Below are 124942 nucleotides of genomic sequence, written 5' to 3' on the forward strand. Positions count from 1 at the left end.
TAAACCCTACTAAACCCTACTAAACCCTACTAAACCCTACTAAACCCTACTAAACCCTACTAAACCCTACTAAACCCTACTAAACCCTACTAGTAACTTAAAATCTGCTTGCTCGATTAGGATCCGGCCACTCGCTCGCTTCTGAACACATTTCGGTATTGGAAGAAAGAGTCCGAAAGGCTCGGCTGCACCCTACCTTAAGTTTATTTGTTGTCTGCCTTAGGTCCGCCTTAGGACCGCTCTCGTAATTGTAATTCCAGAATACGATATTTGTGTACGATGATAAAAAGAAGCAAAATTATTCCGCGATAGTATCAACAGAAAGAATTTATTAATTAAGAGAAATACTGATGTTCACCATTCGGACCTTCAAAACACCAGCAAACCGTGACCGGATATGGCAGCGGTCATAGATATATTGCAGCCGCGCTAGTCTCAGATAGTCCCTCTCTTCACCGGATCCACTCTACCGTCCGAGCCATTTCGGGGAATGTATTTTTTGTTTTCTTTTCAAGATATTGATTGGATCGGGCTGCTCTGCACGCAACTAAGCCCGAGGAGGTCTTTCATTTCTGCCTCCAGTTTTCTTCTTGTATAGAAACACATTTCACAACAGAAATCACTGATAACCCCAAAGTAAACTTCCAATTAAATGCGAGTAAGTTATAAAATTAGTATCAATAAACTCTAGGACCCTGACATTCCTTCCGCCTGAGGAGGGCCGGCCACGAGTTGCTTTTTTTGTTTCCGGAAGCCGTGTGCAGCTAAACTCGTGCAGTATTAATAAACCACCATGAAACTTTAATTTCAAATTTTTACTGTTTCTCAAAACCCTTGATATGCTCTATCAGGCCCTCACTGCATCTCCCCTCCTCCAGCCACTGGTCAGCATCCAGTCATCGAGCATTAAGAAACGCTCCCGGACTAATACTTCTGCTACTAGTTTACTCCCCTGTTTCATATCTTTTCGGGAAGCACTCGTTCTTTGGCTCAATCTCTCGCCGTCTCCCTAGATCCTCCGCATAGGTTAATGTCTATATCTAAGCTAATATTCTTATTTGTCACAAATCGTATATTTGACTGTCTATGTCAGTTCCTTTCTCGCTCTCATCTTCTACTTAATGTGTTGATGCCTTTCATAAAAGACATCAACCGAGAGCCGTCGACCGGGACGGGTACTGTGCGAAGAGGACCGTGTGTCCGCTACGCATGTTTTTCCAGTTCCTGAACCATCCCCGTTGCCGTACCAATCATTTTTCGTCTTTCTCTTTTTCCGTCTCTCTAGCCAGTTCACACACTCTCTAGTTTGTCAGCCGCCCAGTTGCGTCCGCGCCTATTCCTTCGGCGTCTCCTCTGCCGATTTCCGTGCGAGTGCTCTTGGCGGCTCTCCTCATGTACTACTCTCTCCCATACCGCGATTTTGTACATACCATAACCATGATGTCGTCGGTGCATACCATGCGGGGCGCCTCGCTCGTCTCGAAAAACTGAAAAAATAATATTATAAATATCCTCCCCTCCTCGTCTTTCCTGTATCTGTTCGCCAAGTCTATCTTCTCTCATTTCCCTCGGAATGCTAGTCCCCTTCAAGTCCGTTCTCTCGGCCCTCGTCCTTGCTTCGGCTGCTTCTGCCAAGGTCGTCGAGTACGCCCTCAACCTCACTTCAACCTACTCCGCCCCCGATGGCGTCTATCGTGAGGTTTACCTCGTCAATGGCTCTAGTCCTGGTCCCCTTCTCACCTGCGATGAAGGCGACTATCTGAGCGTTATGGTCTACAACAATCTTCCCGTCCCAATAACCGTTCACTGGCACGGTATCCACCAAAAAGATACGCCCCATCTCGATGGTGCCGCGGGAATCACTCAGTACCCCATCGATCCTGGCTCCTCCTTCCACTACAACTTCACAACCGTTGACCAGTATGGAAACTTCTGGTACCATGCTCACCTGCGGGCTCGCTACCAGGACGGTGTCTACGGTGCCATTTATATCAAACCCAAAGACTCCCGACCCAAACCCTATTCCTCAATCGTCAGTGATCCTGCAGCGCTCGCTGAAATTCTCGAGAAAGACAGCAACCCGACTCAGCTCGCTGTTGCCGACTGGTACAAGTGGACTTCCGATGCAATTCTTGCCCGTGAATTTACCTACGGTATTGATCCCCCTTGCATCCAGAGTTTCCTCATTAATGGGAAAGGCCGCATCGTCTGTCAAGACGCAGGCGCTATCTCCGCCGCCGGCACTTGGCGACAAGAGGGTGTCTACGGTGCTGCTGGATACATTCCGAACTTTGACTCTCAGGGTTGCACAAACATCACTCTTATCAACGGTTTTACCGGCGCTGATCAGCAAGCCCTCGAAGCTCCCGGAAACTCAATTCAGTGCGCGCCTTCTGAAACCGATCGTGAAGTCATTTACGTCAATGGTTCGTCCTATATGGTTTTTGACCTAAGCAACATGGGCGGAGAGATGGGCGTCCACTTCTCAATTGACTCGCACCCTTTTTGGGTTGTCATGGTCGAGGGTGTCTACATCGAACCTCAGCTAGTCGAGCAGATCTACGTTGGTGTCGGTCATCGATTCCTCATTTTGGTTGAGACCAATAAGGAGTATGGCATTTACGGTATGCGTTTTGCCTCTTACGAACTCGCTCAGATCATTGAGGCTCTTGCCTTCCTTTCTTATGTCCCCGACGTTGGTCAGCCGTTCAGACCGAGTGATAACGTTACCGTCTACCAGGACATTGGCGGTAACCTCGTTGGTGACTTCACTCTCTTCAACGTCTCCATCGCCTCTCCGTTCGATACTTCTGTTAAGCCGCCCACTGGTGCTGCTGACCATACAATTCATCTTCTATCCAATAGATCTGGCGTTGTTTACTTCAGTCTCATGGAGGATGGCTCAAGGATGTCCCAGGATATGGAGATCAGCGAGCCTGTTCTGTGGGCTGATCCTCTTCCCGACGACGGTGTTATCATCAATCCAGGCATCAAGACGGGCGATCTCATAGATATCATTCTTGACAACACAAACCTTATTGCTCATCCCATTCATCTCCACGGCCACAACTTCTACCTTATCTCTGAGTCAAGCTCTGAGAACTTCCCTTACGATACTGTTGCCGATGCCATCGCCGCTGATTACGCGCCTCTCAACTTCAATAATCCTCCGTATCGTGACGGATACAGCGTTCAGACCGGTGGACATATCGTCTTACGATTCATCGCTGACAACCCGGGCGCGTGGATGCTTCACTGCCATCTTAACACGCACTTGATGGGTGGTATGGGTGTTGTAATAATTGAAGACCGCGAGGAGGCGATTAAGAAAATTCCAAAGAGTTACATAAAGACCAGCTCTTGATTTCTTCCAGAGAATTCTATGAAAAGCATGTGATAATAATATCATCGTTTTAATAGAGATCTTATTAATAATAATACTGTATAGAATAGAATATGTGCTCTACTGTTTAACAAATCTATATTCTATGTTTTTGCTGTAAAATTGAAAGCTTGAGATGGTAGTGATTTTGGGGGCTACGCCGTCGAATGAGTCACGCAGCCGTAGATGACTTTGAATTATTGATCGAATTCGATCTGTGGATAGAAATTACCGCTCCCTCCTTGATAGCGGGAGTTTCTTTAGGATTTTATAGGGTTCATAGCGATAACCATATGATGATAAACTACAAACCCTTGAACTTACATTTTATTGACTGGATTATCCAGAGCTACAGCCACTTGAACTATCGCCTGAAGTCTTGACCAAGCCACTCGCTGCCGCCATTAAAAGACTTTTCTAAAATATTCACACGCTGCGAGAACCTGAAATTGTTGATACTGAGAAGAGAAGCAACATAGTAATTCCACGTCTCTTCCGGAACATCAGAAGGCATCTCAGTAACCATAGTTTTATTGCGCAATCGCTGAATCTCCTCGCGTATTTCGATGCGTTCGTAGTGTAAATCGGCATGCACAACAGTGAAAAGAATCCCAGACATGTATCTTCTTCGTCATAGAAAACTCTACGTTGACGATACGTGCGGCGATGGTGCTTGCGAACAGGCCTATCGTCATTATCACCAAGATCATCTAGAGCATCATCATCATCGTCTACGAAAAATCCTTTTCTTCTGCCAGAAATATCAACCACTCAGTAGCCTGACAGCTAGCTTGGAAAACATCAAGCAAGATAGCCGCCAACTGTTTCATATCACCGGTCATATTCGCGACGGTTAATGTTAGCTTTTTGAGAACTCTAGCAATAATTCTAGAAGACGATCGTATTCGTGGCTGGCGATAATAGTGTATTCATGGATCTCCTACTTCACACAGAGCTCACCGGTCTTGCCAGTATATCCGCGAGCGGGGTTGAAGACCGGAATTCAGTGTTCGAAATCGGAGTCTCGTTAAATATCTGATATACATAGCTTGACTTTTCCAATCGCTGGATTTAAGAGAACCCTACTGAACCCTACTAGTGTTCTAATCTACAGATTTACAATTAGTTGGATATTTAAAAAAAAATATAATTGTTGCAATATTTACATGAAAAAATAATGTGTTTGTCTGCCATGTAAATTCAATACATTGAAGGCTACTGTCAAACAATCTGTATTATATAAATGAGAATACTCAAGTATATATAGAGTAAGATTAAGTATTTAAATAAATAATTATATAGATTTTATTAGAAATAATAATACTCCACTAATCTTAACTATTCACATAATTTTAATCATCTTTCTTTGACCTTCAGATAATAGTTGGCTATCTGAATTTAATAATTCTGAGGGAAATTTTAGTATTAACATTTATAAGCGTGAAAAACAGAGAAACTCCAGAGTTCGATTATTGTATCGTTAAGAAATAATACAAATGTACCAACGCCACTCTACCCTATTAGATACACAAACAATCAAGACTATTATTAACAAATCCTGCATATATTATAAACTGTTTTGAGTGACTTAGAGCAAACCTTTCGTTTGTTTGGCCGGGCACCGATGATGTTAAGCTAACCGGAACACCAGAAACCCTGCAGTGCACAAACCATGCATTAAGACCTCGCCATATGCTAACAGCTACAGCTTTGCCTTAGTGCCTCCCAAATTTCGTAATAGTTCCAAATACTAGAACGGCCAATTAAAATTACCATTTGGGAAGCGGTACTTGCCAGACAACCGATTCGACGCTAGAGAACAAGACAAATATCACGAGATGCCATTCTGTGTATACGACCAAGAATCAAAATATGACATCCAGATTTCCTATCCAACATCAAATGAGAGCAGCGACGCAAGATCTGCAACCCCGCTCTCGGATCCGCCCAATGCCGTAGGATGAAACTCAGAGGGTTAAAGGTCCATCAAACTCCCCAGTGCTTCGTCTGCCAATGCTACGCTGCCACCGTTAAGAGCGGGGGATTTGACAGAGGAAGCGTCACTTCAAACTGTGTCAGCGTTTAAATGGTCTGTATCGTCAAGAGTTCCGGAAAAGCCGGATTCTGCTCGTGGTCTTTTGGGCGTGTTTGCAGTGTTATTGCTATTGTTACCCACAGTAGCTCCTCCTTCAGCATTCCAAAGCTCTTTCACGAGGGTATAGAGTTGGTCAATGCGGCGGAGAAGTGGATGCTGTTTATCTGCAGTACCAGCTAGCTCCACAAACGCAGCTATGGCGCGCCGGACGAGGCTCATAACGTTCTGTTGTTCGTTTGCGACGACGGCGCCGGTAAAGACAATTTTAATTAAGATGACGACCGCGTATGATATGTAACCATAATACGGTGATGGCAGATACGCAAGTGCACCGCCAGTATGCAGTTTAGCAATACAGATTGTTAGCAAATCGACAGCAGCCTTCTCTGACTCGAGGATAAATTTGGCATCTGGCGAGCCGATCAATCCGCGGGGAAACACGATGTTTCCAAGAGACGTGCGCTCATTCGGCGGAAAGTCCAGTGCCTCCTTATGTTTTGTTGTCTTTCGTCGTAGATGACTCTGTAATGCAATACCATAAGCGTAAAGCTTTGCGTAATGAAAGGCGATCGAAACTGTCTCGTTGAGAGGAAAAGTGTGCCATGAATTTTGTTGCCAAGCCAACTTGAATGCGGTGAAGGAACGGGTGTAATCGTCCAAGATGCGGTAGTATTCTCCGACATAGACTAGCGCAATTGTGCGGTCCCGAGAAGGATGCAGTGTATCATGAATATTCGTAAGGATCTGCATTAGCTCTATCTGCGCCTGCACATGCGACGAATAATCATCCGTATTTCCATTTGAGATCGACAGTGTAGAAAAGTTGAGAGAAGATTCAAGCATTGACGCGCCAATATCTGGGTTCTGGAAGCAGAGGCCTGATCCGCGTGACCAAAATGCCTTGCCAAGACGAATAGATTCTTGCCGGTCGTGCATATAGCAGTACGTCCATGCCAGCCGCTGGCGGTGAGTAGCATCGTCCATGCAATCAGAAAGACTGATCAGAGTTTTCTGATTAATGCCGAGATAGTAGCTGAGGCGGATGGCGAAACCGATTAGCGTCCAGGACATGCGTTCTTCGTGGTAGTGCAGGCATTTAGTGTTGACACCGGGCATCCTCGGGATTTTTTCGGAGAGAAGTAGCAGAGACTCAATAGTACCTACGGAGGGGTCAGTTCCAAATACCAAATCGCTGATAAGTTGCTGCATGTACTTCCAGCACCGGTCATTCACGAGTTGGTTAACGTATCGCGATGCGACAATGACCATAGCAGTGAGCAAATATAACTCCTGCACGACAAATTCGCTAAGCAGCTCGTCTGTGAGTGCCGCGCGGAAATATGGCACCAGTGGAAGATAGTGATGATGTCTGACAAAGTAGTTTGAGAGGAATGTGCGCAGTAGTGTAGGATTGAGCAGACCACGTTTGATGAGAGCGAAATCAAGAATATTTTCCTGATAGCGCGAATCTCCTACATGCGCTCGGATGTTGACGGTCTCAGGACTGTCAACATCGGATGAACTCATACGGGTGCCAGATTTGGACAAACTGCGCGAAAAATCATCCGCCTCAGTAGAGACGACTGCTGCGTCATCGCCTCGCTATTGACACCACTAGCAGGGGCGCTAGTAGTTGCGGCAGAAGTAGCAGTGGCAGCTGCAGCTGCAGCTACGCGCAGAGCTCTAGCATTGTCGATGTTGCTGCGGCCACCGCGGCGACTGGGCAGAAAATGGCATTCCTTGCGCTCGTGGCGACAGCGCTCGCAAGGCGGGTCGTACGACGAGCCAGGAAAAATGCATTTAGTCTTCTGGTAAGCGGTGTCGTATGAACAGTGGCATCATAGGGCGACACACCTTTTTTGCGCGGCAGTTGATGCAAGCTTTATAAGCGCGACGAAGCTTGGTTTGTTGCCGCTGTGTTTGTTGTCGCTGCTGTTGCGGTGACGACTGGGCTTGCTGTACCTGATCAGACATGGATAGAAATCTTGCGGCGGAGGCTGATTTATGATAAAGGGCTTGTACCGAGCTAGGGATTAAAGGGAATGGAAGGGGATGGCATGAGCAGAGAGGTATACCATATTGCTTTCGCGTCTTTACCCTCATAAAGGCCCTTGTTAAGGATGGCGTCGCCGTTTTGCACACTCATAATGAAGTAGGCGAGCACTGAAGAAGCGTAGTGTCCGCATCATTGTTAAAGAAGTCCAAAGAAATGTCATGGCCGCTAGATCCTGTTCCAACAACCAAGGCCTTCTTCCCCGTCCAGGGCGCACCCGACTCATGCTGCGAAGAGTGCTCAATGATATCCTTGTAATTCTCTTGCCCAGGGGAGGGTTTAGGTATCAACGGAAACCTTCCGCCTAGACCAGTGGCCATGATAATATGTCTGACTTAAAACACACGTGGCACACCCTCGCGCAGCACCGTGACTGACCATTTTTTCGTCTTCTCGTTGTACGAAGTTCCTTGGGATCTACGGTAGAAGAAGTCCACATTTTCAACTTCAAGGTCTCCGCATAGAGCTCAAGTCAGTTTGCTAGCTTACCAGCAGAAGGATACTTGGGGTACGTAGCAGGGAAAGGGAAATACGAGAAGTGGGCACCCCACACAGAGTCATTCAGCGTGAGCGAACTATAGCGTGTATGCCAACTGTCACCGACTCGCGGTCTCCGGTCCATAACAAGCGTTTCAACACCATAAGCCTGCAAACGTGCTGAGACCTCTAGACCGTTATGGCCTGCGCCAACAACAATAGCTTTGGGGCGCGGATGATCAAGATTACACTGACGCAACTGATCGTAAGTCAGCGGCGAATTGTGCTTGCCATTGACGCGGCTCTCGCCAGCAATTTCAGTGACTTCGTAAACTCCGTCTAGTGAAGTAAACAGAACATGAGCGCGGTTGGCACCATCGGCCGACTTGACAATGCGAACGTTGCCGATTGATGGACCAACTCTGGTATCAAAGCTAAAGCGCGCGCACACAATTGTGTGATCAGGGAAAGGCTTCTGCACGGCAGGTGCGGGCCCAATCAGCCTTGCATCTTTGGCACCAACCACGGACAGACGGGCTACAGCAGCTTGATAAATGTTAGGCTTGGCAATGCTGCGGTGGTCGTTGGTGAAGCTGAGAGTATCACGCCAGTATCCGAGCTTGTCGAAGAGGTTGTCGAACGCGTCAGCATCGTTGGTAGTGACGGCCTTGTTAAAGACGGCAACCCAGTCAGTCGCTATAGCGTGAACGTTGGCCTCGCCAACGAGCTTGGCCTCGGTGAAATAGTCCACTGGCAGATCAGGGAGAGAGCCAATTTCGACGTAAGATGAAGCCACCATTGCTGCGTAATGAAATGGATTGACTTTGGAAAAGAGGATGGAGGAAAGAATGGAGAGTAATGTGGTGGAAAACGCGGTGGAAGTGGCCGTCATATACAGAGACCGCAATGAGAACGCTGCTCGATAGCCGCAATGACTTGGGAGGTCCAGGCTGTAGGCGGCATTTTTCGGAAACGAGTGCGGGGTGGCCCCGCATATTTAGCTCTGAGTTTCTCCGGCTTTCGAGGGTTTGCAGTGCTGCATAACTCAGTCTCCTCCTGGCAGTCGTATGTGATTTCGTCTAGATTGCAAATCATCCCACTAGATACACTCGACGATGACTTTCTCATTTGCGAATCGTCCGGACTACGACCATCTCCCCAACAAGGGCCGCTTCTGGGAGTGGGGTCCTCCTGGCTCGCACAAAGAAGCTTTGGGAAAGCTGAACCTTCCTTCGTCTGAAGTCGTCGCGGGGCTGCCGCTTCCGACCGCTTCCGAGATTAAGACCGGCGAGCGCGTCGGTTTGGGTTGGGAGTTCCATAATCTTGATCATTCACCTTTCAAGCGTACGCCGTATCAGATGAACATTGTTCCCGTTTGGTGAGTCTGCTTGAGACGCTACTGGTAGCCAAATGAATGCATGTTTTGACTAATTGTGTTTGCTTAGTCCCGGCTCTTTTGACGACGAGTACCACATCAATCCGCAACAGTCTTCTCAATGGGATGGCTTCACCAATTTCTTCTCCCAAGGATCCTGCAGACCTTGCTACCGTGCATACGGCTACCGAGCATGTCGATGGATTATGATATGGCGGCACAACACGCAAGGACATTTTAGAGACCGACCGCATTGGCATTCATCACTGGGCCAATCAGGACATCGTCGGTCGCGGAGTTCTTATTGATCAAAAGCAAGGGAGGGCGGATGTTGAAGGAATAAATTACTCCTCCTTTGAAAATTATGCCATTCCGTTGTCACAGGTACTCGAAGTCATCGAATATTACAAAGTGGAGATCGAACCCGGCGACATTCTATTTTTACGAATTGGCTTAATTGACGAATGGAACGCAATGGCTTTATCAAAGCGCACAGAGTATCAGGACACGCCATTGCCATTTTACACTGGCATTGAGGAAACTGAAGAGGTTTTGCGCTGGATCTGGAATAATCACTTCACGGCAGTCGCCAGCGATGCTGTCTGCTTCGAAATATTGCTGCCGCAGAATGAGCAGTTTTTTCTGCATCATAATCTTTTAACAGGTTGGGGGTAAGTCAAGAGTTTTTTTACTGTGTTCTACTATGAGCGCATTGCTGATCTGAGCTCAGAGCGCCTATCGGCGAGATTTTTGATTTGGATGCACTTTCGGAGGTATGCCGCCGTTTGAACAGATTCTCGTTCTTTGTTGCAAGTATTCCGTTCAACGCCGTCGGGGAAGTGTCGTCCCCGCCTAACGCTGTGGCCAACTTTTAATTATGTATAGGACAGACCTCGTTTTAGCTAGAGAGTTCATTTAATGAAAAGTCTTGCCACGGCAGTAGATCATTAACAAAGTAAAAACGCCATACTGCACAAGCATTGCTAAATGCAGAGATATAAAGCGCTAGAACGTGGGATGGATTGTTTATGTTTAGCTGTCAGTCTTAATCATATCTTTGATAGATTACTGTATAGTGCTGACCAGATCCCGCGCTCTTGAAGTGGGTTATAATTAAATATGTTGGGTAAGAATGGAGATATGTAAGACTAATGGGGTAAAATAGCGCCTGCACACCGTCGATAGCCGGAGCCGCACATAGTTTGGCTCCTCAATAGTATCGTCATTAAATATGCAAGGTCGCCAACTTATTATTCTTTACGAAACACAGGTATTTATGGTTCAAATTTCTGGAAACACCTTTGTAAGCCGCCCAGTCTTTTTGCAAACTAGTAGGGTTGTGATTAACAGTGCTTTAGATTATTACCGGCGGAGTTGGCGGAATTGGCAGCGGTATTGCTGTTGATTTGCTCGAGCGCGGCGCAAAGGTCGTCATCTTCGACATACTTCCCCAGGCGGTCGGTGCCGAAAAAGTCAAGGATCTATCCAAGGACAACGCAATCTACGTCCAAGTTGATATTACTGACTCCACGAGCACCAAAGCAGGGGTCGAGAAGGCCGTTGAGACATTTGGTAATCTCAAGGGTGTCGTACATTGCGCCGGAATTACGATCCGCCGGGACTGGTCCAACGATGTCGCCGACTCGATTGCGGACTTCCAAAAGATGATTAACGTTAACACTGTCGGCACATTTATTGTGAATGCACATGTTGCGGACGCTATCAACAAACCGCTCAATCACGCCCCCGAGCGCGCAACGAAGCCGTTCTGGACTACAGATGAGGAGCGGGGTGTTATCATCAACTTCTCCTCCGCTGCCGCGCATGGTCTGTACGCACGTACACTCACGTACGGGCCCACAAAGGCCGCCGTTGCTGGAATTACGCGTGCGCTTTCAGATTTCTTGGGTCCATCTGGAATTCGAGTAAACTCAGTCTCTCCGTCTATCGTTGCGTCTGCTATGTCCCAGAGCAACCCGGGTATTTTTGATTACTTTCTTAAAGACCTCGAGACCCATGCTGCATTCCCACGTAAGCCGGCTACACCAAAAGACATTTCACATACGATAGCATATCTCATCGAGAACCAGTTTGTAAATGGCGAGGATATCAGGGTAGACGGTGGCTGGAGACTTGTTACGCCTAATGTTCCGGGTGAGAAGGATTTCCGAGAGCTTGCTCCTGGTTTAGAGTAGTCTTTTCGCGAGCCTAGGGTGTGCCTGTCATGAAAATTGTTTTTCTTTTATACTTTTAATACAGAAGCCATTTCAAAATTTTGTTTCTGATCTCCTAAGTAGAGGAATCGATGGGAGTATGCATGCAGCTCATGCGCAAACACTCCTACGTAACATACACGGCCTCCACTAAAGATCTCGTCAGCAACTTTACCATTTGAGCCCAATAAGAAACTGTGCTTATGCTATGTGAGCTACGGTTATTAGAATACTTACTGTATTTTTAAACCAAGATAAGAACTATATTGCCTAGAAAAAACATTTTAGGAACTTTCTCACGCTTTACTTGTACTAAGTGCCCACAGTAACATCAGATTGTGATCTTTAATTTCCTTTTTCTCCGACGACGATGTCCGTAGTATCTGCGTCCAAGGCGGCGTGCTTAAATTCGGCCTGTGCCTGTCTCTCCTTCTGTAGTTTCAGACTGTAACCGGCGCCAAACCCATGCTCAAACACCTGTTTGGACTCCTCCAGGCTGAGACCTTTCACCTCAGGAAATAGCAAAATAATTAGCACCCATCCGATAGTACACAGAGCTGCATAGAAACCGAAGGCGCCACTTGGAGTAAACGTCTTCATCATAGAGAGATATGTGGAAGATACAACGACATTCGTGCCCCAGCAAGTGCAGGTAACCATCATCGTACCCAGAGAGCGAACATCCATTGGGAAAAACTCGTTCAAAATCCACGAGACAGTGCCAAGAGCGATGGCATCCGAGATAGTATAAATGATGAGAAAGACGAGCACGATGATACCGGCCCAGGTTAATCCGACCGTCAAGCTAAGCGCGAGATCCTTGCTGATCGGAATATATTGAATAGCAACAGCGGCGACGACGAGAGACACCGGCATTGGCCAGACAGTGTCAATCAGAAGATTCCGGCGGCCAATGTTATCTATATACTTCAGCGCAATGAAAGTGAAGACGAACGTTGCGTCACCGATGACAATTCCCACTGCAGTTGGCTGAGTAAATCCGCAAAGCGCAAAAAGAGTAGGTGCATAGTACATCAGCGCATTGTGTCCCGCAAACTGCTAATTCCCATCAGTCCACAAGCAACAATCAAAGCCCGCAGGTTTGCCCGGTCAAAGTAAAGAAGTTTTAGTCTTTTCTTCAGAGTTAATTCCGCATTCATAGACCGGTCAAGCAGTGTTCCATATCGCATGAGCTCAATCTTCTGCTCAACCTGGCTCTCGGTGGCATTGGGAAAAATCCGCGCAATAACAATTTTGGTCTCATCGTATTTCTCGTTGCCGACCAAGTACCGCGGCGTCTCAGGTATCAGCAGCAGTAACCCCATGAGAAGTAGAGCCGGAATTGCACCAAATCCGACTGTCTATCTCCATCCGTGTGCAACATGCTGAAAGCCATAGTTGAGCACGCTTGAAAGAAACTGCGCTCCAGTGATGCACAATTCCTGCAGAGTGATAAGTCGGCCTCTGAGCTTGGATGGAGCAACCTCGGAAATGTAGATAGGAACGACCATAGCACCAACGCCAACACCCAGGCCAATAACAGCGCGGCCAACAGCCATCTGCGCCACAGAGAACGATACAGCTTGAATGACAGCACCTAAAACAAAGATAACTGCCCCGAATGAAATGGCTGGCTTTCGGTCCCATCTATCCGCAATGAGACCGGCAATGATCGCACCAAAGAATGCGCCGCCCGAGGTCAGAGATGTGATCAGTTCTTTATTGTTGGCCGTCAGCACACTGCCGAGGTCATCTTTAATCATTAGCAGTACACCGGAAATGACGCCGGTATCGTAACCAAACAGCAGGCCACCTAAGGCGGCCGTCGACGCGATAAGAACGACGTAACTGCCGGTCTTGGTGTCCTCAATGGTGTCCCACTCCTCTGTAGCACTGGCTAGCCTGTCATGTCTGCCATCCTCATTCTTCCGCTCGAGGTGTGAAATTGCAGGCTTGTCCGTCATGTCGATATTAGATGAAGAATAAGAAGAGGGTCTGGAAAAGTTGAAAATGATCAGCTGAGAAAAGAGAAGCGGACACTTTTATATAAGATAACGCGGGAAGCAAAGAACGGAAAGTAGAAAAGGAAGCAGACAAGAAGTCGAGGCAGTCAAAGGCTAAATTTCAGAAGCCCGCCGTGGATATGGACGGCTATTCGCACTCGGCTATCATCTTACGAGAAAATGCGGGGTCGAAGACAACCCCGAGATGCGGGGTTGAACCCCTGATGCTCTGTTACCCTAATCCTGTGACCTAATAAGGCCCCCAACAGTGAATTTGTTAGGCTTACGTGAAATTGATCGTCCTGGTACCGGCCCACAACCCTAGGTCCTAGAACCGTTCCCACATCTGAATTAATAATTGGTTCGTGGACACTTCAATCCCAGCAATTTAGTAGATAGGGACCCTATTAGAAGCGAATGTCAGACGCGAGCTACCATCGGTTTCCAGATACCACATAATGTCAATTTGTTGCATAAACTCGCCGTTTGCCCGAATTGATATTTTGGGCGAACATCACATACTTGTTAGTGAGCCTTAGACTTGCCGTCTACGTTTAAGAAATTGCGTATGCCACTGAATGGAAGCGTGCAGACATCTCCATGATTTTGTGGGTCCATTTGACAGTACAGCTGCTTTCAGCAAATGGTCGTGACGGTAGTACTCAAATCTCTAGGACACACAAAGTAAGCGCGCTGATTACAAACTACAGTCTGAGCGATATTGCTCTAAAAAATTACATTATCAGTTACATAATTTCCGCAAATAATTTAAACTGTCGTCTTTAGAGGTCATGCGTCAAAAAGCACCACGAAACCCACTACTACAACAATAGCATCAACATCTACCATCAGCAAACACCCACTTCGTTCCATTTGTTGCGCACTCATGTGCGCTTGGGTTCATGTGATAACTGACTAGAAAATTACGGTCAAAATCTTATATAATGAAGGTAATTTGGTTCCGCGGCTTAAGCACAATATGCAATAGCGCATACTATATCCTACTAACAAGCGCTGTAGCCGCCGTCCACGGTCCATTGAGCTATATTATGATATTTTAGTCGATAACCGCTACTGAGAACTGGGCAAAATCTTACCTCCGGTGACATAAGATGCATCATCACTTAACATGAAGCATAAAACTTTAGCAACCTCATCCACCTCACCAAGACGCTTCATAAGAGTACTGTTGTATATAGCAGCCGCATCAAAGAGTCCTCTCTTTTCTCCATCTCGAATTATCGGCGTATTGATAGGTCCTCTAGTCCAGAGTCAGCAGGTTAAGTTTTTTAATTTTAGCTATCCAACAAGATAAAGAACTCACGGTAATATCGCGTTAATTCGGATACCCTCACTTCCGTACTCGCCAGCTGCAGATAATGTCAAGCCGATGACCCCAAATTTACTGGACGAATATGCAGAGTTATTTGGAAAACCACGAAGGCCAGAGGTGCTTGCGACATTGACTATTGATCCCCCAGGTCGAGTGATTGACTGTAACTGAGCATGCATGCAGTTCATAACTCCTGTAAGATTGACTCCAATCATACGGTCCCAATCATTATGGTTCTAGGATTTAGATCAGCCATTTTACATTGTCGGCGATTTTCGCGAAGATTTTTCCTCACCAAACTTCCCACATTACTGCCATCTCCTCCCGCTAATCCAGCCACGTTTGCCGCACCATCCAGCTTTCCAAACCGAGTTACAGTCTCCTCAATCCACTGATCGACGTCAGTTGCCTTTCTCACATCAAGGACTTTGGTGATTATTGTTGAATGATAGTTTTCACCTACAGCCAGAATATATTAGAGTTTCTCTAAATAGAATAAAATCTGCTTTTGTAGAAGTTACTCACACAGCCTCTTAGTCTCGTTAAGACCGGCTTCATTGAGATCACTGATTGCAAGAGCTCGAGCGCCCAAGCTCGCCAATCTGACCACAGTCGCCCTTCCGATTCCAGAAGCAGCACCTGAAACGCTATAAACTCTCCCAGAAACTCCTGCCATATTATTCTCTCAATACGGCGGCGATTAAATTCATGAATTGTACACTAATTTAGTAGTACTTCTGCGATCACTGATGCGCAGATAGCTTTTTATGTAACAATTGGTCGCTGAGACAACAAGTTAGGAAACAATATTATTCTTGCAATTTTTAATAGGCCGAGCTTGGGGGACTAAACACACTGCACCAATTATCTTTGTTTAGATAAACCGTCCGAGGAGAAGTTAGAAAAGGATAGCGATATAAGCGGTACACGACGACTGAGCATGCGACACAAAACAGTAAACTGAAATGTCTCAGTTCAAAAGTTAAGTAAGCCGCATCGTGTCTTGAGCAGTAAATTAAATAAAACCTATTTCATTGTCCCAGCTATTTGCCGAGATTCGCCCGACAGTTAACAACTAGACTCCCAAAGCACACAATTATAAACTATTTTTAATAGAGCCGTCAGACTCAAAGCTTACATACCACCGCTTACACCTAAAATGTCAGCAAACAGAGACCCCCAAAGTCTCCACCGGATTAGGATAATGAGAGCAGGCAGAATGACAAATGCCCCAACTAAATACACACTAGTATCAGCATAGTCTATGCGTCTTGCTAAGATGAGTATGGATAAGTCAGTCAAAAAAGAACTCGTATACCAGATCATCAAACAAATCATAAGTGGAATCTAGTAAGTAATTTAACGATTGAGACATTGAATTAAGATAACAGATCTCTGCCAATGGCTAGTCAACAAACGGAGATTTTAAAAAAAAAAAATATAAAAAATCTAAAGAACAAAGAAATAAAAAGTATCGCTACATTGGTAGATCATGGTATAGCTCACAACCTCTCACGTAGATATAATGCTGAAGTAGTTTCTGCCGTGAGGAACTTTAATAACCAATTCCATATGCCTCCCCAAGTCCCAGATAAGTAGTACTTAAGCTGACTAGGGCTAAGTAGGGGTGGATATACTGAAAACAACAAGTAATAAAAAAGGACGGCACGAGATAGAGTAGATCTGCCTGTAGATATAACAATTAAAATACGGCCTCAATATGATTATTCAGCGTGCTTGCCAATCTGATGAAAATATTCAGGATCGGAGGATCAGCGGGTATATAGCACTTGGAGTGGCCATTGTACCCTGTATCACTTGAAATTACAAGAGAAGCCACAACGACTGAGCCCTAAACTGAATAAGCCCAGGCTTGATTTTTTCCAAGCTCAATGGCTGTAGTGACACATTTTATGAAATCCCTGACAAGATTTTCGCGTTCTATAGTGGTGCAGACTTGTCGCGATAATCGAGATGCCATCATTAGCAATGCTCATGGTGGTATTTGATAGATTTTGAAATATTTTGTATTTCTAACCTACCGTTCATTTTTAGACTAGAAGCCAGCGGCTGACTAAAGTAGGAGTGGTCTTGAGCGATAAAAATCGGTAGGATACAGCTGTGTATTACATCTCGTCAGAACGCAGTCCTGTCTATAATTTTTCGACTTGCCACCAGAGTCAAAATTAATTAAATTCAAGTGCCAGTATATTATTTTAAAAAGATTGCTTTTCGCCATTCCATAACTTAAAAGACAAAAACGTTGGTTCTTTCTTGGTCGGATTAGCCGGGAAAATTTTTGGTAGACTTATAATATATTGTAAATAGATGGTGTACCATTGATAATCACAAAGTTAGCCATAAAATTTACGACCTCATTTGTTTGTCAAGCACATTTGTTTCGTAAATCTTTTGATATTCGTTAGCTGCTCAGATCTTAAAAGAAACAAATGTATGGAACTATATAAAGAGAAATTAACCAACGGGAGTTTTTGTCTCCGTAATTATAAAACGACCCCGGAAGCATAATCACATATGCTTCACTAAGATTTCATTAAGATGATTTGTTATAGCGATAATATGAAATAGCATAATTTATAAAATGGTATATACAGCTAGAACGCGACTCTGGAGGAGCTGTCTTCTGGTGCCGTGTCTGGGAACATACTGTGATTTTTGCAAGTAAATAATTCGTAGACTAAATGCTTTAATGATTTGCAGGGCGCGCAGTATGGGATAAATTGCAAAAAGATACAGAAAATATGCAGTTCAATTTTTTACTGATTTGCCAATTCCTTGCACTTTAATACTTGTTCCAACTCGAATTGGCATATTCGGTTTCGAGGACAAATTGCTGGTCAGAAAGTAAGGGCTACGCTTGAAATTCACCGCTACTCTATTGAATATTGTCAGTGTAAAGGAAGTTGGCCACGAACTATAGCTTCCAGCGGGAAGCAGGTTATATTCTGCCATGCCAAAGTTTGCACGACGTGTGAAATGTATTTTTAGCAAATAATAAAATTCTCGGCTACTACGATTAAGTTACGACTATACGGCTGATGCATAGAAGTAGATTTACGAAACTACCTCCACATGACCGAAATAAAAATCTGACTAAGCCAGAGACTATTGTCTCTTAGTAACTACCATCTTCTTATAGAATCGGTAGTGCAGAAGTGATTATTCGTCTTTTGCCATTGATGCCCCGTTGGACGAAGTGTGATCAAGAAAGGAAGTGTGACCCATTCCAGTCCTAGAGCCGCTGGCACCAGCCTCAGGGTCCTTGGGAATTCGATTCGGAAACAGATCAACAATTTGCTCACCTCCCACTGGCTCAGAGTGAATTGCACGCATCAGAAAAATTGCATCAAGTGCGAGCTGGAAGCAAAAAGTGACACCAAGAACCCAGAAGGTTATAGCACCGTTATATGCCCCGGCCCCGTATTTGCTGAAGTGTATGCCGGTCGAGCCTGTCCAGAAGAAAGGAACAATCATATTGTAAATAGCAAGCTCCTTCGGAAATAAAGGCTTTTTGCGCTGATCAATAATGATTGCATATGAAAAGCAAAAATTCTGCACCATAAACGTTTGCCACGGCATTAGAGTGCAGATCCAGAAGAAGTCATTGAGAGCCAAGGTAATGTCAGGACTACGCTCAGGACGGTAGGAGGTTGTGGCCAAGATAATTCCCGGTAGAATAAACGTCCAAAGACCAGCTGCAGCTGCACTAAGCTGCAGCTGCTGGACGACATAGTGCAGATTGGGCACACGGCGCATCTGACTGGATATTGCCGCGCAAAACGGCATGTAGAACAATCCAGAAAGAACAATCAGTGACGCCCCAATGCGAATTCGATTAGTGTGTGCTCGATAGTGATGAGCTGTCTGCTCAGCAGACCAGTAAGGCTTGATCGGGGATACAAAATCCGCGGCAACAAATCCAAAGAGGAATAGCGCAGAAGAAAGAATCCCGCTTACGGCACAATAATACTGAAAAGCATGAGGCGTCATCCAACGCGATTGCGCCAGATTGGCCCAAAAGTTAGTTACTGCTGCTGGACGGTGCATGATAGTCTTGATGGCAAATTTGAACCGCTGATAGCAATGAGTTGAAGCTTTTCACTACCAGATTTAGTTTCGCTGTTAGACTGGATGTTGCAAACTATGAGCTACGCCCGTCGCTTTATACCTGCGAGCCAACCAGACTTTTGTTTCTTGTGAAATAGCAGGCAGTCTTCTCTCCGCACAATAACCCGATGGAAGGATCTCGGCTAAATCAATATAAGGCTCTGACGTCCGCTATAGTGGGTGAACCGAATTGTCAAAGATACACATAATTTATTTCATCAGTATTGTCCGGCATTTTTTTTTTTTGCAGTAGAAAGTAGTATCTTTACCCTGAATAGGCATTTGGCATGTCAATAAGAATCATTCACTCGATTACACGCGATCAGAAGATTGTTGCCATTTCCAGCATGATTAAATGTCACAACCTTGTTTGGTGGAAATTTAACGCGTGGTAAAATGCGAAACGTGCCGAAAATACAAGCTTCTCACTGTAGATTAGCAACCTTTCCCGTAAATTCAAAGGGCTTAAGTAATTTGTCAAGACAATAGTTGATTTTTATTGCGTGAGATATTATTTGTCTGAAAGATATTGCGAGTTTTGTTGTGTAACATAAAAATAGCAATATGACTGGGCTTAGAAATCGCTTAACTTGAAAACTGCAACTACATCATTGAGCAACCTACTGATTTTGAAGTCATGTTGGAAGAACGAAAGGTGAAAATATTGATATGAGCGATCGGCGTGAACATGCGAAATCCCAAATATCGTACAATAGAGTTTTGCAAATGAGATGTGATCGAGTCGTCCATTAAAGTCTAAAAGCTCTACTAAAGTATGTCGACTAAAGTCTAAAACTGCTGATTAGTGCGGAGAAGCCTCGTTTATTTAAGTCTACACAAACTGCCCAAAGGCGGGGTAAGGCAGGGCAATAATTGAACATGGACAAATTGTCTTACTGACATCGGTTGAATTAAAGATATTCCGTTATTTAGGTGATTCCCCTACTTTCTTAGGCCGAGGGCAGTGCAAGTTATATTAGAAACCCTAATAATATTAACAAATGAAAACATGGCATTGGGAAGTACACGCAGACAACTTAAAGTAAATCCAGCTTATAATGATACCGCAAACAAATTTTAATAATCTGTTCCTGAATTGACGACTCTGCTGCGCGTAACTCAAGATATGGCTGACATTTTGCAGTTTCAAGTCTACATCCATTACGGAAGACTTGAGATTTAGTTGCCCGTTTAAATATTATAAAGATAGCAAATGCATGTCAGCTGTTAAAGAGTAATAAAGACTTTCTGTAGCAATATATCTGCCTTTCAAAGATTGGCTCTGCAATAACCTCGTTCAAATAAATTCTCTCCATTTGTAATGTTACCAGTATCTAACAAACTGTAGAAAGATAAATAAACAACTCTTTAGAAACAATATAGCAATAATCTTATGGTCTTCGCTCAAAGTAGTGGCCATTGAATTTTAGTAAGTTGGAAGTCAATGAAGGGATAATGGAATCTGATCAATTCGATATATTAGATTGCGTGGCTCCTTTGCGTCTGCTGATATAGATTTGAACGAAGTGCCAGGTTCCGATAATAACGCTTAGCATGGCCACATAGTGTGTTAACTCTAGCACAGGCATGTCTATATACTTGAACTGAAAATGCTGCCTCCAACTATGACAATCAGCCTATTGCTGAGTGCCCAAAAAGACGGACTAGTATGTAACTAACTATATGACGAAGTGATATCCTATTTATTCCCAGTTAAATCAGAAACTATTGCAAAGTTATTATATACATTCGTGTCATGAAAAAGCCCTTATATTTATTAAGAGGTGATTCTCCAACCTCTCCCTAACTTTTGAAAGGAGATCTCGCATCATTTACGGGTTATTCTCCACAGATTGGTCATCAGAATTTTTAGTCGGGTTTGGCGCGAGACAAAAAATCAGATCAACTACAAGCTTTTTTTTGGTCAAAAATTATTAGTTGATACTATATCATATCTATAGCACTCCTTGTACAAATATAAGATCAATAATGAGGAGAGTTGCTTGAATGTCGCGAAAATAGGCAAGAGTTGATGATGATCCGCATCTAACCAAATACCAGACCAATGGGCTTCTCGTTTTGTTTTCACCAGCAAGCATAGATGCAGATTGCAAGGAGTTTAGACCCTTTGGATAATTTAGTCGGCATTTGGGTCACTAACGTAAAGAGATTGGGGTAGAATACAGCGCGAGATTTGAGCGAAATACCTGCGGTGTATACGAGACAGCGAGCTGTGTCGACATTCATGCTAACAATCGACAATACTCCGCATTCTGGCCGTAGTTAACCCTATTCTGCATAGTAAGTAGTTGTCAACTGTCTACCGCTTCAACCTCGCATTCAGACGATAGGTCATTGGCAAATGCAACCGGGGTCGGCCCGCCACCTGGCAATAGTAGTAATTAGTCCGGGGGATAAATTTTACTAACACCTTCTGACTGCCATCTGCTGAAATATTTATACTGCTGTTACTACTCTTCGCTGCATTAGCTATCAACAATATCACGCTACTGCACCTGGAGACCTGTGGACTAAAGCTGATCTCACTTTATATACCCTTTTTTATGATTTTGGCCAGATATGACGCTCTCTATTAATTTTACAATAGCAATATTTCTGGCGGTGGCTATTTTTGTTCTATTTAAACTGAGCCAGATAGGAAAGCGACTACCCAAGATGCCTCCAGGCCCGCCGACTATTCCCTTTCTCGGGAACGCACACCAGATTCCCGCGGATGGATTCTATAAGAAGTACGCTACAAATTTGTCTATCGGATGCACTAAAACATTTCTAATGACTTTAAAAAACTAGAATGAAAGACTGGGCAGACATTTATGGGAAAATATTCTCACTTACCGTTGGTCCCACAAAAATAGTTGTTTTATGCGACAGACAAGCAGTGCGCGAGTTGATCGACGCCAAGTCTACCATATACTCAGACCGACCTTCAGACTACGTTGGAGGGTTGCTAACCGGTGGCGATCACACGCTTCTGGATGACTACAACGCTGTGTGGCGCGAGAAACGCAAGCAAATGGCTCGATGGATATCGCCTAGAGTGATCGACGAGAAGCATGCTCCTATGCAAGAGGCAGAGACCAGATGTCTTTTAGTCGGACTTTTGGATGATCCGGATCATTTTGCTGAGCACATAAAAAGGACCACTGCATCTGTTGCGAGTATAATTACGTACGGCCAGAGGGCTCCGACAATAGACCATCCGTACGCGACACAAGTTTTTGATATTATGCAAGAATGGACAGAGGCCATGGGACCCGGTGCAAACCCTCCAGTTGACGTCTACCCTATCTTCAAACTTATTCCAACACGATTTGCCTCGTGGAAGCAGAGAGCCTATCGCGTAAACAACAAGATGGATGTTATTTGGAGCCGAACCTTGAAAGCAGTCCGTGATCGTCGGGCAAAGGGTGATACGAGAGATTGCATGGCCGATTCAGTTTTAGAAGAGGCTGCCAAGACGCCCAATTATATTCTAGGTGAGCATGCAATTCAGAATCTGCTAGGTGAGACTGTTGAAGGCGGTGCGGACACTACGACCGCACAGCTATTGACATTTGTCTTGGCAATGGCTACCTATCCGCGAGTACAAGAGAAAGCTCAGGCTCTTATTGATGAAAAGATTGGATCGGGAAGATCTCCACAATGGCAAGATTTTGATGACCTACCGTACATAAATGCTATTGTCAAGGAAGGGCTCCGTTGGAGACCTGTTACTAGCGTGGGCTTTGCTCATAGAGTTCGTCAAGGTAAGCAGTCATTATATTCTCTTCTAGGCGACAGAGGCTCACTTAAAACAGACGATACCTACAGAGATATGCTCATACCTAAGGATTCGACCGTATTTGTCGGTGTTTGGTATGTCATTAATTTCTTCAGAAAAACTCAGATAAGTTTATCTAAGCGTGGCTAATGGCTATAGGGCATTGAATCATGACCCTGCTCATTTCAAAAACGAATCGGAGTATTGGCCAGAACGATATGACGGGTTCAACAAGTTAGCGGACAGCTATTCGGGAAGTGGCAACTATGAAGGAAGAGGTAAGCAATCTGCATGCTCGATAGCTCTTAATGATGGAAATTCTCCAACTGACTTCTTCACTTCAAGATCATTATACTTACGGTGCAGGCAGACGCATCTGTCCAGGAATTCATCTCGCAGAACGCAACCAATGGCGCAACATTGCTAAAATCCTTTGGGGTTTTAAAATTTCCCTTCCTAGGGACCCTGTTAGCGGCCAAGAAATCCCAATCGACGTAAATGCATACAAATCTGGTCTTGCTCAGTCGCCATTACCTTATAAGGTTATTTTCACTCCTCGCAGCCCTGAACATATCGCCACTATGCGTCGCGAATGGGCCGAAGCGCAGCAGCTATTGAGAAAATGGGAATAGCTGTATTTGATATTGAGTAAATGGTAACTTAGTGTTTGATATGTGGGAACTAGGAAGGGATAATAGAACCGTTTCCTTTTGTCAGAAGTGTAGTAGCTCGACATGGAACGAATCAATTTGTCACATTCATCAAATGTAGGGTTTAGCAGATTTTATAATAGATTTTGAACAATATGAAATCACTTTTCTACTGACGATAGAAGCTGTACGAGTTTCCATTTAGCAGTTGTAGTCTCTGAAAAATTGCTTCTATAAAGGTTATTAACGATAAAGAGACCTCGGTCTGTGCTCTCCAATCCGTAAGCTACCAGGCTTGGACTATTACATATGTTCATCTACTTCATCTAATTCTTTTTGAAGGAGCCCGACTCACGATAATACAGACGTGCTTTCGCGTAATTTTGCAGTCTACGATCCTTACATATCTTCTACTCAAGAAATGTAAAGTATTGACTACAAGAGATGGTGGGTCGATATTATGCGTAATAGTTGCTACATGCCATTTGTAGTGAAAGTTTTCTATAAACCCAAAGGCGCTGGAAATTTAGGACGCTTAGATTCCTACTCTACAATTACGGTCTATGGACGTTTTAATCGATCGTAGGATACTTTAAATATATTTAAATCAACAGTTCATGCCGTAGTAGTACGGCCAATAATATGCAAATAAAAAACTAGCATATGGTTATGTGGCACCACCTCTCAGAATCATAAAATGTTCATCTCCTATGTGGTCGCATATTTTAGATCCAAATGCCCATTAAAAGCAGCCGCCTTATATTTGTCACTTTTCGATGTAAGAGGTGTTATCGTATCAATCAGTTCGGTGAAAGTCTCTGACGCCTCAAAAGCTGCAAACGCATCCAAGGTTCTTACTCTGAACAGGAAAGCAGTTAGTATAAGAAAAGTTAAAAAAATTAACCACTGAACTACACACCTCAACCACAACGTCGCCATAGTAGGGAATCTAATCTCTTTCAAAACAATTGCGCTCTGGACAGATGAATCAAGCTCCCCAGGTCTGTATTTATTGACGAAAGCCAATAATTTCTCTAATATTTCAGGGCGAGTCTCATCCGTAGTAGACCAGAAATGGTACACTGCGATAATACTATCTTTAGCATCCCTATCAGGGTCGTTCTGACGCTTAAGAAACCCGCCAACGAGATCATAATGATGCAAATCGTAATCGCGGCTATCTAGTCCTTGCTCGTGCTTAAGAAGCCTGTCAGAATCGATCAAAGCACCTTGCTCTTTGAAGACCTTTGTCTCGAAGTGGCCAATGAAAAAGCCCACTGCGTGCGTATATCCCTCCAAGCCGCATATAGTGTCTGGATCGCCTTCCAGTGACGATCCCCAATAGTAGGTGTCACCAAGCTTCTCGGTAGCGGACACATTGCAGAGACTCACGATTCTTGCTTTCCACTATTAAGTACTAAATGTCAGTGATGTCACTTTACCGAGAATCAATCGTTTCTTAACAATCATAGGAAGAATTGCGAAACACAGCGACATACCAAAGGAAGTGCATTCTCTCTACCGGTAACACGGGCTACAACAAAAAACTTTGGGCCAGACATGAGGACTAAATGAAGAGTAGATGCTTTGTACAGCAAGCTGCAAAAAAATTTTGATTCCTAAAGAGATCCGTCGCTATATAATGGCTTTCAGTTAGCGCTAACTAAGTGCGACAAGAGGCGGTAGAATTATACCTTGCTGTCGTTCGTCATCGGAGTGAAACGACGGCGCAATTTCGGCGCTGTGATGAATTTTTGTGTATATATGGAGTAATGACAATCAGAGAAACCCGGGAGGTCTGAATGCAAGTGCTTCAGAAATTGATAGGATGCGGGGTATGCTGCATGTGCATCAACCCGACTTTACCCCGCGTCCACAACTCTATGCCACCGGAACGATCTTACGATGTTCATTCGAACCTACCCCTCACCGCCATATCTGTGGCCTGCAAACTTTATATGAGTTCAGCAGGGTTTAGTAGTAAGGCTGACAATTGGTCCAGCTTTCTACAAAACGACGAAAGTTCACTCGCAGCCTCGTTAAAGTCTTGATTACTCGACAAGAACCACTCTATACTCATTGCCAATACTTATTTATTCCAAAAAACCAAATGTCAAGAACTGAAGACGAGACCAAGCCCAATCTGACTGAACCGGACACAGGGCCTGCTAATCATACCGAAAACGATGCCGATGGCATGCCGGTATTGCACTCCAGGTTTCCGAGTCTACTCAATTTTTTGGTGAGTATTTTGAGATCTCTTTTGTTATCATATCAAATCATTCTGATTATGACGGTAGATCATTCTTGTTGCTGCGATATCTAGTTTTCTGTTTGGATACGGAAATAATGCAGTTGCTGGAAGTCTCGCTCAGCAGTCTTTCATTGATAAATTTCTAAGCGGGAGCAATGCTAGCGCTCTGATTGATGGAATGTCCGCTGTGTGAGTATCTTGAAGTTCATATCAAAAAATCGTTCACTTTTTTCCTAATATGAGTAGATTTTTTGCCGGTGGATTTATTGGCACCTTCGTTCAAGGTTACGTCTCCGATAAATTTGGACGACGTTTCTGCGCTGAGATGGCAGCGTTATTTATGGTGCTCTCTGGTGTCCTTAGTGCAGCAAGTGTAAATCCGGCGATGTTCATTGTCTCACGTGGTATCTGTGGTGTATCTGGAGGCATGATTATGACCAACATGCCGGTTTACATGAGTGAGATTGCCCCTGCTCATGCTCGTGGCTTACTGGTGGGCATGCATGCAACCTATCTAATCCTTGGATACATTGTCTGCGGAATTGCTGCGCTCGGATTTAATTTTGTGACCAAACCAATTCAATGGCGTTTGCAATTTATTATGCTAACCTTCTTTGCTGTGGTGTGTGCCATTTCTGTGATGTTTATCCCGGAATCACCGAGATGGTATGTCGAACAGGGACGTTTACAAGAAGCTACAGCTATCATGGAGAGGCTCCATCGCACTAAAGATGACCCGACTGCTCGAATGGCTCGGGCAGAGATCGTACAAATTGTTGCACAGGTTAACGCTGAGAGAGACCTCCCTCACAGCTATTGGTATATTCTTTCTAATGCGCATCTGCGGAAGCGTGCTTATTGCTCGATCTTGCTGTTTGCAATGGTACAATCCAGTGGCCAGTTGGTTATATTTAACCTCATGCCAATTCTTTTTGGTGGACTTGGCTTTGACAATGTCATGCAGCTTGGGCTTTCTATTGCCTGGGTTGCTGTAGCAGGAATCGGAAGTACTACCAACGCATTGATTGTCGACAGAGTTGATCGAGTCAAGCTACTGGGAATATGTGGATATCTTATGGCTATTGCTATGTCAATTGAAGCAACGCTTCAGAAGTTTTACCTTCATTCCAATAGCAAAGCAGGAATGAACGCTGCGGTTGCCTTTTTCTTCATTTTCATGGCGTGTTACTCTTTCTCTGCCGATTGTGTCGTTTATGTTTACAACGCAGAAATCTGGCCGACTCACCTACGAAGCAAAGGTGTGACTTTTGGGCTAGGTTCCTTTTTCCTGTTTGGTATTATCTATAACAGTCCCTCGGCACAAGCATTTGATTCCATTGGCTGGAAGTACTACCTTGTTTTTATTTGTATGACTCTTGTCTGCACGACCCTAATTGTTTTCACGTTTCCAGAGACTAGAGGTCTTACGCTAGAAGGTAGGAAATCGCATGCCTTCTTAACTTATTCTTTATACATCATCGTTAACACAGCATATTATAGAGGTGAACACCAGATTCGGTGATAATGTAGAACTTCCAATGACTGCTATACAGATGGTAGCAATCGATGATTCCAAATTGAAAACCGGCTATATCGAAGACGTCGCGGCGTAAATATAATTCCTCGATTTCGCTGTTATGTAGATGTCTGAATTATAGATGTGCGACAATAGCAGTAGTTTCGTCAGTACTTTATTGTATTTATTATAATTTTGCCTTACGAAAAATGGTGACCAATTGAAATTCTTGCTCTTCAGAAATCCTAGAGAATGACCGAGGTGAATTACTATTTCTTTGATTCATAGAACCCAGGCTTTAGAGCCAACCAGAAGATATGAATTTGAGTGTTGCCAGCTGTAAACAGTTTAACTTTTCCCTCATCTACTTTATATGCCCGTAGATGCCCAAAATCTGTTACTTCGAATTTTCACTTACTCCAAGTTCATCATACAGTTATGATGATAACGTTAGTATAATACTGGAATGATATTAAGATAGAAAATAAATAATCAACACTAAAGAGAGAAGTAATTAATGGGGAGATCCTGTAGCTAATATTCAATTTTTCCCTTCTACCACTAATAGTAGTACCCCTTCATGACTTGTGGCGGCCTCTACAATTGCCTCATCACTGAGCAGTCGGTCAGTTTATTCTTTTTCGCTAGCCTACTTTCGGGTGATTTTCGGGGACCACTCGGGCTAATGACTCTTGCTGAATTTGGCTTTGTTTACCCATTCTGGCTTTAGACTTGCAAAGTCTCCTATCAGCACCATGTGTACTCTGCATCTAGCAGTACAAATTATAGGTCCATTCAATACAATAGTACAGTACGCCGCAGATAATAAAGTTAACGCGTTGCATCACACTACTAAGTTAAAGTTATTTAAGGTGCAACCTCTTATTCGACAAAATCTTATTTGTATAATAAGGTTTACTGTTACTAATACTAGAGAGTCGACTCTCACGAGCTGTACTTCATCGACAAAATAGCAGCAACGGACCCTCGAGTTCCTAGTTATTTAGTTGTGTAAGTTAGACAACTTTAATCAAATCAGAAGTATGATACGTCATTGTGATGCCTATGAGTGCGTATAGCGTAGTACCCCGGACTTTGCGCGGGTATTTTGCCAGGATGTCAGACTATCTTCGCGAAATCGCTGCCCCTGCCAGAAATTATCTACTAGAAAGCGCCGTACTTTGCATTCCCCTCATCTCTAACGCATTAACTGAGCTAGTTTAACAGTCCGTCCGATATTCGTATGGTGCTGATCGACCGATGCAGAAGATCAAATTTCTACATATAAGCGGCATGGTCAGAAACTTGTCGCAGTACTTCCTACTTGATACTTGTGCTACAATTTCACAGCGTAACATTTGGACAATATTTTTTTCTTATAATGGCAGTCAACACAAATCTCTACAATTATATCAAGGCTCCCGATGTGCCGTTTTACCAAAAACCATCGTTTGTTGTAGGGGCAGTCCTTGTGGCCTACCTTGTATTTAGAGTACTCAGGAGTGGCAGGCGCGATCCTCGTATGCCGCCTGGGCCTCCTACAGTCCCAATATTTGGCAATGCACTTCAAATTCCACCTACAGGAATAGGCAAAAAGTATGAAAGTGCGTTGGAACTTGACAGCATGACAATACTGAATAGATTAACGGTCTAGATATCGCGAGTGGGCTGATCTTTACGGTCCAATCTTCTCTCTTAAGGTTGGACCTACCAACATTGTTGTTTGCTGCGATAAGAAATCGGTGAATGCGATAATGGATAAGAAAGGGAAAATTTTCTCTGACAGACCTTTCAATTATGTGACAGACTATATAACTCATAGTCATCATTTACAACTAGAAAGTGTTTCTCCTTCATGGAGAGAGAAGCGCGCTGTGGTTACGAGAAACCTTGCCCCAGCGTTGTTGGATGAGAAGCACTGGAAGATCCAAGAAGCAGAGTACGCTATGTCTATTCCTTTTGATACAGTTAAGAATATTTCTTGTAGTTACTGACCTGATTCATATTCTAGGGCTGTTATTTTTATGAACAACATCTTAAAGCATCCGGATCAAATAATGGATTATGCTAAATTGTACACGACGTCGGTTGCCTGCACTCTCGTCTGGGGTCAGCGTATAACTGATCTCGAATCTTTTTGGTTTAAGGATTTCAATGAACTAATGGACGTTGTAAGTTACCCCCTCTTTTTGATATTTCTGTGTTTTGGTTACTGACAACAACTCCAGTGGATCGAAGCGGAAGAGCCGGGTGCCAACCCTCCCATCGATGAATTCCCAATCTTAAAATATTTCCCTGGAAAATGGAAGAAGCGTGCCGACAAGTGTCGGGATATGATGGATGAGATGTGGGACAAGGCGAGAGCCATTATCGATGAGCGGAGAGCCAAAGGAATTAAAAGAGATTGTTTTATTGACACAAAACTTGACGAATATGCTGAAAAAGGATGGCCTATGTCTCAGCACGCATTCAACAATCTTTTTGGCGAACTTCTGGAGGCTGGAGCAGATACGACTGCTAATCAAATCTTGACTCTTATCCTGGCTCTTGCTAAATATCCTGAGATTCAGCAGAAGGCAAGAAAAGAAATTGATGCTGTTTGCGATGCAAGTCGCAGCCCTCAGTTCGCCATTGATTTTGACCAGATGCCGTACATTAACTGTATTGTGAAAGAAGGAATGAGATGGCGTCCAACTGCCTCCGGGGGATTGCCACATCTTTGCACTGAAGATTATTGGTACGACGGTATGTTGATCCCTAAGGGAACAATTACGTTTGTCGGTGTATGGGCAATCCATCACGACGAGAAACTATATCCTGACCATGAAAAATTTGATCCTGATCGGTATCTGGGTCATCCCAAGCTCGCCGGTGAATATGCTGCTTCGCCCGATTACAACAATAGAGATCACTTTGGGTACGGTGCCGGACGTCGAATCTGTCCTGGAATGCATTTAGCCGAGCGCAATATGTGGCGTATTGTAGCCAAATTATTGTGGGCCTTTGAGCTTTCTGAGCCTGTAGATCCTATTTCGGGTAATGTCATCCCTCTGGATGTCCAGGCATATAACTCTGCAATCTTGCTTCGTCCTCTTCCTTACAAAGTTACTGTCAAGCCTCGCAGCCCCGATCATCTCAAATCTGTTCAGGGAGAATTGGCGAGCGCAATGAAATTTATGTCCCAATGGGAGTAAAGAGTAGAGCCGTCAAAGAGAATGTTTCGTACTGACATCTGAGTGTAGTACTTACAAAGATACTTGCACAGCTCACAAATTTAAAATTCTTTTTGCTCGTAAATTGGTCTACGCTGAATATGTACTATGAATGAAGGAAATATAATTATAAAGCTGAATTGCTTCATTTTAAGATATAAGCAATGCCTTGCTCTAAATAGCCGCCAGGGATAAATAAACCTCCATTTCCAAAAGTTGACCGGCAGAGTAATACAATAATATTCTTCTCAAGTCACTGTTATCTGGCTGTAGTATCTTTAAAGTGATAATAAAAAGGTTAAGATGAGCATGTATCCTTACCAATCAAAATGCAAATCCTAGAATTAGCTTGCACATTACTGATTCCTCTTTCATCAAGATGAAGCGTGGTTTATTATCCTCATATCATCTAACTGTAGAGGTAGATTTATTGCCATCATGGCAGCAAATATTTGATTGAAAAGCAACAGAACCATTTAGATCAAGAACATAGACAAATGATATTCTTCTTGCTAGGAGACAAGATGATTTTGATTCTCTACAGTACATTATGTTTTTATCAGCTAAAATGTGTGATTTACAGTAAATAGGACAGATGAAATAGTCTCATTCTCTAATCGAAACATAGAATTGCAGTTCAGCTCTCAGTCATAAGAGGATTTCACTATTACCTACCAATCCCACAATAAAAGCACCAGTTGAACCCAAGGAACAAGAAAACGATTGTAATAAAGATTGATCAAGAACTCGAAACTATTATCTCAGTCTGACCTGAATATGGCTTAAATTCATGATCCAGACGAACATCAGACAAGGCCAACTGTACCGTGTCTCCGAATTTTAAGTTCACTTCTTCCAAAGATAACCCTTTGGTCTCAGGGAACGTCAGCCAGATAAGGTTGACTGTCACGAAGGTCACACAAATAAACACAAGATAATATCGCCATTCGATGTCATCAAAGGCTTGAGCAGCAGGGCTGCTGTAGACGATACCAAAAACGAAATAAGAGCCGAGACCGAATGTGACGCCCTTACTGCGCAAATGAGTGGGCCAAATTTCGGCGTTGTAGACGTAGACGGTAGCATCACATGTAACAGCGTAAAATAAAATGAAAATGTAGAAGAATGCCACGCAAGCATTTATTCCAGGTTTATAATTCGAGTGAAGATAGTATCTCTGTAAGGCACACTGAATAGTCATGGCAATAGTGCAAAGATATCCGCCAACAACTAGAAGCTTAACGCGCCCTACTCTATCCACAATCAGAGAGTTGACTGATGCTCCAATCGTTGCACATGTCACCCAAACGACAGAGAGTCCTAGTTGCATGATATTGTTAAAGCCGAGTCCCGCAAATAAAATAGGCATGAGATTAAAAATAACCAGTAGACCGCTAGACTGAACCATGGCAAAGGCAAGGATTGAGCAATAAGCACGCTTTCTAAGATGTGCGTTGGAGAAGATATACCACCAGCTATGCGGAAGCTTACTTTCCTCTTCAACTTGCGCTACAATCTGGTAAAACTCTGCTCGAGCAAGTCTTGCTGTAGGGTCCGATTTCGTGCGATGAAGGCGCTCCATGACGGCAAGAGCTTCTTCTTTCTTTCCCTGTTCGACATACCATCTGGGAGATTCCGGAAGAAAAAAGATTGATCCAGCACAAACAAGCGAGAAAAAAATTAACATGATAAACTGCAGACGCCATTGAATAGATGATGTAACAAAGTTAAAGATAACAGCAAAAACTCCACACGTAATGTATCCAATTGTAATGAACGTAGCATGCATTCCAACTAAAAGGCCACGCGTGTGGGGGGGAGATATTTCACTCATATAAACTGGCATATTTCCCAGGATCATACCAGCAGAAAGTCCGCAAAATCCTCGAGAAACGATAAACATGGCTGGATTGACGCTCGCAGCGCTGAGAACTCCAGATATTATCATCAAGATGGCAGCCGTCTCTGCGCATGCCTTGCGGCCAAACTTGTCCGCTATCGCCCCTTGCGCTACCGTTCCAATAAAGCCTCCACCAAAAAATCTAGTCGTTGGAAAGTTAGCTTGTTATAATTATGGGAGTAAGCTCATTCCCTACATTGACCGAATTGAGCTTCTCTTTCAAAATCTGACTTACATTGATTCGATACCATCAATGATAGCAGTTTGATTTGGTCCACTCAGAAACTTTGCAATAAATGTTTGCTGGGCGAAGCTTCCGGCAACTGAGTTATTGCCATAGCCAAATATAAAACTGGAGATTGCTGCCGTAACGACAATCTTTTTGAATAGACAAACAAGTCAATTTAGTTATTTTCTGAAGCAAAATAAAAGAAACTTACCATGAAATTTAAAAGACTGGGAAATTTGGAGCGGTCCACCGTTCCATTTCCATGTTCAACATCACTGAGCGCAAAATCATTTTCCCTCTTGGACTCGGTTTTGGGATCATTCGAAGCCATTGTTATGCTTGATTTTATACTTCAAATTGTGGCAACAATCCGAAAGCCATCAATGGCATCTTATATTAAATTTCCACACTCGACGAGTCAGCTGGTAGTTTACTATCCCCCCGGATAGGACATAGTGTACGAGCATATTGCACGGCTCCGTAAATCATCCGCGATCTCCCCCGCCCGCTACAACGGTATTGTTCCAAGGTCGGAGGAACAAGCAGAAATCAGCTATTGCCTAATGAGTGAGGAGAACTCCTTTAAGCTTTTTAATAAAATAATAGATCTCTGCTTGAATATAGTCACATTAGAGATAAACTAACACTGTCTCGGCTAGTGTGTCGACAGTAGTCTGCTGCCCCGCAGCTCAGCACATAATTAATATAATTCGGGACGAGTTCGGTTTGATAATTACTATATATAAGGACGGCAGCGAAATTCTAGCCGCCTCCGGCACAAATCAGAGAACTTGTAACATTTCCAGTCATTCCTTGAGTTTTGCCAACACAGAATCAGATATACAACGCTATCTGATGTGTCCGCCGAAGTTCACCCGGAAGTGGCCCGTAGAAGCAATAAGTTCACGATAGCGATTCACTAGCTAACAGAAAACCTTTGCCGTCTCGCCAAAAAAAAAAAGGCAAATGAACGATAAACACAAAAATACTCCGTGTAACTGTCCGCATATGCCATTATTGAGAATTATTGAGAATTAAGAGCAGACATTCAACCACACAAAATAATTAATAAGTCCCCCCAAACTCCAAGTAAGAATCAATTAAAGATCAGAAGGATGGGATCTCCAACAACTCATAACAAATCTTGATGTGGTTAAAGGGCAGAAGTTTTGAAGATAAACAGTCAATAAGCAAACCAATGGATAACAAAGTAAAATTCAGGCACTAAATTAGTAAATCACATTTCAGTTTCGCTATCTTTCACTCAAAGGTGGTGTTGCACGCTGCTAATCAGTTTGATGCCTTAATAGGTAGATAGGGCTCATGCTTGGGCTAAGCGGATGCTGATATACTGACGTAAACAGGGAATTCAAAAGCGCAGCATGAGACTGTGTCGGCCCGCACAGATTCAACGAAGTGGTCTTTCTCGTATGCAGTAGTACCAGCTGCCTTTGGGTCTGGATTGACAACTGCGCTCACATCAGTTTCTTGGCTTTTGTATCTTCTTATTGCGCCCCTGATTTTGCGAACCGTAAGATTGAAGACCAGGTCGTCCTGGCTGACACCTTCCATGCTGCCTTCTCTAGCGAGGCTTATTCTCGAGAAATCGTCTTCAAATCTATTTACTGTTGATATTTTTCTGCTTTAATAGTGCCTTTTAGTTGCAAAACTAACAACTTTGCAGTCCCTCGACCAACTGACTTCACTTCTACTATCCGTGATTCCTGGAAAGCAACCAAAAACTATTCTATCAAGTGCCCATTCTAATGATTGCAGTAAAGCAATTATTCTTTTTGGTGAATTACAAATCTGATTATCATAATAGTTAGAGGTAGTTCAATTAAAAGTAATGTTTACAATGGCAGGAAGTGACAATAGGTCGAATCTCTAATGCAGACCTCTGTATTCCAAATATGTTGCAAGCCACTACTATAAAGAGGCTTACTTTAAATGTCCATAGTGCTAACGTCTTTTCTGGTAGTATATGTAAATTGGTCCAATCCATGCAGAGTCGTCAATAATCTATCATATGGCATAGATCTGGACTGACATAGAGCAAGAAACAAGACCATCAACAGCCCTCACTTTGTTCTTCTATCTTTTGGCCCTTCTGAGTTTGCGCTGATGGGTTGGCGTTGCTTAATTGACAGTTTAATTGGCAAATTGTATAGCAATTACACACAAAGATGAGGCCTTTGATCTTGGCAAGAACTTGGCTAGGTGACGAACATATCCGAGATATAATTTAATTGTATTTCCGACCGTCACCATCTTAGCACACATTCATCCTGACTCAATTATGCTTTACTGCTGCACTCAGACGTGCGGATGTTACCCCGACATTAACCCATTCCTGATTCTTATAGTTCCATCTTCCTCGGCAATGTAGGGTTGCTACATTCTGATAACTAGACGGATTTTGTGGTTGCTGTATAACCAGCTCTGTTAGTAGGCTTATTTAACTATTACTAGCTCTTTCACGGTGTTAAAAGACTACGACACTCCGTTACAACGGTATCCATGTATATATTTGTATATTGTATCCGTTATACTCTCGGTTCCAAAAAGTTAAAAAATTTAAGTGTTTCCTTTCCACGAATTTTATGTGATGCTTTGTCCCAACCGCCCTCGCTTTTCGATCATCATCTACCCCGCATTTTAAAACCAATTTATAAATGTGAAAGCTTGTCCCCCATCACCCTCAAATCGATTGCTGTTTTTTGATCTATTGATGGTTTATAGTAGCATAAATGCATAATCACATAAATTCTTGATATGGAGAAATCTCACTCAAGTGAATATGATTCGGCAGTTGACAAGGCAGATCTCGCATGCCTTATGTGTAGGAAGTATGTATTGTATTATTATCCTCTCTGATGGCTGCCTTGATATTTTGCTGATGCGCCTGTTATAAAAGAGAGTTGTCAGCTTTAATATATGCTAAATATCATGACTGACAAATATTTTTAGGAGGAAGTTAAAATGGTATATCAAGTTCACTTTTAGTGGCCAATATCAATCTAATGTCCTTCTAGTGATCGTGAACATCCTATTTGCAAACATTGCCACGATACGTCGCAAGACTGTTCTTACCCTAATTTCAGACTCAAACCTGGCCCTAAGTTCGGTTAGTGATAAAATCAGATTAGGATGACTCGTTTACAGAGTACTGACCAAGAGCAGGGTCTACTATCAAAAGACTAAAAAAAGGCCAGCCCACACCAGAAGCTGTGCCACCCATACCATCCTCTGAGTCGACTGAAGCGATATCATATAAAAATTTCACTAAGGAATTCGTGGTCTCAGATGCTAAGATCGAAGGTGTAGCAGAATCCAGCGACAGTGCGTTTAATTTTGTGAGAGCGATTGCAGTCTCGTCAATGTTCCATCCAAAACATGAGAGCTTTACAGCTCAACTCTACATGAATAATAGTAGTTCTTCTACAGATGGATTTCTGATTAAGCTCGCTTGCGCGCAGACTATCCTTACTCAGACATGTAAGGAACTCGACCTCACCATCAATGTTGTTCAGGGTTTGTAAGTTCTACCCGTTATATAACTATGCCGCTAGTTGACTTTTTGACGCAATATTAGGATTGGCCAATACTTTGAAAGCTCTGTTGGATTCTCTCTCTTCCATAAGCCAACATTTAGCGACAAAATCAGAGATATCTCTGACTACCGTTATCTGGTTGCCTTACTTGCAGCAATGTTTTCGATTTCGACTAGATTTCATGATGACTCAGCAGATGGAGATTCTGATGACAGCGTTGATGGACAAAAGAATCATGAGAAGTTTCACAGGATTTCGATGAAGTTCATTGATGAGATGCTTGTCGTTTGCTCTGAAGAACCGCCACCCTTTTGTCTCTTGCAAGCAATGACATTAGCAGTTTTCTATAAACTTATCACTGGAGTGCGTGGTACTTCTTGGAGACTGCTTGGAGTGTCAGTTCGAGTTGCCTATGAACTCCGTCTTCATCTCGTTGACTATGAAGGCTTGAATGAGCCTCCATCGGATGAGTCGTCTATCAGAGTCTGGATTTTAAATGAAGAGAAGCGTCGATGCTGGTGGGCGCTTTGGGAGATAGATGCTTTTGCGTCAATTATTTTAAGACTACCTACTGCTATTCACGGTCAATTCAATGATACCTATTTGCCTGTTCTTGACACATTTTGGTTTACTTCTCACCATCAGCGATCTTGTTTACTTGAAAATGAACCTAGTCAGCGCTGGAAAACGCTGGTTGAGTGTAAGAATGAAAGTCCTACAGCGTGGCGTATCCTATTTATATCATTAATATGCGGAGCACAAGTCCTAAGTCGAGGAAATATGCAGAGTCTTCTTTCGGATCTAGATCAAGACGATCAAGTTTCTCATTTGCTTCACTATTTCAAGAAGGCTTACAAAACGAAATGCTCTAGTGAAGATTGGATCAAATTTTCAAATCTTATTGCTGCTTTTAGAGATGCATGTAATAGTATGCCCGAGGCACTGCGCGTTTTTGACGATTTGACCAATCTGCGCAAAACAGCGGCGGAATCCTCTCGACATTTAGCGAGCGAAAAGTTCAGCTTGTTTTTAACTATTGAACATGCGCGGTTTATGATCTATCATATTTATGTTGTTCAAGATGCTATCGACGGCACAGTTCGTTTACTGCTGCCCAGTGAGCAGCTTTTTGGCTTGTCGTCGGCTTCCACGACAGTCGAAGTATATGGGCGAGGGCTCGATACGTGTCTCCATGCTGGCGACAATATATACGATATTTTGACAGTTTGTAACGAAGAGTATTTGCAATATGTGAATCCCCTATTCTCGAGCATTATCTGGCTTGCTGCGTCGATGCAGATATTTCGCCGAGTTTTTAAGAGAGACGCTGCTCCTGCTGTCACAGAACACAAATACATATTCCTGAGGGATGCATATGATAGTTACGTAAAATATTGGGGTACACCACTGACATTATTGTTTGACCTGGACACTTTGGAAGAAAGACTGGGTCAGGATACAAGTGTAATCAGTCCTGTTGAGAGGTGGAGTCCTTTCTTTTGTTCGTCTCCGGACCAGGCTGCCTCTTGTGATGTTTCTGCACTTATGTCCTGCACAGCTCGCGATAGAGATGACTTCCCTGATTCCAAATTTAAAGGAACTTATTCGACTAGTCTCAATTATACCCATCAACTCACTAACCAAGCTTTGATTCCAAGCTCTTCTGAGACCGAAATCTTGCCAAGATATCCTGGTGGCGAGGAAGTTTCGTTAGGCTTAAAATCTCATTTTGAGGACTAGCGTACGGCAGCCACAGAGTGTGTCTCGGTCAAGGATGATCGTTTGCAGAAACGTTTTAGTGATCGGGTCTGATTATGTGTATGTCAGCAGAGTCAGACCGGATAGTCCTGCAACAGAGGCAAGTTTACTGAAAGAAATAGCCCTTTGCTGTGAGCCAAATGAGACTTGTGTTTTTGATTATGTAACTAAATATGGATGTATACCTATTTTACGTAATCTTATGAATTTTTTACAATTGGGATAAGTCGGAGAATCATCCTGATATTGAATTTCCGATCAAATTCGTTCTAATTTTGGCGCATGATATATAATTAAGACATTGCTGCTAAGAAAGAAGTTTAACAGATCATATAACATGGCATAATACTTGACTTTTATTGTACTCTATCTGGTGACATGTACAAAAGCTGGAGAAGTGTGGGCAACAAACAGGACATTCTCTTAAAACTACATTGTCTCTCCCACTCAATTATCACCCTCTTGAGTTTACGTGACATATTCAGGCTCCATTTGGTCATTTTTGTTATCAAGTAGTGCTGAGGATTTCGAGCAGGATATGTTAGCACCTACCAGAATCTGGGAGTTCTCTCCTGCTGCTGAAGGAGAGCACTCAGAAGTAGAGCGACTGTAGCTCTAGGATCATTGGAAAGACAAGGAGCCATTTCTAGACACATAACAGTCAACCCTATCTAACTAATTTTGATACGTCTGGCCATACTTGGTCGAGTTAAGTGACGGATTACGCATCATTTATTAAATATCTGCAGCCAAGGCTGTGATACTCATAGCAAATAAATATTTCGTTGTTGGAAATCTCTAGAGCTATTCAAAAATTGTTACAGATCAATTGTCCGTTTCCATCGTAAAAACGACTTGAAAGTATACTCATTCCTTTGGTCATACGTACTCACAGAAGCAATAAGTAAAGAAAGTGAGCGGGCATATTCTATTTATAAAACAAAGCATGCCTCCTTCTAATCCTACTGCGTCTCACTCTCACCGATCGGTTCCAATATCTTACTGAATCGTCGTAGAGCTGCGATCGCAAAACGTCACAATCACTGATTAAAATGGAATTTTAAAACTCATCTTATAGCTTTTCCAACATATTATCTGAACATTTTCAGACAACATATTGTGGGCGTTGCTGAAGTGGTACATATCTGAGCATATGCTTTGTAATAACAGCTCTCCAGTGAGTCCGTTCACCATATCAAATAGTCTATTTCTCACTATGTGGCTGAGAGTATTATCAATATGCACAAATTGACTTGCTGAATGCCTTTTGAGTCTTGACGTACTTAAATTAGCCTTTATAGTATATATCACCGATTTAACTTTTTTAGTGATAATGATTTGAGTCTATATGATCCTTTATTTGGGTGCCCTATTTTTATTATGAAAGCCCTATCTGCAATTCCGAGGTGGGCTATGCCTGTGTTAATCACTGTTCTGTGCCCACCTTTTGTTTGTTATGAAGAAGCGCCAAGTTTCATCTTCCGCTTCTTAATAACTACCCGATATCCACGCTCAGGCTTCAAAAGGCCTCCACCGTATCTGTCTCCGATAATTGGTTTCGGAATATCTTCCATGGGCTCGATATCGTACAACGCCAGCATGTAAACAAGCTGAGCGAACGCTTCAACTCTCGCAAGAGACCGACCAGGACACTACAATACTGTTAGATGGCATATCGTAAAATCGGAAAATGGGTAATATAAATACCATATGAGCACCACCGCCCCAGGGAGCGTATGGCTTAGATTTCTCAGAATGAATGCGCCATACGTCCTTGTTTTCATCAAGAAAGCGCTTGCCCATCCATACCATTGGATCAGGATAAACGTCAGAATCCCAGTGCATCAGATTTTGAAAAATCAATAACCTAGTTCCTTTCTGCACAAAATATGGTTCGGCAGTTGAATCTTTTTTTGACGCAACGCGCAAGGTCAAGTCTTTCATTGCCAAGCGACCAGATACAATGTTGGCGTTTATTCTGAGTGTTTCCTTAAAGCAGGAATCTAGGAGCTGGTCGTCCATTATTGCATCCCATCTATAATCATTTGTGTCACGATCATAATGCTTCGCAATGACTTGTTCTACTTCTTGCTTTAAATTAGGCTCCCTTACAATTTCAGCTAGTAACCAGAATGCTCCCGGAACAGAATTGGATTTTGCAGCAAAAATGATAGAGAAAAAATATCCAGCATAATCTTCAGCGGAAGTGTATGGTGTTTCTTGAAACAATTCGTACATTTTCTGTACAAAAGGCGCCGAGTTTTTCACTTGGACTGGATCACTAAAATAGCTACCTAGCTCATCTAGCACTTTCTGCCTTCCGGAATAGCCATTTCTATTCATGAATTTAGGGTAAGACTTCAAAAATTTCATGATGCTGTCTTCAAATATCATATATGGCTTGTAAATGCGGTCGACTGGGAATGCCGTTCCAAATAATCCAACAGACGACGCGTAGAACATGTTATATCGGCAAGCTTCGTAAAGATCTATTTCTTTGCCGTCGTTTCGAGAGAATTCAGAATCTGTATCAATAAGTTTCAAATATTCGCGACGAATCATATCAACTGTATCCTTCATTTCTACTTGACTTGTCAGCAAGCCCACCAATTTCTTTGCAGCTTTCTCCAAAAAAGGAATATCATTCACAATTCTTTTAGAATAGGCAAATAATGTTCTATCGACATAAATAATGAAGTGTATCAGTGAAAGATCTCTGCTGGTCCATGCTTGTTTGTTCCCGGATATAGGGTCAGAGAGCAGCGTCATTCGCTGACCTACTAGGTATACCTCAAAGATCCAGCCCAGATTTCTCCTCTGCTTTTCAAGGAACTTGGTCGGGCTAGCCACAAATGAAAGTGCAACACCAAGAACTGGCACCTTTCCTTTATTAAAAGGAGCAGAGCCCAACGGAGATAGCAGCGAATGATAGACAACAGCACCAATCGCGGCAATAACAAGTCCAAAAATGATAGTTTCCGAAGATACCATATTCCAAAAATTATTCAAATGTTTTCAGACCCTCGCACACCTAATATTTGGTATTTTGAGTTGCGAGTGTTATCGCGAAGAAAGCGGCTAATGCCAGGAAACGCGATAACGGGAATTCACAGTTTGCTATTTTTGTTGGAGTTTCCACTAAGATTTTAATAAAATTACACCATATCCTTTCACGCAGATTTCGTTCCAAGGTCCATTTGTTTTAAGCGAATCTTTTAATCAGTAAAATAAAGTAGCATTAATATTGATATTTATTAGAATGTTTTTACATCTTGTATCATTGAATGTTGGATTTCAATGTGAAGCTGAGCTAATATTGCAACGTATGCCGACAATTCCTAACTAATAAATTTACTGACGAGAGCTATGGTTGTTATCGAGATGTCCGGAGAAAGACTTTGGTTATATGTATCTTTTGCCAAAAGATAGAATAATCCCAAGATTTAAAAGACACTCAGAACCTGAAAACTTTTGATTTTTCTGAAAGTCAATTGTCTGCATGATACTATTATTTTGAGATAGAGAGTATAATACAAGTCGATACGCAACTCGATATCTATCAGCCAGCGCAGCATGACATGCTGATGCCTCCGTAAACAATACTCAATTGCGGATTTGAGTAAATATATACCGTTAACAGGGCAGAGCGTTTTCTACAAGCTGCAAAAGGCTAACGCAGCTTGCCTAGAATTCTCTTCTGGCATTTCTATATGCGAAGTCAGCCAAAATACTCTTGGTACAATGACATTTGATTTAACTCTAGGCCTTTTCTGTTAAAATGCAGAGCACACTGCTCCACATGATGGCTCCACCTGGTGCACTGCTAATGATACTCTAATCCCTGTTTGTCGATTCATTTATTTTCACTGATTCAGATATTACTTGGCAGCACAGGGTTTCTCAATACTGACTACGATAAAAGCTCGAGCACGTCATTTGAAGCCGATAGATTGCAGTGATAACGATAACAATTTCTCTTTAACTTTGCTAGTAGATTGATATTCAATAAATACAATCCGTAGGGTTAGCAGGGCTGATTTCTGCGCTGCGCTTTGATGGAATTTGCTCTCATTCTTTTAAAGTGGTAAAGGTGTCTTATCGTCCACAAATGCCATATTGATAGAAAAGCAAGATAACTCATTATTAGTTTTGCTATCCGAAATTGTACAATTAGACTATCGCCCTAAGCACTGTGATGGAGATTGCAGATATCGATCGCATTAGCCCGATGATATTAGCGTTGCACTAATATGATGCTTAGTCTTGGGTAATAGCAAACTTTAATAGATATGGAGAAATGCGAAGAGCTCTGTTGCGCAAGCGAAATATATTGTACAGTTTTTATCTTATCGAGAAAGGTGTTAGACGCTAAATAGCCGGATGCGGATATTATTTCTGTATCAGGCTCGAACCAGATCTTGCTGAATACGCCCGTGCCTTGCTCGCTTCCCATGATAGTTTTTCTCGTTGTCTCGCAGATTCCTTTTCCTCGTTGACTTCACAAAAGAGTCGTTCGTTGAATCTAAACCAGGATCTACTGTGGCGGCAGCAGATCGTCGGCACGTGCACTTAATCGGGTGCACTTGCTGCAGGTTATCAGCCGTGGCCGACGGCGCGCATTCTTCACTGGTCGAAGCCAAGCCTCAGTAACCTTAATCGCCACGAATGCTCTCTTATCAGACTTTTGACGATTAATCTCGACCTGACTCTTGCCGTTTTGGTCCGTATTCGGTCAATGTAGAGTGTGGCTTCCTGTCTGAGGCTGGTGGCGTTTTATGGCGCCGTATCGGATAGCAATTGCTCTGCTACCGAAACTTTTGATTGATTGATTGACTTTTGTTTCGGCTTGACACGCAATTCAGCAGTCAAAAAATTCATATAAAGCGCTATTTGCCATCCCATGAATATGCATCTCTCCTTGCTCAATCTCTTCGCGCCCATCCGAAAATGTCGTCTACAGAAGATTCTGTATCCAAAGGCGGCGTATGGTCGCGCATACTTAAGCGCTGCCAGCTGGAATCTGCAAGCGAAGGTCGCAATTCGAATGCTGGTATGTCTTGCGAAATAGAACTCACTGCTAAGAAGCAATTTGGCTGACATCTTTCAATCTCCAGACTTGGATCCTGTCCCTGTTTCCCGTCGAACATGGCGCACTCATAACTACGTTATGTACTGGATTAGTGACAACTTCTCTCCTTCGGGATTTCGTAACGCTGCATCCTTAATGGAAGTCGGTTTATCATGGCGTGATTCGCTGCTATGCGTGACCTTTGCTCAATTGATTGTTGCGGCTGTTATTGTACTCAATGGTGTATTTGGTTCGACATATCATGTCAATTTCTCGATTCAGTCGCGCATATCTTTTGGATTCTACTTCAGTTATATCATGATTGTTATGCGTATGATTGTTGGTATCTTCTGGTATGGTATTCAAGCTTATACTGGGGGTGAGTGCGTTCGGTCGATGATTTATGCTATCTGGCCATCATTCCACAATGTCTCCAACACGATGGCTGCAAACGCTAATATTGACACACAAATGATGACTGCATATACTGTGTATTTTATTTTTATCTTGCCGCTTCATTTTGTTCCCATGCACCACTTAAAATGGCTTTTTACAGTAAAGTCAATTACAACCCCTATAATCGGGTTCGCCATCATGGGTTGGACTATTCACAAAGTCGGAGTCAGTGGAGATGAAAGTATATGGGCTCAGAAAACTACACTTTCCGGATCCAAACTTGCTTGGACTTTCTTGTCTGGTGTATATGCAAATATTGGTACTTGGTCTACACTTGCTGTTAATGTGCCTGATTTTACACGGTATGCCAAGAGTGACAAGTCTGCGTATATCACTCTGTTTGTCTTGCCAGCTACGGGATGTTTAATCACCTTTTTCGGTGTGGTAGTTGCATCTGGCTCGCAGATTCTCTATAACGAGATTTTGTGGGACCCGCTGTTATTCATCGATAGATGGACTAGCAGTGGCGGACGAGCCGCAGCATTTTTCTGTGCATTCTTTTTCTTGATTTCTCAAATCGGAGTGAATATTGCAGCGAATTCAATCTCGGCAGCGAATGATTTGAATTGCATCTTTCCAAAATACATCAATATCCGCCGCGGTCAGATCATTGTAGCTTTTATTGGATCCTGGGCGTTGACACCTTGGAATATTTTGACTTCCGCTCCAGCCTTTCTTAATTTCATGTCTGGATATTCGGTTTGGCTTGGACCTTTGGTGGGAATATTATTGTCAGACTATTACTTTGTTCACAAGAAGAAATATAATGTCTGGGAAATGTACGACAAAAACGGTATTTATCGATACAACAAGATTGGTACCAATTGGCGAGCAGTTGTTGCCTTTTTTGTCGGTTGGGTTCCTCTCCTGCCTGGATTCATTCCCACCGTTAATTCGTCGGTTACCGTGTCTACCGGAATCACCCATCTCTATAACCTTGGATATTTCTATGGAGTTGGAGCAGCTGCTTTGTCATATTATATTCTTTGCAGATTTTGGCCAGCTTTAGAGACATACGTGCCCTATCCTGTGTACCCAGATTCAGAAATTATTCAAGGACATGCCGTTGATGACTCTGGATCAATGGCTTACGTTGGAGATGGATTTGATGCTGTGGATGGCAATGAGAAAAAGGGATTTAGTTCTTCGAGTAGTCCAGTACATACAGATGAGAAGAGTTAGTCAGTTTTTATTGTCGGTTTTTCTGCAGAATAGAGTGTGCTATTGTAATACTAGCCTATGCCTTTTTTTTGGTAAAATATACCTAGTAGTCAAGAGTATCAGATAGCTTTATTATTTTCCGATAATTATGATAAGAGCCGCACGCTTTTGGTTGGGCTGTGGTGGTGGCTAGGGTACTTCAATGTCCAAAATGGGTTAGCCAAGCTTGGTCAACTTAGTGTATCTACAGATGAGCGCCATACTAGATTATGTCAAAAGAGATCCAGGCTAAGAGCTCTCCGGAATGCGATAAAATTCTAGCATCACATTAGTAGGGTTTTATTAACGGGTTTAGTAGGGTTGCTGTTATGGCCCTACACAGCCGTCGCCAGATGGGTTTGATAAACAAAGACAGTTCTTCCTTTGATCCAGCGCATTGGTACTGGAATATTGTATAATGCCAGCCAACACTTGTCTTGTATTTATGGCACGTATACCATTGAAGTTGGTGGTTTTGGCTGCTGTTGTTCTGTTCGGAATCACCGTTGTTTTTCTCGAAGCGCCTATACTTGGATCCAATCGAAAATTGTCGTCAGCAATATCCTCAGCTACCTCCAAACGCGATATCGTGCAGGATACTCAAAATTCTACTCTCGGTTTTGGTGCAATAGTATTGCTTTCGCTTCCTGCACGCACAGATAGACAGGATACGATATCGCTGCTTGCTGCGCACACAAACCTCACGATTACAGCGACTATTCCTGGCGTGCTCTCTGATGATGTTGATCACAAGGCGTATCCGTATGGAGCTGGCCGAAAGAAGTTTGAGAGCAAGAAGTTTTATCCATATCTCGGTAGTTGGCGGGGTCATATGAATTTATTCCGTTACATTGTTGACAATCGAATTGAAACAGCTCTTATTCTTGAAGATGATCTTGATTGGTACGTCATCCTTGTTTGATACTCAGCGTATATAGAGCCAATATTAATATGGTACTCAGGGATGTGCATATAAAAGCACAGTTTCAAGCTTTATCGCAAGCACTTCGTGAGTCCGATCTCCGAAAACCTTTCAGCGAGCATGAACTTGCCCATGCTCCATACGGATTAGATTGGGATATGATGCATTTTGCCTGCTCTCAAGTTCATATTGCTAAGCCTCCGCGTGATCGAGTTTTTACTAAATATGTCGACGAGAACCGGGCGCCATCGCGCGCGGCAAAGACCCTTTGTAACCCATATGGTTACTTTTGCTGGGACGGTTTGATGGAGCACGCGAAGTTGGAAGATAATGAGCGGGTGATCTATCCTACGTTTGAGTCCGTAGGATTGTCAGCCTTTGCTGTAACTTATACTGGTGCACAACGACTTCTATATCAACTGAGCTATAAAGAGCTGGTAGATACTCTTGATCGGTCAATTGCACATTTATTTATGACTGAAGCGCTACGGGGATGGACTATTATTCCTCCAATAATGGGTGAATTTAAAATCGATGGGGCGCAGGATACTAATTTGAATGCGAACGTTGGTAAGTTGCCAGATCGCAAATCTAATCTTCAGGGCCATGGACCTGCTTTGCGAAATAGTGTACGTGAGAGCTTGGTTAGTACATGGGACGACAAGGGTTCTAGTTACTGGACGGCCGAACTGAAATCCTGGGAAAAATATTCGAAACAAGAGCTGTAACTGCTAATGATAAATTCAAAGTTATTGACTAACAATGTACGTATATTAGCAGTAGACGACATAATCACAGAACTTACGTCATAGAAAGACTTAATTAGGGTGTTTAAGAGAGGGTTTTAGCCGAAAGAGAGGAGAGCGGATGACCCCGCTTAAAAAAGCAGCGCCGCTTCCGATACCAACAGCCGAAAATAAAACACGCTCACCACCCAGACCCACAAATTCTGATGATAGCAGCCATCGTTCGACGAGTCTCTTTATCTAATTATTCTTTTCGTGGGTCTGTTTTATATTCTAGAATGAGTGCATCTGAAGCCACTGCTGAGCGCGAGGCAAAGATAAAGCGCAATCCTCACGTACGAATTTGATGAGATTTAAGACAGAGCATCAGACTAACATCAGAATGGATATATACAGGGCGACTTCAATGAGGTGCAAATGTCGCGGCCTGAATTTGAGAGCGACGTACAGTTCCATTACACGCAAACTATAGATACTAAGTGGGTGCCAGGATCTGGCGCTAATAGTAATGAATGGCAAAAATACAAGAAGATTGCGGTTGATCCGTACGCTGAGGGCCGGGATCCTATGAATAACTATAAGCTTTTGATTGCAGGAATTGTGCCTCGTCCGGTGAGTGGTATTGCTGATGCGATAATAGTTGATGTGTCAAAGAGAAGCGAGCTAATAGATGTAGATTGGTTTTGTGTCGACTGAGTCAAAGGCAGGCATTCGTAATCTTGCGCCGTTTAGCTACACGACGTTTGTGCATCACGACCCGCCAATTTTCTGTATAGGATTTGCATCCTCTGTAGCGCAGGCAAAAGATACACTAGCAAATATCTTGGAGACGGGAGAACTTACTATTAACATTATTTCCGAATGGTTTGTTGAAGCTGCCAACTACACGTCGACGAACGCGCCACCGGAAGTATCGGAGTGGGATGTCAGCGGTCTGACTCCCCTTGCGTCGAAGAAAGTGAAGCCGCCACATGTAGGCGAGTCGGCATTTTCTGTTGAAGCAAAGCTTGTGACGCATCACGAGTGGAAGTCAAAGGTAGATGGTGAGCCCAACGGAACGTTGGTTATAGTCGAAGGTATAAACTTTCATATTCGAGAGGATGCTACTAATGAAAGCTTCACGACTTTGGATCCAGAAATTTTGAAGCCGGTATCGCGGTTGGGAGGAATCACATACGGTCGAACGACTCAGGCATTTGAGATGCTCAGACCATCGTGGGCTGATGAGGAAAAGAGAGCGGAGGTACAGCAAGCTCTAAAGGAATAATTCAAAAATTTGTAAATTCATTGGAATAAATCAGTGACTTGGAAGCATCAGTATTATAGCGACTGTAAATGTGCCAAATCAATTTTTAGAAGATACACTGAAGCTCGTTTATTTTCCAAAACCTTTCTGTGTTAATTAGTACAGCCGTGAATTCTTTCGTTTTACATTTATCAAGATCATATAGCTTCTCTAACGATGAGGCTGATGTTTTCTCAGAATCGTACTTGGAAAAGCATTCCATTGTCATGGAGTCTGCTACTTTTTAGCTAGTGAAGTCTTTACAATAGGGCGTTAGTGCTTTTGAAACTGTGCCTGCAAGCGAGCAACCGCACAAACTTTTTTCAACACGAAATGCACGTTTCGAAGTACGGCACGATTATCAGCAAGAGTGCTGTTTCAATCTTATATACAACAGTCAATGCTTAGTCCGTGCAAGTAGATTTTCTTCTCAAAAAACTGTATACAGCTTAAAAAGTGCTATTGAGTGCTCCTTCGATGACATCGGCTCTGCTTGGGTTGACTACTCGATCGCAGCAAACTGTTGGCAGAGCCGATAAACGAGCGAATAAACGGAAGCACAGCAAAATTCGTTCCCCGTCGAAAGTTTGTTTGCTTTTCGTGCTTGGCGGTGCTGAATAGGTTGGGAGATGGCCTCGACCGATGATCATCATCTTATCTTATCTGCTAACTCCCGCTCTGCATCGTCTTTGGGAGTTGTCCTGCTGCGCCCTTCAAAACTCTGGTATCTACTCTGATGCGGTTTTCTTACTGCATTTTTGCTGTTTGCTATTATTTTACTGCAGCATTTAATTAGGAAGCAGGTGGGCGTTGATCTAGCTTTCATCTCAAGCCTCAATCACAAACTTTAGATCCGCCAAGAGCATAAACTTTTGACACTCATCGGTTTTTTCCGGTCTCGACCTTCTTCCCTTTTTTGACATCAGTCTATAAATCTTGCTTGCTCGCATGCTTCTGATCAGCACTATAGCTTCCGATTTCCATCATCAGTCTACCTGCTCTCTCCGTCACAATGGCCGACAACGAGGAAAAGAGCGTCTCTTCAGCTAAGAACTCGTCGGCACAATATGCACCCTACAACCAGGCGGACCACCAGGAGGTAGATACCGAAGCAAAATCCAGCGAATTTATTCCTTACGGTGTCCGTCGGATCGAAATTATTTCTAGCCAGTACCAGAATATCTATGGCCGCATCGCCGTCTTCTTTTCTATCTTCCTTGTCGCTTACGGCTACGGTCTCGATGGCACTACTCGCTATACCTTTCAGACTTACGCTACCTCGTCCTACTCTAGCCACTCGCTTGTTGCTACCATAAACACCATCCGTTCGACCTTCGCTGCCGCTGCTTTACCCTTTATTGCTCGACTTTGTGATATTTTCGGTCGTATCGAAATATTTATTATTTCAGTACTCTTTTATGTCATCGGCACCATTATCGAGTCCCAGGCCTACGATGTCAAGCGTTTTGCGGCCGGAGCCCTCTTTTACCAGTTTGGTTATACTGGTTCTACTGTCGTCTTGCAGCTGATGGCCGCTGACTTTTCCTTCCTCAACTGGCGTGTGACTGCTTCTTTTGTCCCCGCTCTTCCTTTCATCATTAACACCTGGATCTCGGGTAACATTACTTCTGCTCTCGTCAATACGACTTCCAATCGCTGGTCGTGGGGTATCGGAATGTGGGCTTTTATCTATCCCCTTTTATCTATTCCCTTGATCTTGTGTTATCTGCACATGTACTACCTTGCTCGAAAGTCAGGAAAGCTCGCTGACGCTAAGCGTGATGATGGCACCCGCCGCACTACGGAGAGGCTCTCGTGGAACCCCAAGTCAATCGTCAAGGCTGCATGGGAGATGGACATCGTCGGAATCATTCTTTTTGCTGCTTCTTTATCATGCTTTTTAACCCCCTTCACTCTTGCCGGTGGAGCAAAAACTAGCTGGCAGAAGGGTCACATCATTGCACCTCTCGTCGTCGGCTTCTGTCTTTTCCCAGTTTTGGTTTATTATGAATATTATATTCAGTCTCGCACATTCCCCTGGATTATCAAGCCCTTGCTGCCTACCCACATGCTTGCTGACCGTGGTGTCTGGGCGGCAATGGGAATCGCCGTCTTCATTGACTGGGTTTGGTATATGCAAGGTGATTATCTCTACACGGTTCTTGTCGTTGCTGTTGGTGAATCCGTCAACTCGGCTACTCGTATTAGTTCGCTTTATTCTTTTGTCTCAGTCATTACTGGTACCATTCTTGGATTCCTAATTGCATATATCCGTCGCATTAAAGTCTTCATTATTTTTGGTATTAGCATGTGGTTTGTTGCCTTTGGATTGATGATCCACTACCGTGGCGGGTCATATGCGCACTCTGGTATGATTGGTGCTCAGTGTCTTCTTGGATTTGGTGCCGGTTTCTTCACATACCCTGCACAGGCCTCCATTGCCTCTTGCACTACTCACACTTACATGTCCACCGCAATCTCTCTCTATCTTTCCATGTACTACGTTGGCTCTGCATTTGGAACCTCAATTTCTGGTGCCATCTGGACCAACATTCTCCCTGAGAAGCTTCTCGATAACCTTGGTGACTCTACCCTTGCTACCTCAGTCTACGGTGATCCTTTCACTTTTGCGCTCACATATCCCATGGGTACCCCCGAACGCACAGCGGTTATTCATTCCTACTCGCAAACCCAGAAGATTCTCTGCATTGTAGGAATATGCCTTATTGTTCCCTTGTTTGCTTTTGGATTTTGTTTGCGTGATCGTGAGATGTTGAGCAATGAGCAGTCATATGATATCTCGGCTGTTGAGGAAGCGAAGGCTGAGCACTTGTCTTGGTCTGAGTCGATCAAGTCTCTGTTTAAAATCAAGCTCAACTCGCGCTCTAAGGATGAGAAGTTGAACTTGAAAAACACTCTTGCTTTCAAGACTCGTTAAACCGGTTAAAAAAATGTTTCGGCTCTAAAGAGAAATAATGTTTGGATTTGCTAATTTTTTTTGTTGTTGTAAAGTTCAATTCTTTAATTTTAATATTTAATGGTTCCTTTCTCATTTATCGATTACGGTGAATACACCGGTATTAGTTATGGCGACTATACCGGATATGTAATAAAAATAATATGTTGCTACTCAGATCATGATCAGAAATTATCAGATTATATCGCACGGTCAGCGCCTCTAAGACATTGTATTCAGGAGAAATGAATTAGGGTTAAGCACTGCCACTTGAATCACGCCCAATCACAAAAATGCGCCGAAGAAGACTAGTTTTTGACGCCGCAGGGCGCCAACTAGCTATATTAGCTTTTATTTTTATCTATGAGATGGCTTTTTCTTATTGTCATATTAACCGTTTGCGGCTGCGTCGGGGCGGCTCAACGGAAGCAATTTCTTTGCTACTGAGATTTTAGTAGGCATTGTTTCCGATGTATGTGACTAGCGATGGATAGGTAAAGTAGGTAAAATCGATGTATTTAGGATACTATTCTGATATTCTGTTTCCTCAATAATTAAGAAATTTGGAAAATTCAATAAATCGGATGTTGCTTATCAGAGAAGAAATTCATGAACGAAGTACAGGTTTGCGGTAGACAAGGGGCACAAGACTTCGTTTACAGTTTAGTATTCTAGGGTTCTATTAGCAATTCTCTAGGTTTGAAATCTTAGACAGAAAGTTTTTGCGCTGCTAGTTTAACTGCGTCATTTTACAAGGTTGTTGGCATAAGAATGCCGTAGTCATGGCTCGACGCCCAGAGTTATCTAAAAAAATTCTTTCTCAATGACTTCCCGATGCAAATTCGTAACTCTTCTGGATCCTTGCAATAAACGGGGTTCAGAGAAAGATGATCAGTCGATCACGCATTACAAAATAAATTGAGATGCAGCTCAAATATCGCGCAAGTTTATGGGCTTAGCCAACTTTCGCTGGTAGTCAGAAGACTCGGCTGATTACAATGGTAAAGAGGACGATGCCACCCGCTCAAAGTTTACTTATTGCCTAATGTAGATGCCCAGAGCCCCACAGCCCCACAGGGTCCTCGCCGAAAACTTTTTCCGGCGATTATCACACCTTTTTGTATCGTCAAATAATGAACAAATGTGCACTATTATTCGGGTATAGCAGCCTCTTATAGCATTCGTCTCCTAGAGTTTCCCATCTCAGATTGTTGGAGGCAAAACTATAAACTCTCTTGGTCTAGACACACTCCCATGACAGCTGCCGCAGCTGCCGATGAAACTATCCGATGTACAAAGTTTGCGGCAAAATGTCTCTCAAACTCGAGATAATTCATATAGGGATATTTGAGAAGTAGATGATCGAACTTTAGCTGTTAAAAAGATTAGGTAAGATAATGTGGCCTGCACTCACCGCTTCTAGACTCAATTACCATTATGGAGCTTTGGACTCATAATCGTATTCGACTACGGCATGAGAAAAGCTTTCCTCATGTCAATCTCTTAGCTGCATCTGAACCCACGGCGTGATTCACTAATCGAGCGAAGATGTCGGTACGCTGGATACTGATAGACACCATACTGTAGGGTTTGAGTGTAACGCAATTCAAACCTAGATTCCGGATTTTACAGTAAACCCTCTTCTCTATGGTAATTGACTAGAAAAGGCATAAAGAATAAAACTCAAAAAAGCAGATGTCTAGGGTCCCTGGCTAATTATGACACTATCAGATCGTTTACGATGCTGCCGCAAAGCTAACTGAATGAACTGCCAAAATTGTCTTTGACGGCTTGTTTGAAAGCGATAAGTTACCGGATTAAAAATTAATTATTACTTTTTTTGATCGCGTCATCATTATCAAAAAAAAAAAAGAAAAAAAAATCTATAAGAAAACCCACGTCATTCATTACATCCATTTTCCAAATCTGGCTTCTCTACAGCGTCTATCCCTGGCTTCCTGTCAATCTTCGCAGAAATGATATGAAGTAACGCACAAACAATTCCGAGTCCACTGAGGCCAATTCCAACATATAACGCACTTCGATATCCTTCCTTAAGATGAACCCGGTCCTTGTTGATCTGCGACTCAACTGTACCGGCTATGCCGAGTCCAATAGAAACCGAATAGTTGACGATAGTGTTAATCAGCGAACCAGCGATACCCTGATGCTCTTTCGTCATTGCGTCGCTGAGAATTATTGTACCTGATGGAAAAGACATATCCATTCCAAATGCAATAATGCAGACCCCGACAAAAGTTTGAGCCCAGTAAGTCTGATGAATTGGCATAGTTCCCATTAGAATGCACCCGACGCAGAATGCAATCATAGATACAAGTATAATATAGTTGGCACCAAATCTGGAAAGCAGGTAGCCTACTGAAATAGCAGCAATAGCCCCAGTAATACTAGCCGGAGACTGCATCGCCACAGTGAGTAGTATTGAGTTTTGGCGTAACTGGAGCGAGATCTGCCACCAGTAGTATATCCAAATACCAAAACTAGACCATCCCAAGCCAATAGATGCAAGAACAAAATATATCTCTTTAGGCAATTCTCGGATAGGCAGCAGAGGATATTCTGCCCACTTTAGCTCATTTACGATGAAGAGTGTGAAGAGCAAGACCCCGAGAACAAGCAGAACAGAGGTATACGGCACACTCCATCCGACATTAGAACCCTGATTCCAAGCGATATTGAAAAGTACCAGGCCAGTCACCCCTGTGGCAATTCCCACTGGATCAAGCTTGGCAATGTCGCTTCGATGAAATGATGATAATTCACTCTTATCCAATTCCAATGGAATGCAGTACGTACTAATCAAAGTCGCAAATGCCATGATAATCGCACCCACCCAAAAATTCCATGGCCACCATACAAACTGAGCAAAAATTCCCGCAAAGGTAGCGCCCATCAAAAACCCAAATGGAGCCACGGCTCCAAACACAGCAAATGCCATGTTCCTCCGCATACCTGGCTTATAGGCGCGACCAAGCAAAGCTAGTCCGTTTGGCAAAATCAATGCTGGTCCAAGTCCTTGCAATGCTCTGCAAAAATGAAATAGAATGGCATTGCAGTAAACCGAAAAGCCAGCAATCAGTGTCCATATCGCAAACCACACGTATCCTATCTGGAACAACTTACGTGATCCAAACAAATCTCCGAGACGCCCAGCGGGAAGAATAAATGTGCCAACAGTAAGTGAATATGATGCACAGAACCAGCTTAAATCTCCAGGCTTTGTAATATTGAACGAGGCACCAATATAATGAAGTGGTGCCAAAGCCTGCGCCAGACACGCCTGCGTCAATAGTTGACTGATTGCGATAATGCCAACAAAGCAAATCTCCCTGAACAGCGACATGCCCTCAAGAACTTTCCCAGTAGTCGAAAATGGTTGCAGTTCGCTTAATTCTCGGTCGGAATCGCTGCCGCCATCGATTACGCAGTCGGTTGTTGCTAAATCATTTGAAATGCTTTCAGATCTGCTGATCTTTACCATACTAAACTTGCAGATGGCTTGTTGTCTGCTTCAGTAGTTGTTATCAAATGGATTAGTATATCCGCAATAGCGCTCGTCAGCTATATATATAGCATAACGCACTCTATGTGGCAGGAAGTGATTCATCATGACGAACTTTGTTGTACCTAAAACTGAATCTTCAGAATGCTCTCCCGCTAGTATCTTCCGAGCCTCCGCGCTTCCGAATACGCTGTCTATCTCATCCCGTGTGCTTTGCGTAATTAATTACGTAATGTCTCGCTATATGATTTGTGTAAAGCTCGTCCTGTAATGAAATACACTGTTAGGGTTTGGTGTCAATACTATATTCTAATTTTGAGTTGCTTTCAACAGTTATTTTGCCTTTTCTTCCAATTATAGCAAGAATGGTCATAGTATTGATTATTATAACTTTCTGTCATTATTGATGCCTGGTCCCCTCTAATTTTAAGACTCTTAAACGTTGAGCTTCATTCTCAATCTTTCCACGACTATTTGTATTACTAAGTTATAACGTAATATCTTACTCTGTTTATTCTTACCTGATTTTTTAGTTTTTCAGATAGAAGTCGCTGGTTTACGACGACGCGTCTAGTTCATTTTTAGTGAGTTGGCTGCCATCAAGTTTTGTTCAGATATATTGAAGGGAAAATAAAGCTCGTAGCCAATCAAGAAGTCAATCAGGGAAATATGGTATACCGGTCCATAAGCACCAGTATAATCAGGAATTCTTCTAGGCATAGCTTATAATCCTAAGAAGTGCATAGGAAAGAGTGTAGTATTATTGACTAAAATCAATCAAAATAGAACTAAATCCCTAGAATCTAAGAATTGAAGAGCACCTTTATTAATAGATTTACTAAGAACACCACAATATGTATCATGGAAAGCTAAATCTAAATTTGCATTAGCTAAAAATACACTAGTGAACCCTTTAATTAATAAATTATTAGTCTATTTACTTAAAAATCCTAATATACTTATATTAGTTAAAACACTAAACCATGTAGCAACTAAAGTAGGGAAACCATCATAAACATCTAATGACCAAGTATGCATTGGAGCACTTGAAGCCTTTAAGTAAGTACCTGATATTATAAATATAGAACCAGAAGCTATACCAAATATAACGCTATTATTATCTATTTCTTCTACTAAATAAATATAAAAAAGATAGTAATGGATGGAAATATATCGGAATAGTCTATTATTTTTTAAATGTATTTTACTTGTATGCCACTCTGCTGGCATTAGATCCGGCCAGTATCTATATTATCGACTTCTTTTCAAATCCTCAGCATTCTCGAAGCTAAGTCACTGCTATTGCACGTGAAATGACAGTGCGCAATATGTGTTTTGATGTCATAGATTCCTCAAAATTAATCATTTCTAAGTGCTATAGTTGTTTTCGAATATTTAAGAAAAAAAAAGTCACATTATCATAGAATCAAATAGTCCCGGTAAAATAAAAAAATAAGCACTAGAAACACGTTACCCTACAATTCCACCTAAAAATATCATGTCAACCCCACACATCGGTACAATCTCATACAGTCATAAATCGAATAAAGGAATGGCGACGCCCAGCAAAGCAAATCAAGCGTGAAGATATAGGATACACAAAATAATATAAAGTCTCTCATTCATATAAAGACAAAAAAATCAAGTAAAATCGATACGGCCAATCTTGGGATACGTGCCGTTAGTGTCTTGGTAAGACCAGTGGACATCGATATACTGGCCAACAGTGGAACCGGGAGTTTGATCGTAAACAGGATGAGCAACACCACCATAATTATAGCTCTTTCCAGGAGTAGTCTTCCAAATGACCGTGTTTGTGACGTTCCAGGGTCCCAGAGGGGTGGGAGCAGTGATAGCGCGGAAAGTACTATCAACCCAGTTGTTGAAAAAGACAAGGAAGTACTGGTTATGATACTCGGAATAGTACATGCTCCCGCTCGAGAATGGCTCAGTACCCTTTATAGCTGCTGATGACTGTCGACGTGCGGTCGGCTGAGGTGCAGTGTAAGACCAAGTGCTAGTTGAGGCATCCCAGTACTGATAGTACGAAGAGTCACCAAATTTGGCAACAGGAACGGAAGCGACATGTACGTCGTAGTTGCTAGAATAAGTCTTGTCGAGAGCGTAAAGATATACAGCGCCATTAACAACAAGATTTGCAAATCCACCGTAGTTGTAAGTGGAAGTATTGAAAGCAATTTTCGTATCACGGGTGATGGAAATTTTGTTGGCCGTGGTGTCAATTGCGTAATTGGCAATGGTATTTCCAACATAGGAATTTGATGAACTAGAGCTGTACTTCTGGACATTGAAGAAATGAGCTGCAGAAGTTTCCGATAACTGAACACAGTTGGTATAAGTCCAGAACGCGTATCTCTTGCTATTAGAATATGAAGCCTCCGTAGTCGTGAAGGGAATGGGGGAGAAGTATCCAACTGAACTAGAAAGCGAAGCGTCCTTCAAAAGCGTGGGATTGCTAAAGTCTTCGACAACACTAAGACTGGATGTCGCAAATCCTCCTAAGGCACCGGAAGCTTTGTATCCAGTAGTATCGCAAAAGACATAAAACGTTCTGTTGTTCAGGGTACATGATCCTCCACCATCACGGTAGACCGTCCAATCGTTAGAGGGGTCATAAAGCCTTCCGTATTCTTGTCTGTTGCTAACCGACAAAGCGCGAGACATTTTGCCCATATTATACTTTGTCTTCACCCATGTTACGGGATTCGTATATGTAGGAACGGCAAAGGAGATAGACGCTGTCGGCGTCGCAGCCGACGCGACGGACGCACAGAGTAATAGGATAGTAGTAGTGGCAGCAGTTAATTGCATCTTTGAAATCCAACGGAAGTATTGACGATTGTCTACCGAGAAATGCGGTTATGAGGCCAGTTTATAAAGACCTGGACCAGAGTCCAAATAGATGCAATATGTCATTGTTACTTTTTTGTGAGAGTAGCGAAGGTACGTACCTCGTAAGAGAGACGTTCAGAGTATTGGTCGGTGGAGCTCGGTACCGTTATTGACATGATTTATTAAGCTCGGTACCATCATCTGTAGTGCTCAAGAACTGGTACCGTAAGTCCGCGCACGAGCGGGATTTAAAAAGAATGTCAGAATGACGATGGAATTAGCACGTACGGGAAAAGGGTTTGTTGCTAGACTAGGCAGTAAGGTACGCGAGTGGAAGAATGTCTGCTTAAAGCGTAATAGCTCTGTTTACGGTGGCGGCGGTGAACTCACCTTTAGCGATGCTCGCGCAGGGTGCAGCCTGATCATGACGCGCGCTAACTTACTCGCTAAACTGCGTATCTGCGTCATGAGCTTGATCTCATCTACTTCTGGAATGAAAATAATAATTGGTTAAAGAAACGTTTGCTCTTTTAACAGACAATGAAGTCATAGATCAGCGGAGTCGGTACTGCGCCGAGCCTTAGAAATATTTACGAAAACAGAGCTGGCAAATAGAAAATCATGATCGATTTTGATTTGGAAACCTTTTAGACAATCTGGTAGCCTGGAAAAAGTAAAAAAAAAGCAATTAATACTTTATCGTCTCATCTGAGGGATAATAATGCGTGCTTTCATATCGGGGCTGCAAAAATGGACCTTGCAGTATTCTGGAACTGGAAGACATTAAGGGTTAGGCAAGATTCGCGTCCGAAAAAAGCGCAGAGCGCGAGAAAGTATGTGTTCTACTACCGAAAACGAGCAATTTAAATTAGAGTAGTACAACTTTGCAGCGAAAAAGTCTCAGATCCACTTCCATGCCGCAAAACGCACGCAAATCCAACGTACGGTACAACATGGCGAGTATGAGAGCAGGGAGTCGATCGTCGAGACGCAAAAGCACAAAAGATGTCAGCTGAGAGCGGTATTGGAGGCAGATCAATCGTTGAAGCATCGCTCACGTCAAATTGCGAACGGTCGGCCGTTGCCGCTTCAACTTCGTCCACAGTGCATGTCGCATGTCCAGCGCCAGCTCAGGTTAGCTCCCTACTGCTCTTGCCCTTGATCAGCACGATGGGCCCGACCTTGTCTGCGAGCAGCTGATTCTGGGTGACGGACGCACACGGGCACAGTAGCTCCACAGTTGGATTTTAGTAGGGTTTTAATACTTATCACCACGATTTCGCTTACATAACTCAACCCACTCGTGAGTGTCTGTGAATGACAAGACCCACAGATTTGGAACTAGACAGGCCCAATAAACCGGAGCAGGCGAGCTGTCGTACGCGCTCTGACTGTCACTCTGACTTCGTTCCATGCCACTGTGCTCGCCTGTTTGGTTTAGCTGCAAAAATACGATAGGTGGGCGATAAAGCCCTACCACCTTGGCCGTCCGCTCGCTAACGGCGGCCGCTGCTGTGCTACGTCATCGCCGACGCAACGTTCTCCCACCAGGGTTTAGCAGCTGTTGAACTTCCGCCTATTGTGCTTAGAGGACCTGTGCCCGCCTTCCCCCCCCCCCTCTCCCCCCCTGTGCCCACCGGTGCTTACCTATTCTTTTACCCGCAGACCATCTTTACCCGACAAGACTAGCGTCTCGGAAATGCAGCGACAGCAGAGTCAGACAAGGCAGTCGGACTGCCATCGAATCCAGTATCGATATCGCAGTTGACGGATTTCTGATCCGTTTTTATCATGGGGCTACACACCGCTGTGAGTCTAGGGTAGCCGCGTCTCTAGGTTATCGTCCAAACCACCCCTCTGTAAACAGGAGACAAGCCAGGGAATCCCTATAGCCTGAAACGTAAATCAATACTTTAGTGATTTGATACCGCAATATTAAGCGCACGATCATTGAAATCTACGCTCGTCTTCTCGTCTTTAGAGTTTGGTCGATGTTGAAAGCAAGCGCAGTCCCAAGCAAATCAACAATCTCAAATATAGAGTTTGCTGTCGTACTCGAGCTGCAGCTTATCAAATCCATCCACCGGGAATGATGATTAAGTGACGTCAATGAAAGTCAGCGATATCTGCCGGACAGGTACTGTAGGCGCAATTTTAATGGCGTCCCTTTCTTTTTGTGCAAATTACGTCACGATAATATGGATCATGCATTCATTTGAAGTTTGCAATTTGCGCCTGGCTCCTCTCCGCAATAGGCAACTTAGCGACACACGGCCAAAAGGCAAGACTCTGTTTCTCGAAAACCCGCAAAATATGCGAACATAATCCAACTATGAATGCTAACGGTTTTACATACACTAATTATCTCATAATGAAATTTTCTAGTTGATCTTCGACACTAATCCATAGCTCTAGTGGTATACCCCATACTTTTCATCTCTGTAGCAGACTTTCTAACGGTGCCTGACTGGCATTTAATCCATGCGCAGCCAAAAATGTGATTAATTTTACAGTCTGTAGCAAAAGAATATGAGAAAAAAGCAGATTGAGCAGTACATTTCTGGCTTGAATTAATAGCTTAGATTTAATAGCAATCAGGCGTCATTCCATTATTCGCTAGCATCCTGCTGGCACACCCGCAAGACGCGCCGCGACGCGACGCGTCTCACCCTAAACCTACTGATTGTTGTACTGATTACCCTATCTAAATCTTTAATCTATAGTAAATAAAAAAAGAGAAATAAACTAACCCAACTAGAAAGGGCAATCAAATACAGTGAGTCAGTAAAAATCTCTTACTTAACGAGCTTGTTTATTTTTCCATATGTCAGATGCACAAATGACTCAATCAAAGAGGCTGTAGGAAATCACCTTGTTTCTTTTTTTCCTATTTTAACCCCCTTTTTTGAGCCCGCCGGATACGGAATATGTGTGTCGGTCCGCAATAAGCTAGTTCGCTTGGCTACTGATTAGTCGCTGAATTTAATGACTACGGAGTGCGATTGCAGCTCTTGCTAGTGAATAGGCAGTGGACTGACTACCTTTGCTTTAGCCAAAATTAAATAGTGACATTCCTTTCAGATTCCCTTCCGTAGCTTTCAGTACCTAATACTAGATGTTACTTCTGGTGATGATAGGGGCTTGCTGTACGATTGATTACTACTAAATGCAATTGTTGCTTCTATCAAATACCTTATTGACTATATCTAGATTTATCATACAACGATAAAACCAAATTCCACAGAGCGAATATTTCATAAATGGAAAACAGTCAAAGAAACTGCTGGTCAATGACTGTTTTCAGTATGTCTACGCTAACTTGAACGCCTTAGATGCAGGCGGAAGAGGAGAAAGCGTCCTCAAGCCACCAAAGCCTGGCTGAATACTATCCATAGCATGTTTGGCTCCTGCAATTTCAGCCCCAACAATAACACAATCTTCTTTGGAGAGGGTGCGGTGATGGAGTATAGGGCTGCCTTAAAAAAAGCGACAGCAAGTTTGGGTGATCAGCGGTCATGACAGGGAGAAAGTCACTGAACCCGGGAAGAACGAAGAACACGAACCTGCTTTGTGTTCCCAGCTCGTAGTGAGCAAACCCTTGTCGATACCAGTGCTGGTAAGCTTTGCACCAAAGTAGTTGGGATGATTCGAAGGGCGGTGATGGTGTCTAAGTCAAGGTCGACGCCGGCGGTGACACCGGTTAAGTTTCAAATCATGATGGGGAGAGGCGATTTGTCAAAGACTTCGTAAAAAAAGCCGTGACGGCCACAGTGTCCTGCCTTGCTCATGGCAAAGGCAAATTAGCTGGGAAGAATTACAATCATAGCGGTCAGCGCCAGCGGCGGCGCACTTCCCCAATATAGCTACGATCTCACGAGCAGATTCGGGGCCAATTCCAATAAGCAAAGGAGCAGAATGATAACCGACATCGTCTAAGAGCCTTACGACCGACTCCGGCCCTCTCAACTCGTTCCTCGACAGCGAGGTGAATTGCAGCGCCGCTGGATCCATGGACTACGAGACCCTTATACCTGCGGTTGCCTGACGAACAACCTGTGTCGGGTCTTGTAGTCGACATCGCCAGATTCATTTCTCAAAGGAGCAACGAGAGGACAGCAGACGCCTTAAAAGTAAGAGCAAGCTAGATGATTGCAACTGCTATCCAAAAACCAAAAAAAAAAAAAAAAAAAAAAAAACGGAGAAAAGAAAGAGATTACATGAAAAGTTTAATACTCCTTGGACTTCATCCCGTGCAATGACTGTATCCCCCCACACTTTTTGTAATCACGTGACATAAGCTGCGCGGGGGTACACTCCGCTTTAGTCGCGTAAAGCGGTTTCTTGCTGTTTTGGCAGTGTTCCCCGCGGGCATAGGCCGAAACGCTCTTATTTAGTATTCTTTCGCTGCCGAGCTCACGGTCTGCCTTTTGCGCGCTCACTGATTTTGGCTGCGCTGATTTTCGATGTCTTCTATTACTGCCTCTGTTCTTGTTGGCCCTAAGGAGCTGGTACTGGTAAGTAAACGTACTTCTTGGGCATCTCATCGAGACAACCTCTCGACCATGGCCTTATTTGCTAACTTTTTCGACCAGGAAACCCGCTCTCTCTGTGCTCCTGGCCCTGACGAGTGCCAGGTTGCCGTCAAGTCTACGACTCTCTGCGGTTCAGATCTACACTACTACAACCATTTTGCAAATGGAGACTTCAAAGTCCGCGAGTCGCTCTCGCTCGGCCATGAGTCCGCCGGCGAGGTCATCGCCGTCGGCGCAAACGTCACAGATCTAAAGCCGGGTGATCGCGTTGCGCTTGAAGTCGGCATCTCCTGTCTTGAGTGTGATTTGTGTCGTCGTGGAAAATACAATCTCTGCTCCAAGATGCAATTTAGATCCTCAGCAAAGTCGTTCCCTCACTTTCAGGGAACTCTGCAAGAGAAAATTAACCACCCGGCTTCGCTCTGCCATAAGATTCCCTCATCGATCTCATACAACGCTGCTGCTCTGATTGAGCCACTATCAGTTGCTATACATTCTTCTCGTCGTTCAGGTGTCACTGCTGGCGACAAAGTCCTTGTCTTTGGCGCTGGCGCCGTCGGTTTGTTCTGTGCTGCCATGGCCGCCGTTTCGGGCGCCTCCACAATTGCAATTGCCGATATTTCTCCCGGTAGAGTTGACTTTGCCGTTAGTCAGGGGTTTGCTACTCACGGTTACGTTGTCCCTCTCGGTCCTCGTCCTACTACCACAGAGGATAAGCTCGAGTCTGCGCGTAGTATTGCCGACGAGCTCACTGCCCTCAAGATGTCAGCTGATGATGACGAAACATTCGGGTCTTTTGACATTGCATTTGAATGCACTGGTGTTGAATCATGTATCCAGGCCTCTATTTATGCTGCCAAGGCTGGTGGAAAAGTTATGTTTGTTGGTATGGGCTCGCCAATCCAGACTCTGCATATCGGTGCTGCCATGACTCGTGAGGTTGATTTGCTGGGAGTTTTCCGATATGCTAATGCGTACCCTACAGCTATTTCCTTGCTTCGACAGAAGAAAATCCCTGCATTTGAGAGTTTAGTCACACATAAGTTCTCCGGACTGCAAAACGTACATGCCGCCTTTGAGGTCGCTGGCAAGACTTCCGATGGAGATGGAAAACTTGTGATTAAAACTGTTATCAATTTTTAAATATCACCATTTGCATTATCTTAACTAGCAGTCTAATGATATTCCTACTGCTCTATTTGATATTTTTACTATTCAAACACATATCTATGCTAGAGCTGCCGACTTCGGCTATATTCGCTTCTCACTGTGAAAGATTCTGAACATGGGCTTAGGGTTTTCCTTACTCCTTTGTATGCTGCCACAGACAGTCTGAATCAGAAAAATCCAATCATGACAAATGCTGATTAATCAAACTTTCCAAAGGCGCGTAGTGGAACAATTGTCCGGCAGCTGACTATTCATTCTTCTTCCACGAAATGCTTTACTGCTACCATAATGGAATTTACTTTTCCATTGGGTCCGAGATGGCCGCGAGCTTCTGTTAAACGGCCTAGGAAGTCAACAATATGCAGAACCTGTGCGCAGCGCAGAATTAAATGCGATCGAGCGAAGCCATCTTGTGGAAGTTGCCAATCTAGAAGTCTGCCCTGCACTTATGCCGAAGCCCAGCAGATAGTAAAACCGCATCGAGTGACTCTTCATGCTCAGCGGCCTTTGCTGATTTCAGCATTGCCTGGGGACATAAATCGTACTAGTGGTAGCAGTAACTCGGCTTCAGTGTCGACTCCCAACTCGGATGAGGAGCCTATTATATCTGCTGGCATGCTTGCCGTCGACAAACGGAGTGGAGCTACTCAATACGCAAATACTGCCTTCTGGCCATCATTTTTCAGTGATGTACGTCTAGTTTTTTCTTGTTGCCTATAGATAAAATTTCTTGCTGATCTGCTTAGGCTGATACGGTCGACCACATGGCCTCAGCTCTGGCAGCAGTTGAACTTGATCGCGAAAAATTGCAGCAGCAGCGAGCCCGTCTTATTGCCAATAGTTTACCGCCAAAAGAAGAATGTGATGCTCTTGTTTCTGATTTCTTTGACTGTGTGTATCCGATGTGCGCCCTGATTCCTCGCAGTCAGCTATGGGATCTCTATAACGGCTTCCGCACAATCGAGTCTGACCCGTCTGCCTTCTGCGTAATTTTTTCTTTGCTTTACGGAGCGTCGGTTGCTCGAAATAGTCGACTGCGGTATACAGCAGCAAAACATGATCAGATTTTACGAGATGATCCTTATAGAGAGCAGATAAACCGTTTCCAAGTAGCCACTGAGTCGGCTCTGCGTATAGCTGACTTTCATTCGCGTCCGTCCACGATGTCACTTCTGGCTGCTACAATCCTGCAGACTTGCAACCGTCGGCAGAGCGTTGCTGCGGCCTCTGCTGCTGTTTCAGGATTGATCCGCGTGGCTCAGAGCATGGGATTACATCGTGATCCAGCTTTATTCAAGTCAAACAATATCCGGGGCGAAGAAGGAGAAACTCGCCGCCGCATATGGTGGCATCTTGTTTATTTAGATGCTGTAGTGTCTGTCGGTAATGGACTACCTACAACGGTTCAGCAAACCGGTTATGATGTGAAATTAGCATCTACTGATCTTAAAGGCCTTCTTGACGAAGATAAATGCTTGATTCTATTCAACAATTCACTTGCGAGTTCAATGCATGCTCTTGGACCTCAACTGTCTGACATGTATGGATCAAAAGGAATCACAATGGACACACTTTCGACACTTCTGAAGACTCTAACTGATGTGAAAATTCAGTTTTCAGATACGTTGAAGAAATTGGAAAAGCTCACATTTGAGCATACATCACAATACACCACTCGTGCTCAAATGCTTCGTGTTAGAGATTCTACAATTGTACTGTTGGCTCTTTCTTGTGAGAAAGGTTTGCTGGTTACATATCATATGAATTTCGAACTAGAGCGGCGAGAAGTAGAAGACCGTTTCCCGTTTTCCGGGGCTGCCAATGCTGCAGTTGCTGCCGCTGCTGCCGCTACTACTTCTTCTTCTCCTTCTTCAGCAATCACCCCGCTGTCATCGAACGCAAATCTTGATGATGATGGCGAGCAATGCAGAAGTCCGCATCGTCGAGTCCATTTTGCGTGTGTCGCGCTGAGGTCGCTGAAACTGTATCTCAAGTTGGCTAATGCGCCCGACCGTGCTAATTTTTCATGGTATTTATCGTCCGTTCCACAATTCCATGCTATGATTGTCGTGTTGAGAGATATATGCTCGTCACCCTTACGTGGTTTAGTAGCTTCTGATGGCGATTTGATTGAAGATGTTGCACGATTTCCGACATGTGTAACTTCAGAATTGGCAGCAATGATACGAGAGCAAGACGATGATGAGCGACTTGCTGTTGTAGAGGAAGTTAAGCGTGTCACCGAATTTCTAAGATTGAACGAATCCTCGCCGTTCACTAAACTGCAATGGGCAAAAATGTTGCGTTTATTAGATTCCGCTAGACAAGCCAAGCTCAATTCGCTACTTGAGCGTGATAAGTCTTCTGCCAAATATGGTTCTCGGCTTGATAGTGATTCCTCTCAAGGATTATCATCTGCCACGTCGATTCCGATTCCTGATCTTGAGCCAGTAACCGCAGTTGCGGAGCCGCTGACCGATGCAGAAATTGACTCGCTACTGCATATGGATATTGATAAAGCTGTCGAGTCACTATTTGGATCTACTGATAACAAGTTCCTCTCCAGCTCATCAGCAGACCCCGCTGCGGGTTTAAATGCTGTCCCGGAAGAGGCTTCGTTTCAGGATCTTGCAGCAATGTCTGGATTTGATTTTGATTGGTCGGTTTATTCTTATTCTACGTGATACGATTTTTCTAGCTATCAGTTATGTTTACTGAGTAAAGGCTTTTTAAAACTTTGTTGTAAATAACTTCAGATCAGGAGTTTTAGCGATTTACAGTGTAATTAATGTACGCAGTATTGCAAAGTCTTGCTAATAATACATAAGAAAGATAGATTAGAAATTGTACAGTATTATATATAATATTAGAATGACTCTCTGTCAAGTTTTATAACCCAATCAAAAACACCTAAAAAAAATTACTTAACCGATATACCACCAGTATGCCCATCCACATTTCTATCTATTCATCCTTGGCTATAGAAGCTACAGAATCCGAACCCTGAGATTCTATGAGTTGCTGCCCGCGAACAATCATAGCATCCAATATGCCGTTGGCCTTGAGCATTTCAAAAAGCTCATAGTCACCCATACCTTCTTTATATAAATAATGAGCATCGAGACCCTCTTCCTCTTCTATTTCTTCACTTCTAAACTGAAGCCCGGGGATATAATTGATTATATAAATTAAGATGACGGATACGACAAAAGTATAGCCGCAGATTGCGCAAACCTCTGCAAGCTGATAGCCAAGTTGAACATAATTGTGGTCAACCCACCCCGATGCAGTGCTCACTCCATCTAGTTCTGTGACCCAGTTAGCAGCAAAGAGTCCAGTCATGACAGCCCCAGCAGCGCCGCCAATAGCATGGTTCTTGAAAACCATCAAACCCTCATCTATGCGCAGTAGCCTATTGACATAATCGTCAAGACCGCGGACAATGACAGCTGCAACAAATCCAATCACAGCTCCAAAGTAGATTGGGACATAGCCAGCCGCAGGAGTGATAGCAACGAGGCCAACCATGACACCACGGCATGATCCAGAAACACTGAATTTTCCTTTGTAGATGATGTACTCGACGCAGTTCCAACCCAAGATACCAGTAGCGGCTGCAAGATTTGTATTTGCAAGAGCGTACCCGGCACGCACTGTTGCGTTCAAGCTTGATCCGCCGTTAAATCCAAACCATCCAAACCAAATGAAAATAGTGCCGATGTAAATCATGAGAGGCGAATGTGCCGGCTCATGACGAAATTTACGACCCAGAATCCTGTGTCCTGGCTCTTGAGAGCCTTTTCGCTCTCCTAAAACAAAAGCCAAAGCAAGTGAACCTACGCCTGAGGCAATGTGAACAGGACCACCTCCAGCATAATCAAGGGCGCCGAGAGTATATAGCCATCCGTTTGCGTTCCAGGTCCAGCAAGCAATAGGACAGTAGACAATAGTTGCCCAACAGAAACAGAAAACCATAGATGGGAGAAGCTTAGCCCTCTCAAAAGCGCCACCGATCATAATGATAACTGTTTCGACGCAAAACATGCACTGAAAAAAGCAGTAAGTGATCTCGGGGATATATCCTACTGGCGCTGCAATTACATTTTTTAGGCCAAAATTCTTGAGGGTGCCAATGAATGGGGAAGCGTCAGAGGCATAGGCAAGAGAATATCCCCAAAAAAACCATTGGAAGGGAATCAATCCCAGGATGGCCATAGATTGCCAGAGAATCGACATTGCCGACTTTCGTCGAGCTTCACCAGCGTAAAAAAGACCAATACCTGGAATAATAGGCATAATTAAGGCTGCAAAAGAAGCAGATGTTAGCGCTGATATTCTATCAGTAATAATAATAGAAAAATTACAAACCTCCAGAGATCATCAGCCAGACCTGGTGACCTACGCTGTCCGCGTACGCGACATTAACATCCATGATCTGGGAGTTACCTCCAGCATCTGTCCACAATGGGAACGTATCGTTAAAAATATCGGAAGGATATGTAGCCATTATGTTAATAGCTCAGAGACTACACGCAGTATCAGGAGGCAGACTCGTAGCGTTATTTAATAGTTTTGCCTAGCACGTCGTAAAGTAGAGGTAAATGGAAGGTTAGAGCGAATTCAACGTTTTATTAAATTCGCTGTACCCGGCTCCGGCGAAGGGCGCAAGCGCGATAACCGTAATGCGGCGGTGCTATCTGATATTTTTTTACTTCATTCCTTAGGACCTATGTTTCTGACCTTGACTACAAGGCACGTTGCATGCAGTGGCTCAAGCTAGATATTACATATAATTTATTATTCAGTGCGCATTTTAACGACAATAGGAAATTAAGGCCAAATACCAAGTGCTTCGTCGTAATCGAACGCAGACATGAACGTGAGTGTCATGTGTGCCGTACTCGGCGAGCCGCACACCAGCCACAGCAGTAGACACGCAGCTCCTCGTCTTAATTTGGACTGGCAGATTAAGCCCGCTTTGATTTCGCATCTCCTGCTGTATCTAAAGCAAATCGCAATGTGCTATCTCGTCAGCCAACAGTATTGAGCCACTAGAATCTATAATTGGCTTTCATAAATTCTGTGTCGATATCATATGTAGTTTCTTGGAGACTACCACAGTCTATGATTTGCCTAAAAGTACGAGTGTCAACTATGCTGCGAATTAAAAACTCTTTTATCTGACAATGTGTTATCTTTCCTTTAAGATATTATATCTGGTACTAATATATTCTCGGGCACTGGTATCTTCTCGGATTGTGGCCGCAGAGCTTTGTCGTTCGCACTGGGTTTCTCAGACTAAATTCGGCATGAGGGAATGACTCTGGTTTGGTCGGTCGATCTGCAAAATAACTCGTAAACACAATCTTGTAATGATTCACTTTGTGGCAGGCTTTGAGGCCCGTCGACATATGAAATGTTCTCCAACGGTGCGTTTGGAGTGGCCGTTTTCTATTGATACTGAGAGTAGACAACTTGCTAGCGATTTAGAAAGCCTTCTACCAATTAATTAAACAACAAATTTCCATTATTAATATTATTGAAATGCCTTGGCTCAAGCGGATACTCTAGTAAAATATGATTGCGGAAGCGCGACAGGAAAGTTGCATATCTCCCTATTTATGACTTACCGACGATCTCTGTTTTTCGACAGAAGGCATGAGTTCTCTTGCTCTCGAAATTTAAAAAGCAAAATTATATCAGTCTTCACTAAGAGGCAAGAAACGTTTCTCGGATATACTCGATTCTGTTTTGCCTTGATATGAGCTGTACAGTTGATCTGCAGCCGGGATGCGGTCGTGATACAGTTTGCGAATCCCATTGCGGGGAAATAAAGCTACGGGCACAACGCTAGGCGACTGTTTACGTATCTATAACTGTCAACTCAGACAAAGTATTCGTTTTTCTCAGGGTCCTTATAATATAGCTCCTGTTTGGGTTGCTTTATGGCAGAATTGGGGCCTGATACAGCGGTGCGGCTTGCAATGAGCCAATGAGAACCGGGCAGTCGCGCAACAGAGACGCGATACGTTTACTAACGCGGCTACAGCAAAAACTCTGAGCTATATTTCAGTCATATTATAAGCCTCCAATTCCGCGAAATCTGCTTTTTGTTGAGTCCCGGGCGATTCGCGAAGCGATCTATACATTAGTAGTGTAGGTAAATTTCTAGACTGCAGCGGGTGGTGCTCAGAAAGCTATTGAGCAATAAGTTTCTGTAGACTCACGTGGTTTAGCTGGCTGACTAAGAATTAGATATGGACACCTAGTCACTCCTTCTCGCCAGCAATATCACTCTAAATTCTATATCAATATACATTCTTTATATACATACTTTTGTGCCATGCATCAGAAGTCTAGCCACCATTTGCAGTAATCGAGAAAGATGTAGATCGACACTGTTCGCAACCGGCACTTGTATTTTACTACATATTGCAGGCGACATTTCGTCATACAACGAAAAGGGATATGCAGATAGCTGCTCGCTGATCAGGGTTAATTACATTCACAATATATGTGCATTTCAAATTGCTCAAAGTCGATGATCACTTTGCGTGTTATATAGATTATAAATTTAGAAAGCAGCAAAGACCAATCACACACCAGTGAATACTGTAGCTCTATGCTAGCGATGATGTCACCAAATGCATTTAAATCTTGACTTAGTCAATGACTTAGTCAAGAAGCTCAAAAAGCAGTGTTTGAGTTTTTCTTATCAAGATCAATGACATTGATATCTGAACAGAGAATATCGCCTGAGGTTGAGGGTACGCATGCGCCACACCACGTAATTTTGGGTTAAAAGTGGTTCTTGGTTCACCCGCTGGTCTAAATCAGGGCAAGGGCAAAAGTCCGGGTATCAGCTTAGCTCTTAGCCGAAAGTTGAGTTGCAAGATATCCAAAGTCCGCGAGACGTTCAATTTAAAAGTGCAGCTTGTTTTGACACTCTTGGAGTCAGAAATAATGCTTCTCTGTCGAACTTTAGTTTCTTTGTTCGTTTACCGAACATTGTGGTGTCGGATCAAAGATTTTCCAGATCACAGAGTGCGTCAGTAAACAATTGAGCCAATCAGCTTCCGCCTGTCGCGTCTCTCGCGCGCATCTTTGAACCCTATACCTTTTCGAATCCCTCGCTGACAACTGCCAATATGTTCCTAGCGTAACTTACTGAATTATGAAATATTCTTCACCAGTTTCTTTCGACAATAAAGCACATCTTGCATGTTTGCGCCGGTATTTTAAAGTCGTTGCACAATCATAGCACTTGCTGCGCCCCCGCCATTGCATATTGCTGCAACCCCGTACTCTCCTTCCTTTAGCGAATACAACAACGTAACAAGAATTCGGCATCCGCTTGCGCCAATAGGATGTCCAAGTGCAACTGCTCCACCCTTAACATTCACTTTTCTTGGATCTAGTCCAAGTAATTCTTGATTTGCCAGAGAGACGACGGCGAAGGCCTCATTGATCTCCACTTTTGCGATATCAGAGATATTCAGCCGAGCTTTCATTAGCGCCTTTGGGATACACAGAGAAGGAGCAGTTGTAAAATCAATAGGATCTGTCGCTACATCGGCGTATGCAACAATTCGACCGAGAGGACGAATCAGGTCGTCCCTTTCATCGTCTAATCGCGACTCAGATGCTAGCACTACTGCTGCTGCTCCATCATTAATGGAGCTAGCATTAGCAGCTGTCACAGAGCCAGAAGCTGTCTTGTCAAATGCTGGGCGAAGCGTAGGAAGACGAGATATATCTACTGAACTTGGTTCCTCATCTGTGTCGATCATAATTGTCGAACCATTGCGTCCTTTGATCTCAACCGGTGCAATCTCATACTTAAACAAGCCATTCTTCTGTGCCGATAGAGCGCGTTTGTAAGACTCAATAGCATATGCATCTTGTTCTTCTCTTGAAATATTGAACCTTCGTGCTGTATTTTCCGCGCAAAGACCCATACTATCGCAGTAAAATTAGCAATGATTCTTTTAGCAAAGCTCCTCAATATCAGATTGCATACTGAATGTTATTATATACATCCCACAGCCCATCTTTCACAATAGCATCGCGAACAGAACTGTGTCCGTAAAATTGATTCCGGGATAAATAGAATGGAGAGTTACTCATACTCTCCATTCCTCCAGCAACCATTACACTAGCTTCTCCTGACTTTATTTCTCGTGCAGCTAGCATAACTGCCTTCAATCCGGAGGCACAGACTTTGTTAACGGTTGTCGCATCTGTCGAGACGGGGAAGCCTGCACCAATAGTCACCTGTCGCGCAGGGGATTGCCCGACGTCAGCCTGTAAAACCTGCCCCATATATACTTCTGAGACTTCCGAAAGATCCTGGAGACCTGATTTTGCTACAGCGGCTTTGACAGCCGTGATACCAAGTTCAATCGACGATACTGTTTTAAATACTCCGTTAAACTAGCAGATCACGAGAAATTAGTCAGTATCACTAAGAAAAAAAAAGAATGATAAATCCTCTACCTTTCCAATTGGTGTGCGAGCTGCCGCTACAATATAAACATCATCGCCTTCCCGTCTTAAAGCAGTTGAAGAATGAAATGAGCGAACAGAGTATCGCCCGAGCTTGTCACAACCACCGAAATGCAAGCGGTATCCTCTAATAATTTCACTCTTCATACTGAAATATAAATTGTCTCTGAAGCTTATGGTAAATCGATCACAAAAGACTACTCGATAAGAACGACGCACTAAATGTTAAAAAAATTGTTAATGCTTTTACATGGTTGCTGAGATTGATGTGCGGCTCAGTATTCTTACGCTGCATAGCTCTTTGTCTCTATTAGTCGACCACTTTACGGTCGCCAGCAAGACTGACTGAGACAAAAAATATACTCTCTTTCATTCGAAATATATTAATTAAAATTAAAAAAATTAAGCAAAAAGTCGTACGACTAATTCGTAAATCACTTAAAACAAAAACAAAAAAAAATAATGTTAAACACCATTCCTGGAACACCAATACTCCCCAGCCGGTTGGTATTTCAAAACACAAAACGAAGAAAGTTGCAAAATACCCGAAATACTGTCTGATTACTATATCTAGACAAAACCTATAAATGAATTGCCTAGATCAACAATCGCCGAACTTTATGCAGCGCCAGCACTCTTTGCGGGAGCACTATTGCGTGTACCTTCGGGAATTCCCAGACCTAGCTCATCGATATCAAGCTTGCGCGAAAAGAATAGCACAGCAGAGTTCAGAGCAGGCAAGGCTAATATGTCCAAGATACCATAGAAAACGCCTTCAGATGTCGGGGAAATAACATTTCCGCCTTCTGCCAAGCCCCAGGCAACCGGATACAAAGAATAAATGAGACCCACACATCCTAGAATCATCAAGAAAACTGAGCGGAGCTTAGGTTCGACTGTGCAAGCGTTCAGCGTCCCAAGAGAAGGTACAGCGACGGCGGTGAAGTTATAGAACAGCAATATCCAGGCGACGGCACCGATTGTGAAATATCCCCATTTATAACTGGTTGAAACAAGAGCACCAATCAATCCGCAGATTACGTAGATTTCGACAAGGGTGGCCATGAAGAGTGACACGACCCAGTTAAGACCACTGAAGAGAGCCATGTTTAAAACAAGTAAAGGAGCAGTCAAAAACCATCCGATATATCTAGACATTGAGGTTAGCCACGAGCCCTAATATAAAAGTAAGTAAAAATACCTGCCTTGCATAAAACACTTGACGAATACCGCCATTTTGGTAATGACCAAATTCGGTCTCAATTCCCGTCCAACCAAGATTGGAGGCCAAGCTAAAATAGGTGATGGACATAAACAAAGCAGCAGCTATTGAAGTGTAATGGAAGAATCTCTCACGACGTTCGACCTTGTAAGTAAACCCGATATAGCAAAGAGATGTGACAGCCATTACGCAGAACACCGTCCAATACCAATCAGATCCATTAGTAACCAGCGCGATCTTCGCGCCAGTGCTTGGGTTTGTGTCAAGTGCGTCGTTTCGAGCAACTAAGTGAATTGCAGACATATTAGTTAACTGCGTTAAAGAAAGTTGTGAGTGTAGTTGGAAGAAGAGATGGAAGTATATGGATTGGAATATCTGATGAATACGGGAAAGCAAAAGACCAAAGCAGTCTTAATATACTCGTCAGATCTTATGCTAGGTGTTAAGAGTATTCCTACGTCACCGCAACTATTGCGTTGTTCCCGCCTCATGCCGACAAAGCCGACGACGCGAAGTGGTGAAGAGAATTCCATAATCAGCAGATTCCAATCAGTGACGTCAAGCGCAATTCATAATAGGGTTAGGTGATTGTTTAAGCGAAGCGTTCAAAGCAGAGAATAATAGGTCGCTTGCAGGAACACGCCTGAACCCATGAACCCGGCTGTTCCGGAGCGCCGCAGGAAGCATGTGACAGTAATCCATCACTCACGCAATTCTCGCTAGAATTCTCCAGAAAATCTGCAATCGTGTGACGTATCGCATAATCAAGAGTGGCCAACTGTCAGAGAGCGCATGCTTCATCTCCACAACTGCGCCGGACATAATCGAGCGCAGATGTCAGCCCTTGATTAACGATTGGCGTCGGTATGCCTCTAACATGCAGCATTGCGATGTCAGGTGAGCAAGAATATCACACCGTCGTTGCAGCTGGAAATTGGATTCCCACAAATTCCGACAGACCCAGCATATGTAAGAGCCTTTTTTTGGTTTGATATATCGTCATAATGGCTGCCAAAAGCTCATTTATTAGACGCACAGAGTTCATAGGAGTTCATAGCCAAAGCACAACCTTTATTCTGTAAAAGATCCAAAGTTCCGCGAAGACAAAGAATATTCAAGGTCAACTCTGCATATTAATGATCGCTAATCTCCAGAAGTGAGGCCGCGGGTAGCGGCAGTAGGGAATTGCTATAGGTAAAAAGTCTTTGAGTTATGACCGACGCCGGTACGCCGGCAAGAACTCGAATTAGCTCCATCGCCAGTCAACTTCTAGCTTATAGAGGTATTCGTGAAGATCTAGCGGGTAATTTTTTGCACTACCGTCACCCTCAATTGCAAAATTGATCCTCGTCGGCCTGCGCGGACCACTAACCATACTAAACAGATGCATCAGTCCTAATTGCCTAAATGCTAACATCGACGATCGCGAAGATGGTATTGGTACTTCTGTTCCATCCCTTTCCCGCCAAAAATAAACACTAAGCTTGAGCTCCGTTCCCTCCGACAGAGAGTTTTATGAAACAGCAGACGTCCTGCTAATAGCTTAACTCCATTCTCATTTGCAGTTAGTGTACATTTTGTGCAAATGGTTCTCAGAGTTTCTAAATGAGTTATCGGTGTTCCTGAATCGACAATAGCTAGGAAGCTGAGTAGAGATGCTATATCCATCGTTAAATGCTCCAGGCTGAGAGGAACTCGAAGTCTACCAACCATATCAAATGAGCCAGAGAAGATTCAAGTAGTTATGTTTAATATTCAGCATGAACTCTTTGGGTTTTTACACAAGACTTGTTCTCTCAAGGTCATCTGTGGTCGACTGGAACAAGTTATGTAGCTGCTCTCCGCTGCAAGTGAGCATCTAATTACTCTGAATATCTCGTTCCCTAGAATTAGTAAAATATATCGAGCGCACGTGGCCTTGAGCTCGGCGCACATGCTCTCGCACTAATCCATCCGCAACCGAAGTGCCTCGGCATGATCGAAAATCAAGCCCTTCTCGAAGCTGAGGTGTTTTGTGTAATACGCACACACGTCCGGCACGGCTAACAAGCTATAGCCGAGGGATCTCCGGCGTTGACAAATAAGTGAGTATCTGAAGTTATATCTCGACGACAAGCACAAGTGAAAAATTCCCGGTGATCAATCAATGATATGACAGCTGCTTTACGGTTTTGCCTACGAAGACCAGCGCTTAATTTAAGTAATTAGCATTGGCAAATAAGCATAAAATGAGTTTGATTGGGTGAACAAACATCAACTTTATCAGGTATCACCTATAATATTTTGAGTATCTGTAAAAGTCTGGTAATATCGACCTTCTGGAAAGAGTTTTTAGATCTCACTAAAGGCGGCGAGCTGGACCACCTACCGATGAAGTTGTACAATATTTGTTCCTTTGATCATATTATGCATCTGCTTTTCTTCTTGGTTGCTAGCGATTGGGCAAATTTCTTATCTCTGACCCGATTTCACTAGTCTTCGTTGCCGTATAGGATGTGCTGACAGACATTGAACGATAATAAATTATAAGAAAAGATTAAATGGTTCTTACTTCTTGATGAGGTAATTGTGCTGGTTTTCTTGGAGTTCAGGAAGTTTTCTAGAGCCGCAGGCACTTGACTACGCCCCCAGCCCCCATCTCTGTCCTGCACCGGCAAAGTTGAATAAGAAAATGAAGCGGCATCAGTCAAAGAGCAGCTGATTATGTATATTAAAACACTTCTATATACCTGATTATATATTACAGAATATTTCCGTATATATCATGGAGTACGTGTTGAGTGTACCCCAGAATCCCATCTTTCATATCGTCTATACACCTATTTGTCCAGCTGCTATGCTTTACATCAGTTTTGACATCCGTAGTACTGTGTATTTGATCAAAGCAGGAAAAAGAGTGGCCCGCACACCTAATCGTCCTAAAATACTCTAACATACTCACCTCATCTCATTACTAGTCGATAAATGGACAATCGCTGATAATACAACCCTAATCCAAACTTATCTTGATAGTGTGGGAGTCGTAGTCCATACATAATTCGGCAGTCAATCCATTTCTTAATCTCTTAATAGTTTTTTTATCTTTAGATTTCAGATTTGATCTCTATAAAAAGAATAATCGATGCTAAACCACAAAGCGAGATTGCGCAGAACTCTCTGAGCATAGTCGGCTGATATATCTATCGGCATTCTTTACCTTTATGATAAACCCTACAGCCACAGCAATTTTTTGAACAAGACTGCTCGTACTCGTCTTTTCACTCACACCCGCTGTCCAGCTTACTGTTCCCTCAGTCGAAATTGATACCCTATAAAAATATTGAAGAGTATCAAGAGTAACTTTCTTGCGAGATTCAAATTGGCAAGCTTTTATCGAATTTTCTTTTCGTGACACTTGAACACTGAAAAGGCAACTAAGCTGTGAAGTGTTGTGGCAAGCACAAATCTTTATCGATTAGTTGAAGCTGCTAGAGATTGATTTATATGCAATATTGAGAAGCAAAAATATTTGCCAGTAAAGTCTATGAACAAAGTGAGCAATTTGTAAGCATTTACTGACAAATTGCGATTAGCCACCGAGTGCCTTTTCTCATTATTTGTCAGAACCTCACAACGATTTGTCAATATGCAGTCTTTTCTTCAAATGCGTCGCATTAGACGTGATGTTGCTTCTCTATGCTCTGATAATGAAAAACTGCAGGCTGTACAGCCCACCTTGCAAGACGATAGCGACGAGTCAGTGAGACCGCTTCCTCATGACGATGTCGATATTAATATTTTAAGCTGTGCCAGACGATTAGAGAAAGAACCAATAAACAATTCTGACGATGAAGTGTTTGTGGTGGGATGGGATGGCCCTGATGATCCTTCCAATCCAAAAAATTTTTCCATGACAGTCAAAATAGGCACTACTCTAATTGTGGCCCTTATTGCATTCGTTGTAGGCGCAGCCTCAGCTACCGACGCAGCTGTTCTGAAACAGAGTTCTGAAGAGTTTCATGTTAGTGATGTGGTGGGAAGTTTCTCGACTGGTACGTTTTGATTCAAAATTTACTAATTGTTGTATTTTTACTTATTTTATTCAGGTGCCTATTTAAACGGTTATGCTTTTGGCGCTGTATTAGCGGCTCCATTCTCAGAGACTTTGGGCAGAAATATCATATATAGCTCCACAATGGTACTCTTTATGTGCTTTATTATGGGATCTGCACTAGCTCCGAATATAGGCGGACAGATTGTTTTGAGATTTTTTGCTGGATTTTTTGGGTCCACTCCACTTGTTTGTGCCGGTGGTTCTATTGCTGATCTTTGGGACCAAATGGGAAAAACTTACGCTTTCCCGTTATATGGAGTCACCGGGTTCGGCGGCCCTGTTATGGGCCCTGTAATTGCCAGTTATATAGGCACTGAAATGAACACATGGAGATGGGCGGAATGGATCAATTTATTCATGGCAACGCTGGCTTTGATAATAATTCTGGCATTTATGCCCGAAACATTTGGTCCTTTAATCTTGAAGTGGAAAGCTGAAGATATACGCGCCGTAACTGGTGATTCAAGATACAAAGCCGAACTAGAAATCACACACAGAAAATTTAGCACTCGTATGAAGGTGGCTTTGACTAGACCTTTCGTAATGGCAGCAGAGCCAATCATCATTCTTATGGCTCTGTATATGACAGTGATCTACATCGTTCTTTTCACATTTTTGGATGGTTTCACTTTCATCTTTGATGAAGTTTATGACATTGGTCAAGGACTTACCAACGTCTGCTTTTTGGGATTATTCATTGGCATGCTTCTGCCATCATTTTTGATTTATCCTGTATATAAAATTACAGCAAAGGACCTTGCCAAAGTTCATTCAGAAGGCCGACGTGACTTAGATCCGGAAGTACGTCTATGGTTTGGAATGTTGGGTGGTTCAATCTCAATTCCTGTTTCGTTACTCTGGATGGGCTGGACTGACTTTGTGAGCGCTTTTTTTCTTTGCAATCTTCTTTTTAGTGCGCATTCTGACTAATTTTTTGCAGGCCAGCGTGAGCATATGGTCGCCATTGCTGGCATCAGCGTTATTTGGATATGGTGTCCTTTGTATTTTCATTACTGTATATATGTATGTTATTGATTCATATGAGATTTACGCAGCATCCGCTCTCACGTTGGTTACATTTATGAGATACAGCGTTGCCGGTGGTATGACTATTGCTGGGATACCTTTCTATAGAAATATGGGCCCGCATTGGACATTAACAATCTTAGGATGCATAAGTGCGCTTCTAGTTCCTTTGCCGTATGTATTTTACTTTTGGGGGCGCAAAATCCGTGCTTTCAGTAAACATGCAGCTGTCAAAGTTTGATAAGCTTGAGCTCGTAGCTTCAAGCTAGATGATAGCGAGTCAAAACAAGGTTGAATCTATGATAACAGCATTGTGGGTAGCTGAAGTCAGTGGGTGAGCCAATAGATTAATGTATAATTACTTGCTTTGCAAGTTGTAATTTAGAAATTGATATTATCTATAAATCGCTAGTTGAGCTATTATGTATGCATTTATACTCAATAATCACTGTGTGCTTTGGATGCTTCTACATCTTCCTTATAATGAAACAAGACAAAGGCTTATTATTGCTTCATTTCATATATATATATAGGGAGTCAAAATCCTTATAACAAGGGCTAGTATATTCTTTGGCAGTGCTGCTTTCATATCATATATTTAACTGTTTAGCTGTACGCAGCAAAATACTTTGTGATATTTGACTAAATGTGATTATACAAGTTTGGTTGCTCCTTTATAGCTGGCTAAAAACCCAACAGACTTACCCTGATTCTTGTCTATATACAGCAAATCAAATTGTTTTCAGATATTTGCATATTTTTTTTTTGTTTTAAGAGATATGATTACATTCTTTATTTTTGATACAAGTGTTATCAACTGCTAAAGATCTTATTTTGTTACCTGCATCTTCTAGTTCAGCTTTCATCACCATTGAATGCACTGTTCTCAGCTTCCTAAATTCACTGTCTATATCTTTGATCTGTTTTAACATCATCACTCAGGAGCCTTAGTCAATCGGATGGTAACAGATAGGCATTTCCTATACAGTGGTATTGTGAAGCCCTTGCTTTGTCCTTCATCTACAGCTCCTTAAATTCTAATACCCAGATACTAGTTCTGGCTGAACTTGTGCATTGACCACAAGAAATTGTTCAACTATTCTGATACAATGCATTGATTTAGAATCGAAGCAGCTGTAGCCTCATGCCATGCATTGCGGTTTCGAGTATCAATGGCAAACTTCAATCATGGTAGATGCAGAATACTGCAACCACAGTGCAGCTACCAATTGCTGTAAGAGACAATTCCTAAAATTGTTGACTGACAAAGGCTTCAGCAAGGTTTTGGCTAGATATTGCAATGACAGCTTTCTGCAAAAGACAATTTATATATATGTTGCTTTGTTTAGTTAACTGCTTGTTGTCCAGCATATTTTCTGATTAGTCTAGTCTGTGTTCATGAAATTGTGACACTATACACAATCAGTGATTCACAGTTGCACTATAAAGCTGTAATGCTAGGAAAGCACTCTAATTGGAGACAAAAGGTGTATTAGAATAGGCAACTTACTGAGATACATGACTTGCAAATTTACCCATTTCATCAGGAGGTAATCACTATATATTTCTCACATGAGATGCCATCAAATGCGCAGCTTTTCTTTCTAGTTACATATCCAATCTAATGAAAGTTCATGCAAATATCTAGATGCAGAGATATTATTACAAAAATTTGACTGACAGATACAGATTGTCCAAGTGACAAAGCTTTCTACTTATTGACTTACTAGAATTTTGAAGTTGTGATCAAAAATGCCTTAGCTACAACTTAGAGGAAGATATGATGCACCACAGTACTGTAGGGCTTTATGCAGTAATTTTGCAAATTAGATATGCAGTGCCTAATACATATATAAGTCTTTTATGTTATAACCTTGGAATGTTAAGATTTGCATTAGCAGGATGCTACGAATGAGAGATTATTTCATAGCACCTTATATTTAATCACATTTAGATCTCATACAAACTGAAAAATGTTCCACTCAGTTACTGTGATTCCTCTACATGCCCATCTCTCAATCAATAATAAGTTTGGCTTATGACATGAATTTATTAATTTATTATAAAACACACTCAAATACTCTAATATCAATAATTCTTTCAAAATTCACTGATGTGATACATATCAACAAGTTGAGAAATGTTAATCTGGTATTGTATTAAGGTGGGGAACATACAGAAAATCTTCGAGAAAAAATGTCTGCTGAGCATGAGTGAGATGAAGCTGCATAAAAAAGCAGTGGTCACAGATTGATAAAACCCCTTGAACTACAACATATGAGAGCATCAAAAAGAGAATTCTAATTTCATTTACAGCAAATCATGTATGGAGCAAGGTGCTCTGCCGGTGAAAGCAGCATTGAATTGAGTCTATCAAATTTGTTCTTGAAACATTAATACTTGAGTATCTTTACAGTTGATAACACTGAGAACATACTACAATGGCTTCTTGAGTTGTAAATGTTGGAAAATTGTGTTCCAATGTCAGGAAGAAGCCTTAGAGAAAGCTGAGGAAAGTTCAGGGGGAGGCTTAGCTTTCTTTTATAAGGACCTCTTCTCTCCCTAGTATCTAGCAACAATAACAGTATCAACATAACAACCTTAACAGAAAACCCTCAATAAGCAATCTCATCAACATGGATAACAACTCTATCAACTTTGCTATGTCTGACTCTTCCACTGACAAGCAGCATTTGCAAGAATAAACTGTGATCCAATGTTTGAAAAGGGTTTAGAAAGGGATTTATAGAAAGAGCATCAGAAGCAACTTGGAAAATGACTCTTGTATTTGTCTATATACTGATCATATATCTCTTGTATTTTGTAATGTTTTAACAATTACAACAATCTTTTTCACACATGTCACTTATCAATGAAAGAATCAGACATGGCAAGGTTGATAGAGATGCTATGCCTAGTGATGATATAGTTGCTTGAGTGTTCAGCATTAAGATTGTTGTTATTGCTAATCCTGCAGAATGCAAGGAAATGAAAGCATTCCTCAATATATACAAGATATTGAATAAGCTATGATAGGATGATGCACTGTGCCTCACATTAAGCCATACACTAAGTGACATCATAATATGATTTTCAACATTTTTGTCCCTTTTCTGGCATTGGCACAAAATATCTGACATTATTCACAGAGTATCCTGAGACCAAACTGTTATGATCCTTGCTAAATGTGATTCCTATACTTATATGTATTCTTGCTATGCATATCAAGATTTTCTTAGTTGCTGCCCAAAAACAGCAGTTGTCCCTTCAAACTCATCCCGCAGAGCTCTAAGAAAGATGGAGGTATAGATGTCATCTATCGAGAGGCTCAAATTCAGGATGCTGCTCCGATGACTCCAATTCTAAATCATCCAGTTTCCGACCCACAACATGCCATAACCCCTTTTCCACAAGAACCATTTTCATTGCAAAGGCCCATTGAGGGTAGTTTATTACATTGAGGATTGACACTTTTGAGACAGAGTCTGAGATTGCAGCAGGGCTCATAACCCCTTCCAATGCTGCTTGTCATCGGAAGTATCAGACATAGCAAAGGTGATAGAGTCATTACCCATGTTGATGTGATTGCATGTTAAGGGTTTTTTGTTGTGACTATTTTTTTGTTATTGTTTTTGTTGCTAGACACTGGGGAGCTGGGTAGCTGTGGGTCAATATATAGACAACATAAGAGCTAAGCCACCACACCCTGAACTTTCCACAGTTAGCTCTCATGCTTTTCCTGATATTGAAAAACAATTTACAGCATGTTCTGCATTTTCCGCCTGAATAATGTTCAGTATCTTGCAAATGCTGCTTGTCAGTGGAAGAATCAGGCATAGCAAAGCTCATAGAGTTGTTATCCATGTTGATGAGATTGCTTATTGAGGGTTTTCTGTTAAGGTTGTTGAAATTGGTACTGACATTGTTGCAAAAACACAAGACATCAAGACTTGATATATGTATACAATGTAAGGAGCCTCTTTGGTGGCCCATTATTAAGCTCCTTGTTATCTCTTCGTAAGCCTCTTCGTAAGCCTCTTCATGACCCTATTCTTAGGCCATTCCAGACATTGGAGCTCAATTTGCAAGACCATCCCTGCTCAATGTGATTCCCATGCTTAGAGTTTCTCTGATGTACTTCATGATTCTCGTGACTGCTGCCAATTGCTATTCACCATGGTTTGAGTTAAACCTTGAGACTTCTCCCACTGTGTTTGCAATATTGGTTTGGTCTTGTTCTAATTGCCGAATAATTCAAACTGCCAACTGCCTTTTAGTAAAACATCTTCTGTATTTCCTTTTCCTCATAGGGCCCTGTCTTTGCGGGCATGATCATGTTTTTATATGATATCACACTGAAGTCCACAGGTGTTGATATTGTATTGCTATCCTGCATTCTAAAACTTCCGGCACCTGTTTTGCATATTATAACCATTTAGAGGTGATAGATATAGCCTTTCTACCACTCAGCAAGTTACTCTATTTCCATGCTTGATTTCCCTTCATAGACTTGAGCTTATAACCAACCAGACTCAACATTGTTTATAGTTATTCTGTTTGTGTTGGACCAGTTTCCTTCCAGTCCTCTTTTCTCAGCACTATCTATCGCAAAACTTGCATCTACATCTTCATCATGCATGTCATTCTCATCCAAGTCCATTTCTTCATAATCATGGGCATTCAAATCAGATATTCTGACTTGTTTATTTAATCTTGCTCTTTCTTGCTATTCTTCTTTCGCTAGAGTCTTCTTCTTCATAGGCATTGAAGTCAAATATTTTGATTTGTTCATTTTGATTTTTTCAGATCAAATTCTCCTTTCTTTAAAGACCTCTGAATTCCTACTTTCAATATTTATCTCATCTTCAACTGATTCATCTTCGACTCTGGATCCATCATCATCTCTTAATTCACTCCTACTTGATATTTTATCTTCTGCAGATAGATCACTGCCAGATCCGTGATCTTCCCAAAATCCAATCATACTTCCTAATTGTTAAACTGAATCTGAAGCTCTCTCTGGATCTAGAACTAGTCTTGGTGAGTTGAACCACTCAAGCCCAATGCTCTCTCATCAAAGACAACAAGAGACAACATCCCTGGCAAATATCACTCCTTGTGATTATATAAATATTCAATATGCCTTTTCTTGCATGAACATCCAACCATCACCCATCTGGTCCAACCACATTTTAGGCGAAAGTTTGCTTGCCACATGAATTTTCTGCTGATGAACCTGAGCTGCACTTTCGAAAATCCTGTTTCCTGTACCAAAGCTCATATGGTGTCTTGTTCTTTTCTATAGCTCCAGAGGCTTGTAATTCTGTTGATAATATGCACTGTGTGCACAGTTGGCAGCTTCTGCCCAAATTGTCCAAGACTGGTCTTGCATATTTGCTTCAATCGACACACTCAATGCCTTTTATCGATCAATGCCCTATCAATTCATTTTACAACCTTATTTTATTGTGGAGTTTTTGGCACTGTTGTTTGATGCTCAATCCTTTGATCTCGCAAGTATTCTTTAAGATTATTTGAGATAAGCTCTCCATCATTGTCAGTATGCAGTGTAGCTATCTTCATCTGAAGTTTGCTGATTGACTGAGCAATATATATGTACTAATTGTTGTTGCTGTATCTGACATATTCTTCAGATAGTAAGACTGTCACATAATGTGAACAGTCATCAACCATAGTCTTAAAGTATCTGTGATCATAAAAAGAAGGATTGAGTCACTGCTCCACAGACATCACTATGCACCGGCTCTAAAGGTCTTGTTTGTCTTCTGAAAGGTAGTCTGTGTGACTTGCAGCTGCACAAGAGTAACATATACTGGGACACGATCATCTAAGCCCCTGACGACTTTATGCTTCTGCATTTGTTCAAGTACCTGATCAGAAACATGCCCCAGCCTCTTGTGCCAGATAGTACTGACTGCATACACTGCATTCACTTGAACCACTAAAATTGTCCTGCAAACTTGCACAACTCATCATATCTGGACCTGGTTCCAATTTGAATTTCAGGCCTTCCTTTGTGCTCACAAAGCACCTCAGACCCGCATCAACTGCCCACACTTCTGCATCTGTGTGCAGCTTTCCTGTAGACACAATTCCTATCTTTGCATCTGGAACATGCAACACATCTTTTAGAACCACTTTGTAGGTCTCTCCTTTGTCAAAGACCTTGGCTTCTGCATTGCCTTGGCCCACAGCTCTCATGTACTGCCCATTAGCAAGCAAACTCTAAAACCAAATCTAGAGGCTGATAATCCTGGATGCTCTATCGGATGTTGTATGCCTGGTAGCTTACATGTCAATGAACTCACTACCTTCCATCCTTATGCACTCCACCAAAGCTATTCATCACTGCCTCTGCTTTCTGAATCTGCTGCTGATCATCACAGATCTTTACTGCTGCAACCTGGAACTGAAAAAGTTATTGTTACTTTCCTTCTGTTCCTTCTATTTCTTCAATTTTGAACAGTCTCTCCTGTAGTGTCCCTCTTCATGGCAGTTGAAACAGATACCTTTCTTCTTCCTGGAGTTTCTTACTGCAAGTGAACTTCCACTAGCACTGGTTTCATTCTCCTGAAACTTTCTTGTTAAGCATGTTGTCAGGTGTCACCACTGACAGCATCTGCCATAGTGTGCCCAGTCTTTTGTTATCATCAACACAATGATAGCTTGTGTATTGACAGTTTCAAATCCAGTATGCTGCTCCAATGCTGCAGTCCAAAGTCAAATGCAGTTCCTGGGCCCACAACTCTTCACCAACTCTTTTTGCATGAGAACAATATTTAGCCATAGTCTGGCTACTAGCTTTTGCAAATACTGCTTCTCATGGAAGAATCAGACACAGCGAAGTTAAAATTGCTATCCATGTTGATGAGATAGTTGTTTGAGTGATCAGTATTATGATTGCTGTTTTCAGTGATGAAGTTACGAAAACACAAAAAGAATATATGCCCAATATATAGACAATATCATAAAATGAGCCTTGTATGAACTAAGCCATTCATGCCGGAATAGTGGCTAACTGCTTAGCAGTGCTTCTAGTCATATATTGACATCTATATTGGTGTCACAGTCACTTTCTCTATGAGGAATGAGATGGTCATGGGTTCAATCACCTCTGTAGTAGAGCACTATTATTTTTTTTTTTTGGGGGGTCTGGTTTTGTGAAGCTCTAGAGTTCTATGGTCTCATAGTATGCCTCTTGTTATACATTACACTGAGACTATGCACAAGCAACATTGGAACATAATTTCTAACAGTATTCTCTTTGTATTCAGCAACATTAACAACATCTATGATCATAACATGGAACTCTCAGCAGGTAATTTCATTAATAAGGACAATAATTCTGTCAACTTCATTATGTCTGGATCTTGAATGGAAGAGAAAATTCAAAAATGCGCCAGCTAGGTTATGACTTCATCAAATAGACTTCTATCAACTATAATACATTAAAGCTGTTTGACATTCTTAAACTTTCTAAACAAAACCATCTTGATTGTAGTGGGAGAATTGTTGACAGTTTTCTCTCACCTCATGCCCTTCCCAAACATACTGAATTAATGGCAGTGATTTTCTGAATTCCCCATTATTTCGATGCTTGCTCTATAGAGCCACAATAAATACTGACTTGGTGCAGCTGTCACACTGAATCAGGATTAACTGACTAATTATACATAGACTTGGCCTATTTATTGGCTATTCACTTGCTTTTAAGGTAAAGGACCTGAGATATATAAATGTGAAATTGACTGAAATACATATCAGATTTTGGCCGTTCTAATAACCACAGAGCGAGGCTAGTCGAATAGGAACCCTTTCGACCCATAGAGCAGAACAACAGTTTAGCCATTGTGACATTTTCACTGCTTTCTGATCAGATGAGCAATTTCAGCAATATTTTATAGTTAGAGTTCTACAATATGCGCCAGAGTAAACTTTACTCTTGCAGATGCACGAACATTGGGAGTTTGGGTGAGCCACAGCTGCCTGCTTGTGAAAGAAGTATACTACTCAGGCTTGCCAACAGGCTACACGTCATAGCCCTAACCCCATATATTTGATGTCTAGATTTCACTTAAATTCTATTCAAGGCCCAAACTCCCAACTGCATGATGGTGACAGCGCCTCTGTACTAGTTTATCAATCGGCTTCACATACAGCAGTCTCTTCAGCCTATACTGTGATAATGCTTTCGGAAGGTGCGTATCTGTGATAATACATAAGCCGATTCATCAATCAAAAAGGATCCTAGCTGGTTGAATCGCATATGCATCAAGCTGAACTAATCGATTTGCTGATCTTATAGTAGAGATCGGAATCACTCTCGATCACAAAAATGGTACAGAAGTGGATAATCTCACCTCAAAAAATTGCGCTTGCTCTACTCTGTTTCAGCGCCAGCTTAAGCTGTCGAAAAAACGTCCTGTCGCCCATATTGGTCGTGCATCACACAACACCTCTAAGAACGTGATTGCATGTCGCAGCAATGCCTATTACGATTTTCCTAATCTGTCTCGCAAGCATGCTTCGTTGTCCCTTGAATACGATGTTGTCTCTAAAGAGTATTGCATAAAATTGAGTGACTGTGGCTCGCTTCACGGCACTTTTGTTGAAGGACAATCGAATGTTACACATAACGGCGTAATATTGCAAAACCATGATATAATTAATTTGGGTCGAGCAATTAGATACCAAGGGAGTAAGTCCAGTTACCTTTACCATGTTCCTAGCGAGTCTGGTTCTGACGTATGAGCAGCAATCATTCCAGCATTACAGATAGAGATTTCTTTCGATTTGAGCCTTCTAAACGACGCTACAAGCACCGTATCGATCTCGTCAATAAAGCCAGCAAGTCACGGAATTGGAATTGAAGATGCTTCCGATACTGATATGGACGTCAAACTTGATTCTGAAGCGTCTTTTTTCGACCCAGATGGCTGTCGATCAACTGAAAAGTACCAAGGCCTTGACTATCCGGATAAAGGTAATCAAGATGATACGGACCATGATGCTGGATGTGCTAATCATCCGTGCTCAAACGATGGTAGGACTAACGACGCTAACAAAAATTCTAACATTTTGAATATTGTTGATAACTACAATGTACTCAGTTCAGATTATTCCCGTAGTACTGAGCACCACCTACCTGTTGCTACTTATCCGCTTCTGGAGTTTTCGAATCCCATGATCTCCAACGAAACGCCTGACGGCTCAGCTTCTTGGTCAGAAGAGGACATCACAAATTGCAATAGCTCTGATTCTGATAGCCTCCATACGCCGGATTTGAGATTAAGGACAACTCCGATTGAAAACAATAATTTGATAACTCACAAGGGTAGCAAGCGACTATTTGCTCACCTGGATTCCGATTGCGATGCTGAAGAGCGAAACCAGACAAAAATTCCGAGAAGCCAGGAAATGGAAAGATTCGATGATCAGTCACCTCATCACTTATCAATCCATGGCAGATCAGAAGCTTCAAGACTAGACACGCAATATCCAGCTGATACAGGCCAAAGTCTTTTATCGAGAGTGCCAAATTCGAAGCGTCAGTACGCGACCGCAACAGCGGTAGGTGTCATATTAGGGAGTGTGTCGACCTTTTTTTTGCTAGCTTCATGCAATGGGGACTAGAATTCTGCGGCGATCTGAACTTAACTTTGAAGATAAGCAGCGAAATTTGTTTTGAGTCAGACTCTGCCAACTAGATTCTGGCATGGCATCCAATAATTGTGCAGGACTCCCAAACTCAGAGCTAAAAATTAATTAGCTTTAGCAGTTAGCAGTTTCTTAGGAGAATGGAATACTGTCCATTGAAGTCATTGAAGCTATAACAAAGCTAAGCATTTTTCTGGTAGCAATAAATTACTGCGCGTTCTTATAAACTTAGCTCAGCTATAATTTAATAGTGTGGCATCCTGATAAATTATTAGCAAACTCTAGAGAGCACATTTGCCCCTAAAAGGGTCAAATTAACGAAAAAACCTTACGGCAGGTTTTTTTTACAGCATCTTTCAGCATTGTAGCCTTTCCAGAAATTATTGGCTAAACTGCGTCGCTGTTAAACAGAACTCACATGTAGGAATGCGGTCATGATTAGCCCTAATAACAAAGCATAGAATCTTGTTTGCGGGTACAAGTAGAAGGTTAACGCCGTTCTTTCAGAAAGATAATTGAAAAGACTCACTGCTTTTATAACACCCGATAAGTGGCAAGTCTTTGACTCGATCGGAACCACATCTAGAAATCATTATCCGGTTCTCAACGCATCCTCAGTGATGTAGAAACATTTCATGTACTGATTCAGTTTGCTTCCATTACACTTAAGCTAATTCTGCATTCTTTTGGATATTATGCTTTTTAATTTTAGGAGCTTTTATACAAGTCCTTATCAGTAAGTCGTCAGCTTCATCGATAATAGCAAGAAGCATGTTGATTGTGATGGCAGAGCACTCTGTCCAAATCGCAATTCCCATAAATCGTCCTCATTTCCGGTTTCGGAAAATCGTAGGCCCAGAGAATCATATATATGTATAATAAAAAAACCACGAAAGAGGCGCTAGAGCGCCAGAGAGGTTGAGATAAGGTCCGGGAAGACACCTCACGATTCTGATCGTTAGGCAGCAATATAACTTCAAAATGCCATTGTAGTTGGATTTGGCAACTTTGGACGCCACTTTTCAATATGTCACAGAAAACTTATATTTTCAAATCGTTGCATGTAGCCCCGCAAAATCAAGTGGAAGAAGTCGATTGATGTTGATATGTAAGTCATATTACCGTCACGACGACCGTGTCAGAAAAATTGCTGAATACCAGTAATCACTGTTCAGCATATTGTGAAGTGGGGTTTGAATCTGCCGCGATGTAAGGTGGCTAAAACTAGCCTTTGCTCGGCCTTTATTTCACAATTTCACTATTATTAGTGATACGCTTAGAGTTAACAAAAGCATGACAAAAAGCAGACTTATAACTGATTTACACTCGAATCCTACAATCTATTAAGAGGATGATACCAATCAGCAATACACGATCATAAACAACCTAATTACTTTGAGATTACGTCATAGCTCCTGAAACCTTAAAATTGCAATTTTGTTCCCAGTTTTAATAGAGAAGATGCTTATAAGACTTTAGGGCCCCCTTCTCCGGTGCTGTTATCTTATACAGGACGACCTAAGCTAACGTGTGAAACTATTAATGGTTGGGAACATTAACGAGATTTTGGAGTCGCTGTCTGCCGAAGAACGATTAGCAGAGACTGATCTGCGAATCGTCAGACAGTATATTGTTGATACAAAGAGCGCTGATTTTCTGCAAGTTGAGCTCCATTCTTCAATGTAATTGAAATTCCTTTGTGCTACGATTATAAGCACTGCTATTGACAACTTTTTGCTCTTTTAGGTCTCTGATATACATGTATCCTCACTTGCTGAAGTCTTTGTTTTCTTCACCTGAACTTGGAGAATATCGAACTCTTGCATGTGATACTTTATCAATATGCATTCAGCGCATGAGTCAGTGCTGCATTCAATCACAAAAATACGCAGCTGAGCTCAAAGAGTCTTCGACGATAGGTTCAGTTAAAGATGCAGATGCAATTTTTGATTTTGTTTGCAATTATTGGACTGATTCGGGCGCTGCTCTGGGAAATGCTGTAAAAGAGCTGTTAAACAAGCTTATTTTACTACTGGAAAAGATATGGTCTCCTGAGGAACGCCAAGATCATCTAATTAGGTGGGCAGGGCAAGTGTTAAAATATCCGAGGTCGATGAGAGTTGTTTATTTTACTATTGAAATTTTGGCTCGTCAACTTGGTGGACTAGCGATATTAAAATTAGAACCGCACATAATCAAGGATTCGTTAGCCTTAATTTACAGCAATGCTTTGGCTAATCCTATAGGGAAAATGCTTACCGCGATACTCACTACATCTAGAAAGCAAATGATGGCTACTGCTGTTAAATCAACAGAGAAAAAGTTAGCGATTGCTGAGATTGAGCATGTCGAGAAGCAGTGGTTATTGCTCTGGGCCGAGGACGTGATTGAAGCTCTAAAAAAGGAAGACTTACGACCCCATGTTTTTACCTACCTCTTGCCAAATCTGTTTAAAGTATCAGCGTTGGGCTTTCGATTATTCATACGCCAGTTGCAAGGAGGGCAGTTCTCTATGAGTTCTGAAATAGATATAACGGTCTTGATTGGCTGCCTGAAAATTGGTCAGGATCTCTCTATTTTAGAGTCAACAGATAAATCATCAGCTCAAAGCGCGCCAATAATCTCAACTGAGTTTTTGCAAACCCTGCTGCATCAGTCTTCACAAGACTTGCGGTTAGGTGGTCTATCCCTAGCCGTTTCCTCTCCGCGAGCATCAAAGCCTATCTCACTTGATATTCTCAATGTCCTTGCGGAATCCCTAGACGATCTGACTCTGGAGTCAGACCCCGAGTTTCGCAATCGCGTTTACGGCTATTTGCGTCAAATGATTACTCGTATTCGCGATTCTTCTTATTCGATGACAAGAGAGCGCTCAAAGTTACTTCGACAAGTCAAAGAGAGAGACGAGCAGCGCATTATGGAACTGAGCGCAGCGATTGATTTGAACCGAACATTTCTGGAAAATTACTTACTTTATTTGCAACAGCTTTTGCGACCCGGTTCTTCGTATCAGCGCATTCATATGGGGTTGAAGCTTTTATTGACCGTAGTTAGATCTGGCTTAGACAACCGAGTTGATAGCAAGTGGCATGATAAAAATCATTTAGATTTTCCATATCATATTTCTATCTACTCTGCTACTACCATTAGATTGCTATTGGACAATCTTGTGAATAACTATGAGGATATTCGAGAAGCTTCTGGAAGTCTTTTAAAGATTGCTCCGCTGAGTGCGCTGTTTGATGGTATTGAAGAACCTGAAGTGATTACAGAAATTGTCGACGGATATGCGGAAAAAGGAATTAGCATGGTCTCTGGCTTACGAGGTCGTGAGGGCGATGGTGGGGCGCGTATAATAGAGTTCTGCTACTTTTTATATGCAAAGCTGGACATTCAGCGAGCGACAAACCTGCATTTACAGTTCTTGAGCCATGTGGTTCAGAAATTAGAAGATGCAATAAAGCAAGCGGAAGAAAATCTTTCAGTAGCGGTCAAAGATTATCCGTTGCATGGATATTTTACCTGCCTGCGCTTGGCTTTTGAAAAGGCTGACTTTGCTGATCCCAAAATGTATAAAAATGAGTCCGGTTGGAGTCAGCTTATCAAGAGAATCGTTGGGACTACGCATTCTGTCTGGAATATAGTTGAAAAGATTTTGAGTCATGATTCTCCCGAAGGCAATATGCCTGAAGAATTGGAAGAACAGTATCTTGTAAATCTGGAAGAAGTATATGGCCCGGCTACTCAAGTTATACTTAGCTACGCATGGCGCGCAATTGGAGAATCGAGTGAACTTTTGACGACTCTGCTCACAGTAGTCCCAATCGACTCCAACATATTTGCAGTGCAAAGTATCAGCAAGCTGGGCAATCTTCTTTTGACGGAACTCTCTACCATAAGACATCGCGGAGCCTTTTCTTCTGTTTTTCCTGCATTTGTTGCGTGCTGCGTTCGATGCAATAAGTCAAATTCCGCGGCCGTGCTTGATCTTCCCAGAAGATGGCTCGATGAGAACATACAACTTATCCAAGTAAAATCTCAGAATATTACACGGCGATCAGGAGGGCTGCCATATCTTGTCGCTGGTGTTCTGACAGCTGAAGCTGATGACTCTGAGCGTCCTCTGCTGTGTGAGACATTTGAACGGCTTGTTGAAATTGCTCAGCGTCCACCGGCATCATTGGACGAGAGCGAGAAAACGGATTTACCCCAAGTCCATGCACTTAACTGTATTAGGTCAATTTTTATCGAAACTCGACTTTCAACTGCCTCTGCGGCTTTTATTGATCAAGCTTTGGCGGTTGCCATTGATGCGTTTGCTAGCAAAGTTTGGTCAATAAGAAACTGCGGCGTAATGCTTTTTGCTGCTTTACAGACTCGGCTTTTTGGGAGTCGCAAGTTTACAGATTCGAGAATGGCTGTTGGAAACATGTCTGCGCGCTTATTTTTCAGTCGTTTTAAGAGCATAAAAGGGGTGTTGCTTAGGCATCTGCAAGAGCATGTCGATCACTTGGAAGGCAGAGCGGCGCAGACACATATTGAGACTGTGTATCCAGTTTTGTCACTGCTTTCACGCCTTGAGGCCACTGACAGTTACGATGGACTGGTTGCTTTTTCCCCTTACATAACGCAGTGCCTGTCAAGTCGTATTTGGAAGGTAAGAGCACATAATAATTTCTAAAACACGGATTTTTAATAGTTAATTTGTAGATTCGTGAAATGGCGGCACGTTCTTTCGTTGCTTTGATAAGCAGTGAGTCCTGGGAATCTACTTTCAGAAGCTTTCTCTTAGAAATTGATGTGATGTATGACAATAATGGCGCCCATGGACGTCTACTTGCTCTGGCTGCGTTACTGCAGGCATTTGCTGCAAGAACAAGTAATTCACCGATGCCAGATTCCCTTTACTCGCTATTATATGATCGGTTTGATGAGATTTCATCTTGTTCTTGTGCACCTGTCGTCCTGGCATTTTTGAGAGTAGTGAAGACCACTACTGATTATCCATATCACGAAGAGGAAGATGAGAATAGAGCTCAGCTTCTGGAAAAATTTGGAGAGTATCTGAGTGATTGTGACTACTCGGAGTGCTTAATGGATGCTGGAGCGAGGCTATTGCAGGAGCAAAAGTCAGAATATTATATTCTGAAAACAGTAGACGACTTAGTGGAAGGAGAGGTTGCCGAAAATGCTGCTGTGAAACAGATCAATTCCTGTCTCTTCTCAGCTGATTACGGAGTTCAATTGTCTGCTTTGCGAGTTTTACTGTCTGGAAAATTTTCGGATATCAATAATGAAATGTCTGACTCGGTTTATGTCAAACTGCTTCCTCTAGTTTGGCAATTGGTAAGCAGTGAACAGTGGAATCAAGTGAAAGGATCGGCTGTTAGATTATTTAATATAGTACGCCAACGTGCAGCTACTTCTTTAGAAGGGTCCAAAAAGAAAATTCTAAAAAGAGAGGCTCTGCCTGAGCTTTCTGAGATTTGGAAGACGCTATATGATATGATTGAGTTCGAGGCGGAAGAGTCGAATCTGGTTTCTGAAGCTACTCTTGAAGCTCTTGGCCCGTTAACTGCTGAATTGGCAAGAAGCGAAGGAGTATTCGAGAAATGGTACGAGCTGGAAGTTGGATTTAGCGACGATAACTCGGTAAGTAAAACTCTGTGATTCTATTATTCTATTGCGGGAACTTGCAAACAGTGCTGACCAATTTATTATAGCCTTTTTCAAATCGCAAAGCAGCACTGACATCGCTGAAGTCTTTCATAGATATAATTAGCGCTAGAGAACCAAATGTTCAAGCTATTGACGATGATTCGCCTGAACTTGCGCCAACGCATCAGCTTCGCACGGTATTATTGCATTTACATGATTTTTTGAATGACGACGATAATGAGCTGCGAGAGATTGCTGCAGAGTATATTTGCAAATCGCCATATTTACTGAATGCACCGCATGTGATGACTACGATTCATACATATCGCAAATTTGGAGAGTATATTGTTGATAGATTTAGTCAGACAGCAGAAGGATCGGTTTTGGCTGCTGCATTGGCGCGCAGAATTGTGAGCGGTTCGCAAGCGCGGGCTTCGTCTTCTTCATCTGAGCAGTATATGCTAGATGGAGCCGAGGCTGTTGAGCAGTTTTATGAGTCTCTCGCAGAGGATACAGCCTTATTTGTGGTCGAAAAACAGAATCTATATAGAAATGAAGTCTTAGAGTGTGAATGCTGGGCGAGGATGTTTGTGCGGCTTGCAAAGGCTAGAAATAAGGAAGTCGGTCAGATGCAGGGACTAGTTGTGCGTGCTGTGATGCATTATTTGTATGTCTGGACGATTAATGCTTGCGGAGGCGATCTTAGCAAGAAAAAGCAACAAGGAGAAGAAGAACCCAAAGTCGAAGAGGAGCCGGCGAATGAGATTCCGAGTCTGATTAAAGCTCTTGAAGAAATTGGTATGGATGGACCATTAGGATGGAGCTGTCGACGAGACGAAGAGTTTTTAATCGGAAGAAGAATAGTCGAGATTAGTAAAGTGCTTGCGGAAGTTGGAGGAGGGGTGGTCCAAACAGCAAAGGTTGACGAGGCTATGGCTAAGCTAAGAGAGACGGCGTACGAACTAGATCTCCATCCGTTATGGCTACTGTAAAATAATCAAAAAAAAAAAAAATGGAGGGTAAGCGCAAGCAAAGTAAAGAGAATAAATATTTATAATTGAGTTGACTTTCTAATTACACAATATCAACAAAATTCCTGTAAATATACTTGGATATATATATATATATATATATATGTATCAATGACAATAAAACTCTACATTCGCTCAACAGGAGTCAAACCTAGTAATATCATTCCACTCTTGAGTACTTCTCTGGCAGAGCAGTAAAGAGCCAGGCGGGCGGTAGCAAGCTCCTCTTCTTGACCGGCGACCCACAAGATATTGTAGCACGATGATACGGTATGAGTGAGTTTGAAGAGGAACGACACAACAGTGGAAGGCTCGCTTGTGCGGGCCGCATTGAGCAAGACATCCGGATACTGTGTTAGAATGCGCATGAGTTCTTGAGCGATTGGTTCAGTGAGGAGGTCGAAGTTTGCGTTTATGAGTTGAGTGCGGGAGAACCCAGCACGGCGCTCCACAGAGCAGAGACGCGAGTGCGCGTACTGCAGATAAGGGCCTGTATCACCTTCGAAAGAGAGCATGCGAGACCAGTCAAATTTGTAGTTGTTGATACGCTTTGCAGACATATCTTGAATCATGACAGCGGATATACCTACAAGATCGGCGACGTCGTCTGGGTTTTCAACTTGATCGTATTTGGCCTCGTTCTTCTTCATGACTTCGTGCATTGCCTGCTTTGTTTCTTCGAGGATGGTGTCAAGGAAGACGACGGTGCCCCTGCGCGTGCTCATGCCCTGGACCATACCGAAGTTTATGTGTTGCATGTTTTTAGCCCACGGAAACTCGCAGAGCTCCATGAGCTTGAAGAGCTGGGCAAGATGGAGGTCTTGTTGAGCTGCGACAACATAAATCATCTTGTCGAATTTGTACTTGTTGTAGCGCTCCATGGCGGCACCAAGATCGCGGGTGAGATAGAGAGAAGCGCCGTCGGATTTTTGAATTAGGGCCTTGCCGAGCTTTTTGGAGTAAGGCTTAAAGTCTATGAGCTTTGCGCCGCGATCGACATAGAGGAGCTTTTTCTGCTCAAGGAGATCGATGACAAACTGCATGCTGTCATTGGACACCTGAGACTCGCCAGAGTACTCGGTGTAATGGATGTTTAAGCGCTCGTATGTTTTTGTATACTTACTAATAGAGAGGTCGCGGAAGCGTCTCCAGAGGGCGAGGGCAGACTCGTCGCCGTCCTCCATAGCCTTAAAATAAGCTTTAGCTTCTGTGTCAATGGGCCGGTTGCGGAAGAAGTCAGCATCATTTGGGTTATCTTTGAGGACGGGATGATTGGGATCGAGAACGAGAGCAGCAGCCACAGCGGCCTTTGTGAGATCTGGGATAGAGGCCTCGGCATCGGCCAATTTCTTTGCGAGTTCTTCGGACTTATCGCCTTGCTCGATGGTGGATTTAGAGGTGTCGATGGTAGCGAGGGCATCTGCAATCTCCTTTTCAGAAGAATGAGCAGAGTTGACAGTGACATATACGCGGAAGAGATGGTTGATAGGGTCGCGCTCGAGCTCTGTCTCTGATCCAAAGGTCTTGAACCCGACGGCAAGAAGACCAAACTGCTTGCCCCAGTCGCCGAGATAATTGATACGAATGACATCATAGCCAAGACGCTCGTGCAAAGAGGAGAGAAAGCCGCCGATGATTGTGCTGCGGAGGTGGCCGGCATGGAAGGGCTTGGCGATGTTTGGTGAAGAGAACTCGACGATGACGCGCTTGCCGTTGCCGATGGAGGAGGAGCCAAAAGTTGAGTTTTCCGCGAGGATGTGCGGGATAGTAAGGCGGTAGAGTACGAGCGGGTTGAAGAAGAATTGGAGAAAATGGCCCTTGGCTGTGACCTTTGCGAGGAGGTCAGAGGCGGGGATTGCGGCGGCCCATTGTGCAGCAAGCTCGTCAGGCTTTGCGCCCTTGATGCGCAGGCGTGGGACGGCGAGCACGAAGTCGCCACGCTCGGGAAGCAGGGTGGTTTCAAGAGAAGGTAAGATTATATCAGGCGCAACGCCAGTGAGCGGGTGTAGCAGAGCGGTTATGTGAGCGCGGAAAAGGTCGAGCGGGTTCGCGGTGGGGTCGAGGGCAGGAGAGGCGGGGAGCAGGGCGGGCGAGGCAAAGCCTAGGGCGGCGACGCGGGCAGCGAGGGCGTCGACGTCAACAGCGGCAGACATTGCGCGCGAGAAAAAGAAAGAAGTAGTAGAAGAAGGGGAAAATGTGCGCGGACGGAGCAGAGTGCGAAGAAAGGCAGCGGCCATACGATTTTTTTTCAAAAGGGCTTGCTATTAGAGTGTGTGAAATTTTCAGGCGGTGTGACTGGTTGTGATCTGTTTGTGACATGTGATACTCGCTTGTGTGTCTGCTCTCTTCGCCTTCACGTTTTGGACCTCGACCGAGCAAATGTCGACCGAGCCCATGCCGTCGGCGCTTCGGCCGCGCGACGCAGACGGGCCGCCGGGATTCGAGTCGCGCATCGCGGTGCTTGATATTGTGCAGCAGCCGCTGCGAGCTCGCTCGTGCGGAAACACCGACCGTGACAGGCGCACCCTCGACCCACCCCCGGTCCTACGCCTCGACATCCGCAAGCCGCAGTGCCCCACCGCCGATACTGAGTACATGAAGCGCTTCACCTTCATTGTGCAGTGTCTGCTTTGCGCTGCGGACTCGACCGGTCCTCTTCTGCCACCCGGGGCCCGCGGACGGGCGCTCGTCCGAGGCAATCTTGTCGCATCCGCGCACTACGGTGACCTCAAGCTCGATGGTTGCCACGGCGAGGCGTGTTACTTCTGCTTTCCAGATCTTTCGTTTTCAACTGCAGGATACTACAAACTTCGGTTCCAATGCTTGTGGATAGACCAGTATGCTCGACCTGGTGCCCATTTTGTGCGTTCGCTGGGAACGATGGGCCACCAGCTTTCCGACGTCTTTCGTGTCTACTCGGCTAAGGACTTTCCTTCCATGTTACCTATGACTGCTATATCATTGGCTCTCAAGCGACAGGGCTTGTGGATAAGAGGTGGCATTCAGCGCAATCGTCGGGAGCGGAGGCTGGCAAAGGCAGCCGCGCAGGCCAGATTAAATGACAGTAACAGCAACAATAACAACAATAAAACCTTCAACAACAACAACAATGAGGAGGAAGACGACGATGAAGAAGAAGAAGAAGAAGAAAATGCGAACAATAATCCCGACATGAGCAGCAGTGGCATTAGCAGAGAGGGCAGCACTCACAACACTCACAGTATTCACAATATCAAAGCCGATATCAAGAATGACGCACTCAACATCACACAGACGACTACCTGAATTAATGTATGATCAACTCATATTTTCAGCCTCAACTATGACTGCTTGAATGCAGTCACTATATTTAATTTTTATATTGCCTAATTTTCCATGTTCAATAGTGTTATTATACTCTTTATGATTATATCCTTCTTAGTCTTTCTTTACATTGTTACTCTATCTTCCCATTATTTGCTCGGTACTGGCAGTGTATCTATTAATTACTTGGTATGTAACATTAAAATATAATTAGGTGTGAATTGTAATAAATGTACGGGTGATCGTTGATAGAGTGGACTGCAACCCTTACCTTTATATCCTTCATCTCATCAAATCTCCATCTCTTCTTCCTCAACTCACTTCTTCATCAACTCACTTCTTCATAATGAACCCGCTCGCTCTCGATGCAGCGGCTCTGCCTTCGATCATCTTCACTACAGCTGCTCAGCTAGTTGACTGCGTTGATAGTATGCTACCTTTCTTCTCTAGCTTTCTGCTTCTATACTCACTCGTATACTATCTAGGACGTCTCCTCGTCGTCTTGCGTGATGGCAGAAAACTCATTGGCATCCTCCGCTCGTTTGATCAATATGCAAATCTCGTTCTTCAAGACACTGTTGAGCGAATAGTTGTTGGCTCTCTATATAACGACCAGCCTCGTGGGGTTTACATTATCCGTGGAGAGAATGTCGTACTCGTCGGCCAAACCGTACGACTATGTTTGATTTTTATGATTGTCATTGCTATTATAGTACTTACTCCCATGCAGGATCCCGAAAAGGAAGCTACTCCACTCATGAAGCATGTTTCTCTCGACGAGATTTTCGAAGCACAGCAACAAGAGTCTGATTCACGGCGGCAACGCGAAGAACTGAAAAACAGCAAACTGATCGACATTGGATTCTCAATAGACTCTCAAGCCGAAGACATGTATTAAGATAGTGAATTCCCGATGTATAATAGTATCTCTTGTATCTACGTTTTCTTTACCGCCGCTTCTATTTCCTTTAGTGCCCACTGCAAAAGCTCCCGCATATGCATATCTAAAGCCGACGCAATCTTTATTCCTTGCTTTTTTGCCTCTTCTGTCAGTTCTCCATCCACATTTCCATCCACAAAAAGCGCTTCATGGGCTTTTACATAGCCTGGCCATACTACTTCTTCAAAATATCTTGGTGGATCAACCCAAAATCCTGCTTACTCGTTAAGCTACAAGCAATAATCTTGTTACAAACAAAAAAAAACGAACTCACCTTCCAAAGTAGCATACCCATTTCTTGCCTCCCGTCTTGCCTTCAGCTTTTCAAATGGTGCCCTCAGCAGTAGCTTCACATCTAAAGCATTTGTGACCTCTTGATCATTATAAAGCATAAACCCATCGACAATACAGAACATCTTCTTTTCCAGTACAGACTCATGGCTCAACACAGTCTTTTTGAGTTCCTCTGCTTCGTCGGGTTTTACCGGTGCCTCCCCGAGCTCATTCTTGTATTCTTTATACTCGACATTATCTGGTAGACTGCCGTTCTCCTTGATGTATTCTAATGCACGCTTCAATGAATTGAAATCAATTGCACCGGGACAGTCCCAATCGGCGACTCCGTTCACTATCGGAATTTGAGCCTCGGGCTTTGTTACTAGTCAGTACATGTAACTGCATTGATACATTTCTTTTTTTTCAGTGGCTCACTTTATAGAAATCGTCTTCGTGGAGTACGAACGAGTTTGGAAAGAGCTGAACGAATAGGCTTGAGAGCGTCTGCAGGTACGTGTCAGTACAATGCTCTGCGACTGATAACTAAAGTACGAGATCATTCACATACACTTTTGCCAGAACTCGAAGGACCACTCAGGCCTATGAGAATTGGCTTGGCGCTCATGTTGTATAGGGAAGAGGAAAGAGAAAAAGAAGCGGAGATAGTGGTTAAGAGTCAGAGTATGCGCACTTTCCTAGTGTTCGATAACTTATTGCTTTATCTGCGCCCGTCTCCCAATTCTTGGAGTTTACATTAAGCAGTTATTACTAATTGTATTTATCAATTTGAATTGCAACGATGGTATTCATTATAGTTTAGTTTACTATGTTTCAATCGATATTATTTTTGTCATGATTAGTCATATATTACAGTTGGTCTGAGTACAAGTACAAGTACCGAAGTTCCTCGGTGAGAAGTAATTGCGGGGTTTGACTTTCTTCACGTGCTTGTCCTGATCATATAGGTTCTCTTTCTCTTTTAGTGTTTCTTCTTCCTCATCTCTCACATCTCTCAAGTCATGGAAAAAGCGCTAGACGCAGCAAATAGCTTTGTGCTGGATCCAAAGTACCACGATCTCCTTGGCATCGTCAAAGGAGTGCGAAATGGTAACCACCTTACCTCTACCTCGTATCTTTGATTCTCTTCTAATTATGACCTAGGCGCTGTATATGGCGCGAAAATCCGCTTTCCTCATGCTCTCGTTATGACATTTCTCTTTCGAAGTGGATCGTATGTGCAATTGAATATGTAACGTGTCATCTTCTCGATCTAATATCCGTCATTCAGAGTAAAAGACAAACTCAGACTTGTCTTGAAGGCGACGAGAGAGCACGCGAAAAATCTCGCCACATTCGTCTTCATCTACAAAACCGCTCTATACTTTCTTAAATCGACAAATCCCGGAAAGAAATCCCGTGATACCGATGCACTTGTCGCTGGTTGCATCGGGGGCTACTATGTCTTTGGTCGAGGCGGAAAATCCTCCGTCAACCAACAGGTGAGTGTTTGTTTCACTTACGCAGACAACGCAAGCAAACGCACGGGTTGTAGATACTAACTTTTTTGTTTGCTTAGATTGTTCTATATGTGTTTTCACGTGTCGCAATGGGCCTTGCCAAACTGACCGTCAAAAAGGAAGTAATTCCAGTCTCTAGTGCTAAAGGCAAAGACAAAGCCTGGACCTTGTTTGCTACCGTTTGTTGGGGTCTCGTTATGTATTTATTCCGTACTGATCCAGATGTTCTGCAGCTCAGCATGAAGAATAGTATGGATTATCTGTATTTAGATTCAAATCGCTGGACGTCAGCTAAGACACTGCTTTGGCATAACAAATGATCTGCGATGATTAGATCGAGCTAGAGCATAAAGATCAAAGTTAAGGGAATAGACATGTATGGTAATCTGTTGGCATTTGAGGAATATTATTATACAGCACCAATGGACAGTAACGTGTATTAAAAAGATTTGAATAAATTTTAATATTAATAGACAAAATCTTACTAGCTTGTAACTCAGACGTGGGCGACTTATTAGCTTATCTCCGAGCTCCAGGGTTTGTTCTTATCTGATATGCACCACAGCTAAATATTAAACATAACTCTTTGCAACCGAACTAACATACGTTAAGTCTCTGTAATGCCAGTCGATCTAATTCTTGGGACAAATAACGTCGGTCCTCATGGAAAAATAAAAACTATCAAAGATTTTTCTGAAATTCTTGATCTATATGCCTCCTACGGAAACAAATACCTTGATTGCGCATACATCTACCCCGCCGGCTTTCCAGGTGAAGCAGAGACCTTTCTCGGAGAATTGCAAGCCGCCAAAGATGGGAAATTTGTTGTTGATACTAAGCTAGATAGCTTTAGAGACGGTGCTCATACAGAACAGGCAATCTATGTATCTATAACTTCCCAATTGGCGCGTCTCAAGGTCGACAAAATCAGGACTCTATACCTGCACGCTCCCGACCGCACAGTCTCTTTCGAAGCAACGCATAGAGTTATCAATGAACTGTACCAGCAAGGTAAATTTGAGAGATTTGGGATGTCAAACTATCGTCTTGAGGAAATCATAGAGTTTGCCGAGCGAGCAGAAAAGAACGGGTGGGTTGCACCGAGCGCGTATGAAGGCCTTTATAATATCGTCAGTCGCAAACCTGAGACCGAATTGCTGCCTGTACTGAGAAAGTACAATATCAGCTTTTATGCCTACTCGTACGTACTACCCCTTGTGATTTATTTCATACATCTAATCTCCTTTTGTAGTCCACTTGCTTCAGGGTTCTTCTCAAATATCAAGCGTGGCCAGGATCCCGCCCCGGGTGGTCAATTTGATCCAAATACTTTCAACGGCGGCTACAATCAATCCTGGTTCTTTAAAGATGAACTATTTACAGCCATAGAAGAACTTGAACTTGTTGGTGCGCAATATGGAATTCCCAATAATGCGATTGCCTTGCGTTGGCTGAGGCATCATTCTCAGCTAAGTGATGGCGACGCAATTCTAGTCGGTTATTCGAAGATTGAGCAGTTAAAGCAGAATCTGGAGTATTTAGAACAAGGATCATTACCCGATAAAATTGTTCAAGTAATCGACTCCATATGGGAATCGATCAAAGACAGTGCTCCAGAGAGTGTGTTTTAAATAAATAATGCTTCTTCTTTATAATGGTACTTTATTTACAATATACACAGTCTCTATTTTCTCCTAAATCAAGCTGAGAACTCAGTTGCTATCTTAGATTTTTGAAAAGCAGCAATTCGCTTCTGTAATAACTCCGCTGTCTTCTCTCTAATCTTCTCAGCCTCGCCAGAATCCTCCAATGCTTGCCTCTGTTGTCTCAGCATTTCTACTTCGGCCAAGTACGCCTTCTTTGCATCGGTAAGTGGCATCTTTGGCGGCGTAAGTCTCGCAATTTCGTCCTCTGTCAAATCCGGCTTGAGCTTTCGTGACCATTTATTCCGGAGAGAGTCAAGCGCAATAGGAGGAACAGGTGGAATAGTAGCATCAGTTACAAAAAACGTACGCTCACGGGCAATGTCGTACGGGGTAACTAGGGCACCCTCGGTTACTTCGTCTACCGGATCTGGCCATGGAATTGCAATATCTTCCGCGTTCTCAACGTATCGCCGTCGCATTCGTCGCTTATACCTGTCGTCATAGTATTCTTCTCCCAATTTAAGGGACTTGACTGCCACTTTTACCATAGAGCCAGTCTTGTCGTCTTGAACAGTCGTAATCAATCTCACGTCATCATGACCAATAAAGCCCTTAAATGTATATGCATATTTGGATTGACCTTCACGCCAGTGGGATTTGGGAAGAATTGTCGTCTTTTCTTCTCCGACGCTTTCTACTGCAATACCAATATTTCGGTTTGTATCATACACCCGGCTTATCTTACCAAAGTCAGGACCAGGCTTAATAACTTGCACCTATAAAGTATGAGTCAGCTTTTTTTTTATTTCGGAGTGAGAATTATATTGAAAACTTACAATATCTCCCGGCATAAACATCATTTGCTTCACATAAGTCATACGAGAGCTATGCTCTGTCATAAACGCAGGAAGATGATCTTGTCGCGTAATCACAACATCTTTCTTGTAAGATTTCAATTGCTCGCTTCTTTTCTCTCTCTTTGCGGTAATACGCCTTCGCAGCGCGTACTTTGGTATAATTGGCGTCCGGGACTTCATTCTGTTTCTCACTTGACCCAACTTTCTCCGCAAATAGAATAAGTCTATTTCTGTGGAATGGGAGCCCTTATAGAGAATCTGTCTGAGATTTTCTGCCTCGCTTTGTTAAATGAAGACAGAATAGCAGAACGTCGGGACTTGCTCGCGAGTTGAAAAAAATCATGCTCTCCGAAAAGCCAATAACGTTAGAAATCACTAGTCACGTGGATTATTGTTATGGGGACCAGAAAGCAATTACTAAATCCGCCATATTTCGTATGGAAAGAAAACCCGGAGTGTTTTCCACAGTGGGGATTTTTGAAGTCTGTATTCGAGAATTACTTGAACATGGCTTTGGAAGAAAATTCTTTTACTTCCTCGAGTAGCACCAAGAATAAGCGGAAGCTCGAGGATACAGAGTCGGATCATAGTGATGAAGAGTCGTCCCCAGCGCAGCAGCGCAAATCACAGGCCTTTGTGAACGATATCGACCGCAATGGATTCATAAAGGCGAAAACAAATAAGGAAATGGTTGATACAAAAGAATACTTAAAGTACAAGCCAGAAGGATACTCTATCAACGAACCTCCTACTGATCGCAAGGTGCGCATTTATGCAGACGGCGTGTTTGATTTATTTCATCTCGGGTAAGCTAGCTGTGCGAGTACTTATAACTTATTACGGAAAGGTGAAGTTGAAACTAAAACTACATAGGCACATGAGGCAGCTAGAACAAGCCAAAAAATCGTTTCCAGAGGTCTACCTGATTGTCGGTATACCGGGTGACGGAGACACTCATCTTCAAAAGGGATTGACAGTGCTCACGGATCGACAGCGGTATGATACTGTCCGGCATTGCCGCTGGGTTGATGAGGTTATAGAGGACAGTCCTTGGGTGGTGAATCCAGACTTTCTTGCTGAATATAAAATCGACTACGTTGCTCATGACGATATTCCATATGCGGGAACTGATGGAACAGCTGATATCTACAAGTCACTTAAAGAGGCCGGTGTATTTTTGGTAACTCAACGGACTGAAGGTATCAGTACTTCAGGAATCATCACCCGGATCATAAGAGACTACGACAAATATCTTATCCGCAACTTCTCCCGAGGCGTAAGTAGGCAGGAGTTAAACGTCTCCTGGCTCAAGAAAAATGAGCTTGATTTCAGACGCCACATAGCCGACTTTCGCGATTCAATAAAACATAATATCGTCAGCACAAGACAAGAGTTAAACAAGTATCTTAGTCCCCGAGGAGATGACGGAGACGTAGAGTCTGTTAGGTCGACGCCCTCGGCGATCGCCAGAAATTTGGGATTGCTCCGGAAACGGCGGCGAGTTAACGGAAGTAACAGCGCTCTACAGTCTCCGGTATCTCCAATGCTTGTAGGGTCAGAGGAGCCATCACCGCTATTACAGGCGGCAGACGGAAGCGAGCTGGGAGACGATGATGAGGATGACGATGACGATAAAAATCTATTGTTGGGATTGCCTTTATTGTTAAATGGAGTTAAGAGTTGGATGGGAAATCGTAAGAGTGGAGGAGGATTGGGAAGTGCTTCGGATGACGAGGAGTTGACGGCTGCGTCACCGGCATCTGCTACAGCGGTAGAAAACTCGGAAGCCAAAGATGATTAATGATATTATCCAGTTAAATTCACGCTCATTTGATTTATAAGATTTGTAGCCTCAAAAGTTCTTCCCAGAAAACTCCGTGTCCCAAATTAAAACGAACAATTTGAAACGAAGACTCCAAACGAAATCTCCAGACAAAAACTCCAGACGAAAACTCAAGAAGAAAACCCAATGGGAGATGCAAAACGATGCAATATACGTAAAAAAAAATGGCAAGATCTATGGATGGTGTGAATCAGTCTCGTTCCACAGATCTCTCGATTGACTCTCCAAGACATTCATTGAGTCGACAACCAGGTCGAGCTTCTCCATAACAGCATCTACCCCTTGCTGAACCCCATCAAAGTGTTTGGCATTAAATACTTTTGAAATCATTTCAAGAGTGAGATCAGTGTCGTCAATCTCCCACAGCCGTGCAGGGTCAGCCATAGGGTCGACAACATCAGCAGACGCCTCAAGAGTAGCAGCTAGCTTTATCTGAAGTTCTTGCAAGTCTTCGAGTGCTGCGACATGTTCTTTGCCAAAAAAGTTTCGCTGCTGACTGACCTGGTCCGCCCGTCGTTCGATATCGTCCATGATGTCGAGATCAGCCCAGATCGCATCGTGTGCGTCGACGATAGGCTGCACCTGGCCGATGGCAGCTGTGCCGGAGAGCCGTTCGATATTTGCGGCGATCTCTGTCTGCGGAGAATATTGGTAATGTTGCAGTTGCTGCTGCGGTCGCCGAGAAGGCTCGTATGGCGAGTATGCTCCTGGAGAAGAAGTGTGCGGCGAGACAGTTGAGAAGGAAGCAGTCGTGGTCGCCGACGGACGATGAAAGTGTTTTGTAGCGGGCGAGTTGCGTGCGCTCGTTTTGTGTGGCGGTGACGAGGCCGGGACTCGTCTGGCGCGGTGTAACTGGCTCATTTTTTCTTTCGTTGGCCTTCTTGTTGTTTGCACTGCCTTTTTCCGGATAATAAATGGACATAGGCCAGCTTTGGCCGGTACTGGTGAAGACAAGATGGAGGTGTACATTTCTTACACGTGATGTAGGGTAGGGTTTTGATTTGATAGCGAAGAATTCAGCAATCTACAATATTCTGCCTCTGCAGTACTTTTGTTTTTTAGGCCTTTTATCTGTGTCTGATAGGGGCTTTGATCAGAATATGACGACTATTATCCATTGTTCATGGTCGACTGAGTCGTCGACTAGCCAGACTTTTGTGGCTATTCTTGATTTAGCGCTAAAGTATACAGGATCTGTAAACTTATGTATATTTTTATGTACTGCTTAATTACTTATTTCCATCAAAGAAGCAGCTCTGATGAATGCGAAACGTAAACCCAAATTTCCAAATTAAATGCCGTCCAATCCATCCCAAAAATCGAATGCTGAGAGATGCTGTTTAGATAAATATGTCCTACGACTGTTCAGTCATATGTGCTTCTTCCGCCTCAGTGTTTTCGTTGAATCGCTGAGCATCCCTTTTTCCTCGCTCCACATCCATAAAATAGAATATAGGAATCGAGCACAGAAGTAATAGAAACAAAAAATAGAAGGTGTATCGGATATTATGGGTACGGTCAGTGATCATTGCAGTTACTGTCGGGCCTATGATCGATGAACCTTTATCGGTGACTGCGTAAAGCGAGAAGAATGTTGATTCTTTTCCAGGGGGAATGAGCATTGAGAACACTGATCGGCATACGCTGCTCATACCACCTAATGACATACCATATACCGCGGCGAGTAAGTATATTTCCCAAGCGTGGTGTAGGCCAATTTTATTAGTCATAAACCCAAAAAGACCGTAAGCTGGAATCAGGGCAGTAATTGCGACAATCAAGATAATCACCCGATTGGGAGGAATCATTAGATAGTGCTGCACGTAGCGCGAGAAAATTATTGCACCGATTATTCCAAATATCATTGTAATTATACCAACTATAGCTAGAGCAGCAGGTGCCATTCCAAGCTCAGTTCGTGCAAATAAAATCGCAGTGGCGTTGATAGTCGTCGCACTATCTGACAAAATAAACCAGCCTGTCAGGTAAAGCCCAACATCGCGCAACTTGCGTACCTCTTTAGCAGTCTGCCATATCGTACGCCAGCCGAATGCTATATACTGATATAGTTCGCTATGTTTCCCGTTCATTCGCAAACGTGGTCCTGGCCTTGGTCTCATAAAAAGCGCCACAGGAATAGTAAAAAGCAACCACCAAACCCCGATAAAAAACAAGACCAGTCGTATCGAGAACGTACTCGAGCCCATGCCAGCCACGACAAAGATTCCAATTGTCTGTACAATGAAAGCAGAAAGATAGCCGCTAGCAATACCGAGTCCACTAAGTTGACTCGATATTTCAGCAGACTTTTCTGCTTCCTTGTCGCTCAGCTGATGATCAAAATATTGTCGAGATTCAGGGTCGACAGTGTCGGGCGGGAACGATTCAAATGAGATATGACTTGCCTCGTTATCTTCGTTATTCCCCGTAGCTGGCTTTGATGATCTGATCAAATCATCACCACCAAAATGTACGAGTGTGGCGCTGGAAGCTTCGGATTCGTGGGTCGCTGTTGTTTGTAATGCTGCGTAGTGATGAGTCGAGTGGTCCGGGTCTTCAGCGTCCATGATGTCAGGATGATTTCGAACAAGGACAGGCAAGAAGGCGTTTCCGCAGACGGCTACAGCGCCGAAAGATATCTATTGCAATTCAATATTAGTCCGTGGATTCAGCGGTGGACAAAGCAGACATCGCGTACGTTTCCGATAAGAGTAAGGAAAGCAGCGAAGTAATATGCTCTCGATGTTGCAGTAATTAATAGCATAGCCGATAGGCCTCCTAAGCACGAGAAACCTAGCAATATCCGTTTTCGATAATGACCTATTTTTCATAGAGTATTTAGCATCCAGAATACACTAAGATATATAAAAAAACTATTACCTCTATCAGCGGCGCCACTCATGGAGATTACTACAACAGCTTGCAAGAAGACACTTAATGAAAACGTGTACAGCGCAAAACTGGCCGGGTCAACATAGATTCCAAGAGCAGATACAACGCACCGCGAGTCACCTGGAATCGGCACATCACCGCCGTCGCCTGCCTCGTTTGTTGACTCTGTTCTACACGGCATGCTGGGATCGCTTGTCATCACCGAGTTGTCGCGGGCATACTGCTCGAGCAGAATTGGTAAGTAAACACTCACTGCGGCAACGGTAAATGGCTCAGCTGCAAAAGCAAATGAAAGCCATCCCAGAATCTCCTTCTTTGATAAAGGCCGTTCGTCGAGCTGTGAATATGTAGAGAACGAGGTTTGGATTGGCTGGAGACTAAGAATGTCGTCGCAGTCTGAAGCAGAAATTCCTGCCTGTTCGTCATCTGTCAGATGAGCGGAATTATTTCTTTCTTCTGATAGAGGATGATATCCGTCTGACATGTTGCGGGCTGTCGAATAAATCCTGAGAGTGGACGAGTGAATACAACGCCATAATCGATAAATCGATGATACCAAAAACAGTACGAGTCCCTTCATATGTAAAGGCTAATCCATGGGGTTAGGTCTGTAAAGAGGCATACAAATTGCTTTATTGGCAGATATTTCAGTAGTCTTTCTCTTTTGTCGATCTGTAGGGATAATTAGATTAGATTTTAATATAATAGTAATGGAATATTAATTTACTATCTGCAAAACGAGTGGCAGAGCATCCCTGACATGTAAAAAGAGGTAAGCAATTGCTTATTGAGTCTTCAGGAAAATAGCATTCATAACTAAAAGCCATAATATTAATAAAAGGAAACGCCGTATAAATCAAAATGCATTGAGATCAAAAATCATTGACGTCAATATCAGCCAAATAACCATTCATTTCGTCTCCATCTGGCACCTCATACCGCCACGTACGCAGATACGCATCTGCTTTCCTAGCTAGTTTGATTATCTGCAAAAGATCATCTGATGGATGCTCCTCGTTGTAATTTGGATCGTCGCTTAGGTCTCGCATTGCATGTTTTAGCTCCGTGCTTAGACCGGCGTAGTAGTCGCTGCACATATCTAGAGCTGTCAGATCCATTAGTTGACATTCCTCAAAAAATTTGGCATTATATTCATCAAAAGAATCGTCGTCTTCAATTGGTCCCATTGCTGATTTGGAGCCAGGTATCAGCGGCTTGATTCGGTTCGTCTTGAAATTGTCCTGACGAATCGCGACGTCACGAGTAAGAGGTAGATATAAAGAACCAGATATATCACCTACTTGAGCTATTATATCCTCCACATCCACAGGTTCTTCATTATCTATGACTGACGTCCAAATTTTATTCCACATACGCCCAGAAGCTCCAGTTTGCATGCGGTCCATAACTGACGCTACTTCCTTGTCATCCATGCCAGGAGCCGCAAGCTTGTAGTATATCCGTAATTGAAATATAAATTTTCTCCAGATTTTTTGTCCGCCCGAGTACGGTCCAGGTTCGACGAGACAGTTGTATGCGAAGCTTTGGGTTGGGAAGAAGGGTGCACACATCCCGTTCCTTTCGGCCCAGTTCGGCCTATCCGGCTTCTCTTCAGTCTGCATATTGCAGTGATATCTAACTTATTTGCGCAGTGCTTGGCTGTCTTAGTACCCCTTGTTGACGACGACGAGATATGCCGAGTATACTGTGGGAATAGTGTTCAATAATGGTCGATGAAAGTGATTCCAGGTTTCGGGTTACACCGCGTGGATGATCTGAGGCTCGCCAGCTCTGCCTTATTCCTTAGAAACTATGCTGAACTACAATTAGACGGTAGCATACGAAAGTAGTACATCGTTGATACTACTTGGTCTGATAATTAGTGCATTTATGTCTTCGATGCGCGAAGGCCAGTGATCTTTCAATACTTCTCGCACAGTTTGCTAAATGGCGGCAGTGGACTGCGTTCAATATATCTTCAATCAAATTACGAACAATATCTTTATCATTTGCATTACCGCTTTGTCTTTTGTATTATTATTTGCATTTTTAATGATCTCTCTTATTCAATCGTATATTTCTGAACCCGTGCAGCATCCAGAGGGGGCGTCTGCCATGTTTATCTTGGGATCAGGTTAGTCGTTTCATGTTTTGTCCACGACGACCCATATACTAACGGTCTTTGTGTGCAATACAGGTGGTCACACGAAGGAACTGCTTACCGTAGCTGGTGATCTTAATTTCGCCAAATACCCCATCCGGACGTGGGTTTCGTTTGCTGGAGATTCTCTATCAGTCGTTCGTGCGATGGAACTTGAGCAGAAGAAAACTGAAGATCAAGGTACTGCATACAGGGCAAGTCCAAAGAAGGCAGAGTCTGTGTCTACTGTACAATTGCCACGAGCAAGGGTGGTCGGTCAGTCATATTTCACAAGCATTTTCACCACTTTGTTCTGCGCGCTCTATTGCATTTATTCGGTCTTCAAAGTCAGACCTGACATTGTACGTTTTATTTGATTGAGGTTTTCAAGAGCACAAGAATCATACTGACTTATTGAAAGGTCATATGCAATGGACCAGGGAGCTGTGTGCCAATCTGCTTTGCGTGCATATTACTTCGCGTAAGTATCACTCTGCTTTCTGAGTCGTTGACAAAAATTGACATTCTGTGCATGACAGTCATTTCGAATTAAGCAAGCGCGCATGTTTTATATTGAATCGCTGGCACGCGTGAACTCGCTATCTTTGACTGGCAAGATCTTGTATCCAATAGTCGATCGGTTTATAGTGCAATGGCCGCAATTGGCTGCGAAATATGAAAATGCAGAGTACATGGGTATTGTCGTTTAAGATTATATGCAGAATGACTTGTGAGCGGATTGTTTCAGCTCGGTCCAGTAATAGTAAATCGCGTATTTATATAAAATATCAATCATAATGCAATTAGATTATCATTTAATCGTGAGTTGCAAAACCGAGACTGAACTTGAACAATGGTTCAGATAAATGGTTCGGTTCACAGCTAAGGTTACCCTAGCAACAATACGCCGCGCAGTCAACAAACATCAACATCCGCGTCTTTTTACTCACTAATCCGTCAAACTAACATTTACCTTTGGGTGGGGCAGATAAATTGTTGAGATATACTATCTGCGCTGCGGAGTACTGTATCATACTTGCTAAGAAATAAGACCTCAGAATGCCAAATGTCAAATCCGTTCTGAATTGGGTTCTCGACGCGAACGACCTTGACGAGACAACAATAGATGATAAATTACGACGTGAAGGAGTAGATCTATCTTATGGTGGGTGAACTCATATACTTTGGGATAATCTGTGATTGTATTAACGGTTTGTTGTTGATTAATGATAGACAATTTTCCTGAAAGTCCAGCGGCAGCTGCTTGGGCTCTTCAAGCGCTGCCTGTCTTTCTAACCGGAACTCCAAATCCTCAAAAATGGAAATCAAAAAATCAAAAGACAACACAGAATATAATAAAAAAATCAGGTCATGATCACGAGACTTCCGAGGAGCCACTTCTATTTGATCGGGAATTTTACAGAGAACTAGAGCAGCAGAATCTGCAACAGAGTAGCACTCAGAAGACTCCCGCTATACAACCTCAGCAACAGGTATCACAATTTCGGCCAAAAGACTCACTACGGAGTAACCTATTACGAAAGCTAGCCAAAGACGCTGTATCTAATACAGAAAAAGAGAATCATAACCCTGAAGAATCTCAACTCATTCGCGCTTTCGACGCGAACCAGCCTAAATCTTTGGCGGCAAATACACCTGGTGCAGTAATCTCTACTTTTGATACACCTACCCGGATAACAAAAACCTCTATGCATCAAATACAGCAGCCGGCAAGTATACTGCGAACGCCAGGGACGACCACGGCAAAGAAAGCCGTATCATTTGTTCCAGACGAGCCTGGATCGAATGTTGCTGATGAGTTAGCAACAAAGGGCTTAAGGATCAGATCTGGATTGCCAAGGCATTTCCCAGGAAAGTTTCCTAGTCCATGGACACCCAAGAGTGTAATCGATCGCCTGGACCTGGCTGATACCCCTACGACATCTTATGCACGGAAAGTCGAGCTTGACATGGAGCGAGCCAGCAAAGAGAAAGAGGCAAGAACAAAAACGACTGAAAAGAGTCACGGGAATGTGCCAACGTCGTCAACGACTCAAGTCAGTAGCGACCGGCGACGACGGGCATCCCTGGGTAGTGCAGAAGTCAAGCAGATATCATTCGCGTTCGAAACGCTGGCCAACAACACCTCCAATTTGGAAATTCTTCTTGCACAGAAAACTCTGGCCGATACGCAGCGGCGAGAAGGTCGTCACAATGACCAAGATTCACATGATGCAAGCTATTGGCGCACAAAGTTTGAGGAGGCCGAAGAAGAACGTAAAGCAAGCGTTGGGTTATTAGATGACATTCAGCAGCACGTGGATAATCTAACAGCATACGCTAGTGCAAAAGATTTACAAATAGTTGAATTAAGACAGCGACTCGAGATTGAAATGAAAAAGAGACGAGAGATGGGTTTAGTAGTGCGCGAACTAGCAGAAGACATGAGATTTCTAAAGGAGAAATCAAAGGAGATCAATCGGAAGAGACTCAAACAGATTGCTTCAGCTAGTTTGAAATAAGTTTACTTTGTTCATTATGATGTGGAAGCTCTTGTTCTTGTTTTGACTACAAGAAAAAATATTTTGTTAAATTAGGGACTTGGATGGCGTTTTTGTTCAATGTGAACTCGTTGGTGTTATGTTTCATGATATCGATCAATAGTGTGAATTAGACTAATTTGATGGCTATATTAATTTTATCTTTATTCTCACAATATTCTTATATTTAAAACCCATTTGGAAAGCTATTTATCTATTCAAAATATCTAGGGTATGGGTAAAAAGAATTCTGGGTGTCGGGCTATTGGCCTCATCAATTAAGATCTCTAAATAATTTCAATCTTGCTGCAACAGCAGATATAGTCAATATGGGCATCTTGTACGTTGATATATTGTTTCCTGATTATATTATTCTTTCAGTTTGTTAATTCGTATCTATCAGAGAGAAGATCAACTCTATCCAAGAGGAGCTGAATCGGACGCAGAAGAACAAGGCTACCGAATATCATATTGTAAATACATTACACGGATTCAAGATATTGGATCATGGAACGTACTAATATGAAGATATAGGGTCTTCTTAAAGGAAAGCTTGCACGATACAGAGCACAGCTGCTCGAGCCTACGCCTGGCGGCTCTTCAGGCGGAGGTCAAGGATTTGAAGTACAGAAAAGCGGAGGTATGAGGAGCAACTAGTTCACTCTGAAATAGAAACAAGAGATGAGTCAGAAAAAAAGAGCTCTGATATTAATATTTATTTGCAGATGCACGAATAGCACTAATTGGATTTCCATCCGTCGGAAAATCCAGTCTGTTATCAAAAATTACAAAGACAAAGTCCGAGGTAGCCAGTTATGCATTTACAACTCTTACTTCAGTGCCGGTTCGTATTTCTTTAGTTTACTACTCTTGTTTTTTTTTACACCCATAGCTGACTAGCGGTGGATCCATCTAGGGAGTGCTAGATTATAATGGAGCCGAGCTTCAAATTCTTGATTTACCAGGTATCATCCAGGGTGCAAGCGAGGGCAAAGGTCGTGGAAGACAAGTCATTGCCACAGCCAAGACATCAGATTTAGTGCTTATGATTCTCGATGCGACAAAAGGCAATGATCAGCGAGCTATTCTTGAGCGTGAATTGGAGACCGTGGGTATCCGATTAAATAAAGAGCCGCCGAATATCTATTTCAAAGTTAAGAAAGCTGGTGGATTGAAGTTTAACTCTACGTCGCCGCCAAAGTACCTGGATGAGAAAATTGTAGGTAGTATCCTTCGCGACTACAAAATCCACAATGCCGAAGTATTGGTTAGAGATGAGAATTGTACGGTTGAGGATTTTATCGATGTCATCAATGCTTCTCATCGGTCATACATAAGATGTCTATATGCATACAACAAGATTGATGCTGTGTCACTAGAGGAGGTTGACAGGCTAGCACGACAACCGCATACTGTCGTTATCAGTTGCGAGTTGGATCTGGGCCTTGATGATTTAGTTGAAAGAATATGGAAAGATCTCTCGCTGTTGCGGGTATACACAAAGAGGTAAGTTGTTACTCCCGACACTCTCAACTATTTTATTATGCTAATTCATATTGTCAGACGAGGGGAGCAAGTGAAATTTGACGATCCATTAGTAGTTCGTAGCAATTCGACCGTTGAGAGCGTATGTGACTCTATTCATCGATCAATCAAGGATAAGTTTAGGTATGCTTTAGTGTGGGGAACGAGTGTGAAATACAGTCCTCAAAAGTGTGGTTTAGCTCATTTAGTTGGCGATGAGGATGTTGTTTCAATAGTTACAAAGTAGATGGGTGATTATTTGGAACAATGATCAATTGGGTAAATCTATACAGCAATAAATGATTCATTGTCGACATTTGGCGAGAATATATTGTAGGTTACTTGACAGTCCAGTGGTAACATCAAATCACAATATCGGCTAGCTTCAAAAACGAAAGTCATATTCATAAATCAAATTCTTGGTCCTGTTAACCTAAGCTGAACAAATTTCGTCTTATTAAATCCTCGAGATTGATAAAGAAAAAAGCACGACATTAGTGGTGTAATTTTTAGTAAAATTAATAGAAGCTGCATCGTTGCAGATTTCAGGGGTTTGGAAATAATTCAATTAAAAAAAGCTCTCACATTTGACCTGCCAGCCTTTTCTGATGCACAATGACAATATTACAAAGAAGAAGAAATGGCTGAAGATTTGAAATTTTTTAAAGAAACAGAAACTGTAGACAGATTATCTAGAGCTAAACGGAAGCGCAATGACTTGTCATCCGAGTTGATAGACCTCGAATCAACTACAGCAGATCTGGAATCTGTTTCAAGCTCAGAGGAGAAAGATGCAGAAGACGAACATACGGAAAAGAGAGTCAGAGATTCAGAGATAGAAGATAGCACAGCAAAGACGAATAAGACAACAGACTCAAAGCAAGCACGACAAGCTAATGGGAAGAGCAAGAAAAGGAATAAAAAGACCGATATCAAAGAACTGGCTACTAATTCTCCATTTCGAATCACTCTACGATCTCCAGAATGGAGTTATCTACAACTCAGCATGTATGAGTATATTCTCTATAGACTATGCCTTTATTTTCTAACGTATGCCTTAGCACACTTGTACCTATATCCCCCGACACGACAATGCCAAACGCCTTGGACGCAATCACAATCTACACAATCCTATCAACAGCAATGAAGCGATATTTAGGCCTCATAGGGTCCTCGTTCCAACTGGACATCCTACAATCATCGACACTAGACAACATCGTGATCCGCGTCCCAAGCAAGGACTTCGACGCAGCATGGGGCGCATTGAGTGCTTACAACGTCGACACTAATGTCCCGGCTTCTATGGGCGGTGGAGCCAAAGTCGTAGATGGGTGCGCAAAGCTTGGAGTTTCTGTGATTCGCACGGGTGAATTTTTAGCTGGGGTGGTTGGCCCGACAAGGAAATGGGTGCCGCCAGTGAGAGCAAGTAATGTATAATTAGGGAAGGCTAAGATATTGAGAATTATAGATAGTAATTTACTTTATAACATTTATCTCAGATAAGGGCTAGTCATAAAACAAAAGGGAAACATCAGATAAATAAACTTAACAAGGAACTTTAACAAGATAGAAGACATTTTATATAAAGAGAGAGAAAAAAACGCGCAGACAAGCGAAAGACAGTACAACATTAAACCACAAATACTAACTTATCAAAGTAAAATAAATATAGAACGAGAGTATCAACAATATGAAACAAAACAATCAAGGCAGACGAAATTTACAATCAGCTGGAAAAGCTCAATCTGTATAGAAATAGCGTTATATAGAAGATACAAGAATATACAACAAGATATTATAAGCTGTCCCGGATAGTAAATCAGTAGACGCCTTCGCAGTATAAGTGGTCAATCAACAATAAAAACAAAAGCAATGCGAAGCCAGAGAGCGTGTTGGAGAGAAGAGTGAATCACTCTTCTGTTCATTTAAAGCTCAACCCCCGCAATAAAAAAAAATCAATCGACCACCGCCACAACATACATAAATATAAAATAGCACGAGACACCTTAAAGAAGAAAGAAACAAAGAGAAGAAAAGACTAGGTAATTACCGGCTACCGATAGCTCCAATGACGCCGGCGCGTTTGGGTGGAGGCGCGGGAGGCTTTTTGGCGCCTGGCGCAGAATTCAGTCTACCAGACCCAACTATTCCTCCACCTGTACTCAGTTTCTTCATGCTAGACTGGAAAGATGGCGCAGAGACAGGAGCCGGTCGCTCGCGATCATAAGAATCTTCATCGTCGTGAGAGTCGGCACTGAAATGCGACGCGCGGCGCATGGCAGAAGCTGGCTTTGCCGGTTTCGCGGGACCGCCGTTAAAACTACCGCCAGACCCTTCAGAGATAACAGTACAGTAAGGAGCTGGGAAGAGGCCGGACTGGTCGCTACCAACGAGCTCGCCAATCCACCAGCCAGGGTCAATTTCCTCAGTGACGACAACAACATCGCCAGGGTTGAGCGAGAGCTCGTCTTCAGTTTCGGCGTCGTACTTGAAATTTGCCTTTACCATCTTCTTTTTGGGAGCGAGCGAAGGACGTGGACCGGGGAGAGGGGGAGGCTCGGTTACGGAGCGATTCGTCTTGGGAGGGTTGATCACGGCCGAGAATTTGCCAGACGAGATGGAGGATGAGGACAAGATGGGGGCAAATTCGATCTTGTTTGAGCGCGACTCACCGAGCTTGATACCGCTGTCAAAGCTGTTGGTCAGGCTCTGCACGGAAGAGGCGGAGGAAGCTGCGGAACGGAAGGGAGGGCGACGAGGAGGAGAATCCTCGTCATGGACGCGATCGCTGAAGGACTTTGAGGTGGAACGGGAGCGATTACCTTTGGGAGAGGAAGGTGAGCTCTTGGACCTAAAGGGATGAGAAAAGCATGTCAGCACGCCAACATAATAAAAGTATCCATCGAGAGGAAAAAAAAAAAAAGAAACATACTCCGTAATCCAATTCTTGCGCAGGTTAACAAGAACCTCATTGCAGCGCTCGTAATAATCGCATTCGGCCTCGAAAAAGTCGCAAATGTCAGCAAGCTGGTCCCCTTCGGCGTCACGGATGGCGTTCATTTTGCGGACGACGTCCTCGCCAGCTTCTTCGTATTTTATTCTCTGAGCGCGGACTTCTTCCTCAAGACGAGAGTCCTCGCGTTTGAGCTTTTGGACCTTTGAAAGGGCAGCGTCGTAGGCGAGACGCCTGTACTCCAGCTTTTTGCGCGCGTTCTGGACAAGAAAAAAGTGAGTATGGAGGAGGAAAAGAAAAAAATGCAGAGGAAGGCAATCGCACTTGAAAGTCTTTAAATTGAGCAATGCTCTTCTCGATACCTTCCATGAAGTTGCGCTGGATTCTATCAACAAAGATTTCTTGCGTCTTCGCCAGTTTCTGGTTGGCGGCCCCGAGACGAGACATTGCCTGGCCGTAGGTCGACTCGGCAACGAACTCTTCGCCGTAGATGGACATTGCTTGGCCGAGGATGTCGATAGGAGAAGCTTTGTCGAGTTCGTCGAGCTCGCGACGCTTTGCCAGGTTGCGGACGTAGATTGACATGGACTGATGGAGACGCTCTGTGCCCTCATAGCGCATGTTTATCTCGTACTCGAGCTCCTTGAACTCGTCCGACTCCTGGGTCTTTTGCTCCTGGCCCAGTTTCTCTGAGGTCCATTGCTTGATGCGGTCAATCCGCTTTGTCATAGCCATGGCTGGAGAGGCGCTGAGAGATACAAGGAGAGAATAAGAAAGAGGATGAGAGATGATGAAGCGAAGCGGAGGAGAGCGGCGGAGAGCGGCAGGCGGCAGCTGCAGCGAAGCAGCCGAGCAAGACCGGGTAATCCGGGTCGGGCTGGACCGGACCGGGTAAGCAGCCTAGAGTGTTCGTATGCAGCCGACCAGCGCTCTGCCCGCGTTTCTCAGCAGAATTATATTGCATTATACTATTCTATCTGCTTATTATTTATACAGTGACTTGTCGCTCTCTTTCTGCCGCCATTGAGCAGCAGCAGCAGAGCAGCAGACGAACTACTTACAAATAGAGTTCAGGGGTATACGGTCAGGGTGGTGGTTATTTAATCTATCGGCACGTGCAATGTTGTGTTCTCGGCCACCGCGAATTCCGGAGCCGGATTTCTGGCAAAGAAACAGAGTACACTCTGTTGTGGTGGTGAATATTTGCTGGATTGCCTAGCAGAAGCAGGTCTATCGCAGGTCCGGAGCGGGTCTGATGCCTATAGTCTGTGCGGGCGCTTGGCAGCTTATCTGTGCAGAGATTGTTCTGCCTTCGCTTATCTAGTTTGTCTACGGTTCAATGTTTTTGTTGTCAATATTGCATGTAAGTGCCAGAATCTGTAGTTTGGTATAATTACTATCTTTAATTCTATTCTGCTTTCTTTTTGATAAACTATCGCACTATCTGTTGTACCTTGTGCTATGTCTACCTGCTCATTGTTGACATCCGCGCCCCTACCTATTCTCCACTCTGCGCCATTCAAATTCCAAGTCATCTCACCCTCCGCAGCTCGCTTAGCTCTTTCTGTATCATCCAATCACTATCGCAACAATTCTCTATCTACACCCTATATACTTTCAACTTTTTCTTGATCAGCTGCCGGCATATAGGACATAGTCTACCCGTGTGTGCTAGTGGTCGATTACGACTAGGCGTGGGTGCATGCGTTTCGGCGCAGTGCTCGCACACTACCAGATGCGCGCACGGTAAAAATACTACAATCTCTCATCAGTGACTATAGACAATTAGAAAACTGTTTCAGGTACTTACCAATGTTTGCAATCTGTACAAAACAAATCTTGCACTCTACATTCACCACAAGTTCTTCCGGCTCGAGCGGTGGAGGTGGGCCTTCCCTCTCTACAACCACGTGCACTAACTGCTCTTCTTCTTCTTCTTCTTCCACAACACTCTCTTGTAATTGCATCGCCAGTGCATAGTCAGCAGCAATCTGCATTCTCGCTCCCGAATGCATCTGTCGTTCGCGCACTATCTCCACCATCTGTCGTTGTCGCTCAAGCTCGACTGTATCTTGCCCGACTTGCGATCTCTGTTGTTCACGATCCACACGCTCGGCTTCTAGTCGATGTAATCCTTCCTGTCGCCGTCGTTCTGCCTCGTCGTCTTCTGGAGGTTCAATCGATGTCACTTCTAGATCTTCGTAGTCTTCTTCCCCGTTGATTCGTGCTTGAATGAAACTATCATAGTTTCGCTGCCGTTGCTGCTCTAATCGCTGCTGATTCCGTCTCCAATCAACCGCTCTTTGGAACATTGACGTCACAGGAGATATGTAATCTTAATTCAAAAACAGTAAGCAAAAAACGTTTCATTGTAAACTGAAAAAAAAAAAGAGGCTGTTTTACCTTCGCTGGATATCTCCTCGGCTGTTCCCAGAGCATTTCTAATTCGCTGATTTCGACGCTCACGAGCGCGTCTCTGCTGCTCGCTCAACTCAGCGGTAGAAACAACTACTCTCTGGTTGACAGACCGCTGTCCAAAAGTACGTAAATCCCAAAACTCTTTGCATGGATCACAGTACATTGTCCACCTGGTTCCCTCGTTGACAGTACCCCGGCCATCAACGTAAATATCATACCGACCAGTCGCGCTCATCGGGCGTTTATCCATGCAGTAGCAGCATAAATCTGTAGTTGTAAGCGCACACTGCGCTGTCGCGTGCTCGCAGGTCTTGGGACGGATAAAGACCGGAAAGTGCCGACGTTGAACGCGAGCACGAAGTTGCCGTTCGAGCGCTTCGGCTGCGAGCAAGGCAGCTAATTCAGGTTGTCGATTCCAGAATTCTGTTATTGAGACTTTGTCAGCTGAGTGTATTTCTTTTCTTCTGCCGTTCATAAGAAAGCGGAAAACTCATAGCGAAAGGGAGCGTACGCTTGCAGGCACTACAATAACCCGACCACCGTCTTCCTTCATGCACATCTCCACGCCCATCAACATAGATATCATATAACCCAGTCGTACTATGAGGACGTTTATCCATACAAGCACAGCATAGTTCGGTAGCAGTCAGCGCGCAAAGAGAATCAGCGTGACCGCAGGTTTTAGTGACTTGGAGAACGGGAAAGTGACGAGCAGATTGCGAATGCGATGAAGATGCCATTTCTTTTCCTCCTTCTTCTTTTTTTTTTTTTTTTGGTTTATCTTTGTGTTCTTTTTTTTTCTTTATTGTTTTGTGAATTATTTGACGTTTCGATTATTCGAGCCGTGATGTTGCTTACTGTTGAGTAATAATATCTAGTAGCTAGCCACCTCGAAATTAAGAGTTGGGAGTTCCCCAAGTACTATTTCTGACTACTCTTTCTCACTCCTCTTTTATCACTAATCAATATCATCTATAAACAGCATAAAAGACAAGTCACTAATGAATCGATGAACTACGCAGACGATCCAGCGATCGCCGAGTCACTATCGTTCAACCTCATCTCGAAATCTCTTCGTAAGGACTCTCGAAGTATCCACAATCGTCTTTGTTCGATCTCAAATGACTCGGAGTTTGTACTCGCGGTAGCTTCCGCTTATCAGCTTCCTTTAATTGGTAACTCTATTTATTTGATTTGCTTCATCCTTTGAGTTTTCGATATTGATAATTGTTAGCTAATGAGCGATGCGGGAGATGGTATATCCCATCGAATCAAATTTACGATTCAGTGTACTTTAAAAGTACCGATGGACATACCGATAATTGGGAATTCAATTTACGCAGACTCAATCTTCATATATTAGATTCCGTGATTTCTAAGAAAGGGTACTAGTATCTTTTGAGATCATATATATACATATGTGCAAAAGCTAACGTTAGATCATGAAAGAATTATAATAGTAGATTCAACGCGACGCGGCAAACGAATGCCTGATTCGCTTTCTAAAACGATTCCGATATGGTGTGCGGTTCTAAATCGGGCCATATTCACATATTCTGATCGAAAAGTCGGGACGAAGATTGTGCATTTGCCGCCTTTATCTGTGTCTGCTTCTGAGCGTGATCAGATTGCTACTAGGATTGACGGATGGACGCAGGATTTCATTGTTAGTTTCTATTTTTATCGTCTTCATTTAAATTCAGCAAGGAGTTTTTGCTGACCAGTTTATACAGAATTGCGGGATTGATATTGAAAAACTCAGAAATCAAGTGGACAAACCTCTTCGGCCGATATGGGTATACCCCGATGACTCGCTGCTTTTGCCTCCTCACAAGCCAGAATACACCGACATCTATCCTATAATCTTGTGCACGGCTTCACGGATGGTGCTCGACGGCGCGGAACGGCAAGGGTATACCTATGTTCAAGGAGCAGCTGATGATCACGAGGGATGGGCTTCTGTAAGGCTTTTTTTTTCCTAATTTCAAAAGGATATGGTTAACCAAAAATAGTCTATTACTCCAGAAGTATTCTGGCGGAATCGCGAGGTATTGCTGAATTCTACCGATGCAGAAATAGAGCATCTTATTGAGCAAGATCTATTGAGTACTCTTCCATCGACAGCTGCTTCACCAGAGATTGCCGCGATTGCCGATACTGGAATCTATATTGGTCGCAAAATATCAGAATACGATTACGACGATCTTGATGTGAAGTTCCAGTATATAGTCGATTTATCTACGACTGCTTCAAAACCCAGCCCGCGTCGTCATGTATTTTACAAGCCATTACCAGACGGCAAGAAAGGGTCCAAAATATTTCGTACAATCTTACCTCGTCTTCTTGACTTTATCACAACATCTGACAATCATCTAGTATTTGACAAGAGTAATCTACTGATTCTCTGCGATACTGGACAAGATTTCTGCGTTGGACTAGCTTTAGCTATATTATCTCTTTTTTTTGATGAAGATGGGAAACCATATGCTGAACGTACAGAGACAAGAATTGATAAGGACGTAGTAAGAAAGCGGTTGACGTTTCTTCTATTGCAAAAAAGAGTAAACCCAAGTCGTGCTACGCTTGTATCTGTAAATTCAGTGCTGATGGGATGGACTTAACTGTTAATATAGGCCGAAAAAAAAAATAAGAGAAATATCTCAGAAGCTCTAATGTAAATTCAAATTCTCGTCGTCTATCAACATCAATTAAAAAAAAAATCAAAGAGAAATAAGAAATAAATTTGTATCTTCCACCCATATATGACATGAAAAGCACACATTCTTTATAAAAAACTAGTGAAACAAAAGTTATGACGTGAATAGATAAGAGAGAGATAAAAAAATAATCCTCCAATAAAAAAAAAAACAATACACCTAGCACAAAAATAGAAAACCCGACACCACACTGTATATCCTTTGTATAGATTCAATATATTTTCTCTTCATAAACATCTTGTTTATATACCATTTTGTTTCTTCAAGGGACTAGATGTTGTCACTAAATGATTATAATCATTTTACAAGACAAAAATCGGATCCAAAAAAAGAAAGAAAACCATGCTAATTGTCACACCTAATTGTCACACCACCACATCTTCTACCCATCAAAAATTGTTAAAAAAGAAAAACACCACCTTTTGCTGAACAAAAAGAATAATAAGAAAGAAGGATAGAAAGGATTTGATTAATCATGCTGCATGAACTGAGAAATTTACAGCTCAATTCTTGCCTGTCGTCTGTGCATGACGATCTGGCAGCCGCAGAAGGCAAGGAAGACCTAGAGATTATAGTTAGAAAAAGGGCTCTTTTCTTTTGAATTTGTAAAATAGCGATTTTTTTTCAATCATGAATGATCGATCAAGAACGAAAGCGGGTAGACATACCGCGTAGATAACAGCACCGCCGAACAAGTTGACGGCAACACTAATCACAGATAATATAAAGTTAGCAAGAGTCGCTTGAAATAGTGCTTCATCCACCCCACCAGATTGATCGCATCAAACAGTAACAAAGTAGTTTGTAGAAGCAAAAAAATCAATCCTACTATATATGGGCTGAAAGACGACGGAAGCGAGGGATAGGATTGACTTACGGCTGACCAGCTGGCGGATCCTCAGTGCTGCCGAGGAAGGCCTCAGTGCCACCCAAGAAGAAACCGGCGATGGCGCAGAGAATGATGATTCCGAAGACGGAGAGAACGGTGCAGCACCAGGCGTATCCGAGCTAGAATAAACAAAGAGATTCGATCAGAATACTGAACTGAACACGATGGAAGAGGTTGCGACGAATGGAGATTATCGAGCACTATGCAGTACAAAAAAAGATTAAAAAAAATCAAAAGAAGATGCATACCGAAACAACAGGCTTCATTGTGAAAAGAAAAGTAAAGTAGAGAAGGTTTCGAGGAGTAAAAGAGAGTAAGGGAAGGATAACGGAAGAGAGAGAAAGACGCACGATACCGCCGCCAGAAGGACGGGTAAAGTTCAGGTTATCTCAGAGCCGCGCGAGAGACTTGATTATGGCTTTAAATCCAATGATGCTTGACAGTTATGTATCATAGCTGAGAGAGTCGTGCTGCGGCAGTGAGCGCATAATAATGACTGTTACAAGAAAACTCAAGTAGAGCTCAGATTACCTGATTTACTCTGACTCTGGTATATCCATAACTAGAGGCTGAACAGCAATGCCTCGGGGTAAGCGGTAGAAGCAGGAGCCGGGTAATGGGCTGGCGATAAGGGCTGAGCGCAAGGCTTATTGGCTGGAATGATGCCCGAGTGTTTGCGCAGTTAGAGCATAAATGAGAATATTAATTGAGCAGCTTGAATCAGAGCAGGTATTTGATTATCTAGTAGCAAAATAGTCGCCGGATGATAGTATGTATACAAACGCGTTCTTGCGCTGGAAATGTGATTCTATTTCATTGTTGGTTATAGACCATATTAAAAGAATTCTAGCGGGATACTGTAGGATCTATTTGTCTATATATTGAGCATGTTGAGCATGTAGCAGCAGCAAGCTTAACTAACACTAAACCCTCGGCATTCATCTCTGCGATATGGACACCTATCTGCTCTGCTCTGTCTGATTCTTTTCTCGACGGACTGCGTCCGTAGAAACAGAATAGCAGCAGTATTCAATTATATAAGCAAACCAGCAGACTCGTTTGCGATTTAGTATTTGCGATGAGCTCTGCCGCCAGCATATCCCAGTTTGCGGACTATAAGCTGTTAGTGGGCTCAGGATTAGAGAGCCGTCAAGATGATTTGATTAGAATTTACAAAAATACCGTTCGTGGGTGCTGGTGCTTCTTGACGCAAACGCGTGGCATGCAATAGACAGAATTGAGGACAGAATTGAGGACAGAATTGAGGACAGGATTTGACTAAAAGCAGGATAGAGCGACTAGATAATGATGATGAACAAGCAAATAGCATTAATAGACTACCGATAAGACAACATTAATGCAGCAGCAAGCTATTGAATATCAACAGCCTACAATATTAGATAATCGATGCTAATGTGCAGCAGCAGCAAAAGACATGACGGCAGAGCTAGGTTAGAGTTTGTGTGCCTGCGGCACTAGTCAGGAACGGCGCAAGGATCGCCTCCTCTTTCTGATCTTCTATCTTTCTTTTCTTCTTATTCTATTGTTATTGTTGTTGTGGTATTGGTTTTTGTTCTGTTATTCTTTTATTCTTTATTCTTCTCGTCTTTCATCTTCTCGTCTTGTTATCATATCTTTTCATTTTCTCATTTTCTCATCCTCTCATCTCATCTTCTGGTCATCATCCTCAACCTCCTCAGCCTCCTCATTCGCGTAAGTCTCCTGCTTCATTCTATCATTTGATGTCTTCAGTACTATAATATATAATGTACTATCTCTTTCTATTGACCGAATTCTCACTTTTTCGTTCGGCAGGTATACGCGAGTATACACAGCTATAGACTAGAGACGCGACCATTTCGTTGACGCTCAGCTAGCACTGCATATATTCTCAAGCAGCCCGCAAGTATGTCTTCTATTATTAACTGTTCATCCATTGAATCAAAAGCTAACAGTCTTGTCGCTATTTAAGCTCTTACGATTACCACTATCGATCTTTTCGGCTCTTTACTGCTAGCCTCATTTCTCAAGAGCCCCAAAACCACCTTATTCTGTCCCCAGCCATCGATTCTCTGCCACCCTCTATTTTTTGAGACACTACTCGACTCTGCCGCATCTCCAGCTCGCTTCCTATAAATCATGCTTGCCTCTTTACAATCCGTCTCAGTCTCTACACCCCCAGACTCGGCTGCGAATATCATCTCCGCCTCGTCTGCCGCTGCTACCCCCGTCGTCGCAGTCTCTGATACTCGCCCGGAGACTTTCATGATGTCTGCCGAGGCGCAGGAACTCCTCTCTCCCGAGACCATCAATGCCTTAAAGGAAGTTGACAAACGTATCCTCCCTATTCTTACATCTTTTGTTGACCTGTTGTGTGCTGATTCTCTTTTTTAGTCAAAATATTCCTGGCTAGTGCTCCGGCCCAGATGAGGCCAAAAGACATGTTCAACAGATTTGAGCTGCCGACGCAAGAACCTGTTACCTGCGTTCTCTGGTATGACTTGTCATCTTTTTCGTCTACTGCATTCTGACCAGTACTTTAGGAAAGGAGTGTTTTACATCACCGGCACAGATATAGTTCGTTGTCTTACATTCAGATTTCAAGCCTTTGGCCGGCCTCTCAAAAATCCTAAAAAGTTTGAAGAAGGAA

The 124942-nt window shown here is 43.0% G+C and overlaps 51 protein-coding genes across 51 annotated transcripts in view; 28 read left to right on the forward strand and 23 right to left on the reverse strand.

Annotated features, from left to right (window-relative positions):
- Positions 1-1401: 1401 nt before the first annotated feature.
- Positions 1402-3555, forward strand: V2V93DRAFT_95792 (multicopper oxidase-domain-containing protein). Its single transcript, XM_066912834.1, has one exon. It carries the CDS (start codon positions 1574-1576, stop codon positions 3362-3364), a length of 1791 nt encoding a protein of 596 aa, XP_066763288.1. The 5' UTR covers positions 1402-1573; the 3' UTR covers positions 3365-3555.
- Positions 3425-4465, reverse strand: V2V93DRAFT_375676 (uncharacterized protein). The gene has a single exon (XM_066911556.1). The coding sequence runs from the start codon at positions 3999-4001 to the stop codon at positions 3747-3749; it is 255 nt and encodes an 84-aa protein (XP_066763289.1). The 5' UTR covers positions 4002-4465; the 3' UTR covers positions 3425-3746.
- A 982-nt stretch (positions 4466-5447) lies between these two features.
- V2V93DRAFT_328992 (uncharacterized protein) lies at positions 5448-7004 on the reverse strand (the record flags this gene model as incomplete). The annotated part of the gene is made up of 1 exon (XM_066907613.1): positions 5448-7004. One exon carries the CDS (start codon positions 7002-7004, stop codon positions 5448-5450), a length of 1557 nt encoding a protein of 518 aa, XP_066763290.1.
- Positions 7005-7619: 615 nt separating this feature from the next.
- On the reverse strand, positions 7620-8806 carry V2V93DRAFT_382682 (uncharacterized protein; the record flags this gene model as incomplete). Its single annotated transcript, XM_066912164.1, has 3 exons — positions 7620-7834; positions 7886-7984; positions 8020-8806. The coding sequence occupies 3 exons, from the start codon at positions 8804-8806 to the stop codon at positions 7620-7622; spliced, it is 1101 nt and encodes a 366-aa protein (XP_066763291.1).
- Positions 8807-9122: 316 nt separating this feature from the next.
- On the forward strand, positions 9123-10376 carry V2V93DRAFT_395066 (uncharacterized protein; the record flags this gene model as incomplete). The annotated part of the gene is made up of 4 exons (XM_066912513.1): positions 9123-9385; positions 9453-9556; positions 9624-10053; positions 10113-10376. The coding sequence occupies 4 exons, from the start codon at positions 9123-9125 to the stop codon at positions 10255-10257; spliced, it is 942 nt and encodes a 313-aa protein (XP_066763292.1). The 3' UTR covers positions 10258-10376.
- A 252-nt stretch (positions 10377-10628) lies between these two features.
- V2V93DRAFT_375680 (uncharacterized protein) lies at positions 10629-11654 on the forward strand. Its single transcript, XM_066911557.1, has 2 exons — positions 10629-10685; positions 10741-11654. Exons 1-2 carry the CDS (start codon positions 10659-10661, stop codon positions 11575-11577), a joined length of 864 nt encoding a protein of 287 aa, XP_066763293.1. The 5' UTR covers positions 10629-10658; the 3' UTR covers positions 11578-11654.
- A 286-nt stretch (positions 11655-11940) lies between these two features.
- Positions 11941-13559, reverse strand: V2V93DRAFT_392773 (putative ITR1-inositol permease; the record flags this gene model as incomplete). Its single annotated transcript, XM_066912486.1, has 5 exons — positions 11941-12654; positions 12681-12956; positions 12978-12980; positions 13002-13348; positions 13370-13559. The coding sequence occupies 5 exons, from the start codon at positions 13557-13559 to the stop codon at positions 11941-11943; spliced, it is 1530 nt and encodes a 509-aa protein (XP_066763294.1).
- A 1043-nt stretch (positions 13560-14602) lies between these two features.
- On the reverse strand, positions 14603-15607 carry V2V93DRAFT_361189 (short chain dehydrogenase reductase; the record flags this gene model as incomplete). The annotated part of the gene is made up of 5 exons (XM_066908154.1): positions 14603-14640; positions 14696-14859; positions 14923-15167; positions 15227-15390; positions 15457-15607. 5 exons carry the CDS (start codon positions 15605-15607, stop codon positions 14603-14605), a joined length of 762 nt encoding a protein of 253 aa, XP_066763295.1.
- A 2321-nt stretch (positions 15608-17928) lies between these two features.
- Positions 17929-19230, reverse strand: V2V93DRAFT_375690 (uncharacterized protein). Its single transcript, XM_066911558.1, has one exon. It carries the CDS (start codon positions 18997-18999, stop codon positions 18112-18114), a length of 888 nt encoding a protein of 295 aa, XP_066763296.1. The 5' UTR covers positions 19000-19230; the 3' UTR covers positions 17929-18111.
- Positions 19231-21409: 2179 nt separating this feature from the next.
- V2V93DRAFT_375693 (putative cytochrome P450 oxidoreductase) lies at positions 21410-23619 on the forward strand. Its single transcript, XM_066911559.1, has 5 exons — positions 21410-21809; positions 21871-22826; positions 22878-22935; positions 23000-23118; positions 23186-23619. The coding sequence occupies exons 1-5, from the start codon at positions 21640-21642 to the stop codon at positions 23470-23472; spliced, it is 1590 nt and encodes a 529-aa protein (XP_066763297.1). The 5' UTR covers positions 21410-21639; the 3' UTR covers positions 23473-23619.
- A 446-nt stretch (positions 23620-24065) lies between these two features.
- Positions 24066-25264, reverse strand: V2V93DRAFT_375697 (uncharacterized protein). The gene is made up of 4 exons (XM_066911560.1): positions 25185-25264; positions 24990-25125; positions 24410-24897; positions 24066-24349 (listed from the first exon to the last, which is right to left on the reverse strand). Exons 2-4 carry the CDS (start codon positions 25050-25052, stop codon positions 24199-24201), a joined length of 702 nt encoding a protein of 233 aa, XP_066763298.1. The 5' UTR covers positions 25053-25125; positions 25185-25264; the 3' UTR covers positions 24066-24198.
- On the forward strand, positions 25265-27443 carry V2V93DRAFT_96010 (high-affinity glucose transporter). Its single transcript, XM_066912835.1, has 4 exons — positions 25265-25732; positions 25791-25933; positions 25991-27180; positions 27245-27443. Exons 1-4 carry the CDS (start codon positions 25601-25603, stop codon positions 27355-27357), a joined length of 1578 nt encoding a protein of 525 aa, XP_066763299.1. The 5' UTR covers positions 25265-25600; the 3' UTR covers positions 27358-27443.
- A 903-nt stretch (positions 27444-28346) lies between these two features.
- On the forward strand, positions 28347-29424 carry V2V93DRAFT_96088 (cytochrome P450). The gene is made up of 2 exons (XM_066912836.1): positions 28347-28856; positions 28915-29424. Exons 1-2 carry the CDS (start codon positions 28642-28644, stop codon positions 29252-29254), a joined length of 555 nt encoding a protein of 184 aa, XP_066763300.1. The 5' UTR covers positions 28347-28641; the 3' UTR covers positions 29255-29424.
- On the forward strand, positions 29287-30708 carry V2V93DRAFT_375705 (cytochrome P450). Its single transcript, XM_066911561.1, has 2 exons — positions 29287-29431; positions 29489-30708. The coding sequence occupies exons 1-2, from the start codon at positions 29318-29320 to the stop codon at positions 30452-30454; spliced, it is 1080 nt and encodes a 359-aa protein (XP_066763301.1). The 5' UTR covers positions 29287-29317; the 3' UTR covers positions 30455-30708.
- A 297-nt stretch (positions 30709-31005) lies between these two features.
- On the reverse strand, positions 31006-32584 carry V2V93DRAFT_375706 (general substrate transporter). The gene has a single exon (XM_066911562.1). It carries the CDS (start codon positions 32418-32420, stop codon positions 31212-31214), a length of 1209 nt encoding a protein of 402 aa, XP_066763302.1. The 5' UTR covers positions 32421-32584; the 3' UTR covers positions 31006-31211.
- A 2792-nt stretch (positions 32585-35376) lies between these two features.
- On the forward strand, positions 35377-37895 carry V2V93DRAFT_382694 (fungal-specific transcription factor domain-containing protein; the record flags this gene model as incomplete). The annotated part of the gene is made up of 4 exons (XM_066912165.1): positions 35377-35450; positions 35572-35732; positions 35785-36139; positions 36197-37895. 4 exons carry the CDS (start codon positions 35377-35379, stop codon positions 37893-37895), a joined length of 2289 nt encoding a protein of 762 aa, XP_066763303.1.
- Positions 37896-39367: 1472 nt separating this feature from the next.
- Positions 39368-40904, reverse strand: V2V93DRAFT_328991 (cytochrome P450; the record flags this gene model as incomplete). Its single annotated transcript, XM_066907612.1, has 2 exons — positions 39368-39565; positions 39621-40904. 2 exons carry the CDS (start codon positions 40902-40904, stop codon positions 39368-39370), a joined length of 1482 nt encoding a protein of 493 aa, XP_066763304.1.
- A 1956-nt stretch (positions 40905-42860) lies between these two features.
- Positions 42861-44619, forward strand: V2V93DRAFT_328809 (permease for cytosine/purines, uracil, thiamine, allantoin-domain-containing protein; the record flags this gene model as incomplete). Its single annotated transcript, XM_066907606.1, has 2 exons — positions 42861-42963; positions 43028-44619. 2 exons carry the CDS (start codon positions 42861-42863, stop codon positions 44617-44619), a joined length of 1695 nt encoding a protein of 564 aa, XP_066763305.1.
- A 94-nt stretch (positions 44620-44713) lies between these two features.
- Positions 44714-46378, forward strand: V2V93DRAFT_339867 (uncharacterized protein). The gene is made up of 2 exons (XM_066907783.1): positions 44714-45540; positions 45600-46378. Exons 1-2 carry the CDS (start codon positions 45056-45058, stop codon positions 46285-46287), a joined length of 1173 nt encoding a protein of 390 aa, XP_066763306.1. The 5' UTR covers positions 44714-45055; the 3' UTR covers positions 46288-46378.
- V2V93DRAFT_375722 (uncharacterized protein) lies at positions 46379-47985 on the forward strand. Its single transcript, XM_066911563.1, has 3 exons — positions 46379-46640; positions 46702-46917; positions 46982-47985. The coding sequence occupies exons 1-3, from the start codon at positions 46512-46514 to the stop codon at positions 47570-47572; spliced, it is 936 nt and encodes a 311-aa protein (XP_066763307.1). The 5' UTR covers positions 46379-46511; the 3' UTR covers positions 47573-47985.
- A 472-nt stretch (positions 47986-48457) lies between these two features.
- Positions 48458-50725, forward strand: V2V93DRAFT_375726 (major facilitator superfamily domain-containing protein). The gene has a single exon (XM_066911564.1). It carries the CDS (start codon positions 48603-48605, stop codon positions 50526-50528), a length of 1926 nt encoding a protein of 641 aa, XP_066763308.1. The 5' UTR covers positions 48458-48602; the 3' UTR covers positions 50529-50725.
- A 1721-nt stretch (positions 50726-52446) lies between these two features.
- V2V93DRAFT_361202 (uncharacterized protein) lies at positions 52447-54048 on the reverse strand (the record flags this gene model as incomplete). Its single annotated transcript, XM_066908155.1, has 1 exon — positions 52447-54048. One exon carries the CDS (start codon positions 54046-54048, stop codon positions 52447-52449), a length of 1602 nt encoding a protein of 533 aa, XP_066763309.1.
- A 1451-nt stretch (positions 54049-55499) lies between these two features.
- Positions 55500-57044, reverse strand: V2V93DRAFT_96304 (uncharacterized protein). The gene is made up of 2 exons (XM_066912837.1): positions 55601-57044; positions 55500-55528 (listed from the first exon to the last, which is right to left on the reverse strand). Exon 1 carries the CDS (start codon positions 56899-56901, stop codon positions 55711-55713), a length of 1191 nt encoding a protein of 396 aa, XP_066763310.1. The 5' UTR covers positions 56902-57044; the 3' UTR covers positions 55500-55528; positions 55601-55710.
- Positions 57045-61108: 4064 nt separating this feature from the next.
- On the forward strand, positions 61109-62993 carry V2V93DRAFT_96390 (chaperonin 10-like protein). Its single transcript, XM_066912838.1, has 2 exons — positions 61109-61436; positions 61515-62993. The coding sequence occupies exons 1-2, from the start codon at positions 61386-61388 to the stop codon at positions 62595-62597; spliced, it is 1134 nt and encodes a 377-aa protein (XP_066763311.1). The 5' UTR covers positions 61109-61385; the 3' UTR covers positions 62598-62993.
- On the forward strand, positions 62913-65308 carry V2V93DRAFT_350890 (uncharacterized protein; the record flags this gene model as incomplete). Its single annotated transcript, XM_066907973.1, has 3 exons — positions 62913-63323; positions 63371-64364; positions 64500-65308. 3 exons carry the CDS (start codon positions 62913-62915, stop codon positions 65306-65308), a joined length of 2214 nt encoding a protein of 737 aa, XP_066763312.1.
- A 126-nt stretch (positions 65309-65434) lies between these two features.
- V2V93DRAFT_402015 (ammonium transporter AmtB-like domain-containing protein) lies at positions 65435-67258 on the reverse strand. Its single transcript, XM_066912597.1, has 2 exons — positions 66993-67258; positions 65435-66928 (listed from the first exon to the last, which is right to left on the reverse strand). Exons 1-2 carry the CDS (start codon positions 67129-67131, stop codon positions 65589-65591), a joined length of 1479 nt encoding a protein of 492 aa, XP_066763313.1. The 5' UTR covers positions 67132-67258; the 3' UTR covers positions 65435-65588.
- A 2604-nt stretch (positions 67259-69862) lies between these two features.
- V2V93DRAFT_328972 (Thiolase, N-terminal domain-containing protein) lies at positions 69863-71276 on the reverse strand (the record flags this gene model as incomplete). Its single annotated transcript, XM_066907611.1, has 3 exons — positions 69863-70583; positions 70645-71057; positions 71121-71276. 3 exons carry the CDS (start codon positions 71274-71276, stop codon positions 69863-69865), a joined length of 1290 nt encoding a protein of 429 aa, XP_066763314.1.
- A 216-nt stretch (positions 71277-71492) lies between these two features.
- V2V93DRAFT_375748 (uncharacterized protein) lies at positions 71493-72735 on the reverse strand. The gene is made up of 2 exons (XM_066911565.1): positions 72335-72735; positions 71493-72279 (listed from the first exon to the last, which is right to left on the reverse strand). Exons 1-2 carry the CDS (start codon positions 72652-72654, stop codon positions 71748-71750), a joined length of 852 nt encoding a protein of 283 aa, XP_066763315.1. The 5' UTR covers positions 72655-72735; the 3' UTR covers positions 71493-71747.
- A 2789-nt stretch (positions 72736-75524) lies between these two features.
- V2V93DRAFT_375756 (major facilitator superfamily domain-containing protein) lies at positions 75525-78027 on the forward strand. Its single transcript, XM_066911566.1, has 4 exons — positions 75525-75865; positions 75924-76382; positions 76437-77323; positions 77385-78027. The coding sequence occupies exons 2-4, from the start codon at positions 75977-75979 to the stop codon at positions 77709-77711; spliced, it is 1620 nt and encodes a 539-aa protein (XP_066763316.1). The 5' UTR covers positions 75525-75865; positions 75924-75976; the 3' UTR covers positions 77712-78027.
- A 7570-nt stretch (positions 78028-85597) lies between these two features.
- On the forward strand, positions 85598-87381 carry V2V93DRAFT_375765 (uncharacterized protein). Its single transcript, XM_066911567.1, has 3 exons — positions 85598-85689; positions 85797-86189; positions 86247-87381. Exons 1-3 carry the CDS (start codon positions 85677-85679, stop codon positions 87122-87124), a joined length of 1284 nt encoding a protein of 427 aa, XP_066763317.1. The 5' UTR covers positions 85598-85676; the 3' UTR covers positions 87125-87381.
- Positions 87382-88485: 1104 nt separating this feature from the next.
- V2V93DRAFT_375767 (putative death-receptor fusion protein-domain-containing protein) lies at positions 88486-93883 on the forward strand. Its single transcript, XM_066911568.1, has 4 exons — positions 88486-88830; positions 88895-91805; positions 91859-92800; positions 92872-93883. Exons 1-4 carry the CDS (start codon positions 88691-88693, stop codon positions 93796-93798), a joined length of 4920 nt encoding a protein of 1639 aa, XP_066763318.1. The 5' UTR covers positions 88486-88690; the 3' UTR covers positions 93799-93883.
- On the reverse strand, positions 93842-96423 carry V2V93DRAFT_375770 (uncharacterized protein). Its single transcript, XM_066911569.1, has one exon. The coding sequence runs from the start codon at positions 96072-96074 to the stop codon at positions 93963-93965; it is 2112 nt and encodes a 703-aa protein (XP_066763319.1). The 5' UTR covers positions 96075-96423; the 3' UTR covers positions 93842-93962.
- V2V93DRAFT_375772 (velvet factor-domain-containing protein) lies at positions 96174-97460 on the forward strand. Its single transcript, XM_066911570.1, has one exon. It carries the CDS (start codon positions 96217-96219, stop codon positions 97120-97122), a length of 906 nt encoding a protein of 301 aa, XP_066763320.1. The 5' UTR covers positions 96174-96216; the 3' UTR covers positions 97123-97460.
- Positions 97461-98160, forward strand: V2V93DRAFT_375774 (uncharacterized protein). The gene is made up of 2 exons (XM_066911571.1): positions 97461-97568; positions 97626-98160. The coding sequence occupies exons 1-2, from the start codon at positions 97487-97489 to the stop codon at positions 98036-98038; spliced, it is 495 nt and encodes a 164-aa protein (XP_066763321.1). The 5' UTR covers positions 97461-97486; the 3' UTR covers positions 98039-98160.
- On the reverse strand, positions 97937-99158 carry V2V93DRAFT_375775 (P-loop containing nucleoside triphosphate hydrolase protein). Its single transcript, XM_066911572.1, has 4 exons — positions 98925-99158; positions 98792-98860; positions 98355-98730; positions 97937-98294 (listed from the first exon to the last, which is right to left on the reverse strand). The coding sequence occupies exons 1-4, from the start codon at positions 98979-98981 to the stop codon at positions 98077-98079; spliced, it is 720 nt and encodes a 239-aa protein (XP_066763322.1). The 5' UTR covers positions 98982-99158; the 3' UTR covers positions 97937-98076.
- Positions 99159-99279: 121 nt separating this feature from the next.
- On the forward strand, positions 99280-100368 carry V2V93DRAFT_375783 (Tim17/Tim22/Tim23/Pmp24 family-domain-containing protein). Its single transcript, XM_066911573.1, has 4 exons — positions 99280-99463; positions 99518-99587; positions 99645-99855; positions 99933-100368. The coding sequence occupies exons 1-4, from the start codon at positions 99376-99378 to the stop codon at positions 100191-100193; spliced, it is 630 nt and encodes a 209-aa protein (XP_066763323.1). The 5' UTR covers positions 99280-99375; the 3' UTR covers positions 100194-100368.
- A 65-nt stretch (positions 100369-100433) lies between these two features.
- On the forward strand, positions 100434-101556 carry V2V93DRAFT_375785 (NADP-dependent oxidoreductase domain-containing protein). The gene is made up of 2 exons (XM_066911574.1): positions 100434-101074; positions 101126-101556. The coding sequence occupies exons 1-2, from the start codon at positions 100494-100496 to the stop codon at positions 101502-101504; spliced, it is 960 nt and encodes a 319-aa protein (XP_066763324.1). The 5' UTR covers positions 100434-100493; the 3' UTR covers positions 101505-101556.
- Positions 101498-102699, reverse strand: V2V93DRAFT_375787 (uncharacterized protein). The gene is made up of 2 exons (XM_066911575.1): positions 102356-102699; positions 101498-102295 (listed from the first exon to the last, which is right to left on the reverse strand). Exons 1-2 carry the CDS (start codon positions 102554-102556, stop codon positions 101573-101575), a joined length of 924 nt encoding a protein of 307 aa, XP_066763325.1. The 5' UTR covers positions 102557-102699; the 3' UTR covers positions 101498-101572.
- Positions 102700-102736: 37 nt separating this feature from the next.
- On the forward strand, positions 102737-104201 carry V2V93DRAFT_375788 (choline-phosphate cytidylyltransferase-like protein). The gene is made up of 2 exons (XM_066911576.1): positions 102737-103182; positions 103250-104201. The coding sequence occupies exons 1-2, from the start codon at positions 102773-102775 to the stop codon at positions 104175-104177; spliced, it is 1338 nt and encodes a 445-aa protein (XP_066763326.1). The 5' UTR covers positions 102737-102772; the 3' UTR covers positions 104178-104201.
- Positions 104032-105152, reverse strand: V2V93DRAFT_375790 (uncharacterized protein). The gene has a single exon (XM_066911577.1). It carries the CDS (start codon positions 105078-105080, stop codon positions 104394-104396), a length of 687 nt encoding a protein of 228 aa, XP_066763327.1. The 5' UTR covers positions 105081-105152; the 3' UTR covers positions 104032-104393.
- A 260-nt stretch (positions 105153-105412) lies between these two features.
- Positions 105413-107641, reverse strand: V2V93DRAFT_375791 (autophagy-related protein 22-like protein). Its single transcript, XM_066911578.1, has 3 exons — positions 107100-107641; positions 106918-107039; positions 105413-106858 (listed from the first exon to the last, which is right to left on the reverse strand). The coding sequence occupies exons 1-3, from the start codon at positions 107593-107595 to the stop codon at positions 105575-105577; spliced, it is 1902 nt and encodes a 633-aa protein (XP_066763328.1). The 5' UTR covers positions 107596-107641; the 3' UTR covers positions 105413-105574.
- On the reverse strand, positions 107642-108829 carry V2V93DRAFT_375793 (uncharacterized protein). Its single transcript, XM_066911579.1, has 2 exons — positions 107839-108829; positions 107642-107783 (listed from the first exon to the last, which is right to left on the reverse strand). The coding sequence occupies exon 1, from the start codon at positions 108731-108733 to the stop codon at positions 107984-107986; it is 750 nt and encodes a 249-aa protein (XP_066763329.1). The 5' UTR covers positions 108734-108829; the 3' UTR covers positions 107642-107783; positions 107839-107983.
- A 73-nt stretch (positions 108830-108902) lies between these two features.
- On the forward strand, positions 108903-110050 carry V2V93DRAFT_375797 (oligosaccharide biosynthesis protein Alg14 like-domain-containing protein). The gene is made up of 4 exons (XM_066911580.1): positions 108903-109245; positions 109309-109613; positions 109673-109732; positions 109791-110050. Exons 1-4 carry the CDS (start codon positions 109059-109061, stop codon positions 109959-109961), a joined length of 723 nt encoding a protein of 240 aa, XP_066763330.1. The 5' UTR covers positions 108903-109058; the 3' UTR covers positions 109962-110050.
- A 31-nt stretch (positions 110051-110081) lies between these two features.
- On the forward strand, positions 110082-111961 carry V2V93DRAFT_375799 (uncharacterized protein). Its single transcript, XM_066911581.1, has 2 exons — positions 110082-110416; positions 110485-111961. Exons 1-2 carry the CDS (start codon positions 110311-110313, stop codon positions 111771-111773), a joined length of 1395 nt encoding a protein of 464 aa, XP_066763331.1. The 5' UTR covers positions 110082-110310; the 3' UTR covers positions 111774-111961.
- A 68-nt stretch (positions 111962-112029) lies between these two features.
- V2V93DRAFT_375800 (P-loop containing nucleoside triphosphate hydrolase protein) lies at positions 112030-113694 on the forward strand. The gene is made up of 6 exons (XM_066911582.1): positions 112030-112131; positions 112195-112264; positions 112326-112431; positions 112517-112635; positions 112708-113297; positions 113355-113694. Exons 1-6 carry the CDS (start codon positions 112121-112123, stop codon positions 113560-113562), a joined length of 1104 nt encoding a protein of 367 aa, XP_066763332.1. The 5' UTR covers positions 112030-112120; the 3' UTR covers positions 113563-113694.
- A 176-nt stretch (positions 113695-113870) lies between these two features.
- V2V93DRAFT_97369 (uncharacterized protein) lies at positions 113871-115057 on the forward strand. The gene is made up of 2 exons (XM_066912840.1): positions 113871-114323; positions 114377-115057. Exons 1-2 carry the CDS (start codon positions 113956-113958, stop codon positions 114750-114752), a joined length of 744 nt encoding a protein of 247 aa, XP_066763333.1. The 5' UTR covers positions 113871-113955; the 3' UTR covers positions 114753-115057.
- On the reverse strand, positions 114912-117075 carry V2V93DRAFT_97366 (uncharacterized protein). The gene is made up of 2 exons (XM_066912839.1): positions 116593-117075; positions 114912-116528 (listed from the first exon to the last, which is right to left on the reverse strand). Exons 1-2 carry the CDS (start codon positions 117001-117003, stop codon positions 115362-115364), a joined length of 1578 nt encoding a protein of 525 aa, XP_066763334.1. The 5' UTR covers positions 117004-117075; the 3' UTR covers positions 114912-115361.
- Positions 117076-117868: 793 nt separating this feature from the next.
- On the reverse strand, positions 117869-119161 carry V2V93DRAFT_328789 (uncharacterized protein; the record flags this gene model as incomplete). The annotated part of the gene is made up of 4 exons (XM_066907604.1): positions 117869-118023; positions 118079-118270; positions 118508-118603; positions 118672-119161. The coding sequence occupies 4 exons, from the start codon at positions 119159-119161 to the stop codon at positions 117869-117871; spliced, it is 933 nt and encodes a 310-aa protein (XP_066763335.1).
- Positions 119162-119605: 444 nt separating this feature from the next.
- V2V93DRAFT_375807 (tRNA A64-2'-O-ribosylphosphate transferase) lies at positions 119606-121442 on the forward strand. Its single transcript, XM_066911583.1, has 5 exons — positions 119606-119861; positions 119921-120071; positions 120136-120352; positions 120420-120647; positions 120699-121442. The coding sequence occupies exons 1-5, from the start codon at positions 119696-119698 to the stop codon at positions 121305-121307; spliced, it is 1371 nt and encodes a 456-aa protein (XP_066763336.1). The 5' UTR covers positions 119606-119695; the 3' UTR covers positions 121308-121442.
- A 224-nt stretch (positions 121443-121666) lies between these two features.
- On the reverse strand, positions 121667-122711 carry V2V93DRAFT_97377 (uncharacterized protein). The gene is made up of 4 exons (XM_066912841.1): positions 122541-122711; positions 122281-122411; positions 122072-122111; positions 121667-121965 (listed from the first exon to the last, which is right to left on the reverse strand). The coding sequence occupies exons 1-4, from the start codon at positions 122556-122558 to the stop codon at positions 121900-121902; spliced, it is 255 nt and encodes an 84-aa protein (XP_066763337.1). The 5' UTR covers positions 122559-122711; the 3' UTR covers positions 121667-121899.
- A 1720-nt stretch (positions 122712-124431) lies between these two features.
- The window catches only part of V2V93DRAFT_382729 (STE like transcription factor-domain-containing protein), a gene marked incomplete at both ends in the record, with an annotated part of 2756 nt that continues 2245 nt past the window's right edge, over positions 124432-124942 (forward strand). The window contains 3 exons of the mRNA XM_066912166.1: positions 124432-124627; positions 124687-124786; positions 124836-124942. The exon at positions 124836-124942 is cut by the window's right edge and continues 1558 nt beyond it. Of these exons, the coding sequence (XP_066763338.1) occupies positions 124432-124627; positions 124687-124786; positions 124836-124942 (403 nt within the window). The remainder of the gene's footprint in view (positions 124628-124686; positions 124787-124835) is intronic.

The sequence above is a fragment of the Kockiozyma suomiensis genome (genome assembly GCF_038497685.1).
Source record: "Kockiozyma suomiensis strain NRRL Y-17356 unplaced genomic scaffold V2V93scaffold_17, whole genome shotgun sequence".
Taxonomy (NCBI): Eukaryota; Fungi; Ascomycota; class Lipomycetes; order Lipomycetales; family Lipomycetaceae; genus Kockiozyma; species Kockiozyma suomiensis.

Bases quoted from the DNA above. Each gene is read 5' to 3' on its own strand.
- V2V93DRAFT_96088 (XM_066912836.1), top strand. From the start codon at position 28,642: ATGGCAGTCAACACAAATCTCTACAATTATATCAAGGCTCCCGATGTG. The intron at 28,857-28,914 runs GTATGAAAGTGC...TTAACGGTCTAG, and splicing joins CCTACAGGAATAGGCAAAAA to ATATCGCGAGTGGGCTGATC.
- V2V93DRAFT_375756 (XM_066911566.1), top strand. From the start codon at position 75,977: ATGCAGTCTTTTCTTCAAATGCGTCGCATTAGACGTGATGTTGCTTCT. The intron at 76,383-76,436 runs GTACGTTTTGAT...TATTTTATTCAG, and splicing joins GGTGGGAAGTTTCTCGACTG to GTGCCTATTTAAACGGTTAT. The intron at 77,324-77,384 runs GTGAGCGCTTTT...AATTTTTTGCAG, and splicing joins GGATGGGCTGGACTGACTTT to GCCAGCGTGAGCATATGGTC.
- V2V93DRAFT_96010 (XM_066912835.1), top strand. From the start codon at position 25,601: ATGTCAAGAACTGAAGACGAGACCAAGCCCAATCTGACTGAACCGGAC. The intron at 25,733-25,790 runs GTGAGTATTTTG...TTATGACGGTAG, and splicing joins CGAGTCTACTCAATTTTTTG to ATCATTCTTGTTGCTGCGAT. The intron at 25,934-25,990 runs GTGAGTATCTTG...TAATATGAGTAG, and splicing joins ATTGATGGAATGTCCGCTGT to ATTTTTTGCCGGTGGATTTA.
- V2V93DRAFT_375697 (XM_066911560.1), bottom strand. From the start codon at position 25,052: ATGTCTGGCCCAAAGTTTTTTGTTGTAGCCCGTGTTACCGGTAGAGAG. The intron at 24,898-24,989 runs GTATGTCGCTGT...AGTACTTAATAG, and splicing joins GAGAGAATGCACTTCCTTTG to TGGAAAGCAAGAATCGTGAG. The intron at 24,350-24,409 runs GTGTGTAGTTCA...TTTCCTGTTCAG, and splicing joins ATGGCGACGTTGTGGTTGAG to AGTAAGAACCTTGGATGCGT.
- V2V93DRAFT_375722 (XM_066911563.1), top strand. From the start codon at position 46,512: ATGATAGCAGCCATCGTTCGACGAGTCTCTTTATCTAATTATTCTTTT. The intron at 46,641-46,701 runs GTACGAATTTGA...GGATATATACAG, and splicing joins AGATAAAGCGCAATCCTCAC to GGCGACTTCAATGAGGTGCA. The intron at 46,918-46,981 runs GTGAGTGGTATT...TAATAGATGTAG, and splicing joins CAGGAATTGTGCCTCGTCCG to ATTGGTTTTGTGTCGACTGA.
- V2V93DRAFT_375693 (XM_066911559.1), top strand. From the start codon at position 21,640: ATGACGCTCTCTATTAATTTTACAATAGCAATATTTCTGGCGGTGGCT. The intron at 22,827-22,877 runs GTAAGCAGTCAT...CACTTAAAACAG, and splicing joins TGCTCATAGAGTTCGTCAAG to ACGATACCTACAGAGATATG. The intron at 22,936-22,999 runs GTATGTCATTAA...TAATGGCTATAG, and splicing joins ACCGTATTTGTCGGTGTTTG to GGCATTGAATCATGACCCTG.
- V2V93DRAFT_375706 (XM_066911562.1), bottom strand. From the start codon at position 32,420: ATGATAATATCTGGAGTTCTCAGCGCTGCGAGCGTCAATCCAGCCATG.
- V2V93DRAFT_96390 (XM_066912838.1), top strand. From the start codon at position 61,386: ATGTCTTCTATTACTGCCTCTGTTCTTGTTGGCCCTAAGGAGCTGGTA. The intron at 61,437-61,514 runs GTAAGTAAACGT...TTTTTCGACCAG, and splicing joins GCCCTAAGGAGCTGGTACTG to GAAACCCGCTCTCTCTGTGC.
- V2V93DRAFT_375705 (XM_066911561.1), top strand. From the start codon at position 29,318: ATGGATTATGCTAAATTGTACACGACGTCGGTTGCCTGCACTCTCGTC. The intron at 29,432-29,488 runs GTAAGTTACCCC...CAACAACTCCAG, and splicing joins TCAATGAACTAATGGACGTT to TGGATCGAAGCGGAAGAGCC.
- V2V93DRAFT_96304 (XM_066912837.1), bottom strand. From the start codon at position 56,901: ATGCAATTAACTGCTGCCACTACTACTATCCTATTACTCTGTGCGTCC.
- V2V93DRAFT_375788 (XM_066911576.1), top strand. From the start codon at position 102,773: ATGGGGACCAGAAAGCAATTACTAAATCCGCCATATTTCGTATGGAAA. The intron at 103,183-103,249 runs GTAAGCTAGCTG...AAAACTACATAG, and splicing joins TTTGATTTATTTCATCTCGG to GCACATGAGGCAGCTAGAAC.
- V2V93DRAFT_375790 (XM_066911577.1), bottom strand. From the start codon at position 105,080: ATGAGCCAGTTACACCGCGCCAGACGAGTCCCGGCCTCGTCACCGCCA.
- V2V93DRAFT_375793 (XM_066911579.1), bottom strand. From the start codon at position 108,733: ATGCAGACTGAAGAGAAGCCGGATAGGCCGAACTGGGCCGAAAGGAAC.
- V2V93DRAFT_375772 (XM_066911570.1), top strand. From the start codon at position 96,217: ATGTCGACCGAGCCCATGCCGTCGGCGCTTCGGCCGCGCGACGCAGAC.
- V2V93DRAFT_375770 (XM_066911569.1), bottom strand. From the start codon at position 96,074: ATGGCCGCTGCCTTTCTTCGCACTCTGCTCCGTCCGCGCACATTTTCC.
- V2V93DRAFT_375690 (XM_066911558.1), bottom strand. From the start codon at position 18,999: ATGCACCGTCCAGCAGCAGTAACTAACTTTTGGGCCAATCTGGCGCAA.
- V2V93DRAFT_375726 (XM_066911564.1), top strand. From the start codon at position 48,603: ATGGCCGACAACGAGGAAAAGAGCGTCTCTTCAGCTAAGAACTCGTCG.
- V2V93DRAFT_402015 (XM_066912597.1), bottom strand. From the start codon at position 67,131: ATGGCTACATATCCTTCCGATATTTTTAACGATACGTTCCCATTGTGG. The intron at 66,929-66,992 runs GTTTGTAATTTT...CTTCTTTTGCAG, and splicing joins CTGGCTGATGATCTCTGGAG to CCTTAATTATGCCTATTATT.
- V2V93DRAFT_97366 (XM_066912839.1), bottom strand. From the start codon at position 117,003: ATGGCTATGACAAAGCGGATTGACCGCATCAAGCAATGGACCTCAGAG. The intron at 116,529-116,592 runs GTGCGATTGCCT...TTTCTTGTCCAG, and splicing joins CTCAATTTAAAGACTTTCAA to AACGCGCGCAAAAAGCTGGA.
- V2V93DRAFT_339867 (XM_066907783.1), top strand. From the start codon at position 45,056: ATGCCAGCCAACACTTGTCTTGTATTTATGGCACGTATACCATTGAAG. The intron at 45,541-45,599 runs GTACGTCATCCT...TATGGTACTCAG, and splicing joins CTTGAAGATGATCTTGATTG to GGATGTGCATATAAAAGCAC.
- V2V93DRAFT_375783 (XM_066911573.1), top strand. From the start codon at position 99,376: ATGGAAAAAGCGCTAGACGCAGCAAATAGCTTTGTGCTGGATCCAAAG. The intron at 99,464-99,517 runs GTAACCACCTTA...ATTATGACCTAG, and splicing joins CGTCAAAGGAGTGCGAAATG to GCGCTGTATATGGCGCGAAA. The intron at 99,588-99,644 runs GTATGTGCAATT...TCCGTCATTCAG, and splicing joins TTTCTCTTTCGAAGTGGATC to AGTAAAAGACAAACTCAGAC.
- V2V93DRAFT_375767 (XM_066911568.1), top strand. From the start codon at position 88,691: ATGGTTGGGAACATTAACGAGATTTTGGAGTCGCTGTCTGCCGAAGAA. The intron at 91,806-91,858 runs GTAAGAGCACAT...GTTAATTTGTAG, and splicing joins TGTCAAGTCGTATTTGGAAG to ATTCGTGAAATGGCGGCACG. The intron at 92,801-92,871 runs GTAAGTAAAACT...AATTTATTATAG, and splicing joins GATTTAGCGACGATAACTCG to CCTTTTTCAAATCGCAAAGC.
- V2V93DRAFT_375787 (XM_066911575.1), bottom strand. From the start codon at position 102,556: ATGAAGTCCCGGACGCCAATTATACCAAAGTACGCGCTGCGAAGGCGT. The intron at 102,296-102,355 runs GTAAGTTTTCAA...CATACTTTATAG, and splicing joins TGTTTATGCCGGGAGATATT to GTGCAAGTTATTAAGCCTGG.
- V2V93DRAFT_375774 (XM_066911571.1), top strand. From the start codon at position 97,487: ATGAACCCGCTCGCTCTCGATGCAGCGGCTCTGCCTTCGATCATCTTC. The intron at 97,569-97,625 runs GTATGCTACCTT...TATACTATCTAG, and splicing joins GCTAGTTGACTGCGTTGATA to GACGTCTCCTCGTCGTCTTG.
- V2V93DRAFT_375680 (XM_066911557.1), top strand. From the start codon at position 10,659: ATGGTTCAAATTTCTGGAAACACCTTT. The intron at 10,686-10,740 runs GTAAGCCGCCCA...ACAGTGCTTTAG, and splicing joins AAATTTCTGGAAACACCTTT to ATTATTACCGGCGGAGTTGG.
- V2V93DRAFT_375800 (XM_066911582.1), top strand. The intron at 112,432-112,516 runs GTATGAGGAGCA...ATTTATTTGCAG, and splicing joins TGAAGTACAGAAAAGCGGAG to ATGCACGAATAGCACTAATT. The intron at 113,298-113,354 runs GTAAGTTGTTAC...TCATATTGTCAG, and splicing joins TTGCGGGTATACACAAAGAG to ACGAGGGGAGCAAGTGAAAT.
- V2V93DRAFT_97377 (XM_066912841.1), bottom strand. The intron at 122,112-122,280 runs GTAAGTCAATCC...ATCTGTGATTAG, and splicing joins GATCCGCCAGCTGGTCAGCC to TGTTGCCGTCAACTTGTTCG. The intron at 121,966-122,071 runs GTATGTCTACCC...TATAATCTCTAG, and splicing joins GCGGTGCTGTTATCTACGCG to GTCTTCCTTGCCTTCTGCGG.
- V2V93DRAFT_375791 (XM_066911578.1), bottom strand. From the start codon at position 107,595: ATGTCAGACGGATATCATCCTCTATCAGAAGAAAGAAATAATTCCGCT. The intron at 107,040-107,099 runs GTAATAGTTTTT...TATGAAAAATAG, and splicing joins GAGTGGCGCCGCTGATAGAG to GTCATTATCGAAAACGGATA. The intron at 106,859-106,917 runs GTACGCGATGTC...GAATTGCAATAG, and splicing joins TCCTTACTCTTATCGGAAAC to ATATCTTTCGGCGCTGTAGC.
- V2V93DRAFT_375785 (XM_066911574.1), top strand. From the start codon at position 100,494: ATGCCAGTCGATCTAATTCTTGGGACAAATAACGTCGGTCCTCATGGA. The intron at 101,075-101,125 runs GTACGTACTACC...CTCCTTTTGTAG, and splicing joins ATCAGCTTTTATGCCTACTC to TCCACTTGCTTCAGGGTTCT.
- V2V93DRAFT_375797 (XM_066911580.1), top strand. From the start codon at position 109,059: ATGGCGGCAGTGGACTGCGTTCAATATATCTTCAATCAAATTACGAAC. The intron at 109,246-109,308 runs GTTAGTCGTTTC...TGTGCAATACAG, and splicing joins CATGTTTATCTTGGGATCAG to GTGGTCACACGAAGGAACTG. The intron at 109,614-109,672 runs GTACGTTTTATT...ACTTATTGAAAG, and splicing joins TCAAAGTCAGACCTGACATT to GTCATATGCAATGGACCAGG.
- V2V93DRAFT_375799 (XM_066911581.1), top strand. From the start codon at position 110,311: ATGCCAAATGTCAAATCCGTTCTGAATTGGGTTCTCGACGCGAACGAC. The intron at 110,417-110,484 runs GTGGGTGAACTC...GATTAATGATAG, and splicing joins AGGAGTAGATCTATCTTATG to ACAATTTTCCTGAAAGTCCA.
- V2V93DRAFT_95792 (XM_066912834.1), top strand. From the start codon at position 1,574: ATGCTAGTCCCCTTCAAGTCCGTTCTCTCGGCCCTCGTCCTTGCTTCG.
- V2V93DRAFT_375807 (XM_066911583.1), top strand. From the start codon at position 119,696: ATGAACTACGCAGACGATCCAGCGATCGCCGAGTCACTATCGTTCAAC. The intron at 120,353-120,419 runs GTTAGTTTCTAT...CAGTTTATACAG, and splicing joins GATGGACGCAGGATTTCATT to AATTGCGGGATTGATATTGA. The intron at 120,648-120,698 runs GTAAGGCTTTTT...AACCAAAAATAG, and splicing joins ATCACGAGGGATGGGCTTCT to TCTATTACTCCAGAAGTATT.
- V2V93DRAFT_375765 (XM_066911567.1), top strand. The intron at 86,190-86,246 runs GTAAGTCCAGTT...ACGTATGAGCAG, and splicing joins AGCAATTAGATACCAAGGGA to CAATCATTCCAGCATTACAG.
- V2V93DRAFT_97369 (XM_066912840.1), top strand. From the start codon at position 113,956: ATGGCTGAAGATTTGAAATTTTTTAAAGAAACAGAAACTGTAGACAGA. The intron at 114,324-114,376 runs GTATGAGTATAT...CGTATGCCTTAG, and splicing joins AGTTATCTACAACTCAGCAT to CACACTTGTACCTATATCCC.
- V2V93DRAFT_375775 (XM_066911572.1), bottom strand. From the start codon at position 98,981: ATGAGCGCCAAGCCAATTCTCATAGGCCTGAGTGGTCCTTCGAGTTCT. The intron at 98,861-98,924 runs GTATGTGAATGA...ACGTACCTGCAG, and splicing joins CTTCGAGTTCTGGCAAAAGT to ACGCTCTCAAGCCTATTCGT. The intron at 98,295-98,354 runs GTGAGTTCGTTT...ACGAGTAAGCAG, and splicing joins TGGGTATGCTACTTTGGAAG to GATTTTGGGTTGATCCACCA.
- V2V93DRAFT_375676 (XM_066911556.1), bottom strand. From the start codon at position 4,001: ATGTCTGGGATTCTTTTCACTGTTGTGCATGCCGATTTACACTACGAA.
- V2V93DRAFT_375748 (XM_066911565.1), bottom strand. From the start codon at position 72,654: ATGTCTGCAATTCACTTAGTTGCTCGAAACGACGCACTTGACACAAAC. The intron at 72,280-72,334 runs GCAGGTATTTTT...CTCAATGTCTAG, and splicing joins CGTCAAGTGTTTTATGCAAG to ATATATCGGATGGTTTTTGA.